At 46.4% G+C, this 144,179-nt stretch overlaps 1 protein-coding gene across 2 annotated transcripts; it reads right to left on the minus strand.

Moving 5' to 3' along the window:
- Positions 1 to 6,256: 6,256 nt before the first annotated feature.
- EEPD1 (endonuclease/exonuclease/phosphatase family domain containing 1) lies at positions 6,257 to 103,011 on the minus strand. Of its 2 annotated transcripts, none has more exons than XM_033088762.1 (8): positions 102,928 to 103,011; positions 101,524 to 102,589; positions 44,166 to 44,217; positions 18,648 to 18,758; positions 15,080 to 15,214; positions 12,905 to 13,043; positions 8,646 to 8,840; positions 6,257 to 7,066 (listed from the first exon to the last, which is right to left on the minus strand). In XM_033088762.1, exons 2-8 carry the CDS (start codon positions 102,402 to 102,404, stop codon positions 6,867 to 6,869), a joined length of 1,713 nt encoding a protein of 570 aa, XP_032944653.1. In that variant the 5' UTR covers positions 102,405 to 102,589; positions 102,928 to 103,011; the 3' UTR covers positions 6,257 to 6,866. The 2 variants fall into 2 exon arrangements, with proteins under 2 accessions (XP_032944653.1, XP_032944654.1); XM_033088763.1 differs by having other exon boundaries at positions 102,963 to 102,981.
- Positions 103,012 to 144,179: the final 41,168 nt, after the last annotated feature.

Here is a 144,179-nt window from a genome sequence, read left to right on the forward strand (position 1 = left end):
GGAAACCAAAAGAGAACAGGGATAACTATACTTATATTAGACAAAACAGACTTTAAGCCAAAATTGGTAACAAGAGACAAAGGTCATTTTATAAGGATAAAGGGGTCAGTTCAAGAAGATATATCATAAATATGTATGTACTCAGTATCAGAGCACCTAAATATATTAAGCAAATACTACCAGATGTGAAGCGAGAAATAGACAACAATGCAATAAAAGTAGGAGACTTCCAATATCTCATTTTCAACAATGGATAGATCAAACAAAATCAATGAGAAAATACTGGACTTGAAATACATTTTAGACAAAATTGACCTAACAGACATATACAGAACATTTCAACAGCAGCAAAAAACACATTCTTCTCAAGTTTACGCAGAACATTCTCCAGGATGAATCATATGACAGATCACAAGAAAAGTCTTAGGAAATTTAAGAAGACTGAAATCATACCATGTGTCTTTTCTGACCAAAATGGTATGAAACTAGAACTCAATAACAGGAGGAAAACTGGAAAATTGACAAGTATATGGAAAGTGATCAACATGTTTCTGAACAGCCAAAGAAGCAAAGGGAAATCAAAAAAATAACTTGAAACAAACAAAAAATGGAAACAACATACCACAACTTACAGGATGCAGCAAAAATATTAGGTTGGTACAAAAGTAATTGTTTTTGCAATTATTTTTAACCTTTTAAACCGCAATTATTTTTGCACCAACCTAATAGTTCTAGGAGGGAAGTTTACAGTAATAAATGTCTACATTAATAAAAATATCAAATGAACAACAACCTAAATTTACTCCTCAAGGTACTAGGAAAACAAACTAAGCCCAAAGTTAACAAAAGGAAGGAAATACAGATAAAAGCAGAAATAAATGAAAGAGAAAAAAACAATAGAAAAGATCAACAACACTAAGTTCATTTTTTGAAAAAGAAAACTGACAAAACTTTAACTAGATTAAGAAAAAAATCAAAATCAGAAATGAAAAAAGACATTACAACTGATACTATAGAAATACAAAGGATCATAAAAGACTGAACAAATGCCAACAAATTCAATAACTTAGAAGAAATGGATAAATTCCTAGAAACATGGAATCTACTAAAACTAAGGAACAAAAGGAAAGTCTCAACAGACCAATAATGAGTAAGAAGATTAAATCTGTAATAAAAAATCTAACAAAGAAAAGCCCAGGACCAGAGAGTTTCCCTGGTGAATTCTACCAAACATTTAAAGAATTTATGCCATTCCTCAAACTCTTTCAAAAAATGTGAATAGGAGGGAATACTCCCAAATTCATTCCAGCATTACTGTGATACCAAAACCAGAGAAGGATACTACTGCAAGAAAACTACAGGCCAATTTCCCTGATTAATGTATTCTCAACAAAAATTCTTAACAAAATACTAGCAAACCTAATTTAACAGAACATTAAAAGGATCATGACACCATGACCAAGTAGGATTTATCCCAGGGATGCAAGAATAGTTCAACACACACAAATCAATAAGTGTAATGCATCACATTAATAGAATGAAAGATAAAAATCTCGATAGATACAGAAAAAGCATTTGACAAAATTCAACATCCCTTCATGATAAAAGTTCTCAAAAAATTGGGTATAGAAAGAAGACGCTCAACATAATAAAAGCCATATATGACAAGTCCAAAGCCAACATCGTGCTCAACAAGTATAGGTTGAAAGTTTATCCTTGAAGATCAAGAACAAGGCAAGGATGCCCACTCTCATCCCTCCTATTCAACATAGTACTGGAAGTTCTACCCAGAGTAATCAGGCAAGGAAAAGAAGAGGCATCCGAATTGGAAAAGAAGTAAAATTTTCTTTATTTGCAGATGTTGTGATTTTTATATAAAGAAAATACTAAAAATTCCACCAAAAAAAAACACCTTAGAATTAATCGTTAATCAACAAAGTTGTTGCAGGATACAAAACCAACATACAAAAATCAGTTGCATCTCTATACACTAACAATGAAATATATGAAAAAGAAAACAATCCCATTCACAATATCATCAAAAACAAAATACTTAGGAATAGATTTAACTAAGGAGATCCACACACTTGAAATGACAAGACTTTTATAAAGAAATTGAAGACAAATAAATGGAAAGATAGCCCATGTTCATGGATCAGAAGAATTAATATTGTAAAAATGTCCATATTATCCAACACTATCTATAGATTCAATGCAATGCCCAGCAAAATTCCAATGGCATTTTTAATAGAAATAGAAAAAAAATTCCTAAAATTCATATAGTACTACAAAAGACCCCAAATAGCCAAAGCAGTACTGAGAACAAAAAAGCTGGAGGCATCACACTTCCTGATCTCAAGCTATGCTACAAAGAAATAGTAATAAAAACAGGATGGTAACTGACATAAAAATAGATACATAGACCAATGGAACAGAATTGAAACCCCAGAATACTCAAGAGGGAAAGGATAATCTCTTCAATAAATGACATCGGGAAAATGATAATTCACATAGAGAAGAATGAAATTAAACACCTGTCCTACACCACAAAAATTAACCTGGGTTAAAGACTTAAACATAAGATTTGACTCTTTTGTGTCTAATTCTAAGGTGAGTTATTTGAGCACCGACAAGAGTTGAGTGCATTTCTGAGTGCCACTCCACAGCTGTCCACTAGAGGGACGAGAAGCCTTTTTTTGTTTGTTTGTTTTTTTGTTTTTTGACTCTACCAACTCTTCTCCCTTTCAGTATTTTATTTTAAGCAACCATTAATCTTGCTTTTTGATCCTTGGAGCTAAATCCAAACCCACACTCTGGTTTTAAGCAAGCATAACTCTTTGAGGAAAGATTTGTTTATCACCTTAAAGAGCTCAAGAGAAGTGTTAACTGAAGTCTCCTGCAGGCCTATTCCAAAATCTGTTTCTTTTTTGGTCTGATTTAAATCTGTCATTGTCGAGTTTGTCAAATTCCTTGAGATGAGTTGGGCTGTAAAACAATATACATACTCTGTGTATAAATATACAGATTATATGCTGAAGCATGTTACATCCTCTCCTCAGTCTTGAGAGAGATCTTCAATAACATTTTAATGTGTCTCTCTGAAACAAGCAATATATGTATGTGAGATGCAAGCAATTTGACATTCACATGCTATTTTATCCTCCGCAACTTCCTAACACGCTGACCTAAGACACGTCTCAGTAAAAGCAGTGTTTTCCTTTTAGAGAAATGGGAGAGAAGATGATACTGGGGAAAGCCACCAGATCCTCTGGCCGAAGCAATTTCTCAGTTCAGTGGCCAACAATGGCTGACAGACTGAGGTCCCCATTGTTTCTGGATCATAGGCGAGGCGAGGGAACTCACAATTTCTAATCTCAAGCCCCATCTTGCTTTGATCTACAAAGAGTCTGTGGCATCTTTAGGCCTTCTGTCCCAGACCCAAGACACCAAAAACACAGCTTTCCAACCCTTTAAGCTTCTGGGCCATCTTCAAATAAACTCCTGCAGGTCACACAGAGGCCTCACTCCTCACCTCAGACCCCCAGGTCAACAGACCTCCTATAAACTGGGATTTCTCCAGGGCCTTTGCACAAACATCTGAGGAGCTTAGGGGTTAGATATGTGACTAGATTTGTTAGGGACTTAACCAGCTTCAAGAACTGAACATACTGTATGCTGAGGATGAGAAGTGGGGCTCTTGCCTCCAGAGTCCTTCCGGAAGCTGCCTGTAAGGCTCGCAGGCCTGATCTGCCCGGGCATTCTTGGCACTGAAACTACTCAGTCTGACTACCGCTTGCCAACAGGTCCAGGAGAGCCCCCTGTGAGAGAAATATGAAAAGACTGGACTTCTAGAAAGTTCTTGGGCAATCTACTCCAGTGTGACCTCATCTTAATCATATTTGCAATGACCCTGTTTTCAAATCAAGTCACATTCTGAGGTTCCGGGGATAGGACCGCTGCATATCTTTCGGCGGGGGGGGCATAATTCAACCCATAACACCAGACAACAGGATCGCTGCCCTCCAACAATCATCACAGTTAGGATTATCGTGATTATTCTCCTCAAGAATTGGCTCGGCTTCTCTAGGTGTACACGATGTGTGACACGATGTGTGACATGATGTGTGTCCTCGTGGAGGGACATCCCAGTCTTGACGGGAGCACAGGAGACCAGTCCTGGAAGGCTGTGGAAAGACACGTGTCCCCACCTGGTTCCAACTGCCTTGGACACTTGTCCTACAGCCACCTGAGTGCAGCTTGTCCAAAAGAGAGCTCAGCATTTCTCCCAAATCTGGCCCTTTTCCTGATTTCTCTTCTTAACCCAACAAAGAGGAAGTTCTTGGACACCTCCAAGTTCCCTTTGGATGTGCACAGAGCGCGCGAGGAGCCGCCATGTGCCTACGGGCAGCTGGCTTTGCCGCGCACGCCAAGTGCTTTACCACCCAGCCTTAGGACGTCCCGGCGTCGATACCGTGATCCCCCAAGCACAGCTGTCAGCACACGACCGGACAGACGTGGCTCCAGCTCCCATGGAGCTCATCACGGGCCAGCCCCGCACCCGAGGCAGAGTCAACACCGGACCCCTCGTCCTTCTGCCACTCCACTGCTCCCCAGAGCCCGCATCTGCTCTTGCTCCCAGCCCCTGTCCCAGGTGTGACTATTCCTGGCTCCAACCGCTCCATGAACTCCTTAGCGGAGGGAGCGTGTAGCAATAAATAGCGTCACAACCCCACCACCCCGCACTTTCCTTGCCAGGCTCCCGTATGCACTGCTGTTGCAGTCTTTTTCTCTCGTTGCTTTGCACACAGCCTGCAAGGGCTCCCCAGAGCCTCCCCACCCCTTAGCCTGCTGCCTTTTAAGAGCTGGCCTTTGGCTCTGGTTAGTCTTTTCCCCGTAACTCACTAAGCTCTTGCCACAGTGCCCCCCACATCCTGCCCTCACAGAGGATGCCATCTCCCGCTCAGCCACCGCGTCCCCCAGTTCTACCCAGGCAAGAGACTCCTTCCCCGTAAAGATGCCTCAGTTTTCTCCCCAGGTGAAATCATCCTCACTCCATCCTGGGAGTCACATAACACTTTATACCTCTGCTACACATGTTATTCTGTGCTTACTCTTCATTGTGAGTCTGTCCCCTAAAGAATATTTAAAACAAGGCCCTTGGAGATAGAGCCGAGTTTGAAATCCGACTTTGTCACTTACCGGTTGTGAAGCCCAGGTAGGTTACTTAATTGTAAAGTGGGGGTGATGACATCAGCGTGGGATCCTTGAAGAATGTCCTAAGGTTAGCTGTGTACATCCCCAGGTGTGTGACACTCGCAGGCAGTGCCTGTTCCCTTCCGCGTCCCTTCCTTCCCCACCTCCGCTCCCCTGTGCCTGCCTTCAAGCCACACACACAGCTTCTTGAAGACTTCTTAGGCTAAGTGTGCACACCTGTGGGTGGGGTGGGGCTCGTCCTGGGAAAGGCAGACATCCCAAAGGCCTATCCACTGGGAAAAGGAGCAGGTGTCAGGCAGGAGGTGGAGCCCAGAGGGTATCCTGCGCCAGGCAAGAGAGCTCGTGCTGTCACTTCTCTCCTCGCTCTGGACTTCCTTGTATGTGTCCAGACCCACCAAAGGGTCTTCCCAAGAGGCAGGGCTGCTGGCCTCTGCCAGGCGGGGCCCGGCAGGGCGGTCTCCATCTGCCCCACAAGCTGAATATGAGGAAGCTCTACCTTATAGCCACACAAGTCAGCTTTTATGATTCCCTGGGTGGTTTCTTTCCCCTCCTTAAGCCTTTGGTACAGGCTGCCTTCCCTGCCCCAGCCTGGGCTCAGCTGTGCGGTGGGGGGAGCGGCAGGGAGGGAATCTAGGCAGAGAGCTGGGCCGGGAGGGTATGGCGCTCTCACCCTAGAGCAGCATCTCCAGGCATCACCAGCCTGGGGCTCAGCTCGATTTTATTAAGGGGACCCGCAGTTTTCTTAACAGGCAATGGAAGATGCAGGGGCGGATCGCTCTGCCTGTGGATCCAGAGCCAATAGATGAGGGAGGCTCTGGGCTAGGAAGCTGACATTAGAGCGGTGGGGAGGGACAGGAAAGGACGCTCTTGAGAGAATTCTTGTCCAGCACGAGGGCACTTACGCTGAGTGCCTGGGCACGACGGAGCGCCAACGGGAAAACGGTCCAGCGCAGGTGTCGGAGGATGAAGGCTGGGATGGGAGGGAGACTTAGAAATGAAGATGTGATAGAGTCTCGGGCTCGATGGGGTGTGCAAGGCACCTCTGAAAGGCGGGGGGTGTAAAGGAGCGGGCTCCCCGGAGGGGGTGCTTTGCGTTCAGGACCCCACAGAGGCACCACAAGTGGGCACAAGACACCCGCAGCTGGGGACCCACCCCCGGGCGCTCACTGCAGCCAGGCAGGTTCATGTCGGTTTTATTTTTTCAAAACAAAACTAAAAATCACCACTCAAAATATTTGAGAAGACTGCTCAATCACACTTAAAAGCTTTATGTCATGTGCAGCCAGAAGGTCACAGACGAGAGCGTGTGGCCTTGCTCAGACCCTGGCAGCCCCAGACGCTCGCAGGCTCCCTCCCAGCAGCCTGCACGCCTGTTCCCCGCGCTGCAGTCCCGGCGACAGCGACGGCCAGCCCGAGTCGGTGAGGTGGTCAGCAGAGACTAGAAGACATTTCAGTTCTCCGCTGGGCTTCTGATGAGACCGCCTGGAGCCTCCCTGCCCCGTGAGAGGTCCAGAAACGTCCACGAGGCAGGCAGGCAGGCCAGGGCCCAGGGCCCGATGCGGTCAGCATGACGACCAGGCGTCTTGGCCGGGCAGGGCTAACGTCCACCTGTGCCCATGGGGTCAGCGGGCAGAGAACCCGATTTGGTGTCATCATCGCTCGTGCTTAATGTTGGCTTCGCTTCGCTCCAAGGTGACTCCATTGCCATTCCGAGGCCCTTCTTTCTTGTTCCAGTCCTTTTCGGTGTAAAACTCGGCTAGCACAGGGCAGTGTTCAGAAGCCACCCCGCCCCAGGACCAGTTGTCCGGAATCCAGGGGTTCGTGAGGCCTTCTCTCACAACAGCGCAGTGACCTGAAGGGAGAGGGGAAAAAGAGACCCAGAAATCAGGATGGGGTGGGGGGGCGGAGTCACAGGCGGGCAGGTGGAGACCCGCGCTGCAGGTGGGCGGGGCTGGGTTCCCCGACACTACCCCTCAGCTCTCTGGCTGGCCGTGCACACGGCACGTCTCGGGCAATCTGATCCTCTGGACCACGAGGGTTTACCATTTCGGCACTGAAACTATGCGTCCAGGCCGCCTGCGCATTCACACACCCGTCAGCATGGTTGCCTGTCTCCTCACCATGCACCCCTTCTCATAGGACCAGCAAGAGTAAGTGACACAGGGACACATGTCTCACAAAGATGTTTAAAGTGAAGGTCCTATTTTACAAAGCAAAGACGACAAGGATGGTGGTGAGGGGGCGGGAATCAGTTCTATAAAAAGGGTAAAAAAGGGAACATTACAGAGGTTTATGAGCAAGGAAAGGCATCTAAAAAATAAAAATTTAGAAATAGTATAGGAAGCGGGAGGCACATCTGGAAAACAGTAACAGAAATAGTTACAAAAGCCAGTACAGAGCTTAGAAAGCACTGCTGTGGCCTCAGTGAGGAGGGAGGTCGCGGTCAGTGTACGTGGACCCAGGCCTGGCTCTGGTTTGAGCTGGGGCCTGCCCAGCCGCCGGCTATCTTGGTGTGAAACTGCCTCCCGCCGGGCCTCCTGGCAATCAGGGCACTTCTGCAAACGGCATCTCACCAAGTTTCACGATTGCCACTTCTCTCATCCTTCGGATGCTCCCACACCACAGTCCAACAGGAAACCAGGGTCCAGGACTGGAAATTCTAGTCCTAAGGACCTCAGCCGTGGCTGCATGTCAGTCACACAATGGACCCCAGAACTGGTACTTTTTAAAGGTGTAAATGTCTTCATAAGTATAACGGGCAGAAGCTGGCGTTTATAAAGCTTCCAGGCAGGACTGAGAACCAGGGTTCTTGTTTTCCAGCAAAAGACCCTACTGTTTTTTCCATATATCCATATTTCTAACTGTTTTCTGACCCAAAACAGTAATCTCAGCAGGTTACTGGTTTGGGGGCGGGGCCTGCTTTGCAGTGCTGAGATTACCCATCATACCCTAGTGCTTGCGGGGTCCTGTCTAAATACTTCTCCCATCCTATTGTGACAATATGTGACATGTCTGCTCACCTCTAACGGCTCCTCAGGCCACTGAGTGTCGGTAAACCCCAGGCCACAACACAGCACCTGAAGGTGACAGCGCTCGAGGAATGTTTTGCCTGAGTGACTGAGGGTCCTAAAATTAGCGTAAGTTGTCAGCTCATCTCTGAAGAGGGTCTCTGCCAGCCTATAACCAGCTCCGCCGGGGACACACTCAGTGTGCCCTTGTTGTGATCACTGAGTGCCTTCTATTTCTCACACCCACCTTCCTTCTTAACAATGGCTCAGTTTGGATGATAATTATATAGTCACCTAAAGGATAACTCCATAAATGCCCACAGAGGAAGTAAGATAACTCCTGACTCCTGTTCAACCCCAGCAATCCGGAAATGTCAGTTCAGACAGGTTTTCAGGAGAAAGAACCAGTGGCGCCTGCCTTACCTGTGAAAACCTTCTTCAGGCTTTTACTGATCCAGATGTTGTCCAGAGACTTGGAGCCTTGAGGGTTCTTGGTGCTGATGTTTGTGAAGGTGTGTGCAGAGATCAGGTGGTGGAATTTTTCTTTCCTCAAGATATCATAGTCACTGCTGTCTGGCCCCTGGCCGAAATCCCCTAAAACAACCACGTCTTTCTCTCCTGGAAGTGGAAGAAAGACAATCGGGAATGGACGAGGTGGAGGGAAGTGCATGCACCCACTGCTGAACGCAGCCCGTGCACGTGGGTCGCAACTCTCTCATGTGTCTGCCCAGCGTTAGGACTGTGGTGTGGTTCTCATTCTCCCAGTTTTTCCAAATTCTTTCTGCAAAAAAACCTTTAAGAGCAGGTGAGAAACAGACTTGGAAATGGGGGGCAGTGTGATACAGAGAGCTATTCTAGCTTACGTGTTCCAAGTATCACAGCAGAAAAAGGCCTACGGGTCTTGTTTAGAGTTAATGGAAGCTCAACAAACATTTATTGAGCACAGAGGGAAGACCACGTGAAGACCCAAGGAGAAGCTGGCCACCTACAAGCCAAGGAGAAAGGTCTCAGAAGAATCCAACCCTGCTGACACCTTGATCTTGGATTTCCAGCCTCCCGAACTGTGAGAAAATAACTTTCTGTGGTATCAGCCACCCAGTCTGTGGTATTTTGTTATGACAGCCCTAGCGGACTAATACAGGGCCAAAGTAGAAAGCTTTTCTCCTTAACATATTTTCTACGTTTCTCCCATGGTCTGATTTACACTAGCAAGTGAGATAGTAATGAAGAATTTCGCAAGTGAGCAGACATTCTGAAAAGACATGGACCGCAGCTAAGCTCTGAGGGATTTCCATCAACTGCTCAGCCATCACTATTTATCTCAAGGTTCCCTTCAGGGAGCCATGCTATCACAGGGAGCGGAGTTTCTCAAGAAGGGAAAAAATCTAAAGTGAAATGACACAAGCCACCAGCAGAGGGCAGGCGTGCACTGCAGATTACGCTCCTCTAGGGGCCATGAAGGGATGGAAGCCTTTCCTGCTCCATTGTGTACCAACAGAGATGTACCCCACAGACTCGATCCAGACAACCTTGGCACCCAGAGCAGAGTGAGCCTAAGCTGTCTTGAGAAGTCACTGCCAACTCCCAACAGGAAAGCTGACTTGAGAATAATACTGACTACATCTCATACCTGGACAGTGTTAATGACCATCCATTGAACCCTTTCTGTCGGCCAGACCCTCTCTGCTGAGGCTCCAAGAGGTTGACAGGCTCGCCCAAGGTCACTGAGCCAGCCCTCAAGTGCAGGCTCTTAACACAGAGCTAGAATGTTAGAGTGACGAGGACACGGGCGCTATTCACTGGAAAATCCCAGGTGCCTGGCACACTGGCTGGTACAGTGCCTGCTCGATAAACACGTGCGGACTAAATGGGCGGATGGAAACCTCGGAACTAAGGTGCAATTTACTTTTGAAAGAAAAGAAGAGGAAGGTACTACATTTATCGACGACCAGGGAAAACTGAAGGTTATAAAAGACGGAGGCAGAAGGTTCACTAGAATGAGAGATTTTCATTGGAACGTAGACCTGAAGAAGTTCAGGCTGAAAAGGACAATTCTGAAACCAGGAGAGATGCTGGTTGTCCAGGGTCAATAAACCCAGATCTGTGTAACTTCAGGAATGAAAATTAACGACTCTTTCTTATTTTTTTATTTATGAAAATAAATAGCTCTCTTTTTAACAGGATTCTTACAGCTCATCCTTCGGTTAAGTCGGCAATGGTGATGCCATCGAGACAGTTCTCATCACTGAGAATCTCAGATGTGCAGAGGCCGAAATTCTCCCAGAAAGTTTCCCCTTGGGTTGGGCTGCTTAGTTGTTCCCTTGGTTCCCAGAAGTGAAGAGAGAATGACTGGGGCCGATTTCCTCGAGTCGCTAGATTTATAAAATGTTAGTGACGTTAACAGAAGCCGGTCCCCACTGAGGGATGGTCCTACGCAGATGCCAAGCGGTAGTTAGTGACTCTGTGCCCTGCATCACTCCCGCAGAGCAAGCCCCACGGGGTCTCAGAGCAGAAAATTCCATCAGACGACTAGCACACTACAACTGACGTCAAGTTGGACACACATTCCAGATCAAGGCAGAAAGACCCCAAGTTTGCTCATGAAATCGGTTCTGTTTGCTCTGATAGAAGCCTGGAGAATAAGGGTTTAGTCTTTGTTTCAGCTGAACTGCCTACGCCGATCGATTTACCCGGTTGCACCTTGCGCCGACTGGAGCACTTCCTGAATCCTGTGTCTGTTGTGTCAATAGTCAACAATGAAGTACCAGTTACAAGCAGGCGACGTGAGGCACTGTCCATACCTAGGCATGTCAAGGCCAAGCCAGGCTGTGCGTCACCAGTCCCTTGGTGACTTGGAACACTAACCTGCCCAGCTTTTCTGATGAAAACCTGACCCCTCCCTGGATATCAGAAAACAACAGTGAGTGCCTAAGGTTATCAGAGGAAATACAACTGGCATCTTCCCTCTCTGCTTCCATGGAAAGGAAAAAAAAGCTTGAGGTTGAGAACAATAGAAACGGCCACAGATTTGAAAAGCTATCAAGTCCTCCTTTTTAATAGGTTACAGACTAACTGTAGGTGAACGATTTCCCACGTAGCTGTTCTTTTTTTAGCCCAAAGACTCATCATTTAAGTAGAACACTGGTTATAGCACATCCTGGCTCGAAATGTAAGTGGCAGATCAATATTCCTAACAGTGAAAAGATGGAAACAACCCAAGTATCCATTGACCGATGGATAGATAAGCAAAATGTGGTGTGTGTGTGTACACAATGGAATAGTGCTTGGCCTTAAAAAGAAGGAAGTTCTGGAAGTTCTGCTACAACACAGAGGAAACTGGAAGACATTAGGTAAATGAAATAAGCCAGACACAAAAGGACAAATAGTCCATGATCCACTTACACGAGTTACACAGAGTAGTCAAATTCACACAGATAGGAAGCGGAACGTTGGTTGCTGGGAATTCCAGGGGAGGGTGTAGTGGGAAGAAGGGGGGTTAGGGTTGAAGGGATACAGAGCTTCAGTTTGGGAAGATGAAAAAGTGCTGGAGACGGATGGTGGTGGTGGTTGTAAAACAATGTGAACGTGCTCAATGCCACTGAGCTGTGCACTTAAGAATGGTTAAGATAACTAAATTCCATATTACGTATATTTTACTACAACGGAAAATCTTTAAGTGTAAGACTACAGTTTGACAAAACTATTTTTGAAGCCGAATCTTCATGAATCACCCATTGTGAGGGGCCAATTTAACAAGGAAAAGGCTTAGAAAGCTAGAGAATATGGCAGAGAATTCCAGGCTGTAAACCCTCGCCCAGAGAAGGTCAGCCTCCAAAAAAACCACACCAAATTGAAAACACCCTTCTTTACAGCTGTGTCAACTTTTCCTCCTGGTAAACCACCCACAAAAACACTTTTGTGTTGTTGGGGGCAGAGCATGGGAAACAGAGAGCCCACCTTCCTTCTGAAGTTCTGCTCTTTTAATAATGTTCTCTAATCCCTCTGGTAGTTTTGAAGTCAACTCATGTCCGCTGAGCACCTACTATGTGCTTGATCTTTCCACAGTTACCCAGCCCCCAGGCTCCCTGTAAGGTTAGTACCGTCAGTTTCCCATCAGATGGAGCTTGGAGGGGTGTGGTGCCTTGCTGAGGTCCTACAACTGCCGAAGGAGCTGAGCTGAAAACCCAGCTTCCCCGAGAGCTTCCGGGCTCTTCAGCACGATCCGTACCCCACCCACCAGGGAGAAAATCTCAGTGTACTGCTCATCAGGACTTTCCTACGCCCCTTGTCACCAGCTGTCTCACAAGAATAGCAACCACAAATCTGCAGGTGGCACCACCACAGTGGCACACGTGAGGCAGTTGAACGCAGGATGAGTTGTCACAGGGGAGGGTGTCATCAATTATATTCTCCCCCTAATCAATTCTGTCAAAGAAGAAGCACAAAGCCATACTGCGGAACGGGCATGCCAGGCCCACAGAGAAAAATGTCACCATGCACAGGAGTGGCCAGGCTGCAGAAGATGCGGGGGTGTGAGCATCTCCTGTGCCTTCACTGTGCATTGCTGCTGACAGCACGGCCAGCCGAAGGGGTGGGGAGACCCCGGGAAGAGGCCACACCACCTTCCTGCCCTGCAGGAGTGGGAGCTGATGGCCCAGCCACGGAGAAACACAGGTGCCTACCTTTCAGCGTTTCCTGCAAGGTCTGTGCGAAGCTGGCCAAGCGGTGGCTGTCACTGTGATTCTTGCTTGGATTCTCACCCCCCAGGAGGGTCAGGGTTGCCAGGTGAAGGTTCACAAGGGTCAAGTCATTACTTCCCACCTGGACGAGAGGAAACAAAGTGACAGGGATGGACTTAGAGGCTACTTCCTGTATCCGTCAGCACCCACTCACGAATAGCCCCACACACAATGGTGCCGACAGTAAACACAAGGCTGGCTCCCACCCAGGACACAGTGCATGACGGTCACCATAAGTTTGTCCAGGCACCTGCGGGACTGAGACCCCGTTTGTTTTCTCAGTTCACCCCCTTACACGGCACCCCCACTCCTCCTTATGGCCGGAACACTGGGCACATCTGGAAATGTCAGGGTTTTTTCCTCCTCCTAAGCAACTATAAAGGAGGAGAAAGAGGTCTGGCAGATGGCTGTTAAAAAACAGGCTCTTACCTGTAGGACCAGCCTGCATCCCCCTGCCGGGACCCTGTGCTGGGAACTACTTCCTGCTCCCCCATCCCCACCATCCCACCCATCCCGTCTGAGCTCTTTTCTCTCTGGAGACACCGCCTGATGTTCACTTTCACCAGATTTCAAACATGTTGTGAACCAGAACTGGCCACGCTGGCAGCAGAGGCTCTGCCCCAGTCCTGCGTCCCCAGGCAGGGCCGTGGGTGCAGGCACGCAAGGTGAAGACAGAGTTGGCGTCCTGAGCACAGCAGCATTGCTCAGTTGCTGGAGTTTGGCAATCCTGCCTTCAGTTTGTCATGGCAGCAAACAACAAACACTGCTGGAAGATGGGTGATGCAGGGGGAGCCCCCGGGAAGTGGAAGCTGCCAAGTTTGTCTTACAGATGTGACCTCAGTTTGCCACCACCACCACCCAGCCGGGAGAGCTGCAGCTGGGGCTCTGACCACAGGGAAACCCCGCCTGGAGAGGGAAGCCACATCTCTGTGCTGTATCTGCCTGCCCACGAGTGTGACACGAAGAGGCTGAGTGCCTGCCTGGGGGACTGCTTTATTTAGAGGATTTGGGTCAATCATTTGTGACAGGTGAGCATTTTCTCATTGGCCATTAAAAACAGCCTGCAAAGCCAGTAACCACTTTACATAAAAATGAGACCCAAGTGTCGTTGGGTTGTAAAGATGATACCTGGCTGGTTTGCACATCACTGTCACAAGTGCAACCGCCAGACACCCCCAGGTATGTGTGTGCTCATGGAATCCCAGCAACTCCACAACTACAGGTGTGAAAGGGGCACAAGCTGGGGTGAGATCTCAACCAGAGGCAACATATCCCCCCACACATGGGCTGGGGTGTGAGCAACTCTCAGGCTCCAGAACTGCTCAGGAGCACACAGAGTGGGGACGCCCTAAATGCCCAGTGGGTGGCTTGCTTGGCTCTGTTGCAAGAGACCACTCTTGCCCCACCCTGTGCTTTCACAGGTAGGTGCTATGCAGTAAGGTCAACTGATTGCCGACTGGTGATCTGTTCTGGCTGCTGGCCTCTCCTCTGTCCTGCAGCCCAGCGTCTGACTGGCTGCTGTTCATAAACACTTCCCAGGGGCATCCAGGAATCGGGGAGAGAGCTCAGCTCAGTCGCTTGCTGCTCATGACTCTGGTGACACACAGACCCCCACGTGGGGGAGGGCTCTTCTGGAGATGTCAGTTATGGGGCTGGTCCCACAGCCCAGAGGCTCCTCCTGACACCCCTCCAAACCCAAATGATCCCAGTCCTGCTGCCCTCTCGCCAGTGCTTCCCAAGTGCTGGACCCCATTAACCAGTGCCAGGAGGGCTGAAAAAGCTCTCAAGGGACTTTTGAAAAACGAACATCCTGGGCCCTGTCCCAGAAAGTCTGGGGTAGGGCCAGGAACCCCTGATTTTAAGGAAATCTCCCCCAAGTGATTTGGATGTGTGTCAGGTCTGGGAGCCAGCCACCTGATCTCCTTCCTGCCCAGATGGAGCCCACCCCCCCGCCCCCCAATCCCTCTCATTCCTGCCCTGGACAAGCTCACCAGCCAAGGGAACCCCAGGAATGAATAAAATCAAGGCAAACAGGCTTCTCTGGCTCACAGCATAAAAGGGGACTTTGTTTTCCTTTTTAGAAGAAGTGGACCTCCCCAGAGATAATGGAGTGGGTACCTTGAAGCGTGCGAGGTAGGGGCTTGGACCTGTGGGCTTCCCCAGCCCGTTGCCAGGCCAGCTCTCCTGCGAGGCAGCGTCTCTCAGCTCCACCCCAGCCGAGGTGTCCCACAGAAATCCCACGAACCCGGCCCCCTGTGGGAGAAGAGGGGGCGTTAGTTTGGAGAGGGGTCATTTTTGGGGTTGAGGGAAGAGGCAGGAGAGGCCAGGAGGCGACGGGAGAAGCAGCAGGCTCTGTGCTGAGTCATGAGGTGACAGGCACAGGGCTGATTCTGGAGGGAAGGCTCACCAGAAAGCCACAGCAGCTCTCCCTTGTTGCCCACCCCCATTTCCCACACCTCCCATTTCCTCCATTTCACGAGCTTTCCAAACAGCCACAGGTGCCTGTGCTCTTCTCCTTTTGTGGGCAGGGGGTGAGGGGAAGCCTCGACTGTTCCCACAGGTATCTTTTCAATCATCACATCCCATGAGGTTGTCACCGGTACTCCCACCTACCAGATGAAGACTCAGCTGCTCAGAGAGGTTAAGTAACTTTCCTAAAATCCCACAGCTGCTAAATGACAACACTGACAATCAAATGTAAGACTCCAAAGGGTGGGTTTGCTTCCTGATTAGCTGCCACTTACAACAAATGGTGCCTGGCACCTAGTAAATTCTTGCTAAATATTTGCTGGAGGCATGGAGGTAGGGGCTAACAGGCCCAGTGGTGGAACTGGTCACCTCACAGGTGCACAGGGCCCCATCCTGGGGTCTGAAGCCCCAGAGACGGAGCTGAGAGGGACAGTGAGTGGGGCAGACAAAGAGGGTGACGTCGGCATGGTCCCTGGGCCTGGTGCTAAACTCCTGCCATGTCTGGGGCCTTGTGCAAAGAGGAGAGCCCCTCACCCCCACTCCATCCTAAACCTGTGGGATCAGCAGCGTCACCCGAGGGGCCAGCGATGCTCACTCGCTCCTTGTGAAAAAAGAGGAAGTGGCTTCGCACAACCTGAGCGGCCTCCACCGAGTCCCCAACTTCAGCTGGGGTCCCAGCCACACGTCTGGCTGGGCTCAGCACCCGGACTGGATGGGCACGTGTTGTAGAGGAGGGAAGAAGGAGCCGGGGAACAGGGCTCTGCCTGCTGTGCACGTGTGCACGTCACCAGATCGACTTGTGCACCCACGGGAGCGAGCGCCAGTTTAAGAACCGGAAGGCCTGGGTCTCGGTGCCGCCTGTGTCGCTCCGCCGTGGGAGCGCGTGTGAGCCGGGCCGGTTTTCTAAACCCGTTTCCTCAGGCGTCCAGTGAGGGAAGTAGGATTTGCCCTGTAAGCTTACTGTTTCCCACTTACTGTTTCCCAAGGGTAGTGTCAGAGTGACCTCCCTAAAGTGCCACTCAGGTCACCTCCTGCTTAAGAACCTTGTGCGGTTCCCCGCCCATGGCCCGAGCCGCCCGCCCAGCAGGCACCTTCCTGCCAACGCTGCCCCCTACCCTGCTCACATGTGTCCACAGCAGTACCGGGCCTTCCTTCTTACTGCCCTCCTGGGAGCCTTTCCCAGCGCCCCAACCCCATTCACGCGGGCCCCTCCTCCACAAGAGCAGCTGCACCTCAATGTGAGGTGGGGCGTGGTCAGGCCACAGGCTGCTAACGGGGTTCGGGCCTGAGCCCCACCTCGCATCGGCTGGGTGACTTTTGGAGGGACAGACAGACGGAAGGCGCCTGGATGTGATTTCGGCACTGGACAGGCAGCAGCTGCTGTGACCACTTTCTCATGTTTGTCTCGGCTGCAGACTGAACATTTATGATTTGCAGATACAGGCTGTTAGACCATGTTTAAACATTTTGGGGGTTACCTGCCCATATTTAAAATTCAGGAAATTTCACAAGAAAATCTAGACATTTGCATGTTTTGAGAAACCAGGAGATGTGTCCACACTGGGCCCATAAGTGTCCCTGGCAGCAGCTGGCTAGGCCTGGACCCAGCTGCATGCAGCCTGAGCCAGGTCTGAGCCAGCCCAACGTGCTCCGTCAGGGCCTGGCTGGTGCTTTGTGGATGAAGCATTCCAGGCACATTATCTTTCTGAATCCTCCAGCCACCCTGTGAGTTAAGGAAGGGATTACTGCTCCCATTTTACAGATGAAGGAATTGAGGCTGAGAGGTTGAAGTGGTTTGAACTCGGGCCTCCCTGCAACCACAAGCTATTATTGTTCAATGGCTTTGACACCCCAACCTGGAGTAGGGTTTCCTGTCTTGTCCCGCCAACAAGCTAAGTTCCTAGAGGGAGCCTATTAGGCTCAGTTTGAGGACCCCCACCCCTGGGCTCACTTAAAGTAAAACTAGGAAGGGCTGGCTCACTAGATCTGCTTTCCTCACCAATGTGTAGCTGGCATGTAACCCAGGGCCTGGCACGTAATGACCTTTCTAATGATTTGTTGAATAGAATGAATAAAGAGTATTGTAAGAGCCTCGTGAACCTGCATACATGTAAAGAGCTATTTACAGAAAAAGCAAGGTGGTGTTATGATTTCTATGTGGACTAAGAAGGGGCAGCCAAGGGCTAGAGTGGTAAAAACTTTACCAGTTTTTATTTCCAGCCGCCAAAAATTAAACCCAGAGAAATAAGATGTATATCATATTTTTTAGTAGCTAAAAAGAGGGCTTACTGTCGATAAATGACTGGATACTTTTAATCCAGTATACATTTATAATTTAAGAGCCTCAAATCTCAATATCATTCATCTAAGTGCAATTCATGTGTGTTTGTAAGCATATTTGGTATATTGGAGACAAAAATGTAACATTTGCATTTATAGGAAAATTATGTGATGACACAGTTTCCAACTCATGATTAACTAACAACAGTCTATTTTAAATGAGCAAAAACTGGTCTTGTATGACATATAAGAGTGAAAATGTATACATACAGCCACATGAGTGATACTAATGAAAGAAAATCCAAAATTAAAATCTGCTGCAATTGCCACCGAACACTCCACGTGCACAGTTACCACCGAGAGCAAACGCCTCACGCATGAATCAAGTGAACCTGAAGTTTTCAGCCATCAACAATGGGCTGGCTCTCCATGAACTTGGCAGAGGCAGAGCTGTGGGAAGAGGTTATGAGGACCAAGGGCAGAAACACCCCATTTGCTACTTGGCTCCAGACTGGATCTCTCCTTTCCTCCCAACACCCCAAACTCCCATTTCCACCTTGGCAGCAGTCCATTCCCGATCTAACCATGAACTGAGAACCAGGCGGCATTTTTAAATGAATGGCAAAAATGGGCAGAAAGACAAGGCTTGCATCAAGGATGGTAGCAAAGGAAAAAATTAAATGTCTGTGATTAGGAAAAAAGGAAGCTTCGATAAAGTGGAAAGAATATATATTTATATACGGTCACGGGATGTGGAGGACAGCATAGGAATAGAGTCAATGGAACTGTAACAGCTGTATGTGATGTCAGAGGGGTAGGAGATTGGGGGAGGGGGTTATCACCTTGTGAGGCGTGTAAATGTCTATTACATTGTTTTGTACATCTGAAATTAAAAAAAAAAGTGGAAAGAAAAGGCACGCTTTGCAGAGGAGGGTACCTTCTGGAGCTGAGTCGAGGGGGTGTCAGCAACCACAGCCTTCCAGCATCCCCGGGGCCCCTTCCACTTGCGGATGTTGGGCAGGATCGGCTGGTTGAGCTCCGTGCAGAACTGTAAAGACAGCAGGAGTAGGCATGTGTTCCCTCCTCAAGCCGACGGGGGCCTGAGGAGCCAGGCAATGCGTGGTCCTGACCCATCGGCCTTATTCAGAGACTGCTCGGGCTTCACCCCGTGTTCTCAAAGGCCAGGGTCTGCGGAGACCCAGGGGGCGACGCCTAAGCACCACAAATTATAAAACAAACTGTCCATGTACGAAACCCATAAATCTCACCGGAGGGCTCCTAGTTCATAGCAGGAATTCTCTTTGTAGCATTCTAGCACAAATTGTTCAAAATGAGCTGTGAGAATCCTTTTTATCCTTGTAAAAACCGGTGAATTCAAGGTCTAAGGAGGGTCTAGATCAGTATCTGAACACAGAGGAAACAAGATGACTAATGGTGGTCTTGTCTGCCTGGGGCTTTGCTGCAGGGTGCAAAAACTGACCCCCACTTCACCCTGAACTACCATATCATTCACCTGGATTTTCTTCCGAGAGGAAAGCCCTACTACTGGGGCTACCACACCCCAGGTGTTTGCAAGGTGTGCTTCTTTTTGGTCACACGTGTTCCACCAACAGGGCGTGGAATCGCAAAGCAATTCTATCACCAAGGCAAAGCAAAATTGCCCACAAAAAGTAAAACGGGAAGTCGAAAAACTACAGATTTCAAAGTATGTAGACCAGTTCCTCTAACTCATGCCCCAAACTCAACCCTATCTCCCGGGGTTGGTTCTTTTGAAGGGTTCCCAGAATTTGTCAGATTTGGGCTCAGGTTCGGAGATGTTCCAACATCTGGCACCACCCCTTCCTCACGACACCCTCTCGTCTGTCTCTGCTTTCTGCACCTCAGACACCCCACTCATCTCTGAGGGCATCACTGCTACCTTTTCAATGAGCTGACCTTAACTAATCTCACCACAACCTCTGCCTCCTCTATCCCAAAGGCCCCCAAAGGTGGACCTGCAACTCAGATTTCTCTCCTAAGTGTTGAATTGTATTTCAACCACTGGACCTAACCTTTCCATCTGAAGGTCTCCATAGAACCACAAGCCCAACAGGTCCCACAGGAACATGACATTCCCCTCTCTGACCCTGTGCCCATCTTAGTTCCTGGCATTTCCATCCTCCCAGCTGCTCTGACTCTTCCCTCTCCTCCCACATCCCATTTTTCACCTGATGCAGCCCACTGATTCTGCTGTCACATGTGTCTCCAGTCCCACTGTTATCTGTCTCAGAGCCCCGTCTTCCGGCAGGAATTCTAAGAAGTCTCCCTGCTTCTCAGTCATTCGATCCACCTGGTAAGCTGTGATGGCCACGCTGATGCACCACCCCTGTGGTTCTCCAAGTGTGGTCCAGGGCCCAGCCACACCAGCACCACCTGGGAACTTGGCAGGACTTCTCTGGCCCCACCCCAAACCTTCTGGATCAGACACTGGAAAAGCCCATCAATCTGTGTTTTCACAAGCTCTCTAGGAGATTCTGATGCCTACTGAGGTTTGAGGGCCATTGCAGCTGTGCAGATCCTCCCCAAGCATCTACCCCAGCTCAGCACAGGACTGTGAGCAGACAGTGTCGCCAGCAGCCCCCACCAGGGACGCTCAGCTGCGAAGAGCACGTTCATGCCCAGGTTCCTTGGTGGCTCACACCCAAGAGCCGAGAGATGCCAGCGTCTAAAGGTCTGGTCTTTGTTCCCATGTTGCTTATACCACAAGCAGAGGCAAGTTACTCAGCCAATCATTTCTACAGCGACAATCACTGTGGAGAAAATGACATGGGGCAAGGGGGACAGAGAGCTGGGAGGCCTCCTTTAGGCACCGTGCTAGGAGTTCTGCTGATTTTACAGTTAGCTGTTTCAGTGTCTGCCTTTCCCCAACAGCGGACACCATAGGGCAGGGAGTGTACCCGAGTCACCTTTATAAAACCCACCTGGCACAGAGGACAGTGCCCAGTGATGCTATCCAACCATCGGCTGGTGAACCAGGAAGGGGAGGCCACAGTCTTCAGATCCACGTAGGACAAACAGAAGGGGGGAACTGCTCCTTGGAGCTAAATATCAAAATAATTGCCTCAATTTTAACCTGACTTTGAGTTGGGAAGTGTTCTCTCTGGATTGGGCCATCCATACTGCCTGGTGCCGGGTGGCTTGGACAGTGTTGTTCCTGATGGGGCTTCACCTCGGATAAATTCCCTTGGCCTGGTCCTGGCCGGTAGCCATCCTCAGATGGGAAATGAAGCACTTTAGAAAATGCAGCCAGGATTTATCAACTGTAACTTTAGGGATCCAGCGAGGAAATGCACTTCACAAAAGGTCCAATTTCCTGCTGGGGACTCATTTGCTTGCTGAGTGATTATCAGAGCTGAATCCAAGAATCACTAAAAAGAAAAGCAGCTCTCCACTGCCCATCTGGTGCTTCACTGTTCTCCACGCAGGGGGTCCCGAACCTGGCTGCTCACCCGAATCTCCCAGCATGCACCCTGGGAGGCTCTGTTTTTAAAAAGCCCCCAGGTTCTGGGGCTCACCTGCTGTGCTGGGAGGAGCTACCGTGTTTCCCCAAAAATAAGACCTAGCCAGACAATCAGCTCTAATGCGTCTTTTGGAGCAAAAATTAATATAAGACCCAGTCTTATTTTACTATAAGACTGGGTATAATATAATATAATATAATATAATATAATATAATATAATATAATATAAAACACCCGGCCTTATTTTACTATAAGACTGGGTATAATATAATATAATATAATATAATATAATATAATATAATATAAAACACCTGGCCTTATTTTACTATATGACCAGGTCTTATGTTAATTTTTGCTCCAAAAGACGCATTAGAGCTGATTTCTGGCTAGGTCTTCTTTTCTGGGAAACACGGTACCTAGAGGGAGTCAGAAATCTCTTCTAGCCTCACCCTCCCAGGACCTTCAGCTACCTGAAGACAAGTGAATCTGCCAGGCACGCCCCAAATTCCAGTCCAACAGAAACAGTCCCATCCCAAGCAATGCCACTTCAATCGGCAGGGCCGGCAGTGTGAAGAGGTGACAGGATGACATTGTTTTCCAGGTTCACCACTCACAGATGGTCTCTTGGAACTCAAGTTGTGCTAGTCAAAGTGTGATCATCAGAATCATCCAGAAACCTTGTTAAACATGCCAAGTCTCAGGCTCCACCTGGACCTACTGAATTAGAATCTCCAGGGTGGGGCCCGGAAATCTAGAGTCTCACAGCCCCTCCAGGTGACTCTGACACAGATTTAAAATTGGTGTTACTGGATGAAGGCAAAACACTCTCCTTTTTATGTGTTTTATGTTTAAAAGCCTCTCCCTCCCGTAAACTCTAGGAGAACTAAGGAACCATAAATTCCTAAACCCCAAGGGCCATCTGTCTTTTGTACATCAGAAGCCTTGCTCCTGAGACCCTCCCTCAGCCAAACAGCAGATCATCCCCCTCTGCCCTCTTCTTCCTTATGTCTTACGTTCTTGGAGACAATGAATAATTTAGGGGAAAAAGTGTTGATGCCTGGAAGAATTCTATGCCCCAATTGTCATGATCAGGGTTAGCGATGGGGTAGGTATTTCCTTCGATCTCTAGGACTGAAAAAAAGAACTGCCAGTGTGTTAACGTAGTTGCCTGTTTGCACTCACAGCTCACAGCAAACCTAATGAGGGGAGCACCTTCTAGATCCTTGCTTCTCAGAGTGGGTCCGTGACCCACCGCATGCCGTTGCCTGGGAGTCTGTGAGAAACGCACACTCTCGGGCCCACCTCGGACCTGCTACACCGGGATCTGCATTTTCCCGGGATCCCAGGGTGATTGACAGGCTTTGAGAAGCCTGCTTCAGAGCCTTCCTGCTCTGTATACATCAGCCCCAGACTCCCCCAAAGCCCTCACGAGACAGACATCCTACCAGTTACTCCTGCGTGAAGTGCAGCACAGAAAGGTTAAAGCCAGGTTTGAGGTGACATGCAAGACGACACAGCTGCAGTGTTAGCAGGAGGGTGTGAAGTGCGGTCTGTCTGCCGCCCCTACCTCCTGGGCCCACAGGTGGAACAGGTGCAGCAGGGCCGGCTCCAAGGGGCGGGGCCAGCCCGCCTGCACCGGATCCGCGCATCCTTTCTCCTAAAAATTTCCCAGGCAAGCAAAGCGTCTCTGAGAGCCCTCAAATCTGAACTCTGACTTCAATGGTTTTATTTAGAACAGTTGGTTCTCCAATTTTGTGCTTTGCACAAATACCAGAAAGAAGAAATACCCTCATGTAAGTAAAAGTGGCTCACCAGGGCAGACAGGGTAGAAATGGAAAGGGGAAGGGGTGTGGGGTGTGTGTGTGTGTGTGTGTGTGTGCAAAACAGTCTCTGGGGTAACCGTGATCTGCACGACTGGAATACTACTCCTCCCCCCACGCTACCGGTGCTTCTAAAATGCCAGGGGCTAATCCACCACCTGCGTCCATTAAATTACACTGGTTCTAAACAAAGCAGAAAGAAGCTCATAAATAGAGTATTTTGATGGGTGCCAGATTGGGGGGAAGGGTTGAGGGGATGGGTGAAGGGGGGAGGGGGTTAAGATGTACAAACTGGTAGTTACAAAACAGTTCCGGGGATAGAGGGTATAGTTGTGGGGAATATAATCAGTAGTATTGTAATAACTATGTATGGTGGCAGATGGTACTGGGTTTATCGGGGCGATCACTTCGTAAGGTATATAAATGTCTAATACTGTGCTGTACACCTGAAACTAACATAATATTGTATGTCAACTATAATTGAAAAAATAAAAAATTTTTTAAATAAAATACTCAAAAAAAAAAAAACCAGAAAAAAGGAATTACACTGGTTCTTGTTTTTAAAACCACAGATTTGCGGCCCTCCTCCCTGACTGAACCGAAACCTCTGATATCAGGGCCGAGGTGTGCACCTAAGTTTGAGAAGCTCAGACAAGGCTAGACAACTGCTGATTTAGAACTCAGCCTTCATAGTGTTAATACCTATGGTCTGGAAAGACAGTTTTTATTACTAAAAATATATACATATATATATATATATATATATATATATATAAAACATTTTAGCTCGCCCACCCCACACCTTGAAAGCCTCTGACTCTGGCTCTTTGCAGACAAACCTGTGGGATCACGTGGCCACAGCAGGCACGCAACAGATATGTGTTGAGTGAATAAATCAAAGGGATGTTTCTTGGGGATCCAACCTTATGGCTTCTCCCTTCCAGGATACGTTGTAAGAACTACCATGGGCTAGACATTTGTTTCTCTAGCTTCAGGCCAAAGAGGGTAATAGTATCATTCTTTAGCACCTCCTGCACAACCAGCTGGTCCAATGGCAGAACCAAATCCACCCCACCTCTCGGCTTGGCCATATGGAACCTCAAAGTCAGGAGTGAGAGAAGTGTAAAAACGGGAGAGGAAATACAAGATCCGCATAACCATTAAAACTCCTCCGTTCTCCCTCTTTCTCTGTGACAATCACTGTGGGAACTCCACAAAGAAGCTGATTGCGTTGACAGGACATTGGGTTAACTTTCCAAAGGTTTTTCCCCAAATGCAGAGTGGAGGCCACTCTTCATAAAAACTGTGTCCGCCTTCCTTAATGTCCCCTCAGCCTGACCTGAAGACCCCTTGCAAAACTGCCTGGAATAAACTTTTAATAGGTAAAGTTTGGGTAAATCCAATAATAGTAAGAAAACATAAGTGGCCAACAATCTAAAACCAGGTTAGCTTCTGAATCCTCTAAAAAATAGTCAGAGCATGGAGGAATGTGGAGGGAAGGGAACCAAAATCGATTAAGTGCCAATCATCTGGCAGCTCTTTCCATAGATTATCACAGTTAATCCCAGAGAACCCGGTGAGGCAGGTAATAACACTTCCATCTGACAGATGAGAAAACCAAGGCTCAGAAAGGTAACATGGCAAGATCACTCGCTGCCAGCCATGGGCCAGGCAGGATGAAAGCCCAAGTCTGGCTAATTCTAATGCTTAAGTGCATGTGGGAGAAAAGGATCAGAAAACACGAGGTAAACCACCGGACTCATGTGATGCTCACTGCACCACATGCATCACAAATTTTGAGTTCTCTGGAGCTAAAAGCTGTACAACCACCACACTGCCAAAGCCAGTTTCACCATCACTGTGCAGGTTGCATGGGTCCTCGGGACACTGCTTTCCTAGGGAGGTCAACACATCAGACTACAGCCTTCCTCCTGGTTGGGCCACGTAGCCAAGTGTCTGGAGATTCGGAAGGCAGCCCCACCCCGAAAGCTGAGGACCCTGGAGAGGAGTAATGAGCTTGCAGCCCCTTCATCACTTGACCCACGAGCCACTTCTGGGTCAGCTCCACAAGCGCACGCTTTCCACGGGGACCTGAAAAAAAATTCTGGATGACGTGCCATCCTTGTTTAAACATTCTTATCATGCTGAGGAAGATAAAAAGCAAACAAGGAGATATTTCCTCAGCCTCCACAACCAGCTAATCATTAGCTGCCTTCGCGGAGTCAAGGGTAATGACGTGCACTCCTGTCAACAGAATGGTTGTTGCTGGCTCTGTTAGCCTCGCCTCCATGTTTCCCAGTCCCTCGTCACGTTTCCTGAACAAGGGGGTTAAAAATAAGCAAAGGGGGAAAAGCCTCTCAGGGGCAATGAAACTTTTTTTTTTTTTTTTGCAAGGCAATTGTAGAATGGAGAATAGGGGGAGCTGAAAATTTCATGGAGAGGTAAGTTAGGTTAGGACAGGGAGGGTGATGCAAAGAACCGTTGCATTACTATTCTGCGCCCCCAAATGGCCACCGTCATTGTCCTGGTCATGCCTTACTTCTGCCCTTTAGGGAGATTGCCAAAGGTTCTCTTCTTCTCCAAAAGTCTTTGGGTGCCAGGACTCTTAGTCTTCGGTGGGAGTGAAGACTGTGATTGTACTTTTGTGCTTTTTTCCCTCCTCTTTAAATTGAGGCTTATGTCCTGATATAAACCCAAGCTCGTTATAGGTTAATTTGTAAAGCAGAGAAACGGAAACATTTAAGTAGAATAACTCTGCTAACATTTTTGGTGGATTTCCTTATAGGCTGTTTCCTATGGATTTTATTTATATATGTGTATCTGTCTATTCTATGGACACGAACACTATTGTGTTCTGCTTTTTCCCACTTGTAACTGTGCCACATTATTACAAATTCTTCTAGCTCACTTCACGGCCAACAACCATGCTGTCGTGTGGATACAGCACACCCTCCCCCTGATAGCGGATGTTTCATTGAGTGGAAGGAATTTTTGCCTTTTTGAGGGTCATTTCATTTCACTATAAACATCCTAAAAATCTCCTAACAACATAGCAATAAGACTTCATTATTCTACCCTCCCTTGCTCAAAATGATTTCATCCACAGGTTTAAAAAAAAAATCCTGAGTAACTTAGAGTTTAAAATGATAATGTCTTTGTTTCTGAAAGTAAATCAGGAGGTTTTTGTTTTTTAAATATATGTACCTGTGATAAACAAATGGTCACACAGGGGCCTAGAAAGTGAATGATCAAAGAGACTCACTGAGCCCTTGAAACATAAGGACAGAAAGGAAGCGACACTTTCTTTTTTTTAAAATCTCTGGCCTAGGAGATGAGAGTCTTCATAAACAGTTTAATTTCTTTCACCTCCAGATAAACAATTTTCACTTTTATTTTTCCCCTCTAGCTTTGTTTCTAATAAAATGTCTTTCTAGAGAATTTGTTCTGTATTTGTGAGGACCCTCAGGTGTGTGCAAATGGCCGGGGACCGCCAAGCGAGGCCACGGTGGGAACGTCCACTTCCTGCTCTGGAGCCCAGCCACGGGGCAGCTTCACCCCTCCTATCACCGGATTTCTCCTCTGTGCTGGAGACCTTCCCACGTCCTGAATGCCCAAGCGGGGTCCTGTTCATTATTGACAGGTGAGGTTAAGCACACAGACTCTAGAGAAAGGCTGCCTGATCCAAACATCCAAACTGTGGGTCTGCCATTTACCAAGAGTCTTGACTTTGGGCAAATGACTGACCTGTTGTGTGTCTCAGTTTCCTCATCTGTAATGGGATAAGAATCCCTCGTGCCTCACTAGTTGATATTTCTGAAGCAGACAGCACGGGGCGTAGTACACAGCAAGTCTCCAGTGTGGTCTTGTGGCTGTGATACAGACTGGGGCCACTCCCCCAGGACAGGGCCTCAGAGAGAGGATCCCTGCCTTCAGTTTCCCACACCTGATGGCACAATTCCCCAAACACAGCAGCTCAGGAAGTGGGCAGGAGTCGTCGGGGTTGGAGCTAAGAGCCAACACATTGAACGCTGGGAGGTAGAGCCCTAAAATACAACCCTGCAGACACGCATAGAGAGATGGGAAACTGTAGTTGTTAATATTCTTCTCTTGTGTGAAGGAGAATGGATTCATCCGATCTCTCAATAAAAACTCAACAAGCACCAAGCATGTGGGTATTCTAGGCGAGGCTCTGGGGGTGAGGAGCAGGGGTGGAGATGTGGGCACAAGTATTTCTTTTTTTCTTATAGTCATGGGACCTTTACTGAAATCACTCTAATGCCAGGTACTTAACACATACGAATTCACTTCATTCTCACAATTGCCCTCTAAGGTGGGTGTTATGATGATCCTTATGTGAAAGAGGAGAAAACAGAGGCACACAGAGGGCAATTAACCTGCCCAAGATCACACAGCCAGCAAGGGGCACAGCCGGCCTTGAAACAGGCAGTCTGGCTCCAGAACTGATGCTCTGCCTTCTTTTGTCTCTGTGGGCACAGTTATTAATCAAATAATCATGCAAACATACAACTGCCATTGGGATTGCGCTAAAAAGGAGCCCGGGGGCATCCGTCACTCTCCACTCCCGGGGGTGAGGGGAGAGTGACCTAGTCAAGGAAGGCTTCCCAGAAGAGGTGATGCTTAGCTCAGAACTCAAGGATGAGAAGGAGTTAAGCAGGAAAAGAGGAGAAGAGAGCAATCCAGGCAGCAGGGACAGCATGTGCAAAGGGCCTGTGATGGGACAGAGCATGGAGCATCTGTAGGACAGAAAGGTAAGTGTGGCTGCAGCACAGATGGTGAGGGGCAGAACAGGGCGATGAGCTTAAAGGGATGGACAGAAACCTGGCCATGAGGGCCCTGCGTGCCCTGAAAGGACTTTGTTCCTTATCCTACGAGCAATCCTAAAATCAATGAACAATAGATCGCATTTTGAAAAGGCCGTAGGGCTTCCTTGTAGAGCGCAGGTTGGAGAAGAGCCAGACTGGCTGCAAACATTCCAGTTTGAGTGCAGTAAGTGATGACGGTGGCACGACCATAAGGAGAGAAGTGCACAGATTTGAGAGATAATCAGGAAATAAGCAAACGTGACTCAAAAGAACTGAAGGCCGGTACTCAAACAAATGGTAGTATGTCAGTATTCACAGCAGCATTGTTCACAAGAGCCAAGAGACGGAAACAACTCAAATGTCCATCAACTGATAAATAGATGAACAATATGTTACATCCATCAAAGGAATAGTATGGAACCACAGAAAGGAATGATGTACCAATACCTGCTACCACATAGATGAACCTCGAAATATTATACGAGTGAAAAAGCCACACACCAAAGGCTGCGTTTCATATGATTCCATCGATATGAAACATCCAGGACAGGCAAATCCATACAGACAGAAAGCAGACTGTGGTTGCCAGGTGCTAGGGAGAGGGAGGAATGGGGAGTTGAGTGCTTACTGGGTTTCTCTTTACAGATGATACAAAAATGTCTTGGAACGAGATAGAGGTGAAGGTTGCATGTCACTGTGAAGGTACTAAATTACTTACTTGCAAATGGACTCTAAAATGGTTAATTTTATGATACGTGAATTTTATGTCAATCACTAAAAAATTGACTTGGGCAGTGGATTGGATGTTTAAAATAAAGCCGAGGAACCACTCTATTCACTCAACAAACACCAGGTGCTCCAGCTGTGAGGTTCGGCTTCTCTCATGGGGAGCAGGGAGTGAGGGACACCCGCGTGGGGATGCATCCTCCAGACAGAGTTTTTTCCAGGGTTCTCTCCACATCGTTACTGAGCATGTAGAGAAGGAGTGCACGGCCCAGTCATTTTTGGAATGTAGGCTTTTTGAAGCTCAGAAACGACAGTTTGGGGAAAACAAAACAAGTACTTCTTCCAAAATTAGGCACTAAACTTGTGAGTAATGACTGAAACTAATTAATCTATGTGGAAGCAGGTCTGGAAGTAGCAATGACTTTTGGAGGATTTTGTGGCTCATTTTTGAAAAGCGTAGAAAAGTTGCAGGCAGAGTGAAGCACCCTCCTCAGAGCAGAAACACTGGTTGGCCACACCATGGTTGGCCCCAAATATGCCATTCCATGGATCCTAATGTTTTTATGCCGCTTGAGAAACGTGACAACACTCAAGGCGGAGAAGGCAGTTTCATTTGGCGCTTCTTGATGAAATGCTGAACCACATGTTCAGTAGGAAGCCTCAACCATAGATGTTACATTTTACTTGTAAGCACAAAGGCTACCCCAAGCTCGTAAGATGATAATAACTTATTTCCTAAGACAAACCATGGTGATTTAGCCAACCATAGCTCTTCCTTTTCTAGAATCTTCTTCCCTCTTTGATATCTTCAGGTGAAGAGCCTCAAAGAATAGGTAAGATGGTACAGATAGGGGAAAGACTGTCTCTAAACAGTACAATTTATTACTAAGAGCATTTTTACCCATGAGGTTTCAGATACGGCAACAGAAAGGGTAGGGACAGGGAGGATAGAAAGAGAGCCACCACAATCGGGAAGGAAACAATTGTTTAGATACTTACACCCAAAGGAAATGATTTAGGAGTGGAACAAAGCCAGCAGTTTACATTAGCTCCCATCCTTTCCCTCCCACATGAACACCCACATATTTTTTTGAACTGCAGAGAGAGATCTCCTCAGCCAGTAAACAGCACGTTCACTCTTAGACTCACTCTAGACTGCTGGGTTCACAGCACTTTCCCTGCGCGATTCTGTGAAGAACCCCGAGTCACTTAGGAGCCATCAAACGAAACAGAATCAGTACTTACGGACCCTAAGGGACCTTGCTCCGTTTGCCATTTTCCTTATAAAACGCCAGCCTTCAGTGATTCTAAATGGTATTTATGTAGCCTGCTTTCCTCGGCAGTACTAATCACAAACATAAAGACTTCAGAGCCACGGGTAGATTCATGACGTATTTTATGTTGATTTGCATTATGCCAAAGCCTAGTCTTTAAAGCCTGCATATTTCATATTTGATTTCAGGGCAAACCACATAAATTTGATTGTTCTTTTCTGTGTGGGCAGCAAGGGATGGAGAGACCCACAATTTTTAATTCCTAGACACTTGGTGGCAGCAAGAACTACATACCGAGGTGGCAGTTCACGAAAACAGCATTGTCATTTTGGAGAATGTCCTGAGACTCATGGCTTCTGAATTTTCTGTGCTAATAGGAGAAATGGAAAGCCAATCCCCCAAACCATTTTTTTTTTTTGGTAGCTTAAAGCAACACAAATTTATCCTCTTATAGTTCTGGAGACCAGAAGTCCAAAATGAGTCTAAAGGGACTAAAATCAAGGTGTCTGCTGGGCTTGGTTCTTCTGGAGGTTCCAGCAAAGAACCCCACTCTAGCATCTTCCACTTTTAGAGGCTGCTGACATTCCAGACTCCTGGCTCCTGGCCTCACTCAAATCTCTGCTTCTGTGGTCATATCCCTTTCTCCTCTACTGTAGCCCCCCAAAAAACGATTGTTGAGTCAACCTCCCTTCCCATGACATTTTCAGCCAGAGGCACTTAAAAATAGCGCAACTGCCTCGTGTTCGTTTCGCAGGCTTTTCGAGCCCCTTCCAGACAGGGAGTGGGTGGAGCAAAAGCAGACTAGCTAGAGAGAAGAGACGTGTTACAAAATCCAGCCGCACCAGGCAGGGGGCATGTCACGGCCACCACGGCAGTGCCCGCAGCGCACAAGAACGCTCTGCTAGGGAATCAGAACCACAGCAGCGTTCAGTCACCAGAATGCTCAGCCATGCCAAGCTCCACTGCAGGCTCTTTATGCAGGGCACCCGATGTGAGCGCCATTATCCCCACTGGAGAAACGGGGACGTAGGGCTGGAGGGATCAAGATCCCCCGGAGAGCACGCGGCAGAGTCAGGACCCAAATCCCTGTGTATCTGACCCCATTATGCCACTCGGCTTCCTGCCAAAGCCACTACAAGGAGGGCAATAATGAGACCAAACGTGTGTCAGAAGAGTTACTCTGGTAACGATGTAAATGAGGGCTCAAACCACAAAATTAGATGACAGAGACCGAATAGTCATTTTATGTTTTAATTTTTCTCTCTGCTTTCAAATGTTCTAGAAATTTCACTTCCATCCATAGTATAGTTACTGATTAATTGGCCTGATTCATGTAGAAGGCATGCATATGTGTGTGTACACACACACACACACACACACACACACACACTTCATCCTTTTTCATAAATAAAAGCTGATTAAGTGCTGTTACTAAATATATTAAGCACCAAAAACAACATAAAAAATTGTCCCTGCCACATCCTGAAATTATGCCTAAAAATACCTGTTTCTTCTTCCCCTCTTACAAATACAGCCACCCAAACTAAGTGTGTGACAAGGATGTCTGGATCATGAGAAGCAGAATTAACTGTTGATATGTAGCAATTTATTCCTCAGCTAGGGTTGCAGCCAGGTGGAGACCGAGGGAAGACCAAGCTTGCCTGACAGAGAAGATTGGCAATAACACAAAACCCCAGTCTCACAATTTTATAATCCAGGGAAGAGTCTTTAATGTCCCCCCCAGGAACTGCTGCAAATGTTGGGATTTAGGCGCAACCCCATGACTTGTCCCCTTCCCTTCCTATGCTATGGAACTTGCCTTAGTCCTGGGCACTTCTGATCCCTGTGGTTTCCCGGAACTGAACCCATCAGAAGATGCTCTGTGACTCAATCAGGATTTTATAGAGCATCTTGAATAAATCTCTTGACTGGCCACTTGCACAGGAAGCCACTGACAGGTAACTAGGAAGGTGGGTAATTTTAGAGGAACTCATATATGGGGAGCTGCTTTTGTTCTACATGGCTGTTTTTTTCTACCTAAATAATGGTGCATGTGAAAATCAGTCTGTATTTCATGGACAAAAGTTTGGTGGGACAGGCTTAGGGCAAGGGAAGGAGTGGGGTTGCAGCACAGGTAAGAGTGTCACAGGGAAATCAAATCCAGGATCTAGAAAGGGGTCTTGGATTATGTTTTTGAGGACTGTCAGTACACTTTTCTGCATTTCTACAAAGATAGATCAAAATCTCTGAGAGCAACTTGGATGCTTTCCCAGAAGTATAGAATCTCGTTAAGACCCAAAATCACTATTTCAATGCCACCTAAACAATACTTTATCACCTGCAGGAAATACTCATGATAAATGGGTAGCCAACAATTTGATAGATCTCTCCATTGAACTAATTTTGTTAAAGCAAGTCTTAATGACCAGCTCCATCAGGATAATTATAACTGCTAAGAACATCAGCATAAATGTTTTTAGCAACAGAGCCAAACAGTTTTACCGGCCTGCCCTTCCGTTTCACTTCAAATGGCAAGTTAGCCCAAACTTTGCTGAATACAAAGTCATGATCTCAAGAAATGAATGAATTCATTCATGAAAAGTCTCAGAATTCTCTAAAAAAGTGAACTGCAAGTTCTCTCAGTACCAACTCATTGTTAACATTTCCTGATTATGGAAGCATTTGAGGGTGGAGCAAACATGACAGGAAATTGCAAATAACTCCTGTCACCATGGCTATGTGGACGTTTGTATGAGGTGGTGATTACATGCAACCATTCTAAAGGGAATGCAACGAGTTGGGCACATTTTCTTTCTGCTGAAAAGCAAAACAAAGTCAAGAGATAAAGGAGGCAGAAGAGAAAAGTGCTTAGGTTATACCTAAGGATAAGCAGAGCCTTTCCAGGACTGGAAAGTCCCAGAGCACGCCCTCTTCCCCACTTCCAAGCCAATAAATGGTCTAGGACAGCAGTTTTCAAATATTTTTGACCATGACTCATAGCAATAAATAATTTTTATATGGCGGTCTGGTATATTTGTCTGCCTACCAACTACTGTGTTTCCCTGACAATAAGATCTAACCGGAAAATAAGCCCTAGCATGATTTTTCAGGATGCTCATAATATAAAATAAGCCCTACCGTATCTCCGTGAAAATAAGACTGAGTCTTATATTAATTTTTGCTCCAAAAGATGCATTAGGGCTTATTTTATATTATGAGCATCATGAAAAATCATGCTACTTGTTTTCCAGTTAGGTCTTATTTTTGGGGAAACACGGTATGTATGTATGCATGTGTATATGTATGTATCCATTTACCATCTATCTATCTATCCACTCATCAAAACTGCAAGAATTTGTTGCTAGCAGACCTTTCTTATGAGAAATATTAAAGAAAGTTCTTCAGGCTGAAAACAAGTGACCCTCGACCAGCTTGAATCATTATGAAAAAATGAAAAGAACCAGTAAAGGTAGTTATGTAATTATCAAAGGCAGTATAAATGTATATATTTTCTTCTATTCATGTTGTATAAAACAATATGTATACAGTTGTACTGTTGTGCCTATAACATAAAGAAACGTAATATAGTTGACAACAGCACAAAGGCGCTGGGTAGGAGTAAAGATGTACAGTATTGTATTAAGAAAATGATGCCAAATGGTAACTTGAATCCGCAGGAACAAATGAGGAAAACCAGAAGTGGTAAATAAGAAGGTTAATGCAACTTTATACATATATACTTGCTGTCCTTTCTTCTCTCTTCTCCTTTAAAAGACATAAAAGTATATAAAGTAATGATTTTACTTTGTAGTATACATAACAATGTAGAGTTGAGTCTGTAGCAAAGATATAATATGTGTAAAAACAGCATGAAAAGAGAGAAGAGGGAATAGAGTACATAGGAGTAATATTTCTATATCTCATTGAAATTTAAGTTAGTATATATCTGATAAATAAAGACGTATGTGGTAAACTCTAGAGCAACGACTAAGAAAATAACTCAAAAAGCATAGTGAAAATATCATTATGGAAATTACAATGCTACATTAGAAAATATTTACTTAATGCAAAAGAAAGCAGTGAAAGAGGAACCAAAAAAAGACGTAGAAAACAAAAAGTAAAATGGCAGATGTAAATCAACTATGTAAATAATAAGATAAAGTGTGAATGGATTAAACAAGCCAATCAAAATGTAGAGACTGTCAAACTGAGTAAAAAACAATATCTAACTATGCACTGTGTACAGGAGATACACTTTAGATTCAAAGATACAAGTAGGTTGAAAGTAAAAAGATGGAACAAGATTTATCATGCAAACAGCAACCATAAGGAATCTGGATTGGTTATATTAATATAAAAAAACAGACTTTAAAACAAAAAGCATTAGTAGAGATGAAGAAGGACATTTTATAATAATAAAAGGGTTAATCAGAAATACATAACCATTATAAATATATATGCACCTAATATCATAACTCCAAAATACATGAAGCAAAAACTGACAGAACTGAAGGAAGAAACAGATAATTTAACAACAATAGTTGGAGACTTTAAGACCCCACTTTCAATAATGGATAGAACAACTAAACAGAAAATAACCGGAAATCAAAGTTTTAAACAACAACATAACACAACATACATTTATAGAATACTCCACTCAACAAAAGAATACATATTCTTCTCAAGTACACATGGAACGTTCTCCAGAATAGACTATGTGTTAATCCACGAAACAAGCCTCAATACATTTAAAAGTATTGAAGTCAAGTAAAATATGTTCTCTGACCACAATGAAATGGAATAAAATTAGAAATTAATAACATAAAGCATTTGGGAAATTCACAATAATAAGTGAAAATTAAACAATACCCTTGTAAATAACCAATGGGTCAAAGAAGAAATCACAGAGGAAATCTAAAAACATTTTGAAATGAATGAAAAGGAAAATGCAACATACCAATACTTATGAGATTCATCTAAAGCAGTGTTTAGAGGGAAATCTATAGCTATAGATGCTTATATTAGTACAGAAGAAAGATCTCAAATCAATAACCTAAGCTTTCATTTTAAGACACTGGAAAAAGAAGCACAAACTAAACTCAAAGCAAGAAGGAAAGAAGTCAAAGATTAGAACAGAAATGAATGAAATAGAGGATAAAAAACAACAGAGAAAATCCATGAAACTAAACGTCCTTTGAAAAGCTCAACAACAAAACGTGAAAACTTTAAGTAGACTAACCAAGAAAAGAGAAAGAGAGAGAGAGAAGACTCAAAATATCCCCCCAAAGACCTCCTTCCTGAGCTAGCAGTCCACACAGACTGGGGACTTCCATTAGGGAAAAGCCACACAGACATGGATCTCAGCCAGTGTTGGCTCCTTCTTTTGAGGGTTGACACCTCTCTAGTTTCTGCCTGCCTTCTGTTGCTCTCAAGTGCCTTCCAATAATTGTCTGCATTTTACCCAGAGTTTGTAATTGTTATTTGAGGGAAGATTATTCTGGTATAAGCTACTCTGCCATTATCAGAACTGGAACCTCCGGGTGCCCTCTCAAAGGGGAAAGAGGGTATCTCAAGGAGAGAGGGCGTCAGTGCAGGAAAAGTTTTCATATGGACACCTGATGTTTATTTCGTGAGCTAGACAACTTCAGAAAAGCAGCCCATCACTTATGAGCTACCAGAAGAGACCAGCAAAACTCTCTCTAGTTGATGGTGATATGATTCTTAGCAAACACGGAGAGGGGTGACTCTTCCAGGCCCCCTCGACCTTGAAGCCTGAATAAAATGACCTTTCTGGTCTTATGATAAGCCTTGCCTTACCTCTGCCTGAGCTTGCAACCCATATAGATAATGTACGATTTCTCTTCTTTTCCTCTATAAATCCAGAATCAATTAAGAGACTAAGAAGTAACAAAACTTTCAGAGTAGGAAGACAAAGTAATTAAACCACCAAGAACAACCATCACAGACAGAAGCTAGCAGTTGATTCAGGCTCCTCAAGCGGTACACCTGACCTAGATAAAACAAGTTCCAGGCCTGGTTTCTTTCCTTTTCCCACGCCTAAGCTCACAGCATTGTATCAAAATGGCTTCAAAATTTTTTTAAAGATATATTTTCAACATAAATTCTTTATGTATTCATCATAAAAACAGAAATAGATACAGGAATTAGCAAAAAATGGATAATCACATGAACAATTTTTAAATTCTACATAAAATTATTTCATCATTTCTAACGATAGAAAGCAAAGAAATGTTTTTTTAATAAAAATTCTTTGGATTAGGTTAGACATTGGCCTCAGGTAAGCTATAATTCATTAGATTAACGGGGACAGGGGCTGGGCTCCTAAGAGTTAGGAGAGTTGAGGAGACATGAAGACTGGCCATGTCAGGTGAGATTTACACTCATGAAAACTATGAGCACAGGAAAAAAGAGAAATAGGACAACAGCAAAAAGTAGGACAAGTAGTGACACATATTAGGAGACCTAAATATGTCTGAAGTTACCACTGACGGATATGACGCTAGGAAGAAAGAGGTAAAGAATGGGAGTGTAGGTACTCTATCAACCAGATGGTCCCCGCAGGATAAATAATCTGGGATCAAACCGTAAGTTCCAGAAAGTAACTGAAGGGATGCAGTGTTGTCTAAAATCCGACTGGAAGCTGACCACATAAAGGACCCTCCCGATGACCCTGGGCTAAAAGTCTCACAGGGAAGGGTTAACTTATCCTACTCTGAGCAACATTTCCTCACTAGGCTACCATTGTGTAGATGAGAAAAGATATCTCAACATTCCTGGGGTGGAGAAATGAACCCTACCATCTCCAAGGCCCAGAGGTATGAACCTGTGGGGATCCATGGAGAAGCTGCAAGACTATATAAATTTCACCTGGGTGTATAGGTACAAATACACGTGTGCACTTTTACATTTTTCTGGGATGAGGGCAGATAGCTGTCACCTGATACTTAAAAAGTTGATTCCAGGAATATTAACTCAATGATAAAGAAAATTTTCAATGAAAAAAGTTACCAAATTATGTTGTTGGGGTTTTTTTGGTTTGTTTTTCATATTTCCTAGATGCTATGAGAACATTAGGTTAGGGATCCCCCCCCCCCAGACAACTTATCACTCTTGTATTTAAATAAGCATAATTGCTCATTGTCCTCGATAATTGTGTGAGCTCCATAAGGGTGAGAATGATAACCAACTTGGTCACTGCTGTATGTGTCTTCCAGGCCAGCACACTGCCTGACACAAGGAAGTAATAAATACTGATTGAAAGACCACACGTTGTAATTACGTGCTTATTCTCCCTCTTTGTAAATATTTTAATGTATTATATAATGCAGTATCAACATTATACAAGGCTAAAAGACTTATCATGAACTACCCATTGGGGCATCCACCAGATTACTGAACCCTCCCTTCTCATTAAGCAGTAAACTGCCTTCAATTACTCACAATTAGGAAGCCTGCTGTAGTGTGCTTATTATTTTCCATTTTTATGGATCGTTTCCTTCAGATACACTCCCAGGAATAGAATCACTGGTCACAGGGTAGGGGCATCTCAAAGGCGGATGAATTGCGCTGCCCAAGAGCTTATGACAGGGCAGCTCCTCATCACCACCCCTCCCAGCAATGAATGGGGACATTGGTTTCTATCACCACTTCAGCATTACATATTGTTTTCAAGACGTTGCTCGTGTAATACATTTAAAATGAGCCCTCGTTGTTTAATTTGCTTATTTCTGAGAGCTGAGAAAGCGGAAGAGAATTTAAAAGTCCTATTTTGGGGCTCTACTTTATGTTCACTTCAAATAAAAGCTTTTCATAAAAAGAGAAAGGTCGTGGGAGCCCCTAAATATACATGGTGCCTCGTGATGCTTTTGAAAGAATAAAGAGAAAATGCATTTTCTCTCTTTTTTGAATGAACTGTGAAGCCTGGCCCATAATTCACCACGAAGCTCCATGTTCTGGCAGCTGAGGTGCTTGGGGAGACCCCAGCTGAGAGGTGAGGCCCAAGTGTGCAGTTTGCCGAGTGGAGCTGGTGACTAGTTGACTGTGCGTAGTGACCCTGTAGGCCTGGGCTGGTCTCCATACAGGGATTGAGCTCCACAGGGGCCCCCATTTCTGCTTTCTGGTCCCTTTAAGGAAGGGATTTAGCTAGGAACATGATTACAATGAGTTTAACCATGATTAAACACTGATCTGGCTCAATCCACTAAAAAAACAACAACAAAAAACAAAAAAACTAACAGATGCATGAATACTGACCACTCAAGACGGCATTCAATTAAGCTCAGAGTACATGAAGGACTAAGCATGGGAGAAAAAGCAAACCAAAGGAGCGGAAGAATCTCTTTCTGCTATTTTAAAATGAACACAGAATACTGTTCTTTAAAAGGCATTTTTAAGTACTTAGTTAAGATGCCTGAAGCAATTCCTTTGGACTCTGAGCTTCCATGAAGGGTGTGTCTGCTGCATGTTCTCTATCCTTTCACAGGTTCTCACTGGCTCTCTTCACAGGCCCTTGGACCCCTGCAGCCCTCCCACTACCGCGAGGCCCTTCACTCCAGGATGGCCCAGGGCAGTGTCCACATCTGCAGCCCTCAGGCTTCTACTGCTCCTCCTCCAACCCTAGCCCACATTCTGTTTCCCCTGCGGGACCAAACAGTGCTCTGGAGACAAACAGCACATGCCCGTGTCTGTTTCACCACAAGTCATGCTGCTGGAAGACCTGGGTTTCAGTTCTCTATCGCCTGGACCAGGGACTGACCCTCTGGGTCTGCTCCCACCCCTGGAATATGCAGAGGTACAAGGACCCACTAAGTCTGCTACAGCTGAAGTCTCAATTAAAGGAGGTCGTGGAAGACAGGCTGCGGCCATACTGAAGGGGGCCCCCGAGTGGCGCCCACTGGCGTCGTCCTGGCTCTAGCAGCACACCTGCTATGGGCCCTGGGTGAGGGGACACTTCAACTCCTTCAGCCTCCGTGTCCTCTCTGCCAAATGACAGGGCTGATTTGATGATCTGAAAAGTCTCCCCCGCCTGTGACGTTCTGGGATCCTCCATATGCCATTCAAATGTATTTGTCTCACTTTATCCGCCTTGATATATAGCGCAATTTAGGCACCCAGTAAGCACTCAACATCATACAAACTAAATTAACTGGAAGTCCAAATCACAGTGAAACACACTCCCAAAGCATGTCACTACAGAGCTGGAGCACACGTATGTGCACAGATGTGCACGTATGTTCAGAACACACCATCACCAATGACAGGTGCCGGCACTCAGCACCCTTAGGTTATCCGTACACACCGATGTAACAGTTATTTGCCTCCTGTTTCCTTCTGAAACCCCCCTAAAGCTGTGAACTTCTAATTCCAACATTGCCCACCACTAGCTGGAAGAGTCCCCGACGAGCTACTGTGTGCCAGCGTCAAGTTCAATGTTTCTAGTCCCAGGCTTGCTGGTGAAATGTATACACTGTATCTCACACATACAGCACCAAAACAGGTTTCCGACATTACCTGCTCCACCTACAGGAAAAAAATGGACAAAGAACTGGACTTCAAAGCTGAAATTCTGGGAAGAATATCTAGCAGCAGCAGGCATGAAAGACTGGCTGGCATTTTGTCCTAGACAATTTGGCAAATGGGGCGAAGGGAGGTAATGCCTTTTTTTTTTTTTTTTATCATCCTCTAATGGGAACAAATCAATCTCAAGTTGGGCTTCTCAAGAGAGAAGGAGAAAGATATCAATGATGACGAAGACGACAGCAGGAGCTCAGAAGCAGTCATGGGGAGAATATGACGTAGCTACTGTTGCTCTGGTGCTTACTATATACACAGTCTCTTTTATTTCATACATTACCTCACTTATTTCTCATTTAAAAATCCTAGTGAAGTAGGTATCATTGTGACACTACCCGCCGCCACCCCATGCTAAAAAGAAACTGAAGCTGGTCAGTGACTTTCCCAAAGAAGCCTCCCAGTTAGAAAATGGCAGCGTGGCTTGAAGCCCAGTCTGTTCGCCCACAGAGCCCGGTTTCTAGAGGGTGGAGTATGGATGCAGTCGGCTTGGAATTAACGGCTGAGTCATCACCTGGGGAGACCGGGGCGGGGTAGGACAGGCCATGGCTATGAGTTGGGCAGGTCTAGGGTTGGGTCAGCCCATGCTCTGACCTCTGCTCCTTCCAGGGAGAGGGTGACCTCCAGCTGGAGTCAATGACCAAACAAGCTATTGTTTGCAGCTTTGCAGGAAGCTGTTTGAAAGGGTCACTGAAAAATGATCTTACTAAATCAAGCTGTACCAATATTTTTATTTCCTTCCATGCAATGCCACGTTTAAAGGCATTAGTTGGGCCTGTTTATAAAGCCTGGGAAACAAGTCTGTGTGACTTAAGTTCAGAGAAAACCAAAAGCGTCCTCCTCTTAAAGCAAAGAGAACAGGCAGGTGGTGTAAGTCCTTCTCAGAGCAAGTTCTTGCTCTCAGCACCTAATGGATGTTTGACAGAAAAGCCCATCAGACCTAAAACACGTTTTCAGAGGAAAGTCCCATGTCCTGACATTTATGCATGTTAAGTCATCTTTTCATGGTTCTACAGTTTTTTAAAAACAAGAAATTGGTAGAAAGACTTAAGATTATTAACTATATGGTTTATAGTTTATTTTTTAAATAAATGATAAATCACTGTCACTTGTCTGGGACATGGTTTTATATAGTGTCAGTGGAGAAGAGAAATCCAGACACCTGACTCCCCAAGTGTCCCCAACCTCCACTCCAATCTATTGCACCTGAATTAAGACAGTGTTTGAAGAGGTGAAAACTGGAACCCTACTGATGAATGTATTGGGCGTATGTTCACCATTAATCTATGTACGTCCACTGGGCATATGTTCACCATTCACCTCTCCCCAGAAAGCATGTGTGATGGTGAGTAGGGCAGATAAAACATGGAGGCCTCAAACGCAGGAAGGACCCCTGGAGCAAGGAAGCAGAGAAAAACGTTAGAAAACAGAGTACGTAAAGGAGAATGTCCCCCTCTTTACAATGTGATCTAGGATCAACTGTGAAAATGAAGCACAAGAGTTTTAGGGGGAAGGAACCACACAGAGCAGTTTTATGGATGAAGAAAGGGGTCCAGGCTTCCCAGGAAGGTCCTCTGCCAGGCCCAACAGCCAAACAGGTGAGGCTGGGAGGAGACCATGGCTTTCCTAGCACAGGGCCTCCTCCGGCTGCCTCTGTGCTGCAGGAGCCAGGAAAGCCTCAGCTCTTCCAAAATTGGACAGGCTCTCTACCTAAATCCAGGGAAAGTGCGAGTCAGGCCAACGGCTGGCAAAGTTAAACTAAAATACTAAGGTCATTATAACAATGCCCAGTATCAGGGAGAAAAAGCACTGAAAGTCTTATTGTCCAGGAGATCCCAAACCACTGCTGCTTCTTTTCAGTCTTTTATATTAAATAGTTTTACATAATTTGAATATTTTACTGATCAGATTTAACCTGCAATTGTACCTGGGAAAGGAAATGGCACTTCCGAATAGCTTACAAGAGAAAGGCATGTGCCAGGTCCCCACACTTGAGACTGTCTGTCTGGAAGTGACCAGTCCCCCAATGCCGGGTTGTAGAAGTTCAGTAATTGCAAAACCCAAAGGCGTGTTGCCATTTGAAGCCCAGCTGCAAAGAGAATCAAAGAGATTGGAGATTTGCAGGCTATGTGTCTAACTGAGGCCTTTTCTTGCTGGCTGTACCTATTAAATCAAATGAGACTATTTTTCTTAATGAAAGGAAGAAGCAGGCAAACTAAAGATAAAAACTGGGCTCTTATAAGTAAAATGATAGTGTTTACTTGTTCTCGTTTGGTGCCAAAAAGAAAAGGAGCTTAATTGACCACAAAAGCAAACAGCTGACCCCTCACAGATTCTCTCTGAGGATGGACTAGTCAGCAGTAGTGACGGTGACAATGCTTGGGCTTCAGTGCACAGAAATCACCAGGGGGCTTGTCAGAACGCAGTCTGATATGGGGGGTCGGGGTGGGGCCCGAGATTCTGCATTTCTAACAAGCTTCCAATGCTGCTGGGCTGCAGGCCACACGTTGAGAAGCAAAGCTCTCCAGTTTGCCAAGAGCCTTCCATGATGGTTCTCCAACTTATCCAGGCGCGTGAGAATCTGTAAGTCATGAGGCTCCCATAACTGATGCACAAAACAGTACTGCGCCAGGTAATACACCACGTGTCACTCCAAATGCAAGTGGCTACTGAGCTTGTGACGACTGGTTGCTTCTGGACTTTCCTGGAAATGTTTGCTACTTGCCTGGCACATAGAAAGCTCAACAAAGGCCTGCAGTGTGAGTGAATGAATGAATGAATGAATGCACAAATGAAAGGAGGAAGAAGGAAACTGAGCACACTTGGCTCCCCGCGGGCCCCTGTGCCCTTTTAGACCATCTGGAAAGCTCTACGGGTCACATACGGAGATAGGGGAACATAGAAAACCATCATCAGACTTGGAGAGAAAGAGGGAGGAGGAAGAGGTGGAAGCGGAAATAACACGTGCGGCAGCTAACTTTTGGGGCTCACTCAGCTCCTGACATAGCATTAAGTCTTGTACATCAATCGTCTACTTAATCTTTTCAAGCCCTCTGTAGTTTGGGGTTTATAAAGAACCCCACTCCGTGTAGTCTAGGAAACTGAAGCACAGAGAGGACTGGTAACCCAAAATAACCCAGTGAGGAAGAGGGAGGCAGGCCCCAAACCCAGGCTGTCTGAGCCCCGCCCCACGGCAGCCGCCTTCTCTGCTGGATCCCAAAGCAGTCAGTACCCCCACATTGGCTTAACTGTGCAGCCTCCCCAAATCTGGTATTAACACAGCTCTAAAGACCTAATCGATATTTCTGGTGCCTGTGTTTTAATTATACTGATACACCTTAGCACATGGGCTCCACGTATTCACCAGTTTTGTCTGATGGTTTTTTTCAATTGAGAAGTAAAACAGCTGTAGTTTTGTTCTCTTCTGTACTCAGAAGAGAATTGTTTATGGAGAAGTAACTTTTCTAAAGTTTTAAGACCATGCAGAGAATCTTCATGTACTCCTGGACCTAGCGTGTTTTAATGGCTCGGTGTGTATTAAGAATTAATATACGTAATTAAGAATTAATATGATTCAAGTGCTTTGGCATTTTAAAAGCCCTTCCACTACACTAACTCATTTGGTTCTCATGTCGCTTGTTGGAGGTCAGTCCACCCTTGTTTTACCCATAATGGAATTGAGGTTGATGGACGTGAAATTCAGAGCCAGACCCCAAACCCCTCCTTCCCCTCATGTCATGGCTTGATGCCTAAATTCTTAATTTGCTTTAGTGCCAACCAGCAGTTTGACTGCTAATTCAAACATTTTTAATTCTATAAATAATAGCACATGAGTAGTTAGAATGCTAAGCTTTCTAACCACTTTCTTTTATGTTAACATTACAGATTCTAATTAATACCCATAGCTACGTACTCAGGAAAAGTCCTGAGCTACCCAGGGGAGCAGCTGGGTATGAGTTGGGGAGCCCGTGTGTGGCACTCGGGAGCCTGGCCTCCTTGGCACCTGCCCGGCCTGCTTTGCTGAGCCCGCCCTCACCTCACACACAGAACTTGAACCTACAACCAGCCAAGGATGCCAGCTGTGTGTTTGACTTGAACAAAGAAAGCTGAGACACACTGCATATCTCTTTCAACGCATAGTGAAAACATCCATTTGAGGTGGGAAAGAAATTTCCCAATCCTCAGAAGTAGCTTAAAAAGGGCCTCAAATTCATGACCTTGACTATGAATGAGAAAAAGCACCGATTTTGAAAATGGAATGATGGAGTTGACTTCCTTAACTCCGCCACTTAGTTCATTTTCCTCAGGCAAGTTATGTAACTTTGCTGGGCTTCAATTCTATCATCCATTAGCCCAGACAATAACGCACATGAGCAGAGGTGGCGTGAAGGGGCTGGCACGGAATCCGACATGAGGGCAGCGTGAAGTGCGCGGGGTCTGGAGGCAGACAGCCTGTTCCCGTGCCTGGCCCACAGCACGGCGATCCACTCCTTTCACACAACCCTGAAGAGCCAAGCAAGGCAGGCTCTGCAAGTGTCCAGAGCATATGAGCACTGTGGGCAGTTCTGACTAAAATTCTCATGGTTCACTCTTAAGAATACAAAACAGACCAACCTTGCAGTAAGTGCTGTTGCTGGTGACAGGGAGTTGAATTTTTCTGGTGTGTGGCACTCTGCTAGTCTCAGTTTGTGAATGTGGGGTAGGAAGAACAAAATAGTTACCTTTTCCAGGGCCTCTCTGTCAAGGAGTTCTTGCACAGCTAGAAGCTTGATGCTGTAAGAAAAAATTAAAACCACATTTGAGAAAAAACCATTTCATGTCACCAAGCATTATACAAGTCACAAGAACAAGTCTGAAATTTCAGCCTGCATTTCTGTGTCACCTCCCATCTTAAGGTGACCTTTGGTTTGAACTAAAATGACCATTTCAGAACTATTAAAAACGTTTCTAAATTGTAAAAGGGATTTGTTTTACTGTAGTAGCCAGCAATTCCTCATATATCTCATTTGGGGCATATACTCAAAAGAGCTGAAAACATGGACTCGATCAGATATTTGCACACTCATGTTCCCGGCAGTATTATTCACAGTAACCAAAAGGTGGGAACAACTAACACATCCACCAGCGGATGCATGGATAAATAAAATACAGTACATCCATACAACGGAATAGTATTCACCCTTAAAAAGAAAGAAATTCTGGCATGTACTACAACATGGATGAACCTGAGGACATTAAGAAATGACATAAGCTAAATGAAGTAAGCCAGACACTGTATGATTCCACTTGTATGAGGTACCTCATATAGTCAAGTTCACGGACAGAAAGTAAAGTGGTGGTTCCCAGGTGCTGGGGGCGGGAGGAATGGGGAGTTAGTGTTTAATGGGGACAAAATTCTGGAGCTGGATGGTGGTGACGGTTGCACAACAATGTGAATGTATTTAATGCCATGGAATTGTACATTTATAAATAGTTAACTTTAGAGTAAACTTTACACTATGTACATTTCACCACACAAAAAAATTCTAAAAGTAGTTGATCGTTGCTTCATGTAAGGAATTTGAATTCCGAGGACTATAAAGAATAAAACAGTTGCCCATGTTCAGTATTAATCTCCCCCTGATGTCTCTGTTGACAACAAGCAAAGAGCTGAAATCACTGCTGACCGGGGGCCTGCTCAGCTGCACATCGATGGAGCCCTACTGTGCGCAGGTAGCCAAGGGTACAGGACGACGATGCCATGCTCCCTGCCCACAAGCAGCTCACAGTCAGACCAGAATATGACGTGCACTATGTTCAGTGGACCAGTTGAGGCTCAGAGAGGAGCCTGGCCTGGCAGAGGTCACAGAAGGCTTCCTGAAGAAGGGACCAGGTTAGCCTTGCCAGGGGAAGGGAGCCGGGGACAAAGGTGACCCACAGGGGGGACATCACAGGCAAAGGCACCAAGGGCAGAAAGAGGGTGTCAGGGGGACACAACATCAGTTTCCAGTTTGGGGCCAGAGCCTAGACTGCAGCCAGCAACTGAGCTGAGAGAGTTCGGATGTGGATGAAGGTTTTCCAGGAGAGGTATTTTCCCCTTTGTGACAAATGGTTCTGTAGTGTTCGCAGACACGATGAGCAGGCAGCGAAGGCTGGACTCCTCAGCATAGAGGAGGAAGCAGCAGAGTTCAGCGAGTTGTTCAGGGAGTGGGTCAGCTATTGTTGGGGTCACCGTGCCCCCTTTTTCCCAGCTAATCTGCTTATGGTCGCTGGTCACTGTGCCAATGTCCCCACCAACCAACATGGGCTCTCTGGAGCAGAAATGGGCCCCCCTGTACCACACACCTCCCTCAGGGGTTACGCTCAGGAGAAGGCACATCTTAATTTACAAATTCTTCAAAATCTCTCTGTAACACTCAGCAAGACTCTCCAACCAAATGCAATGACTTACTTAAAAGCAACCCCAGGAAGTGCCATAAAAGTTTTAAAGGCTTACAAGAAACCACCACCATCGCCAACAACAATTTAGCAAACATCAGGGCTAATGGACAGGACGCTGCCTCTGCTCCAATCACGTTGACTTTCCTCTGTCCCTTGGATACGTTTGCTTTTGCCGTTTCTCTGACTTGGAAGGGTCTTCCTCAAAATCTTTACAACATGGAGTCCGACTCAGTGCATCATTCCAGCGTAAATGCAAATCCTGTCTCCTCCGAGCAGCGCCCCTGGTCACCATGTTTTACTTTTTACAGGGCATTTATTGGCATCTTAAAGCATTTATTTGTTGGGGTGCTTTAGTCTGTTTCCTCCCAACCAGCGTGGAAGCTCCTTGAGGCTGGGGGCTCACGGGTCTTCCCACACACATCTGCAGTGCCTGTACCTGACGTGTGGAAAGCACTCAAGGACTAATACTGCCCTCCTGGCAGGGCCCAGACGCCTACAGGCCAGGTCACTATGCTCACGCACCCCTTCCAGCTTGGATAGGTAAAATCAATGGCAATGCCTCAGTTTCTCCATCTGAAAAAGAATGCCTCAAATGAGACGACTGAGGGTGTTCTCCTTTGGTGGCAGGTGCTATGTGTATTTGTACAAATGCCTGCCATTAACGGATGTGCCTGGTGGCAGGGCAAAGCTATGGGCCACTCAGCACATTCTTATTCCCCACGCATGAGTCCAGATTCCAGGTTACCAATTTGGACAGCAATTTATATGCTAAGGTGTTTCCAGGTATTTCAGAAGCTTAAATTGCTTCTGAAATAAGCACTGGAAAGTATTTATACTTTTTAAATAGTCTCTCATTCCTGCCCCTTTCCATGATCATACAGGCCAATTTAGGATCAGATCTCAGATATCAACAGGTTAGAGAAAAGGTTTAAACACTGTTAAGATATTCAATTCTCTTTTTCTCCCGATTTGCAGAGACACGACATTCAAACCACTATAGAACATGAGCTGAAAACCAACAATGTCGGGCAACGAATGAAATGCTATGAAAACAACTTCAGTTGACTCTAATTTAGGTCAAAACCTGAAGGATGCTATTCCTTGCTCTCACCACTTTAATTTCCTCTTGAACGGGGATGGCAAATGCTTCACACATATATTGCTACTCTCCAACCTTCTCCATCTTTCTGTGGAAATTTTCCCTTTAACTGAGACCTTCAGAATCTTTCTCAGCACTCTAGTGAGCCACAGTCAATCCGCTGGAGTTGGCCTGTGAGATTAAACTGATTGGCCGTCTGCTCTAAAACCAATACCAAATAGTGTTAAATGTGTGTACGTGTGTGTGGGCCCTTTGGGGGGGGGGGGGAGGGAGGGCAGAAAGAAGAGATATCTTATACTACTAAACCCCAGCAGCACAAGGTAAGACTGTGTCAGGGGCCGGGGGAGAAAAGATAGGAAAGATGGAGAGAAGGTGATAGGACACTCAAGTCTACGTAGTTCGAGATTCAAAATGGAAATCACGCATTTGAATAAGAAGCTACTGCTGCAGCTACTCATCACATTGGATTTCTTCGGGAAGCTGTGCTTTTTTCGTCCTAAGGGTGGCAGTCTCTGGGAGTATGCAAGACGTTTCCTGTTATATAACTATCCTAATGTTATTTCTTACCTTAAGAACCTCTTCAGGTTCCAAGTATTTATTTCGGTATTTATGCTATCAGATTCTTCCAGCACATCAGATACTCCCTGGGAGGAAATTTCATCCATGAAGGAGCAACAAACCCGTTTACTGAATCCTCCATTCGATACCTCTAACTTCTTACGCTGGAAAGTAATCTCATTTTCCATTTTCAATTTTGTTCCTCCTCCTCTCCCTTCCTTTCTCCTTCCTCCTCTCCTTCCATCCTTTTGCGAATCCCACAAACACACACTGAATCCCTCCTATATGTCAGAAACCGTGCCAGGCACAGGGGGGCAAAGATAAACGCAATAGCACCCCTGTTCTCAAGGGGCTCCCAGGGGCGAGGACGTTGCTTGGGTATAAGCCAGGGAGGGGTCTGTGTCTCCCTGAGGCCCTCCAGGTCCCGACATGGACCAGCACAGCTGGGCTTGTAGGGCGTGTCTGTCAGGTGGCCTAATGCTTGGTCGGCACCTCTGAAAACAACAGGGTTCCCGTCAGATGGCAGCTGCAATGAGCTGCAATTTCTTTTTCTGCACTCAACTGTGAGAAGAGAGGCAAACCAGATAGAAGCAGCTGCTAGCAGTGACATGGAGAAAAATGGCAATTGCAAGGGAAAGTTCTAAAGTCAAGGTAGGCAATGCTTAGAAAGACCTAGAATACATGCAATTAATGTTTGCCAGATAAACTTCAAGGAGGTAAGGTGCTTGAGGGCAGATGTCTTGTTCAACTGGATAGCGTCTGCCACGGTGACGTCTATAACAGAATTAGAAGTGGAAATAGGGCCATTGCCAGGTGGACACTGACAGCAGGGAAGAAAGGCAGCAAAGTTGAAGAAACGGAAGATGAAGGGCATACTGGGCGTGGTGTAAGGCTGCAGATAGATGAACCTCGGGGTCAGGAAAACACAGTGGACATCAGCCTCTGGACATGAGCGGGCACACACACCTGGTAAGAGAGCAGAGGCTTCCAGGGAAGGTGCATCTTTTCTCAGACACGCCCTCTACAGCATCTCATCCTGTCACCGCCAAACACACGCCTGAATCTCACCCTTCCCTTCCAGAGCAAAGTGCTGAATTAGTGCAGTGGCACCAGAACAGTCTATGTGGAATTTAGTTTGGGCAACTGTTCTTGGCAGGTATGAAAGACCCGGTCTGCAAAACAGTGGGCAGGAAGCTTCCCTGATGACAGTGCCATGGTTTTTGTTCTATTCAGGTTTTCAACCTCTTGAATCAATTACAGAAATTTCCATTTCTTAGTGATTTCTTAGAAAATTGTCCACTCCATTCAGATGTCTAAATTTTGAGCACAGGACTGTGTGAGTAATCACTTTTAACTTAAAAACCTCTGCTTCTGAGGTTATGCCCTCTTCATCATTCTTTAATGAAAGTAGATTTTTTTTTTCTCATTTTAAAAATTAGATTTGTGAGAAATCAGTGTGCTTTGTTGGTCTTCTGAAAAAATTCGCACCAGGATTTATCAAGTCTACCATCTTTTTCTAATTTATTCAGGTCAACATTTGTCTTCATTAATTCTTTTCTCCAACTTTCCATTGTTTTCTTTAGTTTCTCTGTCTTCTTGAGTTGGATGTTCATTTATTGAAATGATTTCTTGTATATAAAGCCATAATTTTTTCTCTAAGTAAACACAGTCCTTTTTTCAAATTTCATCGTGTGGTCATCCTGTTACTTTCTACCTCGTGTGCGGCTGCCATTTGGTTCTCTTATTGGAACTCCACAGTATCTGCATTATATTTTTCCATCTCTGAGTATTTGGGTTTTAAATGTTATGATTTTTTTTTATATATAATTCTAGTATACCATGGTTAAAGGAAGTACCTTGCACAGTTTCTGCTTTTAAAAATCTACGGGTACTTTTTGGGTTTACTTTATGACGAGTTTTGCTCTTCTATTTCCCAGTATATGGGTACTTCAAGAACTTGTTTTTGGATCTCCCAGTGTTTACCTTTAAGCTTTTCAGCTTGGTGTAGGGATTAGGGAAAGGCTCTGACTCTGTCTGCAAAGTTCAGGCTGTACCGCCTACTGAAGCAGGGTCTTAAGGAACCGTTAGAACACATGAAGAGGTGGGAGGGAAGGGATCTGACTTCCACCCTTGTGGCTTTGAGCAGAGATGACCAAGTAAAGTAGTTAGCCCAATGTTTAGCTAGAGAAAGGAAGCCTGAGACGTCGCTGGAGGCAAAAAAGGACAAAACTGAAGCTGTCCTACTTCAGGCACATCAGGAGAAGACAGGGTTCTTTGGACAAGACAATAATGCTGGGAAAATAGAGGAAGACCAAATATGAGATGGATTGACTCCATCAAAAGAAGCTGTCGACACGAGGCCACAGCAGCTGAGCAGGGCTGTTGGGACAGGACACTGTGGTCATCACTCATTCACAGGGTCACCAGGACTTGGAGCCCACTCAGCAACATGTAACATACACAAACCTCCATCCATGGTGGATACTGGTACTCACATTATTTGGAGCCTTTCTTTAGGCATTAACACTTCTTCAAAGATTAGCATAGAGAAGGAAACAACTTTTTCGGTAGGTACCAACCTATTTCAGACAAGCAGCATAACAGACCTTTGTCTCCTTTTCCCTTTTTGATCTCCCTTAATACTCCAGGGCTCGATCCATACAACAGTCACACTGTTGCCTTCCCATTACTATTGCTTACGAAAAATGTGTGACATCTGTATTTGTTTGGTCACCAGACTTACAATAATAACTTAAACTGCACTCTACTATTACTGATTTCATGGCCTACGCTACCTATTCTTCAGCTCTACTTGGCTTTACCTTTTAGGATTCTGCAACATATCTTTAAAAGAAATTTTTAAAAAGGGACATGTTTGTATACTTTCCCACGCCCTTGCATATCTAAGAATGTTTTTTTGATTGCCTTCATATGCAAAATACAACATAGTTGAGTATAAAATTGTTGGGTTACAACAGAACCGCTAAAACTTTGTAGATGGTTCGTAAATTTACTCGACAATCAGAACTTTCAATGTTTTAGGTTCCCTGACCCCACATCTAGGTAGAGGTGATATGGGACCTGGGAATATATCTGAATTTAAAAAAAAGGAAATTTCCAGGTGTTCTAACCTTCTGACAGGTTCTATAGATTCAGGCGCTTTGTTATAGAGAATAAGCCTAAAGTCAACTTGCTTTTTGTCCCTCTTGTCTCTGTTTGGGAGCTTGTGAAATGTTTTTCTTTCCCTTTACACTTCTTATTCTACATTCTTCCCAGGATATTCCCATATGTGGGTCTCTTTTCCCTGAGTTTGTTCAAATGTGTTGAGTTAGCCCTTTATATTCATATAGTCTCTTGTCAGGTTAGGGAAGTATTTGCTGCCCGATCGCTGATCCCAATAATCAACTCCACTAAGCTGAATGTGGGTTGACTGTTCCGTCTTCCACATCTACAACCTTCTCTTGTTTTTATCTTTCTTCCTTGTATCTTTCAGAAGCATTTCTCATGTTTTTTTCCTCCATTCACACCACTGATTTGATACTCCATAGCATTTGTGTTAGTTTCCTGTCATAGCTCTAACCAATTATCACAAACTTGGTGACTTAACACAACAGAAATGTATTCTTTCATGGTCCTGGAGGTCAGAAGTCTGCAATCAGTATCAGAAGGCCAAAATCAAGGTGTTGGAATGGTCACCATCCCTCTAGAGGTTCTAGAGAAAAATCTGTTCTCTGTCTCTGTCAGCTTGTGGTGGCTGCTGGCATTCCTTGGCTTGTGGCCACATCATTCCCATATCTGCCTCCGTGATCACATTGCTTTCTCTTCTGTTGTCAAATCTCCCTCTGCCCATTTCTTATTAGGACACTTATTATTGCATTTAGGAACCGCTGGATGGAGAATAACCTCTCCATCTCTCACGATCCTTAACTTAATCACATCTGCAAAGTTGGGTGTCTTTTTTCTTTTCTTTTTCTTTTTCTTTTTTTCTTTTTTTTGGTGCCCTTTAAGGTAACATTCACAGTTCCCAGGGATTAGGATGTGGATATCCTTTGGGGCCATTATTCAGCCTACCACAAATTAATACTCTTCCATACTCTTGCTAATTTCGATTTTAGTTCTCCTCTAGGATTTTGTTCCCAAAAACCTTCTCTTATGTAATCCATCTCCTTTTAAAAATGTTCTTTCAGTTGCCCTCCTATCAACCCTTTCTTCTTTAAACGTTTCTGTTCCTGTTCCAGGGTGGCCAGGCCTTTTTGTAGTATGCTGAGGATTCCAAGCATTTTTCCCCAAATTCCTTTCTCTGTCCTGCTGTAGATGATTTCCTAAAAGTAGACACTGCTTCTGGGTCTTCTGCAGCTCTTGCCTTTACCTCGTTCTGTAGGATTTTCCCCCCAAACTCTTTTTTTTTCTTTCTTTTCGTCTTTATTCATTCTTGAACAAGGAAAAGTTTGTCCAGACCAAAGACGTCCAATAGACATTATGAGTGGACTGACAGTGGTTTCCTTTTCTGCCCACCTGTGTAAAAATGGAATGCCTTCCCATGTCGGCTGCGGGGTGGGGGTGGACAGGGCGAAGGGCACCGCTTCCAGCAAAGTCAGAGCTTTCACTCTAGGGAGGTTCACCTTCTCCTCTGAGACTTTCAATCAACTCAAGACAGAAAGCATCCTATTTCCCAGCATGCACAGCAACCAGGACAACCAACTTGTAGCATTTTGCTTTTGGGGAGTAAACTGACTAGAAGGCACTGAATTGTGCCAGTTTACCCCATGTCCCATCTGGTTATATTCCAGTGTTTCCTTATTCTACTTGGATACATGAAAAAAGAAAGAAAGGAGGAAGGGGATGTGTTAACAAAGACCCAAGTCTGAGGTCAGTAACTGAAGGTAGAAAAGGATGGAATGTGCTTCAGGTGTGTGAGTCAGGAACCAACAATGGGGAAGGTATAAATTACTTTCAGGAGGGATGGTGGTGGTGGGAAGGGAGGGTCTCCTCTTCGTGAACCTTCGCGCCATGTATATTAATATAGATCCTGAGCAGGCTCCCTCATCACTATCACTAGTTGATGCCAGAAGATTCCGGCATTTGTCAATCCTTATTTTTGTAGGCCTGTGAGTCTTCATTATTTTTCTGTGTCATCATGGGTATCTTAGGGAGCAATCGGAAGGCACTGCAAGCCACCGGGCACCTGGAACCAGGGTTGAGCCTGTGTCTTTCCGATGAACAAGAAGATGCTTTCAGCGGCAGCCAAACGCTTCTGAGATGGTGTCTCTAAAGGGTAGCGTGATGTCTGGTCTCCTGTTTTTGGCAACGGGCTTCCTCGGCAAATGGAAAGACTGGCTCCTCAAACTGCAGGGCTCTTCAGCCTCCATGTGGGGCAAGCACCCAAAGGAGAATCCATTTCTGAGTCAGGTCCTGCTCCTCAGGGCTCCCGGGCTCCTGAGTGCTGGCAGACCCCTCCACCCACCCCTGAGCCCCTAGATCCTGGCTCCCAGGGAGACCCACAGGGTAGAACCAGGACAGCAACTTCTGGAAATCTCTTCAAGCACAAACAACTGGAATGGCCAGAAGCGACAAAGCCTGACTTTAACTGAAAACAGCCGAAGACGATGAGACCCAAGATGGAGCAGCTGAACAGAAGTGAGGTTGCCTCCCGATGGGAGACTGAGGAACACTTTTCCACATCTGCACTTTTTTGTTTTGTCAGCAGCAAACTGCCTACTTACTGCCACTTTCGAAAAGGTTAAAACATTTAACCTAATACAAGGTCTGAGGCCCCACAGGAAAGCCTGTTAGAATGTTAATGGCATGGTTTAACTACCGGACATAAAACTACAGTAGACTGGGCAACTTTGTTCCTGGGAAATCTAGAAGAAAAGACACAGGAACAGCCTGAAAGGCAGACAGAACGCACGATGGGGAAAAGGAGGATGCCTTAGGCTAGTGCTTTCCAGATGTCAGGTACTCTGCTAAGCTTGTCTCACGCTAGTTCCTTACACCTCATTTCTCCTTGCAGACAGACCTTGTGCAACAAACTGTAGATTCCAAAAAGATTTATTAGAGTCCAGCTACAAAATGTTCAGGGGTTGATTATATGATCTGTGTGCTTTGTACAGTATTAGTTTTCCTTACTCCTGCCTTGCGGATAGTTTACCCTCAGCTGAAGAGGCAGGGATTTCGACCGCATTTTATAGCTTCCGAGAGATGAGGTGGCTTGTGCAACGTTCACACGAGAGCTAGGAATTGAGCCCAGGTCTGTGTGACGGAAAAGCAAAGCACTCACTGCTTTTTATTCATTCAACAAAAGTTTACTGAGCACCTGCTATGGGCCAGGCATAGCTCTAGCACCAGAGACAGGACAATGAACAAAACGAAACCTTTACCCTCATGAAGCTCATTTAATGAGGGCTGGGGAGCAGTGGTCTGCTGATAACAGATGTTCAGCATTGGCTCCCGTGAGCCATTTCGCACCAGCTCCAGGATACCACTGGTGAGGACGGGTCTGCAACAAACCAATAACCACATAATACGGAATATTTCTACGATACATATTGTGTATTACATATACAATAAATTATACAGTTATGTAAGGTGCCTAGTGGTGATGAGTTTATACAAAATAAACCAGGATAAAGCAGCAGTGAGTGACCAGGTACATGTGTATGTGAGTGGCCAGCATGCTGTGGGGAAGCCAGGGGAGGCTCTATCCTGTGAGACAACATTTGGTCAGAGATTGGCTTTTCTCATCTGTAAAGTCAAGCTAACGAGTCTACCTATTTAATGGGGCCATTGTAAAGATTCAATGGAATGACAGTTATTACATCATCTTGCCTTCGAGTGTGGAGTAGGTACTCAATAAATGACAGCTATCAATACTTAACTTGAATTAATCTAGACATAATCTGGTACATAATTCTCATCTTCTTTAAACTGACAAGAATATAAAGCTTTCATTCCTAAGAATCAAACTGGTATTTTAGCCACTTAAACAGGTTCTAAATGATTGACCAGCAGACTGGAAAAACTGCTGTAAAGGTGGGGTTGCTAAGTGCAGACTCCACAGCGCCAGACCTTGTAACAGTGAATTTTGGGACTTGCAGTATCCCTGTTACTGTAGAATAATTTGACTAAATTCTTTACCAGTTAGCACTTTAATCCCATATCAAGCCAGGCCACTGTCCCTCAAAGAAGTACAAAGAAAATTATAACTTTTCTGGGGATGAGCAGGAAACACAGTTTTGTTCTTCTTCATCCTCTAAAGCTGAAAACAAAAAGATACACACAGATAATAAGCAAAACACACACTGCAGAACTGATTCTTAAAACACCTCTAAAGCTGTAACATTTATTCCAAATGCAAGTCCCTTCACCAAAAGAGATAAGGACGAAAACCCCCAAAGATAAGGTTGTATAACATGTTGAAAAGGAACTAAGTATCAGGTTATTTTAAACTGAAGGGTTCATTTTCCTCAGTTTGAAGGAAGAGTTTAACTCCTACTTTTATCCTTTCTTTAAGGTGCAGCTATAGATTCATTATCAGGCAAGGGGTTAGAGAAGGGAAAATAACTTCCTTCTCAGCCTGCCTCACAAACATTCCCATTTTCTCCGCACAACACCACATGGACTCAACACCATTAGCTGTGCCTTAGAGAGGACAGTGGGGCCACGTTGCAAGGGCTCAAGATGCTGGTCATTCAAGCCCGGGTTAAGGACTCTGACTGGTCCCTCTGGATTCTATTCCCAACTTCCTCCCTGGCATCACACCCAACAGATGGGAGATGACGCCTTGCACCTCGGACAGGTGCTTGCTGGTCCTTGTTAATCCAGGTGGTTACATGATGACACAGGCCCAGATGTCCCTACACCACGGGGTTCTCACATGATCCATGCACCTCTCTAATCCAAGTGAATCGGAAGCTTCTCCCTGGAACTCCTGCTTTCCCCCTTAATTTTTTCCAACACGCTTTCACACAAGAAAGAGCCATCTGCAAATATCACGTGAACAAAATACTCCCTTCAGGAAAAAGTGCTTTTCACAGCCTTTGTCCCCAGTTGCTTGTCCGGAATCCGCTTTGGTTACTCCTTGGTTTTCAATGGGAGAGGGAGAAGGAACAAGCAGCTCAAATGAACTTGTGTGTCTACGGTGGGGACAGTGCCCCCCTCCTGCACAACCTCACCTGGTAACAGGTGAAGGAGGTAGCTGACTGTTCCCCTCTGTGCTTCCATAGTCCTGGGGTCTCCCCCTCGCAATGCGCTCAGAACCAGGTGGGGTGTGACCTTCCAGGGGTGACCTTGTCTTCTGTCCTGCCTTCCCTCTCCATTCACTGGGCTTCCTGCCAACATTTTCATCTTTTGCATTGTATATATTTCCTTATATGTATCAAATCCTATGAGTATGGAGGTAAGAAACACACTTTTTTTTTTTTTTTTTTTTTTTTTAATGCATGCTGGCCAGCTATCAAGTCAATAATTAAGGGTTTAGGGCTTTTTTTTTTTTTTTGTCCCCATCTTTTCATATTTTGGGATTTATAGAGGACTCCTTGTTACCTAGTTTTTTCTGTAAATGTCCACAAGTTTAGGTTTCACCATCTAGTTGCTGTCTTTTTATTCCCAATATCTTAACTATGAAAATTTTCAAACCTTCAGGAAAATTTAGAGACCCGTACAGTGAACACCTACCCACCTACCACCCACATTCTACACTTGTAAGCACACATCTGTCCATCTAACCATTCAGCAATCCAGCATTTTTTTTCTGATGCATTTCAAAGTAAGCTGCAGCCCAATGATTTGGTTTCTGATGATACTTCACACAAAGGCTGGCCTCAGAATAATAACTCCTCTGATTTTCAACTGAACCTCTCCCAGCAGATTCTCAGACCCCAATGTGAAACCCCACCCGCAGGCTCTACTTAAAATCTACCCCCACCTCCAGGGCTTCCTCTCAGGCTCCCACTTAAGCTTTCATTTACTGAAGCCCCTCCTAACCTGGATGAATTCAACACTTTCCCCTCCTCCTGGTCTCCTCTCCCTCCCGCTAATGTTTCCATCCTGAGCCTGTCAAGCCACCATAAAATGAATATTGCTAAAGCTCAACTTTACATGGAATCACATATTTCCGGCCAAGAATAGGTGCTAATTTCACAGAGTCTTTGGTACAAACAATTCCTCAGGTCGGGGGGGAGGGGGCACTTCAAAATGAAATGAGGCCAGTTCTGCTCTAGGCCCTCTCTGCCCATCACCCAACATTTTGTGACAACTGGAGTGTCACGTACACCCAGTGAGGCTTGTAACTGCCGCTCTCAACTACTCATTGCCACCGCCTTCAGAACTTAGTTACCTATTTTATTTTACTGGGAGAGAGTAAGAGGGATTAATTGAATATGCAAGAGAAAAAAATGTCCGCTTTCAGAACATACTGGAAATTAGAAAGTTATGTACCACAGTACATGGTCTGCAGTTCCAACTCAATGCTCTAGCCAGAATTCCTCATCTGGCTTTCAGTGCTGACCTTTCACCTCTTAGCAAGGCTACTCTTCCTTGTAATCCAGACAAAATTCACCTCTGGGTTTTATCAGAGGCCTCATTAATCAGCACAAAGCAAACGTTCACCCTTTCTGGTAACACAGCCCAGCCAGTAAGTTTCTCTGGGCAGGAGTTCTTTAAAGCAGCTATTATGAGAGCATATTTCACAGGAATTTTTCTTTTTTAAAGAAGTCCTTTACAGAACACAAATTATTGCAGAAAATTTAGAAAACACCAACACACACACACACACACACACACACACACACACACACAGAAATAAAAGAAACATTAACCGTAATCCTGCTACCTAGGAACTAACATTAACATCTTGATGTATATATGTCCTTTTAGACTTTTAAAAAAACATACACATTTTATAAAATTGAAATCATATTGTATATGGTATTTCTATTATTTTTTTAATTGCCATTAAAGTATCAATTATTTTCAGTATTAGTTGACATAACTGGACGTCATTAAGTATTATTTGATGTAATTTTAATGGAGTCATATATATGTAGATACAAATATACTATATGTTAGAATAATATTTGTTGGACATCAAGGCGGTTTCACATTTTTCACTGTTCTAATGATCACTTTGGTGAAAAACTTTGCAGATGCTACTTTCCAAATACCTTTAATTGTTTCAAACAATAAATTTCCAGGAGGTCAAGGGCTGTGTGCATTTTTAAGATTTCAAATAACTTTTGCAAAATTGCTTTGTAGATTCAGACTTCCACCTGAGTAATTTCTGTAAGTCCTCCCTAACCCAAAGGGTGGAAAAGGTGTTATTACACTATTTAAATTTACATTTATTTGACTTTTATAGAAACTGAACTTTTTATTGGCCATTTTTAATTCCTTCATCAGAGCCGCGCAGGGATGATGTGGAAAGGAGGGGATATGGAAATGTCTTCCAGCATCTGCCAATCACGCTGGCAGGCCCACGGGGGCTCGCAGCCTGGTGCCTGGTGCAGGGCACAGGTGGACAATCAGACCTCTGTAACTTAGCTGAAGTTCTGGAATCATGTCTTTCATTCCTCTTCTTTGATAATTGGATATATTTCTTTGGAGACACTCCAACAGCATGTATGGGAATTTTAGATTACCGAATATTCTTCACAAATCACTACTATCAATATTTTGCCCAAAAAGTTTTGCACAGGGACCCACTAGCTGGAAGAAGTATGATTAAAAAGCCCACTCGCTAGAGAGAAAAATAAAAAAAATAAAAAAGAGTATTTGGAAAGTTTCACTCATTGGCTTAAAATCGCATGGGTAAACTAGAACTAGAACTGAGGGCTTCCACCTTCCCTGTGGTTTTAGCAGCAGAGGAAGGCTTACCTACACAAGTGTGCAAAATGCAGAAAAAGAATTTAGTTAGATTGCACACATGTCTGTGGTCTGCAGAGAAGCCTAGAGGTATTCCAGAAGGGGGAGGGAGTGACATGGCAAGCAGTTACCTGCTCTTCCCTCCTACATCAGGGGACAGTGCTGGCCCTGAGTCCCCAGGATTTAACCACAACACTGCGTTCCTCGGTGCAGAACAGACTGGAATGCAAAGCCCAGGCAGCAAGGCCCCCAAGCATCGTGACTACAGGCTTTCAGAAGGCGAGTGAGGATCCCACTGCAGCGACAAATGGGCACTTATTCTTCGCTGAGAGTCTTGGTTACCTGCAAAATGTCAACCCCTGGCTTCTGGTGTCAGCTTCAGATATGTGGGGATGCAGCCGGGCTCCGAATTGCAGAGGCAAAAACCCACTCTACCTCTCTAGCACTTCACGTTGGCCCCTGGGTGTCCTCATTGAGCTGCAGCTCCGAGGTCAGGACCCTTACAAGTAACAGCAGCAGACTCTGCTGCCAAGCTTTCATCTCGGGTCACCTCCAGGAGCACTAGGGGCTCAGTGACCCAGTGTGGTGCCCAATTACGGCGAGCATGGTGGCTGGTGAGCCGGGGCTGGTTTTCGTTAAGTAACAGCATCTAACCAAGTCTTCAAAGCTAGAGGTCCCTGACGCCACTGCTATGAATTCCAGCTGCTGTGTGAAACCTTATCCTCTGGCCTGTGATCCAGGGCCCTCCGGTCCTTCACTGTCTTCAATTTAAAACATAGAGTTCAGGGAGGGAGGCCCAGGCGGCCCCCTCCCTGCCCCTCTGACCCCCTCCACCACGACCGGCTGGCTCGGTACCTTGTGAGCGGAGTCCGGCCAGGAAAGCCGCCTGTAACACAGGGACCTCTAACTTCACCAGCCCAGTTCTCCAAGCTCGGGGAATTCCAAAGCAAGGTTCCAGCTGACAACTTCAAAAGCTTGTCCAGGAAGCAGGCGGGAGGGAAGCAGACATAGCTGCTTGGAGGCTCCTGTGTTCGTTTCCAAGAACTGCCTGCTTGTATTTTTGGATTGGGGACAGTGGCTCTGGGCTTTAGTGAGTATCACCTGGAATGTTGTTAAAACAGATCGCTGGGCCCCACCCCAGAGTTTTCTACGGAAGTTGGTCTGAGGTGGGGCCTGAGGATTTGTATCCTGAACAAGTTCCCAGGAGAGGCAGATGCGGCCAGCCTGGGAACCACACTTTGAGAACCACCGAATGGAGGCATCACAGCTAACTCAGAGTGCTCCTTTCACGAAGACTGCACCACAGCCAACTTCACAGGGGACACGTCTAAGAATTCCCTGACCAGATGAGGTGAGGAGGGCTCCAGGGGGAGGCTCCCAGGGGCTCGGTGGGAGTACAACTGTCATTTCTCAAACAGGACATCTATTTCCTGTAGAAACTCTGTGTGAAAAATCGGATGGCACAGACAGAGTACTCAGCCCAGCTGACCTTAAGCCATGATGTCCACTTGGCAGCATGACCTCCTTCTTCTATATTTGTCCCATCTTCCTTGGTGCCCCTCCCACTCAGAAGAGATTCTTCCCCTCTTTTCTGAGACCAGAAGGCCCAACTATGCTTTTGAAAGTTGGATCACATTCCCTCCCCCTGCTTCCTTCCATGCGCACTCTAAACCCACTTTCACCAGTGATCTTTCTGGGGCCCATCTTTCTCGATCCCTAACTGTTAACGTGCTGGTGCCTGCTGTGTCCTCGAAACTCTTCTCCTGAAACGCTCTGAATCGTACCCCCCACCCCCAAAAAATCTGTATGTGGAAGTCCTAATGCCTCGTACCTCAGCATGTGATTGCGATAGGGTCTTTAAACAGGCAATTAAGTTAACACGAGGCCATTAGAGTGGTCCTCCTCCAACATGACAGGTGTCCTTATAAGAAGAAGAAATTTAGACGCAGACAGATACAGACGGAAGATCAGATGGAGACACGGGGAGAAGACAGTCATCCACAAGCCAAGGACACAGGACTCAGAAGAAACCAACCCTGCTTTTAGTTCCCAGAACCATGAGAAAAAATAAAGAACTTCTGTTGTTTAAGCCACCTAATCCGTGGTATTTTGTCATCGCCACCCTTTTCATATCTGCAAATTGGAGCTAAAAGCTCCTGTTAGTCATGATGAAATAGAAAGCTATGCGGCCAGGACTCAGAAGATCCAGGCCCTCAGCCAGCCCTTCCCCGTGGCCACAGCCACCCCCATGTCCCAAAAGAGACAGCATCAGGGCAAGGAGCACAGTGTTTCCGGGGCCAGGCACAGCCCACAGACCACACGCGGCCTCCTGCTAATCTGCCCTGAACACATGGAGCCCACACAATCCCTCTGGCCTGTGGCATTCCGTGGTGACTCTTAGTTTCCCCCTTAACCCAGTAACAGGGTCAGAAATGCACACTAAGTTGCCCAACAACCACCACCAACAGGAGCAAAGAACCCTGCTGCGTACTCGGACAGACCTCGCTAACCCATAATGGCACACGTATGCTAAGTCCACCCTTGGCCTTCAACTTCCCTCTCTCGGGATTCCAAGCAGCTCAGCTCCTATGAAGGGACTAGAGCTGGCAATGAGGAAGGAAACCCCTTTGCTAGCCTGGGCCTACCGAGCAGCCTGCATATTTTGCCGAATGAGATGGTGTAACAGCTAAAGGACTTAGATTTCTAAGGGACAGCTGGCACAATACAATGAGGAAATGGCCTTGAGATCAAATAGCCCTCGGATCTAAGCTGGCTGACTCTGAGCGAGTTGGAGCGAACACTTAGGGTGTGCTTACCACGTGCTCAACACTGTCCCTGGTTTTAACATACGTCACTGAACGCAGTATGGGCTACACGGCCCCACAGAGCGGGTCCTATTGGTACCCCCAAACTACAGAGGGTACTAGGCATAGACAGGTTGTCCACACCCCTGAGATTTGGGTCCAGACTAGCTCTTCACCACTTGGGTTGGGGTTCCCAAGCTTTAGAATGCGTCAGGGTTGCCTGGAGGGCTTGTTCAAACACAGAGCTGGGCCCCTCCCCAGAGGCCTCACTCTAAAGATTGTAGGTGGGGCCTGAGAACTTGTATTTCTAACAAGTTCCTTGGTGATGCTGCTGCCGCAGGACCAGCGACCACACTTGGAGAACCACCACCCTGTGGAAGGAAAAGTGCCTCTAATGATGACAAGCTCACAGAACAGCTGTGCGGCACTCACGGCCCTACCCCTACGTGGGAAACAGGCTTAACACAGGCCCTGGTGCAGCAGGGGGGCCCACTTCCCTCGGACTCAAGTGAGTTTCAGGCATCAGCCAACACAAGGGCAGGGCAGGCCGTCTGCCTTCCTGTGTCTAAAAACTCTACCATCCCCTCCCCCGAGAGCCTGGGGAGTGGATTCCAGGGAAGGTGCTCCCCCCCACTGCCCAGCCTCGGAGCAGGAAACCCTGCTGTTCTGACTCAGGGGCACTGATACGATCTCATCAGAGCCTCAGAAGCGTGAATGCCAAAGCCAGCAGGCCTGAAATCTACCAACAGTCCAACTCAGAGAGCTACCCACACTGGATTTCGTGTCCCTAAATATTAACATCTGAATTTTGCAAACTTTGCTTGTTCTTTTAAAAGGGCTGCAAGGAAGGGAGTGCGGGAGGGGGAACACAGGCCCCAGGTTACTTTTGGCATAATGTTTTCCCAGACTGAGAACCTGTCAGTCTGGTAGGCCACTTTCGCCCCTGGCCAGGGTCAGCCTGCCTCACCCCGCCCCCATCCAGTCACACAGGGAACCCCGTCACTGCCACCCCAGCCCAGGGCCACCGCTGAACTGGAGTAACCTGGTCCCACTGGCCGAGGCCCAGGCAGACAGCTCACTTGGGTCACTGGGATTCACACTTTAAAAAGAGGAACATGCTGATGAGATAAAAATAAAAACTGCTGAATGCAGAGGAGGCTCGCCATTCCTGGAGGGCATGTGGCCCTGTCTCTGTGCTGCCCTAGTGGTGGCCAAGGGCCTGGTGTAGACAAACGGCAAGAGCCCAGCAACCTGTGTGGGTCGGGACCCTGCGTGAGATTCTGGATGGGCAGTCAGTTCACCCCGCGTGGGAGACATCTGGACATGGTGATTTCTCCTCCTCCCCCCCAAACTCCTTGACAACGACAATAGAAATACTGCAGACAGCACTTAGAGCTTACTGAACTTGAATGTAATGACAGTACAGAATGGAATGCAAAACATTCTTATTTCAGATCTCAAAATAAAACAAACAAACAAACAGAAAAAAAAAGGTCGCTGCAGGCAGGAAAGGACCTGGACCCGGAATTGCGGTCATCTGATCCCCAAGATCCACATAGGCCCCTCCCTCCTCCTGCTCCCTCCCCCATCGGTCTTGCCCAGGAACCACCTTTTCCAGACGAGCGAGCGGCGGCTCTAGGCATGGCTAACCCACATGCCTGGGCTCCAGACCCTTCTCCTATGAACTCCTGGATGGATGTCAAGCAGGTGGCCTAACCTGTCTGGGCTGTGAAGTGGACTCACCAGGTTCAGGGCTCCAACCCAAACGGATCATGTTCAGAATGTGTTTCCTCTTCACCCCATTTATCGGCAAAAGTCTCCTCATTCTGCATCTTTCTACTCAAATACAACTCCTCCTCTGAAGAGCGTGCCCTGGCACCTGGGGCAGAACTGAGGTGTTTCTCTTGGGTTTCTATAGACCCGGCTCACCTTCCCACTATAGCTCTGGCCACAATGACACAGTGATTTGTTTTTCTCCTCTGCTGGAATCTGAGCTCCGAGAAGGCCGGAGCTGTATGTGCATCGAGGCCTAGCACCTGGTAGACCCTCCATAACCACTGGCCAGAGGGAATGGTACCTGTCCGCTTCCCCCGCAGAGCTTTAGGTGCGAAGGAGAACATAAGAAAAATATCCTATAATGGAAACACCCTAGGAAAAGGTAAGGAATTTTTATCTATAACGTAAGTGATTACGGTTTAATGCTTTTGGGAAAAAAATGACAGCAGAAGAATGTTATGAGGACCCCATCTCAAATGCTACAGTGGTCCCATGGGCCCGACAGCGTCCTGGAAGCCTTCCCAGCTCACTCCATAAGCTGCTCAGTGATACAGCTTCCAGAGCTGCCCTTGCCAACATGACCCCCGTGGGCACGCAAGGCTACCGGGCACTTGAAATGTAATGGTGCGAACTGACATGTGCTGTTAAGGGTAACACACACACTGGATTTCAAAGCACACACAGAACGAGTGTAAAACATTTCAGTAGCAACATTCAGATCGATGATGTGCATAAACGTGGAATCTCAACATTCTGGATACACTGGGTCAAGTGAAAAACATTAAAATGAAAGCCACCTGTTTCGTCTTGCCTTTTTAAACGGTTCTCTCTGAAAATTTAAAATGCACGTTGGGCTTCAACTAGACAGAGATGTTCCCGATGGTCCACCAAGACCTGCTCTCTCTGACCCAGCCCTGGAGCCCGCTGAGACCTGCTCATTCCCGGGGGTTCTTATGCTAGAATCCTATTCCTTTGTTAGTGTCTGTGTCCAGGGATTTCGCCGTGTTATCACTCAGCCTTCAACCAGGCTCCTGGTGCCAAGAAACCCTCTGTGGGCGGGTTAGGGGTGGTCTGGCTATCTAGGGATGGCCCGCCTGCCGTCCGGGGCCCAAATGCACTCAGGGCCAGCGTGTAAATGTTCGTTGCCGTGGCCTCAATTCAGCCCGTCCTGGCAGCGAGGGCTCATTGTGCTGGCAGATTCCTGCCCTTATTTAGGTCAGTGGCCACATTACCCCAGAGTCCGAGAGAGAGTTTCCATGGGGTTTTGTTTTTGTCTTTGCCACTCTTTGCTACCCTGTCCCCTCTTTGCAGAAAACGCCACTTTGCGGAGGCACTAAAACTTTAAAAAAAACAGCCAGAGATCTCGTTTCCTCGTGCCAGTCACTCCGCCATCCCAACGAAACGGCCTTCGCACATTGGGAATTTGTTCCTTTTTCCAAAAGTTAAATACATAGTTCAAAACCTAATACCACTTCATTTGGGGGAAAAATCACATCCAATGCTTTTCACCTGCAGCTCAGTTTTCCAAATCACACTTGAGACAAACGCTTTCTCCCCTTCCCCTCACAGAGGTGGGGCTGAGAAGCAGAGGGCCACTTTGGCAATGAAATGTGAAACCCCTTGCAAAGCTCCAGAGAGGCCAGGAACATTTGGCAGGCCACCCCTTCCTGTCCCATGTGAAATATGGGACATATCTTCTTCCTCACAAAATAATCAGTGGCAGTGACTTAGATGTGATACAGTTTTGAAAGGAGTTTTGGGAGAGTCTAGTGTCAAAGACCAATTATATTTTCCTATTGTTTATCTTCTACGTGATTTTATTTAAACAAATTATACAAGGCTGTATTCTCATTGTAAAAAAAAAAAAAAAAAATCCCAATAGTGCCGAAGTGAGTGAGTGACAGAAACCTCACACCACTGCCACCTCCAGGACTCAGTTGTCGGCTTTTGTTCCTGATGAAACGTGATATCTGTCGGTCACTTAGATTGCCAGCCCTCCCTCCTCCTGCCCACCAGGCACTGCCTTGAGCAACAGGGCTCCAGGCACACCTAACCCTCTCCCGACAGAATCCACAAGGCTGAGAGCCAGGCCCCTGGCGGGAACAGAGACGAGTGAGCTTGGACCACTGCTCCCAGATTTAAGCAAGGTCAACCATTTACCGGTCTTCGAACTATTACAAGATGGTCTTTCACCAGTTCCTAGAAGGCAAGAGCCAGGATTTACTCCTCCTGCACCCCCAGTGTCCAATACAGGATCTGGCACCCAGGAAGTAGTCAACAGATATATGCTATACAGTCCAAAGGCACACCTTTTTAAAAAAGAAAATTACTGTTGCACCGTGATTTCCAGCCATTTCAGGAACTCCATGGGATCTCTCCAGAATATGGGGAGGGAGTGACGCACCCAGGAAAAGTGGCAGCCCCAGCCACTGCAGCCCAGGTGGCCCCCTCTGATTGCCGGGCTAGGGACTCCCAGACTTCACTCCCAGTCTGTCCTGGGGCAGCTGCAAACACCAGATGGCCAGATAGCCCTGAACCACATGGGGACTCCGTGCATCAAGGTCAGCACCTCACTCAGGTGGCAAATGACCCACACCCATGCAACCAGATGGGCTTTCTGCAGGAGGCCTGCTCCCCAGGGATTTGGGGGTGGGGGAGGGGTCAAGTTTAACCCCCTCCAAAATCTGTTTCAGCTACTAGTAAAATCCACCTATATTTACTAACACTGTCTCCTCTGTTCAACAGCAAACATTTACAGACCAAGTGTCCCGTGGAGGACCCTGAGCTACAAGAAGACACATGAGAAATGGTTCTGCCCACCAGGAATTTACAGTCTCATTGGGAGACACCAAATCAAGAGACTGGAGTTAACCGGCAATACAAGGCAGCAATGGGCCACACAACTGGTCTGGGCGATCGGTCCTGAAAGTCAGTCCAGACTGCAAGGTCACAAGCTGTGACATTGAGCAGACCCCAAATCCTCGCCCTCTCTCACCTTGCAGGCCACCTCCAGAACAAACAAAAGGGAAGAGGAAGAAGAGACGGGGAGTGTAGACTACTCATTCCCTCGGACAATGGGGACCGTGCAACAAAGCTTTAAAACATGCAGACCCTGTGACCCAGCGGCAAACTACCGGAAAGCAAAGGTATGCTGAAACTTATTACTGAGTTGTGTGAAACATGTTTTGCAAAGGAAAAGCTTAAATGTCAAACAATAAAGATTAAATGGAAATAACAACAGTACCTATCCTCCCAGGGCTACGTGATGACAAAGTGAGTTTATGTATAATGCTTAGAACACCGTCTGGCACAGACAAAGTTCTACGCAGTCGTCCCCGTTTATCCACGGGAGAGACGTTCCAAGACTCCGAATGGATGCCTGAAACCTCCGATAGTACCACACCCTCCATATACTATGTTTGTTCCTATACATACATACGTAGGATAAAGTTTAATTTATAAATTAGACACAGTAAGCGATTAACAATAAGAACTAAGTCGTAAAATAGGACAATTATAACAATATACTGTAATAAAAGTATGCGAATGGCTTTGGGGCCATTATGAAGTAAAATACGGGTTATCTGAACACGAGCACTGCGGTACCTTGACAGGCAATCTGATCACCAAGCCGGCTAAGGGATTCATGGATGGCAGTGTGTCCAGCGTGGAGACGCAGGACAACAGGATGGGTCACGTCCAGGTGAGCGGAGTGGGATGACTTAAGATTTCATCACACTACCCATGATGGCGTGCAGTTTTTTAAAAAGCTTATGAATTGCTTATTTCTAGAATTTTCCATTGAATATTTTTGAACCAAGACTGACCAAATAAGGGGGGCTATTGCGTAAAACTTCACCATCGTCATCGTCATCGTCATCTTTGTTATGGCCGCCATTCTTAGATGAATTAAATGCCTTTTTATCTAATGCAACCATCTTACTACTGAAAAGAACATTCAATGACATGGGGAAAAGACTGAAATATTACTGGGTGAAAAAAAGTGTTTTTTAAAACTATACATTAGCATGAGTCCAATTTTTAAACAAACATTTATTCGTGAGCACACGGAAATAGAGGCCGGAAATGTGTTTTCTGAGGTTCTAAGAGCAGTTATTCCAAATAGTAGTATTAAAAGCGTGATTTTTCTTTATGATTTGTGCTTTTCTGACTCCTCAAATTTTCACTGTAAAATGTATTCTTTTTTTGATATTTCTTTCAAATTAAAAAGTGAGAGAGTGGCAATTTTTGGCCCACCACCTACTGTTCATTAAACCAATTGGCCGGCTTCATTTAGCTCCTGCACAGGAGGGTCCAGGGTCTATTTTTACTGCCATGTTCCTATCCCACTACAGATAATGCTTACTCCCAAAAGGCAGCTTTTTAAAATGACAATAGAGTCTTTCTATAACAGCTAATTACCTCTGAGCCTTTCAATTGAGTCTAAAAGAGAACCAGAGTTTTAAAAATACCGGCCTCTCCTGCACTGGAGTCCTGGGGAAAGGATAAACCAAACTGGCTGGGTACTCATTTAGTTTCTGGTGGTTTTCCACTTTCCTCTGCTTGACTGTTGGAAAGGGAAGGGGGAAAGGAAGGAAAATGGCCGCAGAATGCCAACTGCGTGGTGCAGGGCATGACCTGACTGCTTTCCTGAGCTGCTTCCCCTCCAGGTGCAGCCCACTCTGTGACAGCCCCAGACCCAGATGTCATGGCCACACTTCAAAGCCACCGTACAAAGCCTGGACATGACCCCAGGCTCTGCCACCAGGAGCTGCGCCGGGACGAGCATCATTCACCATGTACTCTGCCTGGTCTCTTGGCCCCTAACTCCTCCTTATTTGGGAATTGGCGACTTAAATCCAGAACCCAACACTTGTCCCCAACACACCAAGTGTGACAAACAGCATGACCAGCCTCACCAGAGACCTGCAGTGGGGCCTGGCAGGTGGTTAATCCAGGGCAGGAAGGAGCCTACAGCGTCACTGCCTCTGCCCTGCCTGCGAGAAGGCACTGGTGTGGCCGTTCCGCTTCAGACACCAGAAGGCAACCAGGGTCAGTACATCCCAGGGTTCAAGAGCTGGGGTCTGGGCTAAGGGAACGCTGGGTTCAAATCCCAGCTCCACTTCATCTTGGGCCTCTGTTAGCTTTTCTAAGTCCGGGTGTTCAGGGCTATAAAATGGGGCTAGTGGCGGTCTCACTTTGTTAAACACAAGGCACAGAAAGCATATGGCTCAGTTCTCGGGCACATTAGATCCTCCGAGAATTGTGAGATTCCTTTAAAAGACAATCTGAGTTGCACCGGAACCACACTGAGAGGTAGGAAGGTCGTGCCACAAAGTCTCTATCATTTAAAAGCAACCTGTGCTGTTGTCCATTTCCCATGGACGTCCTCGGGGCAGCTGGGTGCTGCCAGCCCTCTGTGTGGAGGCCCCAGGCGTGCCTGGTGCAGGCTAGTAAACAGGGCGAGAAACCCGACTCCACAGAAAATAAACAAGCCCTCCTCGGCAAGACCCTGGCCAGGCAACCCCATGCAGAGGCCCCAGCTGGAATTCCAGGCTGTTGGCAGGCTCTCAGGCCTCTAGAGTCTCTGGGGAAGAGAATTCCACACAAGGGCCTGGCCAGGAACGACGCGTCCTAAAGACTTTTCTAACCCATGTTCACATATCTCAGCTCTCATATCGACTCTTGTCCAGCCCCTCACCATGGAGACACATGATGAGAAGGCAAATTGTTCTCTCAGCTTGGAATCACCTTCTATGTCAAGTCCTTGAGTAGAGGACTTCTCAAACTTGAATCACAGATCCCCTGGTAAAATGCAGCCCCTGAGTCTGTGGGTCTGGAGTAGGGCCCAAGCCAGCATTCGGAACAAGCTCTCAGGGGAGGGTAATGCTGCTGGTCTGGGAGCTGCAGGGGCTGGAATGCTTTGGAAGAGATTCTGAAAGGAAGCCAGAGTGGGCACAGAGCAGCTGAGGCAGAATGCACCAGGGCGCAATCCCACCTGAGGCTTCAGCCGGCAAGAACCAGAGGACCTCTCACCTCTGGAACCAGCTTGCTAGAGTTTAGGAGTAAATGCCCATGTGCGTTTCTGAAAACACCACACAAGTGGAGGCTGGCAGAGAAAAGGGACAGGGCAAGGGAAAGCCTGACAGGTGGCAAAGAGGACAAATCCCCGGTTACTATCATACTAGGGAAAAGATTACAAACCGTGGGTTATCTTCCTCTATCCTAACAATGACACCAGGGTGGGCAGATGAGGAAATGCGCTCCGACAGGTGATGCCACCTGACCTGTGTTAGTTCGTTAATCATTATCAGAGGCTCAATTTGATCCCAGACCAGGCCTTTCCAGCTCGAAAACCTGAGTGCTTTTCTCTACACCCGGATATGCAGAAGAAGCCAGGACCCTTCACCCAGCTTCCCCAAAAGTTAATACAATCTTACAAAACAGTGCGATTATCAAAATCAGGGAACTAACGGTGAGGCAACTATTCACTACCCTACAGACTATATGCACATTTCGCAGCATCCACTAAGGTTCTTCTCCTGCTCCAGGAACCAGTCCAGGACCCCACATTGACTGGATTTAATCACCACGCCTCTCTGGTCTCCTCCAATCTGGGACAGTTCCACAGGCTTTCTTTGTCTTTGGTGACCCCGATATATTTTAAGAGTACTGGCCAGTTAGTTGCCGAATGTCTCTTAATTTGGGTTTGTTGTCTCCTCGTGATCAAATTCACATTGTGCATTTTTGGCAAAAGTGCCATAGGGCCGAGGCTGTCCTCCTCCATGCCTGCTTCGTCCCACTATGGCAGGGTCTGCACGTCTCCCCTGGAAAGTTACTACTGTTCTCTTTGTAATTAATAACTATTCCAGAGGGAGTTCCTGGGAGATTTCCCACAGGTCTGAACAGGTGACTCTGGCGCACACTCCTGTTCGAGCACTCTGAGGCTAACGGAGCAGTGAGTACAGACAGGACTCCAGGAATCTGGTTACATGGTTAACGGGCAGATGCACAACAGACAACCTGCAGGAAATTCCAGCAAATCTCCACCACGACAGCCTTAGGCATAAAGCCGGCCTGGGGAGTTCGGTCATCTCAGAAAACTAAAAACACAAACATAAAAACACCTCTGTGTCAACATCCTGATGGAAATGCTCTGAAGGGCAAATCTAGCACCCTACAGTGTCTGTGCCAGAAAACAGGAATGTGCAGGTAATGATTCCCCCAGACTAAGTTTTTTGTTCCAGAACGGGGCTCTTAGTCTGCAGCAAAACTGGACATGCTTAAAGAAATGGGATGTGGGAGAAAATACCCACACGTCTTACAGAAGAGCGGACAGAATTCAAGATTTACCAAGCAATAAATAATTGCTGTCATTTATAAGTGACGAGCCAGGTGTTCTGTGTGGCATGCGTGAGAAGCGGTCCTCGTGCCAACCCCGTAGGACAGGTAGGGGGAGGGGGAGCTCCTCACTGTCACCCACAGCTGGGTTCTGATGCCTCTGATACTGAAGCTTCCTGTCCCAAGGGGAAGTGTTCCTTCCCTCCCTCCATGCTGGGGGCACCCACGGCTTCAGCAGAAAGGGTGTTATTCCCATTTTAGGGAAGAAGCAGCCGAGACAAAGAGAGGATGCCATCCCCCAGCCAGGTAAGGGAAAATGGGGATCTGAGCCCAGGCTATGCAACGGCAGGCTGCTCCCCACCTCACTCTTTTCCCTGTGGCTTTGTAAATCTGGCCCAGGGAGCCCTGGATATTTCAGAAGCCATGGACTTATTAATCCCTGACATTGTTATTCATGATTATTAATCCCAGGCATGAGGCCTCATTTCCCATAAACATCATGTCCTACCTTCTCAGCAAGTTCCTGTCCTCCCCGCTTCTGAGGGTCGTACCAATAATCAGAAAAGTGAAAATTCTGAAGGGAGGGGGTGAGTTTTTAATAATAATCATAATCACGATCAACCCCCCCTTCCTAGAAAATTCTTACATCTAGACGGTCCCCACTGGAAAACCCACGTGACGCAGTCTCCTGACACCCAGAGGAGAAACTGCTGGTGAGGGGTGGCACGCCGATGCCGGGGTCTGAGGCAGTATGCACCGAGTGCGGGCAAGACGCTGGAACTTCGGAGAACTCGCTGCAGATTCCTCAGAGAGAAAAAGCGCTCCCAGCTCCCAAGGACACACCTGCCTCTCTGGCCTGGGATTCCAGTTGAAGGCACCATGTGTGTCCCTGTGCTGGCTGGGTGAGAGTGCAATCTGAGCCCTCTGCCCCCGTGATGCTTAGGGCACTCTGCCACCTTGAAGGAGCAGCAAGGAGATTCTCCACGGGCCTCCCTGGGGTCTTTGGAGAGCTCCTGTAGAGATCCTGGCACACCCAGCAGGTGTGTCAGGTCTGTCTCCCTCTTGACTCCACTTCACAGTCGCGGGGTTACGACGACTGCACTGGGAAGGAGGGCCCTGCCTTTTAGCCTCACTGGATCCCCAGGACCTGACCAGACGCCCGCAGAGCAGGTACTCCAGAGAACGTGATCACCAAGAGAATACAGAAATGAACAGAAGAAATGGGCCAGAAAGAGAGGGACTGCCAATCGGGAGACTCTGAAGGATTCATTTCAAAAAGAAAGGTTTCAGTACTCTCCAGGTACATGAGTATTCGAGTCTAACATCTGGAGACCAGCTGAGGACACACACACATCACTGGAATCAACTAACACATCCTGGCACACACAGGGATACATAGATTCCTGACAAAGTGCCCACATTTTAAAACTGCGCACCTCCCAACTAAAGAATTAGGCGAGGTAGGCCAAGGAGGGTCCCTTGAGGACCCGATGCCACCGCTCCCGTCCACTTCTCTAGGCAGACCCCATCAGCAATTCCACCGTTCTTCCCAGGCCAGCCCAGAGGAGCCGGGGAACTCTCCGCCCAGGGCACTAAGTGTACTGTCCACTAAGTGCACCGCCCACCTGCCCAGGAAGCACTTGGGATTCTGTTAGGGATCATGATTGCTGGCTCGCATCCCATGCTGGACTCATGGGAATCTGCATCTCTAAGAAGGGAGACCTTCAGCAGAGGGACACTGGAGAACCACTGCTCCAGCTAGAACGCGCAATCACTTAGAGCCGGTCCCATCTGCCCTCCCTCCCGGGACTGGAGTAGAATCCCATAAGCGCTGGGGGATTCCAGTCAGAACACCTACATTTTGATGCAAGGGGAATATGGAGGTAACAAGCCACAGAAAGGAGGAGGGGCCGGGAGGGGCCAGGACAGAGGAGGTCCTGTGTGGTGCCCCCGCCCCTGGGGGTACTCGGCTGGGAGGGGGTCACAAGGAATGGACAGGGCAGATGCCCAAAGAACCACAGGGGTAAATGTCACCAACTTGGAAATTCTGCCTCAGGTTGGAACTGGAATTCATTCATTCACACATTCCAGGATTTCTTCCTCCAATAGGTACTTAACGTGCCTGGACCTGGATCAGCATGAAGCATGAATTTGGCTTCAGATATGTCCAAGCTGTTCCCAAGAAGGACCTCGGGGGCCTGGAAGACATGCCAAATGAGATGACATCCCCTGCGAGTGGCGGCCTACTGAATTCAGGACCTCAGACATCAACACCTTCACCAGGTGAAGCTAGAAATCTGAAGGTCCCTCATGTACAAACTCAGGTCTTTTTTTGACCTCACAACAGAAATAGCCACAGTTCTTCTGAAATGAAAAGGACTCAAAACATGGAGTTCAAAAGCCACACAAAACAAACCCAGGACTGGCGAGTCTCAGGTCAGCAGGGGCTTCCCGACCCTGAAGACTGACAGACTACAGGCTCCGGGGGAAACTCTCCCAACCCCGCCCAGTATGTGCACGGCTTAATTCTACTGTCAGCTCTACCACAGCACGATGACATGGCCCCAAAGGCCACCGTAGAGGGAGGTATTGATAATTCTGGAAAAAGCCTGAAGAGCAGGGTACTAGGATGGGTGAAGTTGATCTGCACCCGTCACTTACCAACGGTGGTCACTGGTAGCTTGGATTCCTGAATTCCTCTTAGAAAACACAATCCTGGGCACATGTTAAAAGGACTGCCCCTCATAGAATGTGAAACAACATCTCACAGTGTCCAAAGGCTGGGCTTCTGGGGGCTGTGGTCCCTGGAGCTTTTCTAGACAGACATCTCTACAAGGAGAGGGAATCTGGCCACCTCAGGGCACAAATCCATCAACACATAATAATGAACAATCTGAAGCTTCATTGGTCTTCCTCCCCCTCCTTTGCTCTTTCCAGACTTGCCTCTGCCCTCGGGGTAACCCCATACCTCAGAGTAGCTTCCCAAGGCTGGCATGAAGGGGTCCCTCCCTTCCTGTCCAGCCTTGCCTCTCCCTCCTGTTCCCTGGGGAACTCTCCCTGTACTTCAGCAGTACTTGGCCTTCAGATTCCAAAGGCATTCTGTCTTCTGCCTCTAGGCACTTTCTCCCTCTCCAGAACTCTGTTCCCTCGGCCTCTTCTTCACCTAACTTCTCCTGGTTGGTACTTCAGATCTTGGCATTCATCACCAGTTCTTCCAGGACCCTTTCCTGACACCCCACTCACCCCAAGAGTTGGTGAGCATCCTGCTGCAGACGTCAGTGCTTCCCCCCACACTGGACCAGGACTTTCTCCAGTGTAGACAGGTCAGAGCCCAGCAGGGTCAGATTTTAACTACCTGGACAGGGGCAGTGAAGAGTCCAGCCGGGCTGGCCCCCCAACCGCCTACAATGACCTGAGCCCCACACAGGGGTCTGGGGGACAGAAGGAATCGGGTGCCAAAGCCCTCCATTCCAGCCCAGAGGCATCTGGGCATCACTGATCCTCGGGGACAATGTTCAGCCCAGCTACCTGAACTAGGGACAGGCAAGAAGGAATCCTTCCTACTCTGATGCTTTTCATTTCTTGATCCACAAGGTCTCTCGTGTCATTCATGGAAACACCATTTAGGTCCTAATGGTGGCCTAAGGAGTGTCATTCCTATGCTTAGACTTTAGTACCATTTTTTTTTTTTAACATAAGAGGAGCTGGGTTAGATGATGGACAGTCTATGACTTTAGTGAAGCAGGTCTGCCCAGTATTACCTCGTGCTGGGGCGCAGGCCTTGACCTGGGAAGGTCCTACAGGTGAGGAAGCCCCGGGTTTGTCACGTTGTGATGACACTGTGAACTCTGTACCTCAGCTTTCTGTGCTTTTTACCACGGACACAAAACTTATTCAGGTCCGTCTTAAGAAAAGCAGAAGAAGGAACCAGGCACATTAACGATGAATATCATCAGCGCCCTGGATACGAGAGACAAAGGAAGGTGTCAGCTACCCCTGAGAAGATGAGCAGACAGAATTTCCTGCCCATCCGTTCTGCTCACGCTGGCCTTCCCTCTGCCCCTGCTCAGAAATGCCTCTTGCGTAGTTTTTCCCTCGATTCACGTGACATGAGGAGTCTGCTGCATCTGTGCTTTTGCTTTCTTCCCTTTTAAAAATAATTTGTGGTTTGTGTGTTTTTACACAATACACATTAGCTGGCTGTGGATGACTCACTGCTCACACACCGTCACTCCCGGCGTTTAAAAATAAAAATCGCATCTGCAATGCAAAGCTCAGCGCTACGCTTTTAGAAAAGGGTGAAAGACTGGGGTGCCAGTGCCCCCCTGGGCCTGTGCAGAGCTTTTCCACGTGAGGCATTTTAACCTGCAGGATTCTGACAACCTGGAAGCGTCTCAATGCCCCACACCTTGACCTCCCACCCCTGCCCATGCATTATTCTCAAGGGTGCGGAGCAGGGGCCACAAACAGCCTCAGGATCCCAGACTCCCAAACCAGAAACGGCTGTGGTCTCTGGCCACAAAATGTCACCAGGATAAGCTCCCTCAAACTAACAAGAAAGAACAATCTTGAGTTATAAAATAAAGACACAAAAGGAAGTATGTCTGGTCCGAGACCCGGCAGGGCCCGCTTGGCAGAAGGGAGCATCTGGGTTTAATCAGGGCCCCCCCCCCAGATTTACACCTCCTACAATGGCTCACACTGGACCAGGCAGCTGGGCGCATCACTAGCCATCCCCAATTTGAATGTTCCTCTTTTTTTCGGTGTGGGCTGAAAGTTTCACTATGGAACACAAATGATAGCCCCCTCCGGGGCCAGTTCTTGTCTCAGCCATAACAAGAAGAGTTGGCAGGCCAGTGGCAGCTGCTCCCAGGCTATGTCCCCATTCCTCTGCTGTGCCGCACTCACCTCTCCCACACTTACCTACACAGCTGTGCCAGAAACGTTTCACCCACAGCAAGAGGTCAGGGCTGAAACCTCAATTTTAGGTTCTAAACCAAAGCCATCGCAGCGGCTAACCTCAGGGTTCTGTCCCCTTGTCCTATAAACTCGCTCTTGTCAGTTCACGCACACCCATGATTTTAGGACCAGGAACCAAGCTGCACAGGGTATTGAGATCTGGCACAAACCAACTCTCCTCAGGAGAATGTTTCCTTGACAGAAAACAGGGACACGGCGTAACCTGACACCAATATGGTCATTTCCATGTGCCGCCTGATTTTAGGCCACCTGGTCTAACTGAGGGAACGCTCAAGTTCCTGAGTAAAAGCAAATGTGGAAACCGTTTCAAGTTCAAAAACCTCTTAGCATTTTTCTGGGGAAGAGGTCAATGACCGGTAATAACTTAAGGGACGAGAAGCTGGCAAAACACCAGAATGAGGAAGCCAGGCATTGTGGGCGTGGAGGGTACAAGTCAGGCTCCCAGCCTGCGGGTTCCGACCCCAGAGGCAGAGGCCAGGAAAGAGGTGCGATTACTTGAGGGTGGGCTTCTCCTCCCTGAAAAAAACCCGGGGTGATCGAGCTACAGGCTTCACGCCCAACTCCCCCAATTTCAAAGAGCGCGTTGTTTTAAGACTGTGCTTGGATTAGTGTTATTTTTGTGTGCTAGGCTTCCATTAGGTATCAGACTCAGAGAACTAAAATAAACCCAAAAGAACAAAGGAAGCCGGTGGAAATTGCCATATGTTTTCCTCTTTTCAAGTCCACGCGGGCCAACTGGTGTGCTGGCCACTGCTCCCCCAGTTTCCCCTTCAAGAGGGACTGGTGTTTAAGAACGAAACACAAAGCCTTTGAAAAATCAAGCAAGAGACAGTCTCCGCACCTCACTCCACTCCGACAAGGCAGAAACATCCAACCCTACAGAGACGGATCTGTGCATCGAGTCTCTGCTTGCTGTTTTCCAGAAGTATGCTGGAAAGGACGGTAACACGTGCAGTCTCTCCAAGACTGACTTCCTAAGCTTCATGAGTACCGAACGGGCTGCCTTCACAAAGAACCAGAAGGATTCCAGTGTCCTTGACCTCATGAAGAAGAAACAGGAACTGGACATCAACTGTGATGGGATGCTAGATTCCCAAGAATTTCTTAATCTTATTGGCGGAATGGCGGTCGCTTGCCATGACGCCTTGAGCCCTCCTCAGAAGTGTATCTGAGGAGCGCTGGGAGCTGGCCTCCACGCTACCCCTTTCCTTCCAGCCTCCCAATCACCGTGATCTCCTCACAGGCCACAAAGAGCCCAGCACACCCACCACGCCGTTCAGGCCATTCCTGCTGGGAGTTATAAAACATCATCATTTTTTTTAAAAAAAAATCACTTCTTGGTCAGGATTATGTTGATTTTTGTCTGATGGTGTCCCAGGAATTGAGAGTGGGAGGTGGACACAGGAGCCAAATCAAGAGTCACTCAAGCTAAAAATAACGGTGAGCCCTGACTGCATGTTTTCTATCCTACAGGAGCCTTACATTCATTTCTCAGCTACATGCCATCCAAATCAAAGAGGCTCATCTTGTTATTTTTAGTATCTAGATGGGGAAACTGAGGTTATGCACAGAAAGATTATTGAAATCCTGAGAGCAAGCGTCAGGCACAAGATTTGAACCAAGGACCTCTGCTTTTAACCACAGTGTTCAAATAACGTCAGTAAGGCAATGTGAGTAATTAGTTTCTGGGACACCTCCCTTCTGAGTCACTTTGGGTAGTGGTAGGGTATGCTCTTGCTTCTATCTCCAAAGTACTACGCCTACGGAAGCTCGACCCACGGCAACTACTCCATAAACACTCACTGGATAGCAAGATTCTCGGCTCAAAGCATCTATCCCGGAAAGATAAATACAGCCAAAGGACTCCAAGAAGATTTAGCAAAATAATGTCCACTGATAACATAAAGACGTTCAGTATGTTATATCATAGCTATTGCACATTGAATGATAACATCAGTATTAATATTTCAAGACTAGATAAAACCACTCACTGATTTTTTTTTTTAACCTAAGACTCGGCATTTTAAGAAATCCCCATTTTTCAACCAGACAAATGTTCCAACAGTCAGAATTTAGATTAGCACTCATCTTGAAATTTCCATCAATTGGGTTAGCTGATCAGTAAATATATTTCTGAGGACCACATTGGGCCGGGCGCTGGGCTAGATCCCTCCCTCACAGCCGCTGGCTGTCTTTACTGTATCTCGTGTCCTGTGGCGGCTGGTACAATGGAAACGGTCTGACACCTACTAACACCAGCTGCAGAGGCCAGGGTGAGGGGCAGGTGGGTCTCAGTGGCACGGCTTATTGTACCCGACTATTCCAGCCCTCCACAGTGTCTCAGATTGAATCCACTGAATGACATCAAATTTGTCGTGCATTAAACTAAAATTTTTTAAATGTGGAGGTCAACCTCTGCTAGTAAATTGTTATAAAGCATTCCCAAACATGAAATTACATAAATCCTCGATAACATTTAACATTCATAATAAAACATCCGAAGTAACCAATGGGCCTCAAAGGCATTCATGTACGCATTCTCCAAACATATTTAAAAATAAATATCTATAATTAGCCACTTACCTATTTCAGAGCTCAGTTTTTGTTTTTTTTTTGTGTGTGTGTGTGTGTTTTTTAAGTGCAAATCACTCATTTCAGCAGATGACTAGGAACAGAGATAAGAGGAAAAGTATGTAGAATTAACGCTCACCACCAATTTACTGGAGAGCTCACCTGAATGAAGGAAATGCCCTAAGTGAAATTTTGCTTTTTATTGAAGCTCATTACTGAGTCGTTGCCTTTGGGATCACTGGGCCCTCCCTCCCCACAGCTTCCCCACAGGACCCCGATGACAGCCATCCAGCCTGCCTGTCTCAGGTGCAGGCACAACGCCGCTGGCTGCAGTATCCTACCTCTCAACATAGAGGCCATTACCACGCTGTGTAGACCGACCCCAGCACAGTGCTGGCAGGTGCCAGACACATGGAATGACTGATAAAATTACACCCTTGTAACTGACTGACGTCGGGTGGGAACAGGAAGTGCCTCTTCTGACTCATTTCTGGTCTTATCATCAAATACAGTCATTATTGCTGTATTGATTATCAAAAAAAATACATGTTCTAAAAATCCTGTAGTAAGAATAACAGGGCTTATTTAGAAAGGGGAGAAAGAGAGAGACAGACCCTACAAGACTGATGCAAATTTGTACCCAGAGAATTAACAAAGAAAGTAACAATCACAATTTTTAAAATTACCAGCACAGTTAAACATAAGTTAAATTACTAACAACTAGAGAAACGGGACTTGCAGATAGATACTTGTACACCCATTTTCATAGCAGTATTATTCACAATAGCCAAAAGGTCGGGGGAAAAAACCAGTGTCTACAGATGAATGGATAAACACAACGTGGTATGTACATACAGTGAACTATTATTCAGCATTCAAAAGGAACGAAATTTGGGCACATGCTACAACATGGATGAACCCTGAGGATATTATATGAAGTGGAACAAGCCAGTCACAAAAAGGTAACTACTGTGTAATCCCACTTAAGGGAGTTAGTGTTTAACGGGTACCTAGTTTCAGTTTGGGAAGATGACAGAACTTTCAGCAATGGATGGTGGTGACGTGGCACAAGAATGTAAATGCTCTGAATGCCAATGGACTGTACACTTAAAAATAGTTAATATGGTAAATTTTATGTTATGTACATTTTACCACAATTTTAAAAATTCAAAAAAAAAAAAAAAGAAAAACAAAGAACACTTCACTTAAAATTCTAAAAGGTAACATGGCGTAACTGAAGAAGAGGTATGCAGGAGTTGGGGATGATGTCTTGTCCTGACAAGGGCAAAATGCACAAAGCTCAGAGAACCACGCAAAATCACTTCCGGAACAGAGCACACGGCCAAAACGAACCAAGAAGAACAAGGCGAATGGGTTCTGGGTTCTTCCTTGGCTTGTAGAGTTCTGCTGGATTTGTGCACTACTCAAAATATTAATACACTGGGAATGAATGATTTCCACATTATAAAGACATTTTCATCTTTACCGTCATACTAGCAGATGACCTAACCTGCATTAGACAAACACGTATCACAGCAAACAGTTTGGTATTTCACATTTCCAGTAATAGTTCCTAAGATTGCTGAAAGAATGGCTCGCTTACTAAATTTTAATCAGTCCAACCTTTGCATACATGTTCCCCAGCTACAGCGATGACCCTCCCTATACATACCTCCACCCACACAAATACACACCGATGCATCCTTAAGTGGACCTTTATTTCGAATGACTTTTCATTGCTTGTCTTGAATCATTCTATTTCCCTTCGATCAATGCAGAAATTTTGATTTAGTCATTAAGGGGAAAGTAGACAAGTATTGTGTCCTTCCAGTAGGGCGCTGCTATAATTTCACAATCCAACAGGAAGATGCAGTGATGCCCTGTTGTCATAACTGAGGCTGACAGATCCCTTCGATTCCCCCTGAAGATCTGAAGTTGGGCCAGAGGAACAGACCCTGCTTCTCCCCCTGGGAATCACACTCACAACTTCAGGCTGATCCCACTTGGGATACACTTTTTGGGGTCAGAAGAGCTGGCCTGCCTCAAGCCCTTTCCCCACTGGCTGTTATCACCCATCACTGTGAACCCTGAGGAAATAAAAGACTAGATCTAAAAGCCTAAAACCATGCTTTTGGTTTTCTGCAAATGCCAAGAAGAAACCAACCGACAAAGCAAAATAAATATAATCTCTAGAAAGGAAAAAGTGAAGGTAAATGAGCTTCAAACACTTATACTTACAACGGCCACTTTTTTTCTACTTGTTCCGATGTTAAACAGTCCCTGTCGTCAGTTGGTAAAGGGATATTCTGTTTTATGCTGTACACTTTTGTGCCAAGGTACACATTTCTATGGAGCTTAAAAGTAACTTGATCTACAACATAGGATCCCGGCAAAGGCTAACGACATGGCAAACAAACACGCTGCCACCAACACAAAGGGCACAAAGTGAAACATCAAGGCTGCTTAGGAACCGTGAGCAGATGCACAGGCACGATTTTCCTTCCTTTACAGGAGCCATCTGCAGGTCAGGATGCTCATACCTTCCCAGTGACCTTCAGGAGTTGGAAAGGGCAGCGTCTTTCTAGGGTAGCAATGGGATGATGGGCCACGACCCATGGGACTTAGGGCAAGGGACCTAGGAATCCACGTGCTCACCAGTCACTGTTAAATCGTGTCTGGCACAGGGATGCGTGACGCTAGTGTGATCAATAAAATAAAAATGCATTAACCAGACTCCCAAAGCACGCCATTCTACTTTCAATGTATTCCCAAGAGAAAATCGTGCCCCCATGCACCAAAAGACACATACTTGAATGTTTGCAGCAGTATTGCTTGTGATACCAAAAACCCTCCAGGAACAACCTAAATATCTCTCAACAGGAGAATGGATAAGTACATTGAGGTGCACCCATACAACGGAATAGCACAGTGATGGAACAGAATGAATTACAGCTACGTGCACCGGCATGGGTGACCCTCAGGGGCGGCGGCCAAGCAGAACAAAACGCAAGCTGCAGAGAGCTACTTGGCATGTTACTCCATTTATACGAAGGTCAACAATGCATCTCTTTAGGCACACACACACATTGGTGTCAACACTCTGGAAAAGCAAGGAGACGTCAGCACCAATCTCCAGCAAGTAGTCACCTCTGTGTGGGGAGGGCACAAAGGGAAGGTCAAAAGAGAATTTCTCTTCCTTATGCTGGGTGGTAGGCAGGCGGGTGATCACTGTTTCACTAATTCTTTAGAGCTCACACATACTTTGTGAAAGTTTTTGTAGTAACTCACTTTATAAAAAGAGAGAGAACGAGAGAGTCGTTCATGAAGATTACCAATCTCTAGGGGAAGAAACATAGATTCGTTGTTCCTGCGCTTCCTCCTGCCCTCACCCGGTGCCAGGTCTCATCTCCCCAGGGTATACTTGAATCTTGACTGTGTCACCCGGATAACATGGGATCCAGGCCAAACACAGTCTGTCAGTGGCCGAGTGTCTGTGCTGCCTCCTCTTTATCAGAAGGGGTCAACACACATCAGTGGTTTGGAGCAGGAGTCAGCAAACTGCAAACCTAGAGGCCATAACCAGCCTGCTACCAATCTGTGTTTTGAGCAACCACAGAAAAAAGGTACCCCATTGTGGAAAAACCCACAGAGTGTGAGGAAAACAAACGTGTGACCTTCATTCACAGCAAAGCTGCTCTCCTATGGGGTGAGGCTCCATTGACTGGCCATCCCTACGACACGCCCACAGCCGCTTCCTGCGACACAAGCTGAGTGTACAACGCTCGGGCACAGCATGAAAACAGCATCTCCGTGGAGCCCTGTCAGGCTGGCCGACTAGGTAGATGTGACCCGATTTTACCTAAACGGAGCCATGCTCAGGCTTACTGGGTCTTCATTATTTTCTCGTCGGAGCCCAACTAGACTGGGTGTTAACCAAGGACAAACCCTTTGCTAAGCAGCCAAGTTTCGGCCCCTGTGGAGAACATGACGATATGTGCCTGCCATCTGCACATTCTAAGACACTTGGGAATAGCCCGCAGTCAGCTGCTCGAATTTGGGGAGAACAGTTAAAACCAACTGGCACGTGAGCTGGTCCGGGAGGAGGGGCATAGAGAGGGGGACTGGCACCCCTCTGGACCCTCCTCTCTGGGGCCTGCCTGACCCCATCCACCTGAGGCCCTGACTCACCAACACCAGAGCTTTAGGGTTGCCGTGGCGACCACTGTCCGCAGAGGGAGGAAAGAGCAAGTGGTCAAGGTAGAATATAAAACTGGATGCGGACACCCGGGAGAGCATCTACAGACGTGAAGCAAAACTATAAAAGGGTCAAAAGATACAAGATGCTGGATTAAATTCAAGGGCACCCTTTGGACACCTGCCTGCATGTTGGTCCTGTATTCACCTGCTGAACGGAAGGAAACTCTTTGTTTCTGCTGTCTGAGGGCGCAGACCGAGCCCTGACTTGGAGACCAGGGGTTCCGATTCTGCCCTGCCCACTTCTGGCCACATGTCCCTGGGCAAGACCATTACCTCCTTGCAAAGACTAAATGGAAGGTATGGAGGGGAGAGCTCAGTGGGAACTTAGGCAGGGCAAAAGCTGCTGCAACCAGGTTGGTTTTAAGAGTAATACCAATTTGGTTTTAAGAAGAATACAAAAGACTAATCAGGTCATTTATGTAACGTTACATTAAAAATAGGTATTTTTATTTGTATATAATTTTGTGAACGGTAATATAGTAACATAGTTCAGAAAATCTAGATGCTATAGAGACACACTGACAAATCTGGCTCCCACCCCTTGTCCCTGACCCCATGTGTCCCGCCCCCCTGTATTACCATTTTATTGGATCTTTGCTGTCTACCCAGAGTGTCTTCATTCATTTACAAGTGAACACAAATAGTTTTACTTTTCTCTCTCTTTTAGATACAAAAAAATGTATATATGGTTCTCTACCTTGCTTTTTTCCCCTTAATCGGAATGGGGGCCTTTGAACGCAGGCCTTCTCTTTCTTCTGTTACAGCTCCAGTGTCCCCCAGTGCGACTGGACCCAGGCTGTCACAGTGGACACACAGGCTGTTTCCAGGTGCAGCTGTCACAAACAACATGCAACACGCAACCTCATCCAGACTTCACCCAAATGTGAAATGTGTGCAGGCTTGTGCCCAGAAGCACAGCACAGATTTTAATCCCCCCGATCCTACTCTTTTATAAATATCTTTATTTTTGTCAGTGGCTTTAGTCAATGGTGCAAAACATAAGAGCAGTAAAAGTCTTGGGAATCCTTGGTTTTGTTGGCCGTATTACAGAAGGAACAACATTCTGGGGCGACACCGTCCCACTGCTCGGCCCCTTCTCCTCCTCATTAGCACCGACAAATACGGAGCTGGAGAAAGAACTGAGCATAGGGGATGTCAAACTAAGTGCACCTAACAGGTGTGTGACCAGGGAAGCCTCACGCTCCATGTAACCTGCTGGTCTACGGTGCTGAGGTCGTGGCGGCACCAAGAGGAAGTCCCGCGCTTCCTAACTCTGTTGCCATATTTATGCATCTCTTCCTACACCACTGCACTTCCACAAGGACCCACATTTCCGCCTAACAGAACAGGGGTACTTGGGGCCTACGAGCATGAAGGATCCACAAGACACAGGCTACACTCAAGATGCTTCTTACCCTGCAAATTCCACTCAAACCTTCTTTTCATGCCTCCCCTGTCAGGCTGTGTGAGATGCTAGGAGTGCAAAGATATAACTGCTCATCCTGAGATGCTTACAAAACAGTCAAGCCTGGGATGGGCAACTCGGAGCCACTGCGAGGAGGGTCACCTGCCCGCACTTGTGTCGCCCTGACAGCAGAGCCCTGCGTGTGGAAGGGAACACAGGCAGCGGGGGAAAATCAGGGCAGCGAGATGTGGCGTGGGAGTGTTGGAGGGAGGAGAGGGGGGGCTGAAAATGAAGAGGGCATGTGGACGGGTAACTGATCACTTGCACAACCCTGCTCAGTGGTCGTCACGCTTCCGCCCACACCGGCCTCACCAGGGAGCTTGCCAAATACAGGTCTCCCAGACGCCACCCCCAGAGCTCAGAGTTAGTCAGTTGCAGGTGGGCTCAGGAATCCACACCGAAAAAGCACTCCAGGTAATTCTGCAGATGCTCCAACCCAACATCAGGACACGCTGCTAACAGCAACGGAGATGTGCGGTGACAGCAGGGACAGGCTGGCCTCAAGTGTCCCAGTTGCTCTGGAGCCAGCAAGGTGAAAAGAGGCGGGAGGCCAACAGACAAGTGGGCAGTCCTGCCACACGAGGCCAGATGCACGCTGATGGCCTGCAGAGCGAGACACAGATTTGGGACAGAATTGACCAGACAGTGGGCCAATGCCCAATGTCCCAGCGGGCACAGAGCAGGGAGGGAGCCCGATCTACCAGGAGAGGGGCCGGCTTACCAGAGGAAGGGACTTCAAACTGGGATCTGAGGATGAGCTGGCATTGGTGAGAAACCCACACAGATACACGCAGGCTCCCTAAATTCATGGCCATGGGGCTGCTGTGAGAGCCATGGTGTGTCCCAACGGTGGCTATTAAAGCTTCTCCTGCCGACCACCCTGGTCTAGAACAAGCTACAGCGATGGGTATAGTCACAGAATCCCCAATATTCCAAAATGATGCGTCACGACCTCAGCCCTCCTTACAGCACGCTACGTATTTTTGAACATGTAGCCCAGATGTGTACATACATACATATAAAATTTACTGATAAATTATATAGATGTACTAATGTAACATTATGCACATTAATATAAAACACAGCTATAATAGAAATGTTAAAGGGGTGAGATAACATTCACATGACTAGAAGTTCGGGGAATGCCAGTCCCCACTGGCTCGGCAGTGGTCGGGGAGGGAAAGGCTGATGACCAGGGTGCATGGTAAACCACGGAACCCCTCTGATTAAAACTGGAACTTTGTTTTATTTAAATATGTTTTGAAAATACATGTGTGGAAAAAATAAAGAGGATCTCTCCCGGAAAAAGTTGCTTGGCAGATTAACAGATGAGTAATGGGTAAGTTCTTTTAACTCACACAAAGAAAGCACCTCCAACTTTAGGAGATGCTTAAGATCCCAGGAGATCCGATGAAGAAAGGATCTTCCCTTTGGAAAAGTACCACCCTGCAGAATCCCAAGGTCATAATCTCCTTCCTAGTTGAAGTCAAACCTCTGGAAGACAAAAGGGAGTTTTCTCTCGAATAAAGGCCCAAAACAAAGAAAGGGTTCTAGACCTGGGGCTTTCGAAGTTTCACAGAACATTCTTGGATCAAGGTATTTCCCTGGGGCAATTAAAACAGGAAGGCCAGTCAACAGTCAACACTTCAGAGACACAGTTGGTCTTCAAGGGTTGCTGAACGAGTCCGGTACTGTGCAGGAAGCCATGACCGGTGGGAGCAGGAGGGCACCTTTGACCTCAAGGGCTGGGGACAGGGGTTGATAACTACAATTCGGAAGGCCTTGTGAAGGGGTCCCAAACTGAGAGGGCCTCAAAAGGGCTCCACGCTGGTTTCCCTGGGAGACATATGGGCACTGACACCTACAGGAAGAGAAAGGGAGGGAAGACCATCCAGGAAGAGCCCAGGGCAGGAACTGGAAGAATTCCCAACTAGCAGGAGCATCGAGGGCTGAAAGGTGGCTGGAGGGCTTGAGATGAGAGAGGAGACAAAAAAAGGGGCCACAGAGTGTGTGTGTGTGTGTGTGTGTGTGTGTGTGTGTGTGAAACGCTTAGCACAGGGAGTCTGGATTCCATCGAAAGAGCGATGGGGAACCACCTCCAGCAGCGTTCTCAGAAAGATGACGTTTTCCTTTCAGAAGCTGCCCTGTGACTGCAGTGTGTGAAGAGGAGGGCGCAGGAGGCTCCCCAGTAGGCCTGGGCCAAGACAGAGAAGACGACGACAATAGCCATGAAGAGGGTGATGATGGTGGTGGTGACGGTGGTGGCCATAATACCAGGAACCAGGGGCAGTCGTAAGTGCTTTACGCTTATTGAGTGACTCGCCCCAGTCTCCCCTGGGTAAGTGCACCATCACCCCCATTTTCCATGAGGCATGGAGACTTTAAATGACTTACCTTAAGTCAGACAATTGTTGAAAGGACTAATGAAATGAAAAGCCATGAAAGCTGCTGAGAAGTCACACAAGATGTCATCTAAAGCATAACTCTTTGATGGCTTTAGTGAGCGTAAAATACCATAAAAGCCCCCCGTTGCAAGTGGACAATTCAATAACTTTTAAGTAAATTTATAGTTGTGCAATCATCACCACAACCCAGTTTTTGAACACTCAATCCTCCCCCAAATTTTCCTTGTGCCCTTTTGTAGTCAATCCATTTCCCAACCCTGGCCCCAACCACCGACCCACTTTCTGTCTCTAAAAGTTTAGGCAATAACATTTTAAGTCAAAATATATTTAATTATTTCTGGATTTATTAGTTTTCCTTCCCCTGAAGACATTCAAAGTACCTAGGAGTTACTTGAGGAGAACCAGGCAGCTTTATTTTTAGGTTACACAAACTGTATACCATATGCTATTTGCCTCCCACCTTTTTCCTCACTGAAAATGATTTATTCTGCTTTTTGGCATTCACCGTTTATTTAGGATCATATTTATAAGAGAGTCAAACACATATCAAATAAGCATGATCTAAAGTCAAGTACAATTATAGTTTTAAATTTGAGATGTTTTTCTATATACAAAAAATATTTCACTTCAACTAAGTTTTCATTTTTATTTTAAGGGGGGGTCATTACTAAGGAAAAATTATAATCTCCCTCCTAGAAGTATGAACACTAATACTTGAGTATCTCAAACCCTGCTAATATTTTACCTACGTGTTCACAACTGCAATAGTGGTACCTCCTAGCAGATGGACAGAAATAATTTTATTCAAATAGCCATTACAAAAGAGAACTTGCAGAATTCACTGGGCTCCCATGAGACTCAATTTTGTTACAGTTAAACAAGGCCCAAGAATAAGTAGCCCTAGCCCTTCTTTCCTTCTTCCAAATTTCTGCTCTGTCCCGGGCTGTGTGACGTCGGGGTTCTCTCCAGGCAGCTCCTAAAGTGATTTGCCATCCGGGAAGCACAGCAGCACCGCCCTACACCCAAGGCCTTGCTTTATCCTCTTTAGGAAACTTCCTTCCTCTGTGTGACCCTTGCTTAGAATCTCTGCTCTTCCTACATCTCCAAAGCCACCCCTCCTGGGCTCACACTGATCACCCGGGCAGTGGACCAGTGTGGGGTTCCCAAGTTCCTCCTTTACTTGGTAGTCCCCTTTAGGGGTGGTGCCCCGAGGGTCCCTGGGCCTCACCTCCTTGGGCTTGCCTTTTACTTCGCACATGTCCCACCACCACTGTCCACACCACCCGCTCCACAGCTGAAACTGTGCACGTCCCAGCCTCCATCCCCTCGGTCGTCCCAAGTCACACACACATTTCTGAAACCTGGCAGCCCCTCTACTTCCATCCTTGCCTGTCCAGCCTAGGGTTTCCAGGCGGGAATTCCCGCCTGTTCTCAGGATTTCTTTTCACTTCCCCATTCCTGAATCCCGAGATACAAACTGTTTTCTGTTCTCCACGATGAATCATTTCCACAAACTGACAGACGATACTACCAACCATCTGGGTTCAAGGAGCCGATTTCCCGACCAACTTTTCTCGGGATTCGGGAACGGAAAAGCGAAAAGAATTCCTGAGAACAGGAGGGAATTCCTGCCCGGAAAACCTAGTCTACCCTGTGCCCCAAAGTCCAGCACTTCCACTGAAGCCAAGGAAAATCCTCTAGCCTGAGCTGTGGTCCCCACAGTGGTGACACTGCTATTTGACCTTTTCTGATGAATGGCCCTAGAGCAGTGACTCTCAACCAGGGACAATTTTGCCTCCCAGCGGGCATTCATTTGGCAATGAATGTCTAAAGACATTTTCGTTGTCACATCTGGGAAAAGGGTGCTCCTAGCATCCAGTGAGTAGAGGCCAGGGTTGTTATAAACATCCCACAATGCACAGGCCAGCCCCTACCACCAAGAATTATCTGGCCCAAGATGTCAATAGAATGTGAATCTATAATAACCTCAAAATGAAAATTTTTTTTTTAAACCAAAATTGCCAAGGTTGAGAGACCCTGCCCTGCAGCACACCTCTTCCATGTGAGGGCAGACGTCAGCCCTTCCTGATTAGTTGACTGTTATGTTTTTTTTATCTTAAAAATAGATTCGTGTCTTGAAGAACACGCTAAGAGAAACACATAACAAATGTCCTTCGATCCAGGGACCCACACTCGTGCGGGTCTGAACACAGGCCAGGTGTGCAACCATTTACCTGGTGAAAGTGATCAGAAGGCAAAGAGAAGGTCACTCTCAGAGGAAATGGTGACCAGCCGCGCTCTCTGCCATCCCAGGAACCTGAACAGTGTAAACTGTCCCCACGGCTGGCGGGAGTGAGCTCTTCATACTGCCTGTGCTGTCAGTGCCACTGGCTCCCAACTCAGAGATCAGGTCGGACCCACCAATCAGAAAGCCCAGGCCCAAGCTGCTAAAGATGCTGGGAAAGTAAGACTTTGCATTTCCAGTTTCCCCGTGGGTGGTGGATTCTGCTACGCATCAAGTCTTATAACGAAGAAAATTTTCCAAGCACAGAAAGGGTAGGGTGGGAGGGACCTAAAAGAATGGGATATAAGTGGGATATAAGCGTTCTCGGTCCTCAAGAAAGCAAAATGCACTGATAAGAGGGAAGAAAAGGGCCCAAGTATCATTTATGTTTTTGTAGGTTTTAAATGTTTCATATCAAAACTAAAGGCCCCTATTTGGACACCAAAAACAAACTTCACAGTCGGGCCTTGAACTTTGCAAAAGGCAGAGTTCATGGCATCTGGTTCGGACTAGCAGCTACCAGGTCATTTGAAAACCGGTTATAGGAAAAGAAATGTCTAATTATCACGTGGGTTGCTTTTCAGTGAAATCAGATGCTAGGTACCAGCCAACCAGGGCTTGGCTGACACTAACCACAGAGGAGAGTTTTCAAATAATTAGTGAGAAGGCAGTGTGAAACCAACCGCATACAGGTCCTCCCAACTCTACTTACTCACTGAGAAAGTGGAAGAAGCAATTAACACTAAAGACAAAGCTGTCTTTAAAAATATGGGTATATTTATAACTCCGTGCATACCCAGACATTTTGTGGGTAGAGGCACGTACAGACATATGTCTGTGGCCACATACATAGGAATCCATGGTCACTTCCACTCAAGCCAAGGAAAATCCGCCAGCCTGAGCCGTCGTCCCCACAGTGGTCACACTGCAATTTGAGAAGCAAAAAAGACTTCTAAAACTGAGACTCAATAAATGATGTTTGAACTGTAACAGATAATTCCAAGGTCTTTGAGCTCAAATTAGAACTAGAATAAAAGTCTGGCTAGAGTTGTTCTACACAAAATTTATTTTACATTTAAACATTTATAATTTGGGGTCACTACGTTTTTTGTTTATTTTAGGCCAGCAGCATGTGTTTGGGCTTTTCTGCTTGGTCTACGCATATTTGTATATCTACTCATACAAGATTGACAATCTGGGGTTTAGAGTATACAGTGTTCCCTGAAAATAAGACCTAACCAGAAAACAAGCCCTAGCATGATTTTTCAGGATGACCTCCCCTGAACATAAGCCCTAATGCATCTTTTGGAGCAAAAATTAATATAAGACCCAGTCTTATTTCTGGGGAAACATGGTAGACAGAGAATTTATTTATGCTTGAAAAACATGAATCATGGATAAAGGCAAAATGAACTAGAATTATTCCGGGTGAGAATATAAGGTGGAAGGAGATTGAACTGAGGTCTCAAAAAACACAGACAGAGCCTCAGAAAGTTTCTGAAAGGCTGGTCCTTACTTCTACTAGGAAAAATTTAGAAAAATGGGCCTACATTACAAATAAAGGACATACACGGGGTGGAGGGAGAGCGTCATGGTGATAAGGACACTTAAGTATCGGAACAAGGAACAGAGCAAAACTGTGGAACTTTGTTCGCTGGGGATTTTAAAAATAGGGAGGCGATGTACCTAAGATTCAACCTAAGAAAGAACACACAGGCCCTTCATCTGGAAATATGCTAAGCTCTATTAAAAGTTCCAAAAGAAGACTTAAATAAACGAAGAAATATAGATGTTCCAGGAAAGGGTGACTTAAATTTGAAGTGTCATCAAATTATTTCAGACTTCATCTATAAATGCAATTCCGATAAAAATTCCAACAGGATGCTTGAGAAACTCAACTTGATCCTAAAATTCATATGGTTAGGGAAATTTTTAAGAACAAGGAAGGAGACTCACCCGACAAGGCGCCATGGTATTAGAAGAGTATGGTCGGGGCACAGGAGCCCACAAAGAGACCATTCAGGTTGATGAACACATGATAAAGGAGACGTGCCAAATCCGTGGGGAAAGGATATGTTGTTTAGAGACAATATTGGGAAAATTGAAAAAATCATAATAAAATTGGACCCCTGTTGTATTCCTACACAAAGGTAGATTCCAGATAGATTGAAAACTTAAATGTGAAAGGTAAAACTAAGAAGCAAAAAGGAAACTGTAAGGGTGCACTTGGGGTGAGACGGAATTTGCTAAACAGTACTCAAAGGGAAACTGATTTTGACCACATCAAAAGAAGAATTGCTGTTGTGTAAAAGGCATCACAGACAAAGGGCGACACTCTACCTCCCACTGGTCACTTAGCAGCCATCCTGGATATCAGATCGATCCACTCCAGGGAGCACCCCCAGTTAAACCTGTCTTTTCATACTTTCTAGATACAAAAAGCCTAGGGAACAAATTGTCCCCTTTCTGAACCTCGGGGTCCTATCTCCAGGTGTGTGGACTCACCGCCTCTGAATTGAGTGCAAGAATCTGGGCTCTGAGTAAATCTGCCTGGCTTTGAATTTCTGCTCCCCACTCACCAACCATGTGACTTCCGGCAAGTATACTTGAGTTCTTTAAGACAAGATTCGTATGTATAAGGTGGGGATACTCTACCCACCTCACTGGGACGATTAAGTTAGTTAATGAGTACAAAAGTCTTAGCAACAGCACTTAGGCCGAAGTAAAGAGTCAATAAATGTACAATCTAGGGGTACAGACCATATCTCACAGGAAATTACAACAGAATGACTGATAGGAGAGGGGAAACACATGCCAACAGGGGAGCCCATAGCTGGGGTGCTTAATAATACAAGTCAAGGAAAGCCGAACTTCAGCTGGCTTCAGAGTGGTCCTTCTGACTCGTGCACTGCCACAGCTAAAGGGCACTACATTTTAGAGGGCAGACAAACGTTACGTGTCACCATTACTTGTAGCCAAGGTCAAGCAAGGAACCTTGCACAGTGGGTCTGCTGCCTTGGCGGGTAGGAGGTTTCAGGAGAAAACCAGGGACTGGCAAGTGGGGAGGAGAGAAGTTCAAGGGGAAACGTCCCAGGTTCTAAGAGGTGGTCCACACTCACTGTCGCCCAGCATAAAACCATCCCTCTGGTCAAGGAAAGTGTCAGTCCAGGAACTCTAGCACAGGTGTCTCTAGCATTTAAACTGCCAAACGAGTCCCTAGAAATCATCATCGATCCAGGAATAAGCCAGTGGAGCAGGCTCCTCACAAACAGCCAAAATGGAAGTCCCAGGGCACTTTTTCTTACACCCAACACCTTGTGTGGGCTGAACTGTGTCCACCCCAAATTCACACGCTGAGGTCCTAACCCCCAGGAGCTCAGATGTGACTGTATTTGGAAACAGGGTTTTTAAAGAGGTAAGAAAAGTAAAAGGAGGCCATCAGAGTAGGCCCATTCCAACTCGAGTGCTGTCCTCATCAGAAAAGGAAATTTGTACACAGCCCGGTACAGAGGGATGACCATGTCAGCACACAGGGAGAAGACGACCAACCACCTAGAAGCCAAGGAGAGAGGCCTCAGAAGGAACCAACTCTGACAACTTGATCTTGGACTTGTAGCCCCCAGAATTGTGAAAAACAAATGTCTGTTGTTTAAGCCACCGTCTATAATACTTTGTTACAGCAGCCCTAGGAAACTAGTAACACCGCTTACCTATAGGAACAAGCACTCCTTCTCAGAATGAAGGGTTTTTGGTAGAAATGGTGATCATTTTCCCTCTCTGTGGAAAAAGCTTCAGGGTTGGAAGGGACTTTTGTGATACGGAAGAAATGTATCCATTGAAATACAGAACCTCCAACGATACAATCAAACAATAAAAATACCACAGTTGTTTTGATGAGCACAAATACTGTATTTGAAATCAGAGGTTATGGGTAGTCTTGCAGTTTTACCTCTCACTCATCATCCAGTCTATTTCTATACCTTGTTTTGGTAGATCAATGACAAGAAATTCCTGAATCGCAAAGATGACATAAATGGTAACATTTTGAACAACAATTGTATAATCTCAGATGCCTTTCAATCAAAATTACCCAAAAGTTTAAAAAATAGAAGCAACTTTTATTTCAGTGGAAACTCTAACAATATCTAACTACTTGTGTTTTTATTATTAATATAAATGTTGGAAGCCTCAAAATTAACATGATTCAAGATTACAAGTCAACTCCAAACACTCTTGCCTGGCATTTAACTAAATCCAGCTCATGTGGATGACCAGACAGCAACCTCAATGCAGTTTCATACACGTGGACATTAACAAAAATTAAATATGAACATTAAATTCAGAGCAGTTAAAAAGACAATGCAGAGCTACCAACTTGGGAAGGTATGTCATAAGCCATCTCCTCTAGTCCACCTGTTTAAATCCCTTCCAGCTTACAGTTTTTCATCACTTTCATAAGCACGCCACTTATGTTGCTGAAGAAAATGGTGACGAGTACAGGTCTTGAGTCAAAAAGACAAAAATCAACCAAACAGAAAAAAACAAATATTCTTCCTTCACCTCTTTTATTTCTAAAAGTTGCTAGAAATTTTTGGTGGGGAATTGGGACCATAACCCATATAACTCTTAACCATATAACCACAGTTACATTTCTGAGCCAATCTTCTAGAGTAAACAACAGTGGGTCAGTAACCACCTACCGTTACTGCCAGGGTCTGCAATACACATACACACATGGCAAATAAGACACTAGCTCTATGCTACGTAAATAATATAACTGGGGCCTAGGTACTAGTGTTTTTAAAAACACAACAGATGTTCTCCTAACCAATTTCTACTCAAGGGACCCACCAGACTGTCCCCATTCCCTCTGTAAAACATGCTGAGGGATGGATGCACATGGTACATGAGTCCTCCCAGCCAGGTCAACTTCCACTTCCACTTTCAAGGGGGCCATCATGAGCTTGCCCAGGGTCAGCTGTGCCAGTCCCCAGACTGGTTTCTGCCAGTTGTACACATTACTCTGGTCTCCTAAAATGTGACATCAATTTATAAAATAGGAGTGAGCAGAAGGAGAAGCTGTTTCTAAGAAAATTAAGATGAATGCCTAGAAAGCTTCTATAAAAGCAAGTTGTTTAAAGAAACTGCTGTCAAAATAGGTGTAGGCAGGACAATCGTAAAAGACTAAAAAGTCATAAATTTATAGGATCCTGCACTTAGACTGCTTGGCACATTATCCTTGCTCAGCTTTGAAGAAACACACACACACACATACACACACACACACAATGATATCATTATATATCAGCATACTTGTGAAAAGTCATAACTTAGGGAATTCAAAACAAATTGCTTAAGAGAACACCTAGTCTAGTATGCAGGTTGGGGTGATGAAAAAAACAAATATGTGGAACAGCATTAGGGAACTCAAGGTAGCTTTTTATCAGCAGTTTTTGAAGTCTAATTGCTTGGGTAATAATCCATGCTCCACCACTTAAAAGCTGTGTGACCTGGGGAAAATCACTCAGCTTCCCTGAGCCATCTCTCATGCATCTATAAAAGAGGGCAAATGATGCTACCCACACATAAGGCTGCTTGCTCTGGGCCTCAGCCACAGTAATTATCAGTATTAATGATCATTGTTTTTGGTCTTTGTACAGCTATTACTAACACGTGGACACTGAAAGTACAACCACCAATAGGTGCCGGAGGGACATGCAGTATTTTGCTGTTTAAGATGAGTCCTTAAATTAAAAACGACTGGACCACTTTGTAAAGAACTGACCAGTATACTGACAGAGTGACCTGAAGCTGCAGAGGCCGCCCTCCAAGCAAGGAATCACGGAGCCCGGACTACAGTGGCAAAGTCCAAGACCTAATGCCGTCATCAGTGCTCTGAGGCCTCCCAACTTTTTAGAAAAGGGAGACTACAAAAAAATTTAAGCTTATTGAATTTGCTTATTGAAAATACATTCTTCACCCAGTTGAGTTCACCCAATAAATAGTGACAGAAAGGAAAGAAAGAAGAAAAGAGAAAGAAAATACATTCTGGAGATTTTTTTTTTTTTTTTTTTTTAGTAGAGCATTGGATCAGCATTTTAAAAAACAACAATCCATCCGAGACCTCTCACTTTAAAAGACACTGTGCTTTCAGCCCAAGCCGAGAAAGGCAAAATACTGATTTTACCCTCCAGCTTTTGGGTGAGCAAACAGGATTCAGATCCCCTGAACACCACAAAACCACACCCCAAATGCACACAGTCTTAATTGTGGCTACGGGAACAACATTCTCTTGGCTGAAGCATTGCATTTCAGGAGTTTACAGCGGCCTCTAGATAAAACAATTGAAGGCCCAGCCTAACAGCTTAATCAGGTAATGGCTGAACCAAAATAGCATTTGCAGGAAACAAAGGCTGATAGGAAACAAACAACCGAGCAACAGAGTGAGAGAGCAGTACGCAGTAAAGGAAACCCAGGGTTTCTTTATCCAAGAGTTTGGTAGAAGGATCCACGACTTTTCTTTATAATAAAAAGTGTACTCTGAGCACATCTGTCCAGGGTTCCTATCCACTGGAACCCAGCTGCTTGGCAGCTGTCAATCAAAACATTCATATGTATACGAGTATATGTGATTTTGTATCCTGCTCACTTCCATGTCACTACTAATAAAACACTAAAAATGCTAAAAAAAAAAAAAAAAAAAAAAAAAACACCAAAACATTACCCGAAACACTGTTGTCCAGACCAAGTCTGTGGACAGTCAGGAGGAACAGGGTCAGGAAGCTTCTGTGGTCTCTAAGTGTTTGTTGAGGGCTACCAGCCAGCAGGTAGCGAATGGCATTTTCCATGGCACCCCCAGGTGTTTCGACCCCAGAAGCCACTGGTGTGGAACTGCCACTCCATATAAATGTGTTCGGGTTTTTTTCTCATGCAAAATTCAGCCTTGTTTGTTTTTTGGACCTGACTACACACAGACCATGTGTCTATGGCGAGCACGTCAAACTTCAGCCGAGTGCCTCAATTGATTTGTTACTGGCAGAGATCCTTGTTATGGAATTCTAGGATAAAATCTTTTGTAAGGTAGGGAAATTCTGAAATAACAAGAACACACATCTCGGTGCTGTTCTCTCCAGGGAGCCTGACGTGTCCCCGTCTGGACATTTCACGTTGTAAGCCTGGGTGGCAGAGCCGCCTGGCCCCCTGAGTGTTGGGAACTCACTCCGCCTTCCTATTGCTCACCTGTCAGCTGCAAGGGGGGGTGCTGACTTTCACCCCAATGGCCATCACGCTCTTGCCCCTCAGACTCCAACCTCCCCTCCAGACCTGCTCCTTCCCAACCACCTGACTTGGTCTTGTCCGCTCGCTGTCCCCTACACTGAGGTCTCTTCCGGAACCAGGCAGGCACTTGACAATCCCGGTGCTTGAGCTGTACCTCCTCCCTCGTAACACCCATCACCCAGGAAGCACCTGTGAGTGTGTGTCCCTGAAAGACTGTGGGCTCTCTGAGGACAGTGTGGGGACTCCCTGTGTCCCCCCCCTTACCGGGGAGTGGGCACAAAGTAGCTGCTCGATCAAAGTTATATAAAATGTATGTAAATGTCTTCTGATAGAAATAGTTAACGAAAACCTCCCAAATATGCGCTTATTCTACAGGCAATTGACACTCAACAGAAAGTAGCTTTGTCAGGTGGCTGGTCTGCACAGGGGACAGACCACCAGGCCTCGCCCTCCATCCACTATGGACCAAGACCCCACACTTGTCCCAAGCGAGGCAACAGCAGAACAGAGGGACGAGGTCAGCAAGCTATGTCATGTTGACACAACACAGAAGCATGTCAGTCAGCCCCAGGATTTCTTAAATGCCTCTGAGCCTGTCTCTAGAAATCTACCCGAGTAATCCCCACAATATCCAAAACATAGGCGAGTCTTTCCAGTTTTTACCTCTAAAGGACCCTCTCATCTCCACCCCACTCCCCCATTTCCCCAGCCATTGTGGTTTTTAGCCTTTACAGATCTCTGCTCAACTCCCAGGACTCATCCCCAGGGGACCCCCAGCAGCCAGAAGAACCTGGTAACGTGTAATCCATCAACCTCTATTTCTAATCCTCTGTGGGTTCCTTCTGCTATTAAACTAAGAGCCTTGGAGGCCCCACGCATCGAAGCCTGCCTCTCCCTGCAACCCCGGCCACCTGCCACTCCCAGAACTCTGGCTTTCTGTCTGGAATAAGCAGTCTCAGGGCCTTTGCACTTGCTAGTTCCTCTGATGGAACACTTTTCCCCAAAGTTTTCTGTGCACAGCTCTTTCCCATCCATCAGCTTTCAGCTGAGGCCTTCCCTGACCCCCGCCTACCTCAACGGGCTTCTCTTCAGCTCGCCTCCATCCTCCCCAGCACGGCCCACTATCTGTAATTATTTATCTACGTCCTGACTGTTCACCTGCCCGCCTAACAGGGAAGCTCCATGAGAGCAGGGGCTGAGACTTGTCCTCCACTTTACTACCAGAGCTCGACACAGAACCTGGTACCTAGTGAGAGCTCCAAAAATTTCTGTTGAATGAATGAGTAAGTAATAAAGGCGTAAATATCCTGTGGGAGAATCAATACTGCTGAACCTCCAAAACCAGATCCCAATGAGCCCAGCTTTCTTAAAAACGGAAGTAACATCCACCTCTTGGGTGAAATAAACCCTGCGTCATGCTCACATCAGGACGTCTCTTCACACACGCTATCTTCACCTATTAATCCACAGCAGTTTTATTACTGACCACCTTTCTCTCTGGAAACCACCCAGAGCAACTTGGCTCCGAAAACCAGAACTCCACCCTGGACTTGAGCCAAGGTCACAGACTCACATTTGAGGGGTTGGGTGGAGGAGCCCCGACGCCCTCTGCAATGCTCTACCTCTGGCCATGGGCCGATCCTTCAGAGGAACAAAAACAGGAAGGGAGCACTGGCCCCCGGGTCTTGCCACGGTCCCAGGAGTGTAGGTGAAGCCTGTCCAATCTAAGGCCCAAGACAGGGAGGAAAAAGCAGGTGGGCCAGGGATTAGTGGAAGGACACAGAGTTTGGGGAAAGACACTTCCACTCCCTGCTCTGAAATCAGACAAATGACTGGCTTCAAACCTGACTCCAATATCTACATTTCTGAAGGCCACACGATGCTTGCTATTTAGTCTCTCTGAGCCTCGTTTCCACAGCTTTCAAGACGGATATCACAATTGCTGCTTTAAGGGGATGGCTGGGCACTCTCCCCCCAGATGTTATGTCTGGCTGCACCCATTCAGCCTTCAGTCTCCCAGGATGAACCCCATACGGGAAAAATACAACCAGATATCAACCACACTCAGTGACTTTCCCCCCAGAAAATGTGGGTTTCCCCAACTGTTCTGAGGCTGAGCCACACAGGCTGATTCACACCTATTTAACTCTGTTAACTAAGAAGGCCAAGCTGACTTCTGAAATGAACGGGTGCATATCCCCAGCAGCCATTCAATACGTATTTTTCACAGAATGAATCGAACGCCAAGATGAGTTGTGTCAGTATTGATCCTATTGATGACGTCTGATACACTAACATCTTTTTCCACAATAATTCACCTCATCCTTTGATATAGCAGACAGCCATGTGGCAAGAAAACAGGTTTAAATATTATAAGGCTCCAGACGTTGACAGTCACATTCCCTTCTGATGGAGGCCATGGGGAAATTGTGTTAGTGGAGTATTAAACCTCCTTATTTCCTTTGGAGATTACCTGTCAGTTCCCCAGGGCTTATACATTCAGAAAACAAAGGGGCTTTTCAAAGGAGAACAATGCCTCAGCAAAAAAAAAAAAAAAAGAAAGAAAGAAAGAAAATTAAACAATCTTCATTCCATATGTTGGCTGTCACCAAATTTTGCAAGGATGGTTGGCAGAAGCATTCCTCTTTTAGTCTTGCTCCATCAATACTAACCAAGGAAAAACACTGCCTAAGACTGAGATCTGGCAAAGGAATGAGGAAACCTGTCAGTTCTGGGTCACACCGTCCCTGAAGGCTCCTGGTGACTGTACGAGTATCTAGCTTTCTGCTGTCCTACCTCAGCCTTCGCATGTAAAACGCGGTTTCTTGTAGCTCACACACACTCGTCCACCAACACAGCACATCTTAGGGCAAGAAAGGCTTCGGACCCTTTAGAGTCCCACACAGGTGCCTTTAGTCAAGGAACACACACCTCCTAAAGTGAACCCGCAGAAAAGAAAATAAAGAGCGAGCTATTCACGTTGCAAAAGACATGTCCAGGGATTTCTTTTTTTTCTTTTTCCATTAAGTGCATTTAGCAGATGGAAAAACTGAGAGTTGGAGAGGTTAAGGAATTCCACCAATTTAACACAGAAGAGGTGGAGCCGAGGGTTTTTTCTAAAAGGCTTCTACAATGGATTTAATTTAAGAAAATGTGACTAGCGCCCAATTTGGCAAGTAGCCTTGACGCGGCAGCGTGGCATGCCTGAATAAGAGGTGGGATAAATGGACCATGTTTACACGGCACATCACACCCGCAAAGAGCACGTGTCTAAAGTCAGAAGGTCTGGATGCTAGTCCCAGGTGAGTCACTAATGAACTGTTGGACCGAGGCTAGTCATTTAACTTCTTTGCTTTTTAGTTTCCTCACCCAGAGATGGAGCATTATTGATAAAAAGTAAGCCTTACCTACCTCCCAGAGTTCCTGGCAGAATCAAATGAATGTGACAGCTGTTGCAAAATATGAAGGCATATCCAGAAGTCAGCTAACTCTTGTATGCACACATGTATGAAAATAAGAACCCCTGAGAAAATTACCTGCATCCATTCTTGCTCAAGCTCAATGTATTTCCTCTTACTAAGAACGGGATCTACAGGAATGCGAGACATTTCTGTGAATCAGGATGAGTACACAGCTCTTGCAGAAGGTACACTGCTACTCTGGGACACGTGATCCACTCTGTCACAGTCAGCTGTGCTTGGGTGCCCTCGCCCAGTCACACAGGCCCTAAGCCCATTACTTCACGTTTACCAGCCATTAACAAGGGGCGAGGAGACTCCAGAACACGGAACAAATTGTGAACAGGCAAAAGGAACTACCAACCCACAGGACAACAGATGTGGACAAGTGTGACAAATATGATGGGGACAGAGGTCACCTCCCTGGTTACTTCCAGGTGCCCCCCTGGAAGCCCCTACTGGGTTTAGGTAAGCTCTCTGGCACTCTCCCAAGGCCAGCTGTTAAATGTCTTCAATAAATCATCCCTCTCGGAAATCCAAAGAAGAAACACCTGGACCAATCCGAACTCCACGCTGGACAAGAGTTGCTCGCGCTCCCCCTTTCACACCCCTGGCTGCCACGGGCCGTGCTGCAGAGTGCAGCTCATTCTGAGGCCGGGAGTCTCCTGCTCTCTCTCCCATTTTCACATCCATCTGTTCTAGAAGCTGAATAAACCCCTCTCCCTCACTGGAAAGAACATATCGTATGGTTCAGTAACTTACACGGATGGTCAAAACAACCCAAAAAAACACACCGAGTACCTAGAAAGCTCTTGATGGATTCACCGACCTTGCCAGAAAAGCCCGTGCTGGGGAAGGCACTGACAGAGCAACAGGGAGAGCTGACTGCCTGACACAAAGTACAATGGGGCTCAAACTTCAGTGTCATCAGAACCACCCGGAGGGCGTGAGAAAACACAGAAACGCAGAGTTTCTGCCTCAGTCGCTGACGCCAGCGCTGGTCCAGAGACCACAGTGGAAACATCACTGTGAAGAGCTGCCTAGTCTGTCATTTTCACTGGGGCAACTTCAGATTCCAATTCCTCCCCTGCACAGCCTTAAGGAAACTCGTGATGGGAACTAAACAGCTATCCTTCTCCCTCCTGCCTTCTCCTTTCCCATACCTGCACCCATACTGCCATGGATGAAGAGAACCAGTATCACGCCATTCCTGATAAATACCTTCCAGGGCTGAGTCCAGTTCTCACCTGTGTACAAGACGATTTTGCAAAAGGAGTGAGTTGTGATGCAAAACAGAAGACACGGCAGTGCAGGAACAGTGCTCTGTGGCTCCCCCAGGTCGTTCTCTGAGCTGGTACACTGTCCCTCAATCCTCAGGGATGGGGCATGCCACTGGGGTGGGGTCAAACACTGTGACCCGGTTTTCTCCTCACCCGCTTACCTTAACGCTCTGCCACATGCACTGTGATTCCCGGCGCAGTCCCTCCCCGACCTCCGTCCCCCCAAACCTCACTTCATGTCACCAAACCGCTGCCCCGCCAGCCTTACCAACAACCCAGGACAAAGAAAGTAGCAAGTGCTGAGAAGCATCCTCTACTTCTGGAAGGTGGGAGGGCAAAGTCACTCAATGTCAGGATCAGAGGATTGCTGACCTGGGGGGACCGTTACAAATACCCCTTTCCTTCCCAAAGCTGATTACATTATATAAGACACTAACTTACAGCAGCAGTTACCGGTACAATAATATCATTTTGTTTTATGGGGGGGTGAGCGGAAGTTCCTACAGAGAGCAGTGTTGTGAATAATGTAAACATTGTGATAAGAGCACATCCTACAAGTCTCTTCTATGGTTAGAATGGGAAAACCTGGCCAATATTCACCACACATCAGCTTGACCTTTTCTGGTTATGGGACAGAAGAGGTTACACACATGTGGAGCTGCAACTGTGGGCCTGAAAACCAACTTCAGGCTAAATAAGGAAAAAGAATGAAGAGTGATTCATTCGCAGTATTTTGGTAAATATACAGTGTATGTGTTTGCAAATACCTGATCTTTAAGATGATTTTGTGCACACAAAGAGACATATTGGTGAACCGAAGGTGATTTTCCCTCTCATTAAAAAAAAAAAAAATCCTACTAGCTCTTTCTCACGTGCAAAACTGTGCAATAGTTTCCAGGCTCTGGGGGCCTGATGTGGTGTAGACCCATGAAGTCTTGTGAGTCAAAGAACATTCTCAAAAGCAGTAACGCCAACACAATCTCCATTTACCCCCAAATTATGAATCGATCTCAGGTATACGACTTTCAAGATATGGGCCACAAGCCCAGACAGCTGTATTCTGAAAATTCTGTTGAAGGAGAGCTCAGCTGCAGGTGACAACACTGCCTGGGGCCTCAAGAACACAGATTAAATACTCTTGTCCTCTCTCTAGCCCTCAAAACGTCCACGCGTTTGCATGCACAGATGAGGCGCTGCAAGAGCTGCCTTCACACCCAACTCCCTTGGTGGCCCCTGCCCTCACCTGTTTTCCAGGAGCGTCATGCACACCACCTCTCGCACGCCCGGGTTGTTGGCCTTCTCCACAGAACAGCCCTGCAAGTTCCAGGTGGCCAGCCTCAGCACAGGGCGCCCATCTCTTGTGCCACCAAAAGCCTCCACTGAAGGTCTAGTGGAGATAATCTGTGTGGGCCCCCCTGGTGGCAGGTCCAGGTCCTCGCTCTGCAGGCTCAGCGAGGTGGGGCTGGGGTGAGGCTTGGCGGTGAAGGTCAGGCCCCCGTTGGTGTGGGTGGATGGGGGCCTGGACCTCTCAGCAAACACCTGGTGCCGGATCCTGTCCAGGAAGGCGGCATTGATACCGCCCATCCTCACTAGGTCCTCGACGCTGCGAAAGGGCCCGTGCTCACGGCGGTAGTCCACAATGCTAACAGCCATCTTCTCCGTAAGGCCTCGGATGCTCATGAGCTGAGCTGGGGTGGCCGTGTTGATGTTGACACGCGGGGTGAGGGGCACTGTGGTGGTGGCCAGGTGGTGAGGCTGCTGCTCCACCAGCAGGTCCCGCCGCAGGGAGCTGGGAGAGTGCTGCGCCGAGCTGCCCTTGCTGCTCACGCATATCTCGAACTTGACCTGCTCCAGCTTGGTGGCACCCACGCCGCTGACAAGTGCCAGGTCCTCCACTTTCTTGAAGCCACCGATGTACTCGCGGTACTCCACGATGCTGCGTGCCACCACACGTGTCACCCCAGGCAGGGTCATCAGCTCCTCCTCCGTGGCAGTGTTAATGTTCAGCCGCTCCTGATTCACCAGGATGTTGCTGAAGTTGCAGGCCGCGCTGAATTTGCGACTATGGGACAGGTCTGAGGGGTCCCGGGGGATGGAGCGGTGACAGCCCAGGGTGCTCCCCATGACCAGCCAGGCTCAGGGCCCAGGAAGGCCTCACTATGCAGCAGACTCTGGCGAGGGAGGAAGAAGCCCAGTAGACCCTTACAGGCACGAAAGATGGGAAGGTGCTGGATTCGGGGGATGAACTGGTTACCACAAACACTAAATCTCCATGCCCAGACCGTCCAAAGTACCTTGCACTTGGCCACCTGGAAAACAAAGCAATACACACACAAATCAATTGAATCAGTTAATCAATTTGCATCAGCCCTCCCTACCTAGAGCTGGAGTTTTTAACAGGCAGTCCCGAGCTGGTGGCTGTCCGTGAACCCCGAACACACAATGAGGCTGGTCCATGTGGACTTCCCTCTAGAAAGGTCCGGGTTTTATTACCTTGGGGTCCAAAAAAGCTGTAAGTCGCTTCTCTTGGAAAGAGACCTATCCCATCAGCCCACACCTCTCGCTCCTGCCGGAATTCCGTCCTCACTCGTGAGGGCACCGAGGTGTTTATCGACCCCCAGACCCGCCGATGTTCCCCGCACCCCACCTTTCGGCCGCTACCCCGGGACGTCCTTCTTCCACCTGCGGCTCCGAAGCCGGAGCTAAGCCCCGAACACCGCTGGGTCCAGCTCTGGTGTCCGCGCGGGCGCAGGTCAGGGGCCGGGCCACGGGATTCCTCCCACGCCGCCTCGGGCCACGCGTCCCGGCTTTTTCTGCGGGAGAAACTCTCAGAGTCGCTCTCCTCGAGCCGGCAGGAGCTGCGAGGCTGCCCGGCCGCGGCAACGGCGGCGAAATCCGACCGCCCCGGCTGCACCAGGTTTTGCGGCTGCACCAGGACCTGCGGCGTCGCGGCAGTTGCGTTGATCCAGGCAAAAAGTCCTGCGCTCGGACTCGGGCGTGGGATCCGCCAGAACCGCATCCAGTGCCCAGCACCAGCCCTGCGGCTCCCGCTCGCAGTCGGTGTCAAAGCCAAAGTCCCGGCCGCGCCGCCCGCGTCTCCGCCAGAGCCACGGCCACGCCTCCTCCCGCCCCGCAACTCCTCCCCGGGACTCCCGAGGGCACGTGGGGGCGGGGCCAGAGCGCCAGGCAGAGGCCCAGAGAGCGGAACCCAAGAGCGCGGGGGGCGGGGCCCTGGCGCGGGAGAGGAGGGGCTCCGAGGGCGGGGGCGGAGCCCTCTAGTACGGGGGCGGGGCCACGGAGTGAGGGGGTCGAGCCCGAACGCGTGGGGGTGGAGATGGAACACAGGAGCTAGGAGGCGGAGCTATGGCGGGAGGGGGCGGGCCTTAGGAGCTCGGAGGTGGGGTTTAGGGGCTGAGGGGGCGGGGCTGACGCCAGGGCGGTGGCGGCTGGTCACAGGTGGGCTGTCCTTGCGTCCCTTGGTCCGGAGTCGGGGTTACTACCTAGCACCGAGGGCTGGTTGGAGGCTCATTAGTCTCGCCCGAGGCAAGACCTGCCCCGCTGCTTTTCGGCGGGCCGAGCCCCACAGAGGAGCGGGGTGCCCAGGGACACAGACACTACCCGACCCCCTGCCGAGTTTAGCGCGTCTTTGGGGCGTGGGGCGGGGCCAAGACGCTCCTTGGATGGGAGGCACCACTGAGGGTCACGGGCCTCGCTCAGTTCTGCAGTCAAATCTGAGGACGTTCGAGATAGGACTGAATGGGATCTTTTTAACTTCTGTCCCCCCACTTTCGGCCTCCTCTTTTGTTCCACTAGAGTAGTACCTTTGCACTGCTCACACAGAGATGACCTCAAACTACGCTACACATTCATTGTGCTGCTAGGAGAGAGCACACACCGCCCGTTAGAGACGTGTTCACATAGGTCACTTATAGGGTTGCTCCTTTGCACTTTTAGTGCTCTGAGTAAATATGGATATGTTTCTTTAAGTATTAAATCTAGTCATTAAGAAGGGAGGAAATGCTAGTTGGAAAAGAGGCTGCTTCCCAAAATTCAGAAGTTTTTGGATCATACCACTAAATGACAATTTAAAGATTATAGAGCCTGCGACAGTACAATAGATACACGAAGCTAGAGTATTCGATTAAACAAACCATGTGGTGATACCATTAAATGCTTTGACCCAAGGCATTTAGTGCTCTCTGAAGTTTCATCCCCAACCAATGTAACCAGTGACTATTTCCAGGGCTAAGTCAGCAAAAAACAGTAACTCTCTGGGAAGGCACAAGGTACTTTAGATGTGAAATGAGGGGCAGCCAAGACTTGGCAAAATGCTATTGCCTTTCTGAGGCATGGTCCCCTACTGTGCATACTAGTCAGGACTCTTAATTGCAAGTGACAGAAATCCAAGTCAAACTAGCTTAAACAAAAACGGGGGAATTTCGAGTTCTTATGCAGAAAAGTTAAATAGTAGTTCTTAACCTCAAGCATGGCTGCATCCAGCTCAAATGATGTCATCAGGACCTGGTCTGGCCCACTCCATCTATCCCTTCCACTTGACCTCCCACCCCAGTAGCACACTACATTGTGCCTCTCCCTTCCTCTCACAATCCTGTTGAAGCAAAAAATAAAAATAAAAATAAAAACTAAGTTTAAAGCAAAAAAATCCCTTTTAGAGGAGGGAAAAGTCTTTGTGGAGCAGAGTGCCAAGCTAGGCATTTGTGGCGGTGGATGGACAGCCTGGGAGGTATGGCAAATTGAATTAGAAATCAGAGAAACCACGAAGCCACATATTATCCAAACCAGGATATTTTGGAGGGTAAGAAGGTCACTATTAACTTCATTGGCACAACAGGTATAATCTGGTCTTATTCCCTGTAACCCTGAGCATATGTTTCCCCATGGTAGAAATGAAGCCAACCGGTAGCTAAACTGCTTTGCATTAAAACAAACAAAACCCATGAGATGACTAAATTGAAACTGACTGACCATACTAAATGGTGGTGAGGACGTGGAGCAATTAGAATTCCCATGCGGTCCTGGTGGGGAGTATAAGATGGTACAAACACTTTGGAAATCAGTTTAGCAGTTTCTTAAAAAGTTAAACATATATTCACCATATGACCCAACCATTCCATTTCCTACCTATTTACCAAAGAGGAATGAAAGCATGAAACCCAAAGATTTGTACGTGAATGTTTCTAGGAGCTTTCTTTGCTATAGCCAAAATCCAGAAACAACCCAAATCCACCAGTAGAAAGAGAATGGATAAACAAATTGGGATATATCCATACAATGGAATACAACTCAGCAATAGTGTGTCTTTATACACTATTAATACACACAATATTGAAGAATCTCAAAATCATACTGAATGAAAGAAGCCAGGCTGAGAGAGAGAGAGAGAGAGAGAGAGAGAGAGAGAGAGAGAGAGAGAGAGAGAGAGAGAGAGAAAGAATACTGTATTACTGTATGAGTCCATTTATACAAAACTCTAGAAAATACAAGCTAATCCACAAAGAGAAAAAGTAGATCAACAGTTGCCTGGGGATAAAATGGAGGGAGGAATGGATGGAAAAGGACACAGGAAAGTTTGGGGGTGATGGAAATGTTTGAGAGATCATGATTTCATGAGCGTATGTACTTGTATGTGAAAACTGATAGAATTGTACATTTTAAATATGTGCAGGTAGTATACTTCAATTATACTTCAATAAAGGTGGAAAAAATCTTCAAGAAATAAAAGGAATACTCTTTGAACTTAATAAAAAGATGTGTTTATTTTTAGGAGTAGGGGAAGGTGTCCAGGGTGGAGAGGAGATTGACAGGGAGCAAAGGAGCCCAAGAAGCTGTGTCTGGAGCTAACAGAGTAGCGCAGCGAACATTCCCCAGTTAGGGCTGGGACCCCAGGAAAGGAGTTACCATGAGAGAGAATAAATACAGTGTCATTGTTTCAGGCTTATAAATACTGAAGTGGTTGCCTCACAGCAATATTTGCCATATAGATGTGACCCTCAGGCCTTGTTTTCCCAGCAGGAAAAGCCAATGCCACAGCTGCAAATGTAGTTCCCTTTACAATTCATTGACATTTGTCCCATTCTTAGGATGGTCTCACCAGGCTTGGATTTCCCTCAAGGACAGTGATTTTTTGTTTTGGGTGTTTTGTTTGTTTTTTTTTCAGTTGGGTCACAAGAGAATTTTGAAGCATTCAGGACCCCTCCTCTTGTAAAAAAAAAGAAAACTCTTCAAGAAATAAAAGGAATACATGAGTGTCCTGTGACAGCTGTAGCAATAATGCAGGGTGGGTTTTTAAAACTATTCTATTTAAACACAGTCAATTGTATATATTTACACAGAGCCATTTTCCCTCCCCCACAAACACAGAAGACTAGATAGAGAAGAGCAGGAAGGAGAGACGTGCCCCAGGGGCCACAGTCCAGTCTCTGAAGTTCACCCCGATGGGGCAATGGGGCGGAAGGGCAGGCCAGGGACCTTTCCTGTCTCCCTGGCGCCCCCATGGCTCTGCATTTTCTTGGAGACTATGCTTTAGAAGGTCATGGAGGTGCCGGATCCTCTTATCTGAACCTTGTGAACAAAGGCATGACAGGCTGCACATCTCCAGCTTCTAATGCAGGGCGTCCCTCAGGACTTCTTGCTCAGTTCCCCGTCACAAGGGTCTGTGTCCAGCACCTGGCACAGCTCCTGCACCATCTCATTGGGCTCCATGGAGCGCATGATCTTCACGACCTCCTGACATGCTTTCTTATTTACACCACTGCCTCAGTGAGCTGAGGGTTTCTCTTCTCCACTTTGCTTTCAGCTTCATGCCGGTTCTTTCTGGCTGACCTGAAATACAGGTGCAATTGAAGGTGAAGGATTTTCAGCGTCCCAGTGGCCCTGCTGGCCCTGGCTCCTGCCAGAGGGAGAGGCGGGGGTCACCCGTCAGGCGAATTCTGAAGATTAGGCACCTGTCTAACTCCAGGTGTGGAGGGAGTTTCCTTTGGAGGATACACCCTGGGGCAAGTCGGTTCCACCTGGGGCTCCATCACTGCTGGTAGTGAGTGGATCCAGGAGCAGCCACAAGGCCATACTGAGGTACTCTTCCTTTCCAGGAAGGTAGGGGACAGGCAAGCACTTGGCTGTGATGCTAGCCTTCCGTCCTCCGCAGGCCACTGATTTTCTGTGCTGCAGCTCTGACCTTTCTTTGAGTAGGAATGAAAGGTAGAATTGGTGGGTGGGCTCGCTGAAACGCCACTGCTTTGGGTTGGCAGAGATCCTATGCTGTACCTTGCACGATGTTGATGGGATCAGCCAGAGAAGGGGCTTCAGGGTGATGGTGTCCTCCAGCTTGGGTCTCTTGTAGCCAGGAGCACACAGGTGAACATCACTTCATCATCCTCTGGCCCATCTATGAGTCCTGGACCCCTTCACACGTGTAGCCCATGGACACCACCCACTCAGGCTGCCCAGGGTCATTGCAGCCAATGAGGACTCTATAGAAGGCATAGTTAGTTCCTCCCCGTGGCCCATGTTCATCCACGGATCCTTCACGATTTCCTCCACCAGGCCTCCCTCGATGTGGTTGAGGATGAAGAATTTCCTGAGCAGGTTTTCCATGGACATGTAGAAGGGAATATTAAATATTGTATATTCTGCTCCTGCAATTAAAAAAAAAATGAGTAAAAGAAAAAAGGATTTTTTAAATATTGAGAAAAAAATTAATAATAAAGTAAAATGAGAAAAAGAAAATAAAGGAAAGGGGAAAATGAGAAAAAAAATTTTAATGAGAAAAATTAAAGTAAAGGAACAAAGAAAAAGAAAAAAAACGTGAAAAAGTACAATAAGAATGGGGGCATAGTAAAGAAAAATTATAAGCATAATAGACAAAAAGCCAAAGAGGAATAAACTTTGGTGAAAATCCCTCAGGTGACTGAAAGCCAGTTCCTGAGCTATAAGGACCAAAAACCTAGGCCCAGCCAGGGACTAATATAGGAGGTTTTGGGGAGCTGTGAGCCAGGAACTACAGATGCAGACCAAATATCTCATAAGGCACAAGATTGCAGTGGAGTACGACAACCGATATTTGCTTTATTACCAATTAAAACCATAGGATGCTTCAGTGGCCTTATATTTCTAGTGTGAAAAGTTATAATAATTTTTGACTTTTATAAATCTCATAATATCTACACTTAAAATATTTAATTCTTTCTTTAAATCCTGAATGATTGGTCTTAAAATGATGCCACAATTTAACTGACATCATGGTACTATACAGAACCATTCCTTTATGTAAAACTATATAATGTTTTTGTCTGGTTTGGGTATTAGGGTAATGCTGGTCTCATAGACTGAGTTAAGAAAGTATCTTCTTTTATTTTCTGGAAGAAATGATAAAGAATTGGTGTCATTCCTTCCTTAAATGTCTGGTAGAATTCACCAGTGAACCCATCTGGGCCCGGTGCTTTCTATTTAGGAAGGTTATAAATATTTATTCAAATTCTTTAAGGTATATAGGCTTATTCAATTTGTCTATTGTGTAAACCTTTTTGTTTTTTTTCCAAAATGAAGTTTTTAGAGTGAATTAATCAAAACGTTTCCATGACGATAAACTAAATAAGAAGGACTGTGAAAAACAAAATTCCCCATTTAGGTTCTATTTGTGTATTTGCCAAGGAGTCGCTGCTAATAGAAATAGAGAAACCTATTTCTTTTGGTCAGATGCATGGATATTGAGGAAGAAACAACTCTCACTCATTCCTAGATGCAAACCTGCATCTGTTTTGGTCTTAATAAATGGATTAGCATCAACCCCCACAACAGAGCTCAATACTAGTTAAAAACAGGCACCTGCATTCACATCTTCCAGGGAACCTAGTGTTATATCTCCTTCCTTCACTGGACGTGGCCTTTTCCCAGGGAAGTGGGAAAGCACCAGTTTGGGTTTCTTTGCATCCAACTCCTCCTTTAAAGCTCATAGTCTACTGACTGACATTTTGTTTCATTTCATGGCTGGCAATTGAAGGCCTTTGTCATTTCCCTGACATGCAAAATGCCTTTCCAGTTGGCACTTTAGTTCTTATGGAGCATTTGGCTGGAGGTTCTTGGAACAAAGTCCCAACAGAATGAGGTGGCTTCATTTACAGTACAATATGGAGAGCATTTACCATCAACAGCCCTATGTTTGTCTCCCACTTTCAGAATTATTATTATTACAGAAAATAATGTTCATTAATCTTTCAAAGTAAAGTGATTATCACCATCACACTTAGGGACTCTAGTTCCGATTTGCTTTATTTATTTCCTCTTAAAAGCAACAATTCCAGTTAGTTTCAGATGTTCTCTTCATTCACAGAACAGTCTATTCTTCCTTGTTTATTAAATTTGAGGGTTTAAGAAGCATTCTTCTTGGGAGAGCCCTATTCTTTTGATTTCTGGGTGCCTAACTAGGAGCCTTCTCTTAGCCCAGAATGTTCCAGGGGAAGAAGATGGAGTGAGGCACCTATTCCTACTTTAGGGTAAATCAGTGCTCTTTGACACTGCACTTCTGGGGTGGCGTGAGGGGCTGTATGGGGCAGAAGCAGGGAGCCCTGCTGGCTTACGCCAGGGAAAAGGCTCTCAAACACATAAGAATAGCAGGTAGGTCTCACTTGCCGCCTCCCCGTTCAGGCTCACCTGGCAGCAGGGGCATTCCCTCTGTTGACACTCTGTCAGGTTAAACCTCATGATACACTTTGCTGGTTCTCACTTTCTCTTCTCTTTCCCTGTTGCCATTGGTGTGCTTTTTCAGCCACATTTCTCCTCAATATTGAAAAAGTAAGGCCTAGTAAGTCTGGTACCTGACCTCACTTCCAGGAAAGACTCCCTTATGAAATAACCTCCAAGGTCTTAAAGAGCATCCCCCAAAATGTGATCCAGTGGGGAGAAGGAAGAAGAACTTAGGAGACACAGGATTAAATATGAACCCCTCAATGAGGAACCTCTCCCTTTGCATTTCTCCAACCGTCACTCTGACTGTGTCAAGGAGAAACTCTAAGGGCCACTGTGACCATAACACGGTCTCACATTTGTTAATCTCTTTCCACAGAGAAAACACTGACCTCAGACTCAGGATCTTGGCAGGGACCAGTATCTACTAGAATTTAATTATTTGCCATCTGGGAGTTTAGGTTTTTTGCCTATCTTCTATGAGTGACAATAGGTATGGTTGTTCCATATACAATCATACATCATGCTGATTCAAGAGTGTACTCTCCTCTGCAAATATAGCTTCAAATAACCTTTGCATCCCTGGCCCTGACCTCTGCCTTTTGTGCTGAAGGTGCCCGGACTCTGAACTCTCCTCTCTAAAAACTGAAAATGGGCCCTAAAAGGAGAGATTAGATAGATAGTCATTGCTCTCAGACAGGGCTCAGAGGGCAAAGTACAACACACTGTCTGCAGCTGGAAGTGTTTTTTCTTCACATGAGGGGTGTTATGGCTTGTAGCATGTGCCCCAAAAGAGATGTTGAAGTCCTCATCCGCGGTACCTGCGAATGTGACCTCAATTGGAAACAGGGTCATTGCCTGTATAATCGCATGAAGATGAAGTTATTGGGCTGGGCCCCTAATCCAAAAGGATTGCTGTCCTTATAAAAAGGGACAACTTGGACACAGATGCAAAAGAAAGACAGCCACGTGAAAATGGAGGCAGAAAGGGGGTTCCTGGCCACAAGCCAAGGAACATCTAGGGCTACAAGAAGCTGGAAGAGCCAAGGATGGATCCTCCTGTGGAAGTTTCATAGGAACATGGCATTGTTTCCATCTTCATTTCAGCCTCCAGAAGGGGGAGAGAACACATTTCTGTTGTTTTAAGCCATGCAGTTTGTGTACTTGGTTATAGCAATCCCAGGAAACTACTGCAGGAGAGTACTCCCCAGGACCTCTGGCAGCCCTAAGCACCCCAAATTTTGATTTGACAGTGCTCCTTTCTCCCCAGTCAGACTCTCTGGCCATTAATCAAAGTCATGAAAGATATTTAACTTGCCTACAATAAACCTGTGAGTTAGATTGTGCCTCCCATGAGTCATAGGGCTGAGATAATGATCTGGCAGCGGAATGACAACTCAGGGACCTTCCTAGATAACAGCTGCCCGCACAGATGCCTGTACATGGTTTGTCAGCGGCAGTGGCTTGGTTTGTCAGGGCCTTATCTTCCTCGGTAACAGGAGGTACCATATGGTCCCAAGATAAGGAAGAGCAACTTGGTAGAATCTGACTCAGTGGCCTTAGTAACCTGCAGGTCACAGATAAACAGACAGAGGGAAATGAACCCCAGACAACCACAGCAAAATTAACAATCGACAAGACATCAACAAAGGTAGCCACCATCATTTAAAATCTAAAATCCGAAGCAATATATTCTGGGTGAGTACACAGGTAGCAGCAAACAGACTCATATGTAGTCAGAGATTCTTTGAGGCTCATTCAGCCCTTAGAATTCACATGCATCCCAAACAGACCTTTCATCTTGCCCAGCCCAAGCCCCACAGAATGTTCCAGTTTAAAGGACTGTGTGGTCAAGCGAATTTGGGAAGTGTTCTGTACTTTCTTCTCTGTCTAGAAAGTTCATAAGGCCCATTAGCATATTAAAGACTTGGAGAAATTCTGCTGGAAAGACAGATACACATTCAACTCCTTTTGGAGGATGCAGTGGAATATGCTGTGGGATACTGATGTATTATTATTCTTGCCTGTTTGTTTTGCAGAATTTGAGGCTGAGGCCCAGAGAAAGTAGATGCTTTTTCAAAGGTCACACATAGAGAAAGTGACCTTGTGTGACTCAACGGAGATTTTCAGATTCTAAATCCAGTGCTCTTTCTATGTTTTCATTTTCCCATTAATGAGTTTATTAATAAACATTTGAGTGCTACCATGTGGTGAGGTGGGAAGATAAAAATGAACAAGGCAGACCTTGCCTGGCATGTAATTTACTATTTCCAGAAGAACTGAGCAATAAATGATGAAAAGTCACGGGGATAGGGAAGGGAATGAGGGGGTGGCTGAAGTTTGGGATGAATATAGAACCAGTCTGTCTTGAGGTTTCAGATTTGGTTACAGTTATTCTAGTAAGTCCCGTCATCAGGACCCCGGTCCGTCACTCACAGCTTCTATTAAGGACAACTGTTGGCCAGAGCACTGCTGACCCGGCTGCATAGAAGCCCGCCGCTAACCTGGCAAAGCCGACTGAGCCAGGGGTACCAGCCCACAAGCCTGCCAGACACTTATACTACACCTTTCCCCCCAAAAGGGATGACCAATCTGATTCCTTCAAAATTTGAACTGGGGGCTACAGAGACGAGGCAGCGAGCAGGGAAGCTAGAGATGATGGAACATCTGAGGGGAGAGCATGAGGTAGGGAGGGCCCTGGAGGATAAAGGGCAAGGCAGAGAAGCCAGGAAGCAAACAGGTGCTGTCAGGCCGAGGGGACAGAGCTCAGCAGAGATGGAGAGAGGAGGACGATGGCAGGCAGCTGCCCGTTCTGGTTTCTGAGAGGCCCCATCTCCCTTGCTGCCCCCACCACCGTACCTGAGCCAGCCTGAGGGGGCTGCAATCTGGGTTAGTAAAAGTGCCTAACTCCTTTTGAAAAATTGTGGTAAAACACGCATAACATAAAGTTTACCGTTTTAAATGTATAGTTCAGTGGCATTGCGTACATTCACATTGTCGTGCAACGTCACCACCATCCAGCTCCAGAACTTTTCATCTTCCAAAACAGAAACTCTGTACTCATTAAACACTAACTTTCCCCATTTGATCCCCAGCCCTCAGCCCCTGGCAACCTCCATTCTATAACATTTTCTGTCTGGGAATTCGACTGCTCTAGACACCATATAAGAGGAATCAGACACTATTTGTCCTTTGATGACTGGCTTATGTCATTTAGCATAATGTCCTCAAGGTTCATCCAGGTTGCACCATGTGTCAGAACTTCCTTTTTAAGGCTGAGCAATATTCCATTGTATGCACATCTCATGTGTTACTTATCCTTTCATCTACAGATGAACAATTGGATTGCTTCCACTCTTTGGCTATTTAAATAAGGCTGCTACAAACATAGCAGGTGTACAGGTATCTCTTTGAGACCTTTCTTTCAATTCTTTTGGTGGTCAAGTCACCTGCCAGAGTTGCAGGAAGAAACAGGGGGCTGCCTGGGGATGAGGTGGTGTGCACGCAACTGAGGTCCAAGACGTTGGGGTGATGGGGGAGCTCCTCCTCGGGGCGTCATCCCGGTGCACAGCTTTGGGCACGCTACCCTCCCAACCCACAGCACAGAAGCTTCTCTCCAGGCAGAGACAGAAAATCAGCCTGAGGCACGATTTCCAGGCACTCTTGCTTTCCTCTCCCTTCTCCATGCTTTTCAAACAGACTTTCTAGAATGTAAGCTCCATGAGGGCAGTGATTGCCCCATTCTGTTCACTCATTTCTAGCACCTGTTGAGTGTCTGGCACCAAAGGCATATTTTAATCAAATGACATTTAATAAGTCATTAACATTTGAAAGTGGGTTAAACCACCACGGTCTCTTTTCTGTCCTCCCCCACAAACTCCCACCACCTTGGTTTTGTTTCCTTTTTTATCACCCAAAGTCCATAGTCTACATTACGGTTTCCTCATGATGGTGTATATACTATAGGTTTGGACAAATGCATAATGACATGTAACCATCATTATAGTATCATACAGAGTAGTTTCACTGCCCTAAAAATCCTCTGTGTGCCACCTGTTCATATCTCTCTCTTTCCACTAACCTCTGGCAATCACTGATCTTTTTACTGTCTTCATAGTTTTGTCTTTTCCAGCAAGTCATATAATTGGAATCATACAGTATGTAGCCTTTTCATAGTAGCTGCTTTCACTTAGTATAGGCACTTACGTTTCCTCCATGTGTTTTAATGCTTGATAGCTCATTTCTTTTTAACACTGAATACCATTTCATGGTCTGGATGTACCACAACTTATTTCTCTATTCACCTATAAAGAAGACCTTGGTTTCTTCCAAGTCTTGGCAATTATGAATGAAGCTGCTGTAAACACCCAGGTGCAGGTTTTTGTATGGACTTCATTTTTCAACACTTTGGGATAAATACCAACAAGGAGTGTGACTGCTGGATCACATGGTAAGAGTGTGTTTACTTTTGTAAGGAACCATCAAACTGTCTTCCAAAGTGGCTGCACCATTTTGCATTCCCACCACCAAAGAAGGAGAGTTCCTGTTGCTCTCCATCCTCACCATCATCTGGGGTGGTCAGTGGTCTGGATTTTGGCCATTCTAACAGGTATGTAGTGGTTTCTCATTGGTGTTTTAATTTGCAATTTCCTAATGCAATGTGATGTAGACCATCTTTACATATGTTCATTTGCCGTCTGTATATATTCTTTGGTGAAGTGTCTATTCAGGTCTTTGCTCATTTTTTTAATTGGAGTGTTTGTTTTCTTATTGTTGAGTTTTAGGTGTTCTTCGTATATTTCACGTAACAGCCCTTTGTCCGACGTTTCTTCCAATCTTCTTGTCTTCTTCTCTTGACCCCCCTAGTTTTAAAACAGCAATAAAAACAACAGAAAGCCCTTTATCTATGGAGCATCTTATCCCATGGTGCCCATTACAGTCACCTGAGGAGGTTTTCAAAATTTTTTTAGGTTTGGGTCCCACCTCTGAGATTCCTGTTCTGTAGGTTTGAAGTGAGACCCAGAAATGTGTACCTTTAAAAGGTTCCCTGGTAATTATTATGGGCAGCTCCATTAAGAACTATGACATTAAAATCAAAGACACCCTACAAGATGAGAGGACGGTCCCATCATGACATCTTGCAGGTGCTGCCCACTTGGCCCTCCTACCTGCCCTGTGCCACAGCTCCATCTGAAGGCCAGGTGAGACCCAGACCTCTGTAATTCACTACGAGTTGGACATCTCCATCTGGCATCTCAAACTTCGCCTCTCCCAAGCTCAACCCGTAATTACCCCCATCCCCACCCAGAAACCAGCTCTACCTCTGATCTTCTGACCTGGGAAGATGGCAAATCCAATCTTTCAGTTGCTCCAGTCACAACTCTTGAAGTCAACCGTGACTTTCTCTCTCAGACACATCTAATCTATCAGCAATGCCTGATGGCGTGACCTTTAAAATCAATCCAAGATCTAACTACTTCCAGCCCCTTGGTGCCATAACAGGTCTCCCTAGTACCGTCCTTGCCCCCCACCACCACTCTGTTCTCACCCCTCAGCCAGAGTCAGCCTATAAACACGGAAGTCAGACCACGTCCTCCCCCACTCACAACCCTCCACCGGCTCCCGTGTCACTCACTCAGAGTAAAAGCCAAAGTCCCCACAATCTTTGTTGCCCGCACTTCACCCCACAGCTCTCATCGCATCTACTATTTGCCTCCCTGGCTACATGGGCCCTTTGGAGTTCCTGGAACACGCAGCCCCAGGGCGTTTGCTCCTCCTGGAATACTCTTTCTCCAGAGAACCACTGGGCTGGCTTCCCCACACCGTAGGTCTTCATGGCCATCCTGCCTAAACTTTCAAATCCCCTGCCCCCTTTGCCAGTACTGCTTTCTTTCTTTTTCTACTGAGAACTTAGCTCTGGTTTACTACCTGCTGACTTGCTTGTTCATTTCTGTCAGGCTCCTCCCACTAGATGCCAGAGCCATGAGGCACGGCTGTTAGTCTGCTCTGTTTGCTGCAGAGCCTGGGAGCCTGGAACAGGGCCTGATGCACAGTGGTTCTCATCTTCTGCAACTCCTCCCTCCCTCTTAGCCTCTTTGTCACATCCTATCCATCTCCCATGTCCTGAAGCATCTCCCTTCTTACCCTCTTCCATATCCATCTCCTGTACTTGGTCTCCACTCCCAGGAACTATTGCTAAAAACCTGGGTCTCCTCTCATCTGCTGCATCTTCACAGCTGCCAAAGGCTTCTTTCTAAGAGGAAGGACTATAGCAATCCTTCAGTGACACCCTTTAACTTTCAAGACACTGTTCAAACTCTGGTTTCAAACACAAGATCCCTGCCTCTGAGGCCTCTTCTGCAGCCACGTTTGTGGGCCCCACCTACTTCCATGCATCTTCAACTCTGTGGGCTGCTTTTTTATTTCTCCTGCCTTTGCACATGCTGTTTCTTCTGCCTGGCATGCTGCCGTGCCACCCTGAGTGCTGCCCCCTCCTACTGTACATCCAGCGAGCCCCTATGCCACCTTCTAAGAACTTCAGTCATATCTAACCCCCCTCCCACTGCTCCCCTAACTCCCTAAGTACACTTCAGCAGCGCCACTGTCTACAGCAGCCACTTGTCCGTCTGTCTCCATCATGAGTCCAAGTTCTCTGCAGGTCTGGCTCCTTACACTGGGCCTGCCACTGAATAGGGGTTCTGGGTATGTTTCCTGGACAAATAATTCCCCGGAAAAATGAAAACGTGGGCCGAACCTGCAATAATCATTCAAATGGCCATGGCACTTTTGCCAGCTAGTGAACTCAGTATTCAAGAGTGCCAAGAATGTTCTAGAAGGCATCATTGCAAATGTGCCTAAAAACTAGGACCGAGGAGATACTCGACCTGTCAGGGATACCCACGTAGCTCAAACTGGTCTGGCTAAAAAGTCTCCCCATATTTTTAGCATTCCTGTGTGTGTATGTGTGTATATATGTAAATATATAGAAACATGTATGGATATCATACATTTACGTATAAATATGTTATATATACATGTATCTCTGTGTGATTGAAGACCTTGGAAATATTCTCTGGGGCATGTCTGGCTGGCTACCCTGTAATAGTTCCCCAAATCTGGTTGACTATCCAGGGAGGTGAAGGGATAAACCATCAAAACCAATAGTTTCTTTTCTCAAAGAACTAAAGTCTTTACTCAAATGCATGTTTGTAGGACCCGGTTACAAAATTTCTCCCCTGTTAATTTTAGTCCACTTTATTATGTCATCATAGAAGACCTTTGACCAACATCCTCCTGAGAAAATTCTGATATACTGAAGATAGTAATCACATCTATCGCATTCTCTCACCTCTATCACCTTTTCCAAATCCTCTGCGTGATTTATACTGATGATTTCACATCCATGAGCATGCAGTTCATTCATTCGTTTTCATTTCTCTGCTGCTGGCTCAGCAAATGCTCACGCGGTGTCTACTAGATAGGAGAAACATGACGTGCAAGTGAACAAATCAGTGAAATGTTTAAATAATGATAAATGCTGAGAGAAAATGTGCCAATGTGACAGAATGCTGGCATGAGGGGGCTACTGCAAACCAGATGGACAAGAGCACTCTGCAAAATGAAACCTGATGACAGAGGAGCCAGCCATGCAGGGATGGGAGAGGAGGAGGGGAGGGCAAAGCAGTGGGGACACACGGGGCGGGGGGTACATGGGCCTTGCCCACCTGAAGGAGGCAGGCCTCATCCCCCACTCCATCCTCCCCCTCAGGCAGCTTTGCCGGGTGCCCGCCCCTCCCCTCCAGTCGTGCTGAGGTCATTTGTTGGTGCCGCTGTCTCTGTGTCACCCAAGACCCAGCTCCTTGGGCCAGATCCAGATGTGGCCCGCCCTTTCACCCTTGTATCTATTCACAGTGTTTGACAAACAGGTGGAGTTCAATAAATGCTGGTGGCTTTGTGAATAATGATAACCAAACCCAGAAGCAGATCGTGGTGCACAGCGCTGTGACGGAACAATTCCCCGGAACCAAGGGAAAAGTGTCTTTCAATTTTTAAATGACGTACAAATGATTCTCGGGGGAAAACCATATACAGTAACTATCAGGAAGGCCTTAGATAGTAAAATCATGGGAGGAAAACGTGGGAGTGAATTTGGAGCACGGCTGAAAATGGAATTTTATGTCTCTGCTGTGAATTTCATCAACCTTAGTTCCAAAAGCCATTACTCCCCACAGCTGGAAGGGCTCCGTGGGCTGAGCACGCCAGGCTCCAGAGCCTTCCCCACCTCTAAGCACTCGGGCCAGAGCCTGGCGTAATGCTCATGTTGGCAGACGAGACGGAACTGCCAGGTGTGTGACTCAGCTGTGAGGAACCTGGCGTGTCCACAGGTGTGGCCAGCAAAGGAACCTGTGAACACTGACCTGTTGTATGCTTGGCCTCTGACGACCCGCTGTCTGAAAGATACTAGAGATATAATTCAGAAAGTACTAGAAACATAATTCAATAACTTCTGATCTAGAATCCCACACATTGGCTCATCTAGGGAGTTAGTTTGTGTCAACAGCAAATACCCTTGTGGTTTTTCTAGAAGGTTGAGCTGCAAGGGTATGACTCACACCTGCTATTGAAAACCTTTGGTTAAAAATAATAATAGATAGCATTTATCGAGTGCCGACTACATGCCAGGTTCTGGGTCAAGTGCCTTACTTATATTAGTTCATTCTCACAGCAAACATACGAGGTGGGTATTATTATTAACTTCATTTTACAGAAGCAGTAAAATCAAACTCAGAGAGGTTAAAAACCTGGCCAAGGTGTCTTAGTGATGGGGGCATTTGTCCTCTGGCCAGGAAGTCGCTCTCTCTCTAGCAAGGGTCCATTTCTCCACTTCCTTGTCAATACCTGGTATAATTGCACCAGGCACGTTGGGTGTGTCATTTGGAGGCAGTCTGGGTGGTGGTTAAGAGTGCATACTCTGGAACCACACAACCTGGGCTCTTATCCAGGCTCCACCATTTTACTGGCTCTGTGACTGGGGCTGACTTCACTAACTCCTCTGTGCTTCAGCCTTCTCTTCTTTCAAATGGAATAACAACAACAGTGCCATCTTCTTAGGGTTACTGTGCATTTATCACACGGTTACCACTCTGCAAATATTGGTTCTCACAGTATTCCAAGTGGACACCAGAAGGCCTTCACAGTGGTCTCTCGTGGGTCACTGCAAAGCACCTACCTCTTAGTCTCTTCCGTTGCCCATTGCCAAAGTCCCCAGGGATAGGGTACCAAGTGGTACTTGTGTCTGCGCTAGATGCCCGGGGAGGGGGATTCCCACACCTGAGACGTGAATCAGGTGTGAATCCACTGAATGTGAAAAAGAACGGGGAGAGGGGGGAGCGGATGGGTGGTGGGTAGGCGGTAGGTCTCTTATCGCCAAGTGTTTCCCAAAGAAGAAAGGGCCTGAAGAGATTCTATGGCTTGTACTGACAGCTGCCTTTTGGCTTCCCTTTTCACAACTTTTTCTAGCTCCTTCCCCATACACACAGTTCCTTAATTGCTCTTGAAGAACTAGTGATTATTTAGAGGAGAGAAATGTCTAAAACATTCACAACAATGTGGAGAAATTGAATCGCAATGACAATGGGCGTGATGGGCTACGCTTTTACGTACCTGAATGTCTAATCAATATTTCTTTTGATTTCTTTTTTAGAAATGATTGTTCCCTACCCCCATTTCGTTTTGTCTTACAATTTTTGCCAGGAAAGAAGTTCTCCCATTTTCAAATCAAGCATTGCTCTGAATCACGCCACATTAAAAATGAAGGCTTGTACTCATGGCAACTAATGGTGCAGGGGAATAGAAACAGGAACCTCTATTAAAACTGCATGAGACTAACAGCACCCTTGCAGACAGCTTTTTAAAGAAAACAAGTCCTGCCATTTTTAGGGCCAAAATACACACTGAAGATTCCCTTCTTAGAGTCACGACCAACTGAAATAGAAGTGGCTTCTGTCGGGAGGACACAGCGTGACAGGAATCACCGAGTTCAGGATGGGGAGACTTGAGTGAATCCCTTATTCTGAGTCCCCATTTCCTCATCTGTGATGGGCAGGGTTAGACCAGCAGGTCTCAAATAACCGTTCCTCGCTCCATCATTTAGGGATTCTAAAAGTAACTTGGCCACTGGAGAATACCTGCCTAATTTTCCCTCCTAATTCCTTCAGTACTCTTCTTCTTGGCCCATTTTCCCCTGAATCTAGCATCAGGAAACCCCAACACTTCACCAACTTCGCCTTTTTGCATTCCACCAGTGGAGGGGCCTGAAACACCGAGTGACTCTCAAGCAGATCACGGCAGGACAATGACAGAGGCCTCTCCCCTAACTCCAAATCCATCCCTGGAAAGCCGGTAGCCATTTCTCCAGATTCTTTCTTTTCAACCCTCAGTGGGCCTCAATGGGACCCCTCCTGAGACCCCAGAAACTTCAACACATCTTTCTAACTCATGAAATGATTGAGTGTGGGGAGATTTCTTAATGGAAAATGGTGACAAATGGACAGAACTGAGATAGGTCTTGTAAAAGGGGGACTAAGGAGAAAAACCCCAGAGAAACCATAAGGAGGGCCCATCTCACACAAAGCCAGGGTGTTGATTAGCTTTCAGGTCCAATTTTCCAAGCAGTGGGGAGAGGGGGGAACACCCACCTGACATCGGATTCCTTGGTCTGAGGCTGGTGACTCCAATGAAAACTGCCACCCAGGCCAACTGCGACCTCAAACCCTGGCTCTTGGCCAGGCTTTCCTGGGTACTGGACAGACCTTGTCTCTTTGTGAGTTACAGTCTCATCGCAGAGTGTCTCACGGTCCCTTTCTCCCTCACGAACACACACACACACACACACACATACACACACACACACACACACACAGCATCAAGCACACCTGAGGGGCACATCCACTGAATTTCCTTGCCAGTGGTAGGATTTTTATAGGATGTCACATGTGTATTTGTCACATGTGTATTAGCCGTAGAATTTGTTTCAAGCACCAACTCACAACTCTGACTCAATGAATATTTATTGGGTGCAATCATGTGAAATGCAGGGAGGAATACGTTTCATGGCTGCTGAGGTGGGGCGTGGTGCCAGGGAGACAGGAGAACCAGTGACAAATTGCACTCCCACAGAGAGAAGCCTGCACTGGGCAAAGTGGGAGCATGGGAATGCGGGGGGCTCATTGTGCTGGGGGTGGCGGGGGAGGCTCCACCAGGCCCTGACGGGAGCTAAAGACAAGGCGCAGCCACCGAAGGGCAGGACGTACCCAGGTGGGAAAACTGAGACTTCAGTGTAAATATAGATGTAATTTTGAGGCCAGAATCAACTAGAACAAAGAAAGACAGTCAACCCGGGCCAGAGAAAGACATAACTGGTTCTCAAGATAATTGGCCACAGCGCGTCTGCTTCCCTCATCCGCATCATTTTCATTAGTGTTGTTTTAACTTACCCTTACCGTTAGTGGCCTGCAGCCACCCACTCCCTGGGCGGCTTCCTGGCAACCCCAGATCTCTGATCTAATTTTATCGCCGAGAGATTTAGACTTACAAGAAAATGTGCAAAAGCCTTGCTTGTGAGAAGGAGGCTGGAGGAAACCAGTGCCTCCAGGTCCCTGGACAGAACACGAGTGAGAGGAGAGGCCGTGGGGAGGGCCTCCCTTGGGCAAAGCCCACGGAAGGCCACCATGTGTCCACGTGCTGGCATTGTGTGCCACTGCCCAACCGCTGTATTTACCTAACTCGGGGGAGGATGACACAAGTCTCTGCCTGGGTTTACAGCCATAAAATGAGGTCTGCCTTCAGAGCAGAAAGGCTTGTCTGGTTTATCTGGGCAAGAATCCTGACTACATTTTCCCTGGGCTGGCTGGTACTCTTCAGACCATAAAAGTGTGTGCCCTGGCAAGCCTCCCGGGTGTCTGTAGTTATACGCCCTAGTGTGTGAGTGTGCGAAGGTATGACCAAGACCCTATGCCTCAGGCCTGAGGGCACATAGGAGAGCGGTTGGGACCTACGAATACAAAAATCAGCCTTCCCTCCTGGGCCAGCAGGATGCCAGCCTTTGCTATGCCCCTCTGATGCCGGGCTGTCCCTCAGCATGTCCTCCACTGATGTCTGCAGATTTCTCCTCAGTAACCTACTGCCAACACAAATTGACTTACAGTTTCAATGCAACCCCAATCAAACTCCCAGCAGAATGAAAACATCCGTCCTGCAAAAGACATTGACAACATGAAGACAAGCCACAGACTAGGAGAAACTTTGCAAAAGACATATGTGATAAAAGACTGTAATCCAAAATATACAAAGAACACTTAACATCCAACAATACAAAAGCAAATAGCTCAATTAAAAAATGGGCAAGAGACCTGAACAGACACCTCATCAAAGGAGATATATAATAACAAATAAGCGTACAAAAAGATGCTAACATTATATGCAAATTAAAATGACTGTGAGATACCACTATACACCTGTTAAAACACCAAATGCTGGAGAGAATGTAGAACCATTCCAAATGCAGGAAAAACGTACAGCCACTTTGGAAGACAGTTTGGCAGTTTCTTAGAAAACTAAATACACTCTTACATATAATCAAGCAATCATGCTCCTTCGTATTTACCCAAAAGATTTGAAAACTTATGTCCATAAAAATAAAAAATTAAAAACTTGCATAAGGATGTTTATGGCAGCTTTATTCATAATTGCTAAAATATGAAAGCAACCAAGATGTCCTTCAGTAGGTGATAGATAAACAAACTGTGGTCCATCCAGACAATGGAATATTATTCAGTGCTACAAGGAAATGAGCTATCAAGCCATGAAAAGGCAAGGAGGTATCTTAAATGCATATTACTAAGTGAAAAAAGCCAATCTGAAGGGGTTACATACTGTATGATTCCAACTATACGACACTCTGGAAAAGGAAAAACTGGAGACAATAAAAAGACCGTGGTTGCCAGGGGTTGTGAGGACGTGGGGTTGAATAGAGGGAGCACAGAGGATTTTTAGGGGTGTGAAACCACTCTGTATGACACTATAATAGTAGATACATGTCATTGTACATTTGTCCAAACCCACAGCATGTACAAGAGTGAACCCTAGTGTAAACTATGGACTTTGGGGCGATTATGACGTGTCAATGTAGGGCCATCAGTTGTAACAAATGTATCCCTCTAGTGAGGGGTGCTGATAGTAGAGGAGGCTGTACATGTGTGGGGTGGGGGCACATGGGAAATCTCTGTGTCTTCCACTAAATTTTGTTGTGAACCTAAAACTGCTCTTAAAAATGTCGATTAAGTACTCAAAGAAAGAAAGAAAGTAGAATTCTTGCTTCTCGACCCACAGATAAAACCACTACACTGATTCCCAAATGGAGAAATCTGTTCCAAAGAAACTGGGCAAAACTGTACATAAGAAATGAAAATATAAATGAAAAAGAACGATAAACAACAAAAAAAGAAAAAAGTAAATGAAAAAAGAAAGAAAAATATGATGAAAGCTAGCTTCCCCTCAGCTTTACAGATGTTAATAATGTACCTTATTGTGTATTATGTAAGGGAACATTTTTATATAGTATCTTGATACCCATTAAGTTGTGGCATCATTTTGAGACAAATCAGTGAGAGTTTAAAAAGAATTAAATAGTTTAGGTATAAACATTTTGAGCTCTTTAATTAAAGAGACAAAAATTATTATAGCCTTTCAGTCTAGAAATGAAAAGGCTATTTAAGCATCCTACAGGTTTTAATTTCTAATAAGGTCAATATTGATGGCTACAATCCAGATGAACAAAAAACTCTCCAGGTTCACCCCACGTTATTTTAAGAGGAAAGGATTATTGAGTCCAAAATGGGAGAAAACCACTGTGGATTATCCTTAGCTGTAACAGGTTCATTTCTTGCTCTGACCTCATAAGGAGACATCTTTGCAGAATTCCAAACACCAAAAGAAGTCCCTGGCTGACCTCGGTTTGTAGTCCTTCTAGGTCAGGAAGCAGGCTCACGGTCATCTGAAGGACTTTTACCAAAGTCAGCTTTTTTCCTTCTCGAATTTTTGTCTATAAAAACAAAACAAAACAAAACAAAAACTGGCTTTCTACTCACAATGCCTCTGACACCAAATGTGTGGGTTTTTCACACCAAGCCACTCTCCACCTTTCTGTGGACACCCACTGGATGGCCTAAGATTTAATTCAATTCTGACACTAACTACCCAGAATTAGTACAGACCCCACAGGTTAAAGATTCCGTCCCACAAGACTGCTCCCACTTCAGATGCCAATTGCAAGTAGTGAGCCTCCAGGTTACCCCCACTTCTGTCTGACTGGCCTACAAACTGGGGGTTCCCAGGAGTCCCTCCTCAGGGCTGATCATTTGTTATAATGACTCAGAAAATTCAGGGAAATGCTTTACTTAATATTAATGGTTTATAAAATCTATTACAAAGGATACAAATTGACAGCCAGATGATGAACTACATAGGGCAACCTGGAAAGGTCCTAAGCTTAGTTGCTTCTGTCCCCTGAAGTTTTGGGGGGTGTCACCATCTTAGTACTTGGATGCATAAACCAATCTAGAAGTTCTAACTTCCTCATTTTTATGGAGGTTCCATTATATAGATATGATTGATTAACTCACTGGCCATTGGTGATTCATTTAATCCCAGCCCCTGTTCCTTCCCTGGAAGTTGGGGTGCTGATGAAAGTTCCAACCCCTCTAATCACAGGGTTGGTTCCTCTGGCAACCAGCCCCCATTCTGAAGCTACGAAAAGCTCTTAGCCACCAGTCATCTAATTAACATAAACTCATGTTTGGTTGAAAAGGGGTTATTATGAATAACAAAAGATGTTCCTTTCACCCCTAGGACTGAGGATTTTAGAAACTATGCCAGGAGCTGGGGATGAAGACCAAATATACATTTCTTTTTATATTACAATATCAGTCTATTTTGCTTGCTATTTTTTCTTCTTCTTCCTCCACTCTTTTTTCCCTTTTGTCTTTCTTTTTATTTGCCTCATTTTACTTTTTCTTTTATTTTTACAATTTTTAATTTTCCTTTTTACTTTTGTTTTTAAATTTTTCTCTTTATTCTGTTAATCTTGTCCCAGTTTTTCTTTTTGCTTTATTCTTTTACTTTTTTATCACCATTTGCTTTTCTCATTCTTTTCTCTTTTTTCCTCATTATTTCTTTATTTTATGTTAATTTTTTCATTTTTTGCTTTTTCTCATTTTTTCTTTATTTCCTGTTTTATTTTTGTCATTCTCTCTCTCTCTCTTTCTCTCTGTCTCTCTCTCTCTTTAGTAAGTTAGTTTTGTTAGCAGTACGACGGGGCTTGTGTACCATCTCTGCTGAAGAGGAGGCCCCGATAGGGAAATACTAGCACCTCAAGGCTCATCACTGTACCTTCCTGCCAGCACCAGGGAGTTCGCCTCTTGGGACCACACCTTCTCCAGTTACAGAAGATCTTCCTCTCTCTGAGCTTCAGGCACCTACCTGGCTGCCACCGCCATTGCTGTCACTGCCGCCACCTGGGCGTCAAGGTGGGAGAATGGAAAAAATAACAACCAGGCACTTTCCCCACTTTCTCGGACCCTCAGGAGCCCCTTTCCCCACACCTCAGACCAGAAAGCAAAGGTTCCTTTTGGAGCCCTTTCTGTTTGCATCTGGTGTTCGCTTCCAGCTTTCCAGGCCAGATGACCTGAGAGGGGGGACATGGGACACTCACCATGGGTTTGGGGGTCCTTCAGATTCTGATCTCCTTCCTCAGTCCACCTGCTCCTGTCCTCAGATAGCTGCTCCATGTGCTCCGTCTGAGACTTATTGTCAGGGGAGAAGCATGTGAGAGTGTTCAGACTCCATCTTGCCCAGAACAAGAACCTCAATGCATACAATTTTAATCCAGTGTTATAAACAGTAAAAAGCAAAAACAAAAAAACCCTTGCTTCCACAGCAGGCACAATGCCCAACACTAATGGCCGGGATTCTCTTCACGTGGCCTCCAATAGCCGTGTTCCTCCTGCTGGACTGCGCCTTCTGGCCACCTCAGGGGTCAGCCGAGGCAGAAGCTGTCCTAGCGGGGCACTCCGGAGGCTGGGCTACGTGAAGCCACCACTGTGTCCTCAGGGCCTGGCTCCTGTCTTCCACTTCCTAACCTCCCACACACAGCCCAGGTACTAAGTAAGGTGGCCTGCCTTCAGAGCTTCCTGAGCCATGACAGAAGCCTCAGGGAGAGAGTGACGCCTGGAATGCCTGGCTGAGAAGTTTGGCCATGACAGGAAGCTGCTGAGGGTTCTCGAGGAACAACATCATGTAACCGTCATCATGGAAATAATAACAGCTAACGTGGTAAGCACTTAGTGCGTGCCACACACTGTGCTGTGCATTTTTATATACAGGATTGCATATACATGACTGCATTCAATCCTCCTAGCAGGTTATGGGATAGGCACAATTTCTCCTCATTTGCAGGGGAAGAAACCACTTCTACCTGCAAGGGTCACATGGTACCAACATCAAGAGGGCAGGGAAGTGTAATCCTATCCTATGGGAGGAAGAACTGGTGTGCGATTGCTTGTGCCCAGCCCTAACGGTGACGCCAGGCTCCTATAAGCTGTGACCGTGGGCATCAATCCGTCTTCTGTGTACCGAGGATAACAATGGTGCCCACTCGTCGTGCAGCCAGGACACAATTACGGCTCCGGCATGCTTTGCCTGGTGGCTGGCACACAGGAGGCGCTCTGTAAATTCACCCATTTTTTGTTTGTTTCTCCTACATGCATGGGCTTAGCTGCACCAGGAATACAGTTCTTGAATCTCCCAGGACTGACAGGTCTCTGGGACCAGACTCCATTTGTAGTGATAATTGGACGCTTGTTATCACCCAAGATCTGACTTGACAGCTATTTAACACTTCACCAAGAAAAACAAGCAGCTGGGTTCTGGTGACAGTCAGGTGGCCAACACATCAAAATTAGTTGGCATGACCCAGCACTTTACCTACAATCAAGTTTTTAAAGACCTCATCTATTTAAACAATTCCATTAAAATGCTTTTCTCTCAATTTCCATGAGAGGGTGGGGCGAGGGAATATGTATTTGCTTCTACCATTTTTACTTCATGTGTGAGATCACACTTACAAGTAGCTTCCACAGTCTGGTCAACAGTTCAGGGACCATCTGGGCAGCAGGGAGGAGTCAAGTCCCCACTGCAGAGGGGGGAGCCAATCACACATCAGTGCTATTCCACAGGCTCCCAGGAGAAACCTAACAGGGAAAAAGGGGGGAAGGATGATAGAGGACAGCAAGGGAGGGAGCAGAGCCCGGCAAGTGCATTGCAGGGACATGGGCTGTCAGCCGAATGCCTCGGACTTGTCCAGGCCCCATGCTCTGTTAGACCTCACACTGAAACCTGGGGTGAATGGGTCTGGAGAGGGACAGAAGTGGGAGGAATACCACAGCCAGGTTGAGTGATCTATGGGATCCGCAAGGGCTGTAACGTCAGACGAATCGATTCTTCATAGTTACCCCCACGGCACATTGTTTACCCTGTCTGAACCCCGAGTTCTTTATCCACAAAGTGAGAATAAAAATACCCACTTCTTATGACTGGGGGGAAGACGAAATGAGATACTGTGTGTGGCACAGCTGTGGGGACTTGGTACACAGAGGGTCTCAGTAGTGCTACTTTCCTTTTACAACACAGATGTCAGATTGGACCCCCTGTCCCTCACGATCTAGAGGAGATGATGCCCAATCTCCATCCCGCCCAGTGCCACGGTAGGATTTCGGTGAAGCCCCAGGCATCCAATTTCTTGCTTCTACTCCATCACACTTTCCACCAGTAGGTTTTTGTTTTTTTAAATCTAATCCAGATGTGAAACCCAACTTCAGATGGACAAAACACACACACACACACACACACACTCATAATCAGACTTTTATACACACTCTCACACTCATACTCACACACACTCATTTACTCACACTCAACATCCACTCAAGGCCATGTGTGTTGTCCAGCTTTACTGAAACCTTGGCGGTGTGGAAGAGATTTTCTTTGTAAATACACAATAGAACAAAACCGAGTATAGACAAATGTTTGAGCCTGTCAGACATTTCTGCCCCTTCTGGCTCTACGTCCTGCCACATTTCCCCTGCCTCTTCACTCTCCTTCCTCCCTCTTCCTTTTCCTCTCGTCTCCTCTCAGCCCCTAGCGTACTCGTTCCTAACCTAAAGTGTCTCTGTAGTCTTCTTCCAACTCAAGCTCATAGGCTCTCTTCTTCCAAAGGCTAATCGATTATTTTCCTAAACATGCATGGTTCCTTCCCTGAGCTCTTCGGGGCCAGCCAGTAAAATACAATATATTTGTTTTGCTCTACGACCTTCTTCCCTGCACCCGTGTTCAATGGCCAGAGGGGATGGTGGTGGTAGCGGTGTTAATACGCTTTTGGCCTCCTGGAGCAGGGCCTGTGTTTGTCTCCATTACTGCCATCTTCCCAGCGCCTTGCACTGCCCCTGGCACAAAATATACCCTGGATAAAAATGACCTAATTGGCTCAAGGTATAAATCATTTTCTGATGCAAATTAGGTAACCAATCTTTCTAGAACACTGATCATTACCATCATCAGAAGATATTACGAGGCACTAAGTTGGATCACACTGAGCTGACTGGATTGTAACCCTACTTAACTCATAACCTGCTCACTGTGACCTTTGCAAGTCGCTTCACAAATCTGAGCCTCAATTTTATGACCTCTACAATGGAAGTGATGGTACCTATCCCCAGAGCCAAATTTATTGTAAAACTAATGAAGTTAAATAGTTGGGTAACCCTCACTTCTAAATACATATCTGCTTTTGTACTGAATTTTGTGTTGGTGAATTTGTGTTCATTTTCTCCAAAGGCTCCCCACGTTGTATCCAATTCAGGCCCCACCAAACCTGGCTCCTGGTTGGTGCCGTGAGGAGAAAGTGAGATGTCTGTAAATGTGAGGAGAGTGGCAGCAGATGTGAGCATGCCTTGCTGGCACCCCTCCCCCACTGGCTGGCCCGGCAAGCTTCCACAGGGCCGAGTCACTCAGACCTCCAAGCCTGTATCTAGGCAGAGAACAGCCCACCATTTTCTGGGGGTGTCAGGAGCAGAGGCCTCCTGACTCACTCAGGTGCAGGTTGCAGACTTTCACTGGACTCACCCAGCTCCTCTTTACTCAGACCCCCTGCCAGGTCCCCTCTGGCACTATGAAGTGTTACACCCCCTGTTCCCTAACAAAGGCCTTGAGACACTGATTGGCTGTCATTTATTCCTGCAGTCTATTTCCTGGGCCTCAGGTACGCAGAATTGGATTATGGGTTAATCACCATCCTTCGTTTGTGACATGTTGTCATCGGTCGACCATGTCTAGCCTCCTATTACTTCTTTAGCTTCTTATTTTATTCTTTAATGTAATAAGGACTGGAATCACTCAAGATGAAAGCTAAGATGGTGACAGAAACCTACAGATAGCTCCATGGTCCCTCACTAATCTGTATTTTCAAACTTTTGGCTTTTAATCCACAAAGATTACCCTTGCTGACCAAGGGGTGCCCCGGTCGTGGGGAGATAATTGGCTTGGGGGTCCCCACCTGGGACACAACCGCCCCTCCAGAGCAGCAGCTCCTTCCTGTGTTCCTCCCACATCATCATGACATGGTGACTAGGAGTCCTCATAGCGTGTTCCCCCGAAAATAAGACCTAGCCAGACACTCAGCTCTAATGCGTCTTTTGGAGCAAAAATTAATACAAGACCCGGTCTTTTGTTAGACAAGACCCAGTCATATATTATATTATACTACATCATGTCATATCATGTCATTATATTATTACAATATTATATTAAAGAGCCGGTCTTATATTATAGTAAAATAAGACTGGGTCTTATATTAAGTTTTGCTCCAAAAGACGCATTAGAGCTGATTTCCAGCTAGGTCTTATTTTTGGGGAAATGCGATAGTTCCCATGCTGGTCAGGGGATGATGGCAAAACATTTCCTGGGGGCGTTTCCTCTCCTAGGTACGTTGAGTTAGGAGGGTAACTTTTGGGAGATGGTCAAATTACAACCTGCAGAGAATGTGGCTTGTCTGGCTTGGGGCTGCTGAGACTCCAGCCATTTCAGGTGGCTGGGGGTCGCCGTCATGGACTGTTGGCCTTGAGCTCCCTCAGAGCAAGCTCACAGGGGAGCAACTCCTGCCCTCAGAGGGAAGATGAATCTCTGTGGCCAACTGTCCGTGGGACTCAGAATGCCTGGGCCTCGCTCCATCCTTCCAGGGTCCCTACTCGATGTCAGACAGTAACAGTCTTGAGGAGGGATCTCCTGCATTCATCAAAGGCAAATAGAAATTTCTGGATACACCGGATGTTACCAACAATTCCAGCCACTCTCCTGCGTCCTGGCAATATCCACATTCCACTTAAAGAAGGGAGCCTTGTCTGGTCTGGCTGGCGGGGCCCAGCCCAATTCTACACCAAGGATGGTAGGTGTGACATGGGGTATGTAGACTACAGTGGGTGAATTTTCCTAGTCCTTCCTCCTTCCTTCTCCACCTTAAGAAGTACTCATTCCTTCAGAATAAATCAAAATGGGAAGAAAGGTTCCCCCAAATAGATGTTACCTTCTTGAAAATCCCCCAGATTTCCTCTGCTTGGGAGAAGGCTGTTTTCTCTTCCTTCAGTACTGCCTGTATTAAAAACCTTCTCTTGGTAACAAGGGGCTTTCAGGTTGATTTGCGGCCCAAGGTAGAGTTCCCATAGAAGGGTAAAGAAAAGCAGATCAGTGTGGTTCATTTAACTGAAACTTTCTAAGGTCTCTCTGTGTGGCCCACTTACGTCTAGGCATGGAACAGCAAAATAGTGACATCACTCGGCGCTGCAGCCACAGCAGGTGTGGTGTCAAAATAAAAGAAGCAGCACAAAATCAACGACTTCTTTTCCAAAAGTCTCTACTCATGTTGCACTCAGCCTGGAGGTTAAATCTAAAGACAAGAAACTTCATCCCAGAGGCACAGCACAACTCAGACAGGAGGTCAGGGTAGGCGAACATCAGAACGTGGGGACTTCTCAGGCTTCTGGGCAGCTGATCTCACAGAACCCACATCTCGGCATCTGCATCTGCACAGACCTGTGCAGTAGCATGTAGCAACCAGGGGAGCTAGGGCTCCTGAACACCGGGCTGGGAAAGCACGAACTTGGAGCAATTGTAGCCAGAGAGAAAGAGGCCCCTCACTTATTCGATTTGAAGCCCCAGCGGAAAGGGTGAGCCATCCAGGGCAGACTGGAGGGCGACAAGGAAGTGTGTGGGCACAGAAGATCAATAGGCAATGAAAGAAGACACTGTAAACAGGAAGGGACGAAAACATTTCCCACGGTACCATCTGGCTAAGGCTTCACCAGCCATTAGTGCAACGGGCTTGGAAGTAAATATAGGAGACACACTCCACTTGTCCTTGGTGCATCCATGCTGAGGTTCATAATTCGATAATTTTTTCTGTCGCATGGGATTAGCCACAAGAGCGTAATTTAATCAGGGGTATTCTGCATACAGACTTGCCTAATGTGAAAGCCCATTCCTTCCCCTCTACCCCAGGCCCTACCAGGTGTGACGGAAGACGTGTCACATGCACTAACAATAATTCCTTTATAAAATCTAAACAATTCTGAATTTTAATTCTGATTTTAAAACACATCTGGTCCAAGAACTTGGGGTTAGAAAGTGGGGTCCTCTTCTTACGTCTCTGAGTCTGACCCCTATCTGGGAAGGATCAGATGTGTGGGGACAGAGGGCAACCCAGTCTCTCATTTCCAGAGAGCAGGGTGTCTGTGTAAAGATCATTAATTCTTTAAAAAAAAAAAAAAGGTTTAATTTGAATTTAAGGGAGCTTTGAGGGAGAAAAGTGAATTTTGCAAGCCAGAGAGACCTGGGTGCAAATCCAAGTTTAAAAGGTTCGTGTGTGTGGGGAGCCTAAATACTAACATGTGTAAAACAGCTGTAAAATGGGAGTGATCACACCCAGCGAGAGCGGCATGCGGGTGGAAGTGTTAAGAGGGCACGGACAAGGAGAAGTACAGTACCTCCATTAACAGAATGTGTCCCCATTCATTCCCTAACAAAATTCCTTCCCCAAAGCGGGCCAAACTGCAAATTCTCAGAAAGAAAATAAAATCCTTTCCAGTTAGTAGCAGCAGATATTGGAACCAAGAGCGTATTCCGACAGTGTCACAATCATGTTTTGCGTTTGCCCAGCACCTCCCAGTGAATCATGCCAGGACTTTCAGCGCCCTGCCAGCCTGGGCAGGCACCGCAGCTGGGCGCTCACCCCACAGGTCCTTGGTCAGAGACCAAGGGCAGCCAAGGCCACCCCAAGGCTCGTACCTGACTGCTCTCATTAGCTAGTAAAGGAGGTGTCTGTTTTCAGTGTCCTATCCCCACATATAATTCTCAGGGGACTCTGGTGGGAGCCATTTCTGTAGGGCATTGGGCAGGGAGTGTGAAAATAAAAGGCCCAGGAGGTTTGCAGGGTGAGATTTCCCAGCAGCCGCTGTCCTGACATACAGAACAGGCCTAGGGAGACGATGGCAGGAGCAAAAGCAATCTAGAATGTGTTGTTTTTATTCAGCCAGTTTCCTCGTATTTTATTTGAAAATGTAGGGTCTCTTCTTTGGTTCATATGATTGTCATACCAATGTCTCCTACTAGTCAATTAAAAGCATTTGGGGTCTTGAATTGTGCCTGGGTTGGCGGGAGGTGTGGGTAATTAGAGACCCTCACACCCCAGGCCCCTACGGCCTGGCCCAGGCCCCTGCTCACTGGCCTTTATACTTCCTACGGGATTTGTGAACCTGAACTTCTGGGACAGGGAAGGGTATATTTCTACTTTATCCTGAGGGATATCTGCTGCCTACAACACCCCCAGTAATTCTGAGACCGGGACAAACTATTCTTCTCCCCAGGGAAGCGAGGCTTCCTGAACCTCGTCTAACTTCATGAGGTAACACTGCAGCCAAGTCACACGTCAGGTCTGGACAAAGATGGACAGAAAAAGAACATGCTGACAGGCCAACAGTACTGATTCTCCACCTTTCATGGGGCCCCTCACACCTGAGGGTAACAGTGTTCTCATGCAGAGGCTGTGCGCTCTCTCCTGGGGGACCCAGGGGATGAGAGGAAGCGGGTTGTGCAGGTTAGAGAAAACCCTACTTGTAACGATGACTTGGAGACGGTCTCTGTCCTGAGAGCCGCCACGCGTTGGGGCCATTCCCTGCACTGATTCCTTTACTTCCCCATTCACTCAGCAACTTCTCCGAGGCCCACAGCACAGACCCAGCGCTTTCATACTTCCGCGGCTTTGCATATGTGGCTTGAAAGAACTACTGGCCACTGTTTAACCCCCAGAAGTAAATGTCCCCTCCTCTGTCAAATGTTTTCTGCTTCTTGCTTGTCTCTCTCGCCTCTGAATATCCTGAGCAGAGCAAGTCTCTATTATGTTGAGAATTCTGAATCTCACTTAGATTCATTGTCCTGTCTTTATAGCCCTGTAGCCTGTGAACTCTTGGAGGGAATGGATCACTGTGTCCTGTTGGTCTTTGTACACCCAGCCCCTAATCAGGGCGTGACATATAGAAGGTGCTCAGGAAATGTTCATTGAGTGACTGAATAAAGAACGTTTTCAGAGCATTTAGCTTCTAAGTGTGACCAGATAAAATGGCATGTGTGTGAGGAGGGAGGCATTGCTCCTGGGATTTCCTTAGCCCGGTGCCAGGAGGATAAGGCCCAGGGGACACTGGCTGCCCGCCAAGATCCCCTCGGCCCGTCCTGTTTCTGTGCGCCCACTCTGCCTGAGCTTGGTTCCCAGGACTCAGCCTGTGATCTTTGTCAGAGAACCTCCCCTAGGTACCCACAGCGGGTTGGACAATAGGTGCAGAGGGGGGTACCTGAGTGTGCCTTTGGGGGGACCACTAGTCCCTGACTGGTGTGGGAGTGTTAACACACTCCGCTCCCTTGCTTCAAGAGCAAATTGCATGATGCAACTCATGTTTTAGAGAAGCCTGTGGAGTCAGGATCAGGTTTCGGCTGGGACTAGGCCCGAAATCCGGCCCCTGCTGGCTTCCTCTCCTTCCCCCATGCTGCCCTCCCCACCCCCTCACAGGTGCACTGTCCTCCCAACTGGCACTCTCTTAACAAATAGGGATCCGCTTCTGGAGTGGCCTTTATGTGCCTCAGCTTCCTCATTTACGTAATGGAGACTAGAAGAGTACTATTTTTATTGTGAGGATTCAATCAAGTAATCTTTATTGTAGCCTCACTAGTAAGAGCCAAAATATATGGAAGCAACCTGGATGTCCACAATAGATGAATGGATAAAGAAGATGTGGTATATATACAATGGAAACGAATGACATCTTGCCATTTGTGACAACATGGATGGACCTAGAGGGTATTATGCTAAGTAAAATAAGTCTGACAGAGAAAGACAAATACCGTATGATTTCATTTACATGTGGAATATGAACGACATTTATATGTGGAATATGAATGACAACAACAAAAAAGAATAAACAAAACAAAATAGAAACAGACACATAGTTATAGAGAACAAGCTGACGGTTGCCAAAGGGAGGGGGGTGGAGAGACGGGAATAAAAAAAATAGTGAAAGAACAGCAACAAAAAAACTCAACAGAAAAAAAAATTGGGCAAATTTAAACTGTTAAAAAAAACCACAGGGGCGCACAACACAAAACAAAATATTAAGTAATCCTTGTAAAACCCAACACAGAGCATGGAATTGAGCAAGTACCTTGGAACTCTCACACTGCAGTTAGCACACTGGGCCTCCCAAAATGAATGCTGCTTTTCCTGGTCCCCACTCCCTGTAGCTTGGTGTAGCCAGGTGACTAAGTTCTGGCCAGGTTGCATTTGAGCAGAAGTGATGAGTGCAGCTTGCAGGTAATGTCCCATAAAGGTAAGGGGAACGCTGGAATCCTGCTGGCTGGAATGTGTGTGTAATGATGGGATATGTTGCAGCCAGCCTTGACAATGAGGTAGAAGCAAATGGCTTGGACGCCACTCCACCAACCTGAGACCGGCGACCCAGACAGTTGTGTAAGAGAGAAACTTCTAGTAGCTTATTTAAGACAATGCACTGGAGTGGGGATCTCTTTCTAACCACAGATAAACCTGTATCTTAACTTCTGCAGTGTCCAAGTGGCATGATTTCTTTGGGAGAGAATTCCCCAATGTCTCCTGAAGCAGCCAACTCCAGCACCGACGAGAAGAGATACTGCATATACTACTGGGTTATTCTGTTGGTCTCTTTCTCTCTTTTGGCATGAAAATGGGATAAAAACAGGAAGGTATATTATAGGAGAGTAAACTAAAAAATGACAGCTCTAAAGAGAAGGTGACGTGAAGATCACTTGAACCTGGTGGAAATCAAGTGTAGGTAGGCAGGGGTGAGTGGACCGTGCCCTAGACCAAAACTGCCCTCAAGTCTGAATTTTAGCATGCTCCTGCACTGCCCTTTCGCTCACTTCCAAAGCTGACCAACGGAAGTGGAATGACTCTGTCACATTCCTCCCACGGTGTCTGTCTCTGAAGCAACAGCAATTGCAGACACTATCGCAGATGCCGTAACACTGTGTAATTTTGTACAAAAGTCGCAGTGATTGCTGCAATTTTTCCAAAGGTGAAAACAGACTCAGAGAGATTAGTTGATTTAGGCAGTAAATTGACACAATCACTTGGGCCTCCTGCGGGTGTTTACTCGGTCACTGCTAGGGTCCAGGGCAAGTTATAGTCTGTGGAGTGAGGGATAGAGTATGGACAGTCTTCTCATTTATATAAGGGCCTAAGGCACAAGCAAGAAGGCATTAAGAAAAGGAGGAAAGATGGCTTTCTGGCCATCCTCTAGGGCCAAGTTTCTCATCCTCTAGGGCCAAGCTGGTACTACCAACATTTTGTTCTGGATAATTCTTTGTTGGGGGTGAGGGTGGGAGACTGTCCTCTGCAATAAAGGATGCTTAGCAGCGTCCCTGGCCTCTACCCACTAGATGCCAGTAGCACAACCATCTCCCCAAATGTGACAACGAAAAATGTCTGCAGACATTTCCAAATGCCCACTGGAGCGTGTGTGTAAACTCATGCCTTGTTAAGAACCACTAGTGTCTGGCTCTATGGAGAGAAGCATTGGAAGCAGCACCTATAAAGATGTTTTTTGTTTTATCAGCAAACACTAGCATTGGGGAACACACACTCTGTCGGAGGCCCGACTGACAGAGTGAAGCTCAGAGGGAAGAAAACATTCTCTGCTTTAACAGAAACCCAAAGAATCTAGTATCACCAAGAGACCACTTTGAGGGCTGCAAGCAAGGGCAGTGGACATGCCGAGAAAGGAGAAGAGCACAGGAAGAGGGAAAGAGCAGAGTGATGGCCAATAATATCTTGTTTTCAGTCAACAATGGCTGTCCTCATTCCTTTTTGTGAATGGTCTGTGGATGGCATGTGATCCTGGGAAAATGTTCTTCCCTGATAACAGAGAGAGAGCTGGGGAGAAGGATCCCTTCCTGCTCTCCTCTTCCCTTCCCATTCTGGGCCGGGATGAAATGTTTGGAGCTGCAGCAGCCATTCTGCAACGATAAGGAAACCACCAGAGGTCAAAGTCTATTGAAACAAATGGAAAGAGATTGGGTTCTTGATGATGTGACTGAGCCAATGATCCAACTTTAGAACTATCTACCTTTAGATTTCCTGTTAAGTAAATAGTATGTATCGCTCTGACTTAAGCCAGGGTTAGCTGGGTTTTCTGTCATTTATAACCAAAGACATTACTAATCAACGGAAATATTTTCAACTGAAACTAACAGAATACCCAACTAAAAGAAACTAATAAAGGGCGGGGGTATTTTCTCACCTAACAGGAAGTCCTCACGCAGGTGGTTCCAAGGTAGTTTTGGTGGCCGTACAGTGTCAGAGCTCTGGGTTGACTTCTGTGTGATTCTCCGGGCTTTTCACTCCTGGTCACATTGCTGCAAGAGTTCCAAATGTCACTTGTATCCACACTTAAGCTATGTTTCAGACAAGAAAGAAAGAGGCAAGTTTTGCTTGCCTATTTCTCTCATTCTGTCAGGAGAAAAAAAATTCCTCTCAAATTCCTAGTTAACTATCTCATGGTCTCATTGACCAAAACTGGATCACATACCAAGACAGTCTGGGAGGTGAGGACTTGGTATTTTAAGTCTCTGTCATGGAGGTGAGTTCTTCCAGATAGGGTTCTTCCAGAGAAGGACTCTGGGGTCCGCAGACAACTCTTTCTGCCACAAAAATCTGCTCATACAATATACCTTCTTAGCAGAAAATCAACATTTCCCTACGAGACTTCTCATCTCAGTCCTAATTGTCCTTATCCCACCCACAGTGGGTTGGCCCCGCTTCCACACAGCCCCTGGAGAGAGAACTAGAGCCGACCAGTTCAGTTCTGCGGGTCTTTCTCCTTGACGCACAGTGTTGCTATTAAAGATGGTCCCCTGACAACAACGCTGCCCACTCCCTGCTGAGAGGACCCTTTGTTGGCAGGAAGCCTGCCCAAGGTGTAGTGGTTTCTGTAAGGAAGACAATCACGCACGCTTGGCACTAAGCCAACCCAGGGTGCTCCAGTCTCTGCTCCTGACATGTCAGGTCCAAGTGCTTTACCTATTCCCAGGGCTCAAGGTGGTCCCAAGGTTGGGACCCAGAGCCACTGGTGTTCTTTCTCTCAGTGGGCTCTCCTTTCTCCCGCGATAGCCTGATTGGTACAGGTGGCCATGTGTGTGACTGCCGGGGCCTTCCAAACACCGTTTCCAGACCTCCAGCACTACTCACAGCATTCTCTACACTGCGTCATGGCCCAAAACCTATTTGTCTGATACAATCCCCTGGTACACAAACATATATGGCCCCAGAACTTCATCCTAGTGAGAGATGCCCTCTGCCACGGACCCTGCTCTATCAGACCACAAACCTGGTAGATTTCCTGGGTCTCACATCCTGCCTGTGTAGTTCTCTTTCTGCCCTGCCTCGAAGGCCAGTGCAGCTTTCCGATCCATTCGAGACTGGCCCTTATGAGAAGTGTGGTCTGGAGTGAGCCCTCGCTCCCCTGCTGGGACACTTGGAAGCTTGTGTTTGTTTTCAGAAACTGCTGCCTGATTGCTTTTTCATCGACAATAGGGAGCAATTTGGCATCATACATAATCCTGGGTTACTGACTTGGTTAATATTTCATGATGTCGATTAGTCATTTGCATTTATGGAAACACGGGTCATGAAAAATTAAAGCTTTAATTGCTTTGGGTTTCCATTTTTTTCATTTTAATTTTTTATGGCTGGGAAATTTTCTCTTAGCTGAGCTGTCTTCCAAGTCTTGGGACCAAAGTTAACTCAAAAGAATCAGGGAATGAGAGAGAGTTTGAGGACAGATTGACAGGCGGCAAGACAAGGAGGTGTGTGAAACCATGGTTATCATTCCTTAGCACAGCGGTGAGGCGCCGGGAAAAAGCAATGATCGAACATACTGCTTTTTTCTCTCAGCAAGAACAACCTTTCAACCAGGAAACAATGGTCGAATCTATAACCGCAGAATTTCAGGCATGAGGACCGCCCAACATGAGAGATCTTGAGAAACGACACTCGATAGTCTGGCCCAGTGCACTGGTTTCTGTGGCAATAGCACTTTGGGCTCTTTTGCATTAATTAGGCATTTCAGATGTGTCTAGGCCACAGGCGTCAAACATCCTAGACGTGGAAGTAGCTGGCTAGTAGCTGAACAGGTAAGCCCAGACCCGGAGGATTACCTGGGGAACTAACCTTTGTGGTTGGGCTTCCTGGGCCCACAGGTCCAGGGCTTGGTCAATGCCGCCGCTGTTCTAAGAATGTTTGCTCTGTTGTGTTCTGTTCCTCCATCCTGCAAGTGCTCCTCTTTATTTGGCTGGGGGCTAGGCGGTGCTTGTATTTGACGTAGAGATTTCAAACAAACGTTTACCTTTAGTCTCTTGGCGGGGTCTCCCTGGGGGTGAATTGTCACGTGACAGTGGTGATTGTGAGGCTGTACAAAGTGGAGCCTTCAGTTTCATTTTCTGAAGATGTGGGTTTGGGGCTGGGGGGATGGGCTGCTGGTGCTCAGGGAAGGGGAGGTCCATTCTTCCCTGGTGGAAAGGCCTGGAAATCGGCCTCGAAGGGTCCGTGACACAGAAAGCAAAGGTGTGTGAGGCAGAAGATGTGTGTTCATGTTTGTGCACATGGCAGACAGACATGTGAAAAGTGATCTACGCTAAATATTACAACTAATTTTCCTAAAATCATTAAATATCGAAATTACTTGCTAATTAGACAAACGTACAGCCTTTCCTAAAGCCTACTTGAATTACAGCTGTAGTATAACACATTTTTAGATGAAAATAATTGTTTTATGTTGCTTCAATGTAAACCATTTCACCATGGAAATTACTTAAGTGAAAAGCGAACATTTCTTTTTAACTTCTAAATAAAGCAAAGCATTATCAAAACAAACTGACAGCAATATAATACTTTTAGCTGTGTAACATGTAAGATTTGCCATGGGTTGTCACAGATTTATGAACCAGCCACCCAGTGTTGTGAAAGTTTCTGTGAGGACAGTACATACAGCACATGGACAATAGGCAAACCAGACATTTTGCCTCAAGAATTAATTTGTTTTTAAGCCCCATCAAATTTACATGAACGTGCATAAATTAAACTGGTTTCCTGTGATATTAGTTTTCAGTATTCCACAAAACTAATAAATATACACCATACCTATTACAGATGTCTTATTTTAGCATGTCATCATAAGAAATACTATTATTTACCTTGACGACTTCTTGAATATAGTTTCCTAATATAGTATAGTATTTAAACAAGAGGTGAAAAGCACACCTTTAGAACCTTAGCATTTTACTTCTTAGTTAGTTCAAATTATTTCATCAAAATATAGTTCCAAATATTTCATTCCTTGAAATATGTGAAGTAAGTTGATCTTTTAAGTGGGCTGTAGGCAGGAATGTACTGGAATTGTGGTGAAATGAATATGGCAAAGGAATTCATTGTGAAAATGAACAAAACAAGTATATAGAAAACACATTTTAGATTTCTAAACAACTAAATTTTGCTACCATTATGCAGGTGAGGCTCCGAAACATTTTTTTAAATGGAACATCACCAGCGATGGTCTGTTTGCCTTACAACGGTGAGTTCCAGCTGCTAGCCACTCTCCTGAAAGACCCCACGCATGTGAATGGCACACTCATCATTCACTGCAACTCTGTTCTGCAAATAAAGGCAAACAGTCAGCCTCACACAACCCCTGGGTCCCAGTTATTATGACGCACAGGAGCGTTAGCAGGAAAAATGAAGAAACATGAAGATAACTCTTGCAAAACGGAACCAAGACAGCTGCCCCCTGACGTGACTCAGGTGCGGCCGTGAACACAGCCTTGTAAAAGGCTGCATGAGTGTTGGCCACAAGGTGGCTATCCCATGGCACCATAAGTCAGGCCATTCATGCAAACAGACAAACACACTGCTGCTTTATCAGGAAATGTAAAGCCCTCAAATACAGGATAACACAGTAAAACATAACAATGGCAACAGCTACAAAAACTGGCCATAGCAGCGAGTTTCAACAGACCCACAAAACCAAAGGACCTTAATATGTCTAAGTTACTTCCTCTGTTACTTTTCTATTAACATGCGCAGTACATGAGTTTGAACTGACAAGAGGACAAATGGACCCCATTCTGTCTCTTCTAGTGTATTTTCAGCCTTGGCAGGATTCTCAAGATACCTCCATTGCTTAAAATGAGAGCAAGCACCTTGGAAGAGTAATTCTATCTCCATTGTTATTTGCAAACATTATAATGAGGATTAAGATTAGAAATACACAAACACACTCACACCCAAATCCACATAGAGAAGACAAAATTGAATTAGAACTACTAGTCAGTCTAAAAGTGCTTGCTAGCAGACTGCCAAAAACATTACAAAGAAGAAAAAACGATTTTACTACTTGAGCTGGAGGAATTTCCTTATTGTTTTAGTTTCCAACGTATGGACTCATGAAAGTGGTCACATTTCCACACTATTACTGAACCTTACAGGAGACTTCTGAGTTCTTTTCTTCAGTATCAGTGTTTGTACTGTTGGGTTGTTCACTTGGAAGCCCAAGAAATTTCACAGAAACCTGCAGAGGTCCACTCAGAAAAACACTTACAGTGCCTTTGTAGCACAAACAGCAAGGTAACCTCAGTGTCTGCCAAAAATAAAAACAAAAAAAGGCCGCTTCCTTTCCACAAATCCTCTTGCACATTGTGTGTCCATGGATTCCAAAGAGTAAAGCCCAAAGGGCAAAAACCATTTCTGCAAAGGGGCAGAAGAATGGTTTGTTTGAATGAGTGAAGATATAGGAGGTGCTGAGGAGCTCACCCACCACTCCAACAAGTTGGAACCACACTCCAAAGGCCACACACCAAGGGTGCTGAGTGAAAATATCACACTTTGTAGCCATAGTAGCTGACCTGAAGTTACAACAAGATGAAGAACCCCTTAAAACGGTTGCCTGTGGTGTGGTAGAAGAATCAGGGCTCAGCTCAGCTGCTGCACCCAAGGTCATGACTATACAAGCCTGTTCCCCGGCTGAGCATATCAGGATTGCCCACCTCCACTCCTGTCCACTTCCACATCTTGCAAAGTGATAAATTAGAAGTTCCAGTTAAGATGGCAGAGTAGGTAGACACTGTGCTTGCCTCCTCCCAGGACCACATCAAAATTACAACCAAATTATAGAACAATCAGCCTGGAGAACCATCTTAAGACGAGCTGAACAGAAGTCCTATAACTAAGAATATAAAGAAGCAGCCACATCGAGACTGGTAGGAAGGACAGAGTCACAGAATGGGCCAGCCCCACACCTGCATGTGATGAAAAAGTATTGGAAGGAATGTCTTAGCCACAGGGATTACCCCAGAAGGAGCAAAGGACCCCAGCCCCCAAGCCTTGGGTTCCAATGTTGGAAAGAGGAACCCGCATAACATTTGGTTGTAAAAATCAGTGGGGATTCTGTCTGTGTGAGACAGAAGATTGCTGTAGACGCAGGCATCCTCTTAAAAGGCCCACATACAAATTCACTCACTCACAAACACTCACCCTGGGCTCCAGTGATAGGAAAGCAGCTCAAAAGGTGCCAGAAATGTACAGGGAGAAACTAAATTGTGTGGCTACAGAGCAAGGGCTGGAGGGGCAGCCACCATTGTCCCTGCTTGAGCCCTCCTCCCACACAGCCGGCAGGCAGGCCCCATCTTTCCTGTGTTGAGCCCTTCCCCTACATGGCCACCTGAATCTGCATTGGCCTGGTGAGCTCCACTTGCTCCACCCTAATGACTCCAAGACCCTGCCCCACCCACGTCAAACACCAGCCAACGCTCTTTCAGTGGCTATGCCTCATGGGTAGCTGGCCTCTGCCTGAGCTGCAGAATTTCTTAAAAACTTTTCAAGATCTGCAGGCTCCAGGCAGGTGGCAGCTGGCCTCAGCATGCCTTGTGCCTCTTGCTGAATGGCCCCAGGCCTGGCACTGGTGGCAGCTAGCCTTGGGTCACAGTGTGGTGTCTCGCATGCACCTCTGGGTACAGCACAGGTAATTACCAACCTCAGATTACTTTGTAGCTCCTATCAGGTGGCCCCAGGCTGGGCACAGACAGTGGCTGACCTTGGTCTGCACCAGAGCCCCTCCTAAGAGGCCCCAGAACTAACACACCCAGAGGCCAGCTTCAGACCACAACAGAGCACCACCCAATTATCGCCACAAGCAGCATACCCAAAGGATTGTCTCAGCAGGCACCAGAGCCCTGCTGGGGGGAATTCTGCTCCATGGGGTCAACTCCACATAGCAGCTCACCCACTATTGTCATGGCAAATCCTCACAGTCAGCCAGCCTCAGGGTCACTCCCACCCACTGATGAGCCAACCACAATCAAGGCTCCACTACAACAGGAGGGCACACACAGCCCATAGAAGGGACTCTTGGAGCACCTGGAGCAGGTCACCAAGGAGACTGCGCCACCGGGCCCACAGGAAAGCTACTACACAAGGCCACCCTGCCAGGCCTGGGAGATGTAGCAGATCTACCTAACACACAGAAACAAACACGAAGAAGCAGCCAAAATGAGGAGACAAAGGCACATGTCCCAAGTGAAAGACCAGGGAAAAACTCCAAAAACAGGACTAAATGAAACAGAGGCAACCTACCAGATAAAGAGTTCAAAACACTGGTTACAGGATGCTCGATGTACTTAGGGGAAGAATAGATGGACTCAGTGCAAACTTTGACAAAGAGATAGTAAGAATAAGAAAGGACACAGAAACCATAAAAAATAACCAATCAGAAATGAAGAATCTGATAACTGAAATGAAGAACACCCTAAAAGGAATAAAAGGCAGATTAGATAAATCAGAGGACTGAATCAGCAATTTGAAAGACAAGATACCAGTAAACACTCAATCAGAACAGCAAAAAAAAAAAAAAAAAAAAAAGAGTTAGAAAAAAAATGAGGAGAGCTTAAGGGGCTTCTAGGACAACATCAAGTATACTAACATTCGCCTCATAGGGGTACCAGAAGGAGAAGAGAGAGAGAAAGCAAGGGATTGAAAACCTATTTGAAGAAATAATGACTGAAAACTTCCCTAACCTGATGAAGGAAATAGACATACAAGCCCAGGAAGTGCAGAGAGTCCCAAACAAGAGGAACCCAAAGAGGCCCCCACCAAGACACATCGTAATTAAAATGCAAAGGTTAAAGACAAAGAGAGAATCTTTAAAGCAGTAAGAGACAGGCAGTTAGTTACCTACAAGGAGCTCCCATAAGAATGTGCATTGATTTCTCAACAGAAACTTTGCAGGCCACAAGGGATTGGCATGAAATATTCAAAGTGATGAAAAGTGAGGACCTATAACCAAGATTACTCTATTCAGCAAAGCTGTCATTTAGAATTGAAAGACAGATAAAGAGCTTGCCAGACAAGGAAAAGCTAAAGGAGTTCATTACCACCAAACCAGCATTACAAGAAAAATGGTAAATAGA

The sequence above is a fragment of the Rhinolophus ferrumequinum genome, chromosome 20 (genome assembly GCF_004115265.2).
Source record: "Rhinolophus ferrumequinum isolate MPI-CBG mRhiFer1 chromosome 20, mRhiFer1_v1.p, whole genome shotgun sequence".
In the NCBI taxonomy this organism is placed as follows: domain Eukaryota; kingdom Metazoa; phylum Chordata; class Mammalia; order Chiroptera; family Rhinolophidae; genus Rhinolophus; species Rhinolophus ferrumequinum.

Excerpts from the sequence above, each read along its gene's own strand:
- EEPD1 (XM_033088762.1), bottom strand. The coding sequence starts at position 102,404 with ATGGGGAGCACCCTGGGCTGTCACCGCTCCATCCCCCGGGACCCCTCA. Across the intron at positions 44,218-101,523 it reads ATGACGCTCCTGGAAAACAG|CATCAAGCTTCTAGCTGTGC; the intron begins GTGAGGGCAGGG and ends TTTTTCTTACAG. Across the intron at positions 7,067-8,645 it reads CCTGAAGAAGGTTTTCACAG|GTCACTGCGCTGTTGTGAGA; the intron begins GTAAGGCAGGCG and ends CTCTCCCTTCAG.